Below are 144,179 nucleotides of genomic sequence, written 5' to 3'. Positions count from 1 at the left end.
CCTGTCACCTCCTGGGCCCTTCCTCAATGTCCTTTCTGTTCCAGCCACACTGAGCTCCTTGTGGTTCCCTTAGCAAGCCATGCACTTTAAAACTTTTCCAAGTGGTGTATACTTTACTTGGAAAAGAAGGCCCTCTCTTCGCCATGCTGATCTGGCCAGTTTTGATTACCCTCCAACTCATAGCACCTCTGGCCAGAGAAGCCTCTTCAGGCAAGTTAGGGCCTTCTTACTGCCTTAGTCTTTCCTGGCATCATGGTGCAGAGCAACACCTGCTGTGTCACAGTCGCTGAACACAAGTTTTTAGGTAAGCAAGTGCAGTTTCAAGGCCATTATAGGCCTTCCTACTCTCATTTTTCTCTGCTTAGAGGCCAGTTACACAATTCCAGTTTTCCAGAAGAGTTCTATAACAATTTGGCATAGCAAAGCTGCATGAACTTCATGCAATGAACAGCAGTGTGAGAAGTCAACCTAGATTAGATTCCTGAAAGGGATGAGATTTCCTCGTGTTTCCACTATTGACTCTGGCCCCTCAATGAAGAGAATGATGAGCCAATTACCAGTCATTCCAAATCTGAGCCATCTGTAATATAATGGAAGCTAAAGTCTGTAAGAACAAGTTTAGCCTGGAATTTTCCTCAAGACAATGTATACATGACATCATATACACGGTGGTGTTAATGGGTGTTTCTGGATGGATTCTCAGGCAAATACCAGATTTGTTTGAACCTTGTCTTGGGCTGTAGCCTCTTTACTTTTGCTCTTCACCTTAATATTGGGTATCTTGCAACATCTCAGATTCAGGTATTTTTTCTCCCCAAGTTCCTTTATTTTTCCTCCAATATTTCTAGGAGAAAGCACACAGTCTTCAGTTTTATCGCCTGTACCTATGAGAGGTTAATAAAGGCTTCGTGTGTGTGTATATATTAAGATGTGGAAGTAGTCACATAGGGAGAAAGAAAATTACTGCTTTTTCTAAAACTTCAAGGAAAAATTAAGGCTTAAAAACTTGGGATGCTTTTAGCTTTGTGCTGTATCTAGCATCTAGCAAAAGCTTGATACATTTTGGCCATAATTGTTATTATAAGTATTAATATTATTAATAGCAATGATAGGATTTGGTACATGAAAATAGGTTGTATTTATACCAATGCCAAAAAGCAAGTGTGGGGAGTATGCTCTGCTGGCCCTAAGTTCCCCATAGGAAGTAGAGATTGCATATATTAGCTGGAACTCGCCCAAGCTACTTTTGGGACAAACAGGATAATGTGTTCAGAACAGAGGTCAACAGCTGTTACTCCTCTGTGACATTCCGGAGATGTGGACAGATGTATTCAGATTGACCTTCCTTATTTAGTGAGTGTGGGAACGGGTGGGAAGGGGTAGGGGGAAGGGAGATACAGCGAGGGGGAGGATGAGAATGTTCCCATGGCGCCTGGTAACATGAGAGACCACTGAGAGCAATGTTGAAGTTAACAGTTCTGTTTCCTGGAGGTGCTGTACTAAACAACGTGTTAGGGGAGGAAGGCCCTTAAAATTGTTCCAAAAGGAGGAAAACCAAGCATGACAGTTTTCCCAAGGCTAGGACAAGATTGCAGTTCCTGAAGGGGTCAGAGGTTGCTTCCTTACCATTCCACTGATTGCACAGTAGGGAATCAGGGAGGGTCAAATCAGGTTCAATACAAGATGTGGAGTGAAATACATTCCTTACCTTGCCCTCTCAACCCTAGTCATATTTAATTAACATTCCTGTTTCCAGAAAATATCCAAGTGTCCTAGTAGCTTCAAAAAAATAAAAAAAATCAGCCAAACACAGAGCTGTTGATACCTTTGTGGAATGTCAGCAACAAGGCAGGTAGCTGGTCTTCAGTGAACCCAAAAAGAGCATGGCTCAGTGAGACCATTAGATCTTCAGAATAACAGGATTTTTGAGAAGTGTAGATTTCCCTAATAACAATCTCTTTGGTCCTGAGACTTATAAGTTTACCCTGTCATGATAATTTAGATGGAATATGATTGGTGATAGTTTCCCCCCGCCTTTAATGATAGCAATTGACTTTTTTTTTTTTTTTTTTTGGAGGGGGGGTTTCCTCTTTTGCCCAGGGTGGGGGGGAGGGGGGGATCTTGGCTCACTGCAAGCTCTGCCTCCCAGGTTCACACCATTCTCCTGCCTCAGCCTCCCAAGTAGCTGGGACTACAGGTGCCCACCACCATGCCTGGCTAATTTTTTGTATTTTTTAGTAGAGATGGGGTTTCACCATGTTAGCCAGGATGGTCTCAATCTGACCTTGTGATCCTCCCGCCTCGGCCTCCCAAAGTGCTGGGATGACAGGAGTGAGCCACTGCGCTGGCCGCAATTGACTTTTTTTTATATTTGTCATTCCCTCTCTGCTTTTTTTCAGATGATCAAGTGAATGGACCTTTTGTCATGGAGCTGTCCTGAAGCTCAGATCAGCACCGCCTGGGTTCACAATGTATCTCTCTTGCTGACAGTACACAAATTCATGGTCTGGTCAGGATTAATTTCTCCAGGATGATGTCACAACTACACAAGTTTTGCATCTTCTATTGTCTGGATCTACGTGAATATAAAGTCAGCAGGGAAGTAATAAGAACCGCATCATATCCTGGAGTAAAGGAAGACTTTGCAAGTCACACATAGACTTCTAGCTGAATCTTTATAAAGTTGGTGACTGAAGGTCAGATTTGTTTATACAGAAGGTACGTTTCTCTAAAAACCTTGCTCTTAACCTCTGTACTACCTATCACATGATCAAGCTGCTAGTTCGTCAGGACCGTCTCTATCTTTCACATGATGCTCAAATCTAGAGTTCCATTTTTTGAGTCAAAGTTGAGTTCAAATCTCTTCTTTTCTGCTTGCTGTATCATTGTGGACAAATTACTTAAGTTTTATAGGATTAGATTTGCTTATCTATAAAATGGAGATAATAGTAGTACCAACTCCCTAGGTTGTTATCAGGATGAAATGAGATAATGCATGCATAATGCTTAGCACAGTACCTGGGGGCAGGATGCCTCTAATAAATGATAGCTGTTGCTTTTATAACTTGTAGTAATAGGCCTGTCTCTCTAAGTGATCAAAAGGTTTTTAGGTAATTGTTTTAAGCTACTTTTAACCACACTTTTCATGTAACACCTTATTTTTCATGTAATCCTTGATAAAGCCTCATGTATTTTTCCTGCAAATATGTCTTTTTGTAACATTTGTTTATTCAGTGGGATTAGTCAATGAATATGGCCATTATTTCTGATTTTTCTTTCTCTTAGGCTTAGCATAGTGTTTTTTTTTTTTCAGGCTTTGGTCCTGCTGGTTTGTGATAATATGCATGACTTTCTTAACTTCATCTTTGTCTATTTTTTTTGACAAAGTTTTTCATAGCAACAGCTGGAATAATACCACACAGCTCAAACAGAAAGTCTCAGGCTTCATTATTTCCCCACAATCACCATGTGACAATTCGAATCTCTGTAAGGCAGAGCTTTGGTGAAGATTAGATACTGAAATGAAAGGCAAGTTTCTAGCTGGAATTTAGATCAAAGAAGATATTATCCTGGTAGGCTTGCTGTGTACAAGAGAGAGCCATGGGGCTTCTCATTGACCAGCTTGACCACAATAATTCTTAAAGACTCTTCAATGATACTTTGCAGTTTATACTGGTATATGTTATTAAAGGATTGTACATGAAGGAGGAATACTATGCTTATTTAAAAATCGGGTTCTGGTGGCATTCATGCTGTAGAGTAAAATCAATCCACATAAATATATCGATCCTATATTCAAGGATCCATTCTAGTTGTTCCAACAAAGATTTATTGAGCCCCTATGATAAGTGTGAAATGGAGATTCACCAAACTTTCTTTGTGTCTTAAAAGCAAGGGGAGATTTACACTTTGTGTGAGATATGGACAATATATTGAGTGAGGTATTGTCATCCCTATTTTACACATGAGGAATTGAGGCTGTGACTTTATGAGATTATTATATAACTAGAAAGTGGTCCAACTACATTTGATCCCTAAATCTGTGGGACTTCAAGTCTGTGTGTTAGCTACTGGAATTCCCAACTCAGTTACCTTTCCTGTTCTGCATTCTAAATGGCAAACTGAGTATGGGTATGCATTCTGTGCAGGAAGCTCCTCATCTCCGAAGGTCCAGATGGGAACCACAGGGGTTCCAGGAGAAAGAGGAGGGGGATGCTGAGTGGCTAGGCATGACTCTGGCCTTGGCTGTAGGAGAAATGAGTTGTGAAGGTGTTAGGTCTTTGAGTCTTCTATATCACTGAGCACAGCTCAGACAGGAATATAGGGTAGAGAACAGACAGGAATATATAGGTCCTAGCTAGTGGCAAAATGCTGTTTTCAGCAAGAATATATCTAGTATCATATCCTTGGGAAACCAGGGATGGGAAGATTACCATGGCCAGAGTACCAGAGAGAAAAAGATTCACAATTGCAGGCATATTGATTGGGGGTCAGAGAGCAATGGTGGAGTGTTTCATTCCTTCAGTAAATGCCTTATTGAGCCCTTACTTTGAGCTAGACACAGAGGATACAGCTGGAAATGAGAGAGACATGGATTCACCCTCATCATGTTTATAGTCTACTGGAGGACATAGACATTAAACATTTAATGGCACGAACACATCTGTAGTTACTTTTTCTTCTTGGCATTCCCAGTACGCTGTATAAAGAGTGCAATGGAGATTATAGCAGGGAGACCTGGTTTAGATGGGTCAGAAGTGGGGAGTGTGTGTGTGTGTAGCCAATGGTGGCTGGAGACAGTATCTTTGAAGAGGTTCTGTTTGCTCTGAACCTGGAAGAATGAGGGCAATTTACTCAGATTGGAGAGAAAAATCCTTACCAGAGAGCAATAAGTGGTGAAGGCCCTGAGATTCATTCCTCACTTAACTCCCTCACAGGATCTTATTTTCAGCCTTAGTTCCTGTTATGTTTCAAACAGCCTATAGAATTTGGTCACCTGTATTATATTTTTCTCTAACAAGCAATGTGGTTGGGACTTCAGTCTGCTCACTGATTGATTAAAGTTGTTTGTTTCATCATGATGCATATGTCCTTGAATATCAAGGGCTTGTGTGGATTTAACAAATCTGGAATTTCTCCAGAAAAATACAGGTGCACTTTTATGAAGCACAGTTAATTATGACTTCCTAGAGCCATTTGGGCCACTCCACTGTTTCCTAAGTGACTCCATTTAAGCTCTAAAGAGATACACCACGTTAGATGTCTTGCAACTGAAAGGTACTGAATACTCTTATGTTTTTGCCTGATAGCTCTTAAAATTTAAAAAAAACATATACTTAGGAGGAACGAATACAGGTTTCTTTTTTTTTTTTTTTTGAGATGGAGTTTCGCTCTTGTTGCCCAGGCTGGAATGCAATGGCGCAATCTCAGCTCACCGCAACCTCCGCCTCCCAGGTTCAAGTGATTCTCCTGCCTCAGCCTCCCTAGTAGCTGGGATTACAGGCATGTGCCACCATGCCCAGTTAATTTTGTATTTTTAGTAGAGATGGTGTTTCTCCATGTTGGTCAGGTTGGTCTCAAACTCCCGACCTCAGGTGATCCACCTGCCTTGGCCTCCCAAAGTGCTGGGATTACAGGCATGAGCCACTGTGCCCGGCCAAATACAGGTTTCTTACATGCATATATTGCATAGTGGTGAAGTCTGGGCTTTTAGTGTACCCACCACCCAAATAGTGAGCATTGTATCCCATAGGTAACTTTTCAACCCTCACCCACCTCCCACCCTCCCACCTTTTGGCATCTCTAATGTCTGTTATTTCACTCTGTATGTCCACGTGTACATTGTTTAGCTTCCTCTTTTAAGTGAGAACATGTGTGTTTGACTTTCTGTTTATGAGTTATTTCACTGAGGATAATGACCTCCAGTTCCATCCATGTTGCTGCAAATGATTTCATTATTTTTTGGCTCTGTATTATTCCATGGTATGTGTGTATGCATATGTGTATATGTGTGTGTGTGTGTGTGTGTGTAATGTATACACACACACCACCTTTTGTACATATATGTGTGTGTGTGTATATATATATATACCTCCAATGTATAGCTATATCCCATATTCTTTATTCAATCCTCTGTTGATGGACTCTTGTGTTGATTCCATGTCTTTGCCACTGTGAATAGTGCTGTGCTAAACATACAAGGGCAGGTATCTTTTTGACATAATGATTTCTTTCCCTTTGGGTATATACCCAGTTGTGGGAGTGCTGGATTGAATGCTAGTTCTATTTCTAGTTCTTTGAGAAATCTCCATACTGTTTTCCATAAAGGCTGTACTAATTTACATTCCCACCAATGGTATACAGGCATTCTCTTTTCTCCTCACCATTATTGGCTGTTTTTAGACTGTTTATTAATAGCCATTCTGACTGTAAGATGGTATCTCACTGTGGTTTTAATTTGCATTTCTCTGATGATCAGCGATGTTGAGCATTTTTTCATGTTTGTTAGCCACTTGTATGTCTTGTTTTGAAAAATGTCTGTTTAACAAGCAAATGCTGAGGGATTTTGTCACTACCAGGCCTGCCTTACAAGAGCTCCTGAGGGAAGCACTAAATATGGAAAGGAAAAACTGGTACCAGCCACTGCAAAAACACACCAAAATATAAAGTCACCATGAAGAAACTGCATTAACTAATATGCAAAATAACCAGCTAGCATCATGATGACAGGATCAAATTCACATATAACAATGTTAACTTTAAATGTAAATGGGCTAATGCCCCACTTAAAAGACACAGACTGGAAAACTGGATAAAGAGTCAAGACCCATCGGTGTGCTGTATTCAGGAGACCCATCTCACATGCAAAGACACACATAGGCTCAAAATAAAGGGATGGAGGAGTATTTGCCAAGCAAATGGAAAGCAAAAAAAAGCAGGAATTGCAATCCTAGTCTCTGATAAAACAGACTTTAAACCAACAAAGATCAAAAAAGACAAATAAGGGCATTACCTAATGGTAAAGGGATCAATGCAACAAGAAGAGCTAACTATCCTAAATATATATGCCCCAAAAACAGGAGCACCCAGAATCATAAAACAAGTTCTTAGAGACCTACAAAGAGACTTATATTCCCACACAATAATAGTGGGAGACTTTAACATCCCACTGTCAATATTAGACAGATCAACAAGACAGAAAATTAACAAGGATATTCAGGACTTGAACTCAGCTCTGAGCCAAGTGGACCTAATAGACATCTACAGAACTCTCCATCCCAAATCAATAGAATATACATTCTTTTTAGCACCGCATAGCACTTATTCTAAAATCGACCACATAACTGGAAGTAAAACACTCCTTGGCAAACGCAAAAGAATGGAAATCATAACAAACAGTCTCTCAGACCACAGTGCAATCAAATTAGAACTCAGGATTAAGAAACACTCAAGACTGTGCAACTGCATGGAAACTGAACAACCTGCTCCTGAATGACTACTGGGTGATAATGAAATTAAGGCAAAAATAAAGAAGTTCTTTGAAATCAATGAGAACAAAGACACAACGTACCAGAATCTCTGGGACACAGTTAAGCAGTGTTAAGAGGGAAATTTACAGCACTAAATACCCATGTCAGAAAGCAGGAAAGATCTGAAATCAACACCCTAACATCAAAAGTAAAGTAAGTAGAGAAGCAAGAGCAAACAAATTCAAAAGCTAGCAGAAGACAAGAAATAACTAAGATCAGAGCAGAACTGAAGGAGATAGAGACATGAAAAGCCCTTCAGAAATTCAGTGAATCCAGGAGCTGGTGTTTTGAAAAGATTAACAAAATAGACCACTAGCCAGACTAATAAAGAAGAAAAGAGAGAAGAATCAAATAGACACAATAAAAAATGATGAAGTGGATATCACCACTGATCCCACAGAAATACAAACTACCATCAGAGAATACTATAAACACCTCTATGCGGCCAGGCACAGTGGCTCATGCCTGTAATCTCAGCACTTTGGGAGGCCGAGGTGGGCGGATCACGAGGTCAGGAGATTGAGACCATCCTGGCTAACATGGTGAAACCCCGTCTCTACTAAAAACACAAAAAATTAGCCAGGCATGGTGGCAGGCACCTGTAGTCCCAGCTACTCGGGAGGCTGAGGCAGGAGAATGGTGTGAACCTGGGAGGCGGAGTTTGCAGTGAGCCGAGATTGCGCCACTGCACTCCAGCCTGGGCGATAGAGCGAGACTCTGTCTAAAAAGGAAAAAAAAAAGCACCTCTATGCAAATAAACTAGAAAATCTAGAAGAAATGGATAAATTCCTTGACACATACACCCTCCCAGGACTAAATCAGGAAGAAGTCGAATCCCTGAATAGACCAATAACAAGCTCTGAAATGGAGGCAGTAATTAATGGCCTATCAACCAAAAAAAAGCCCAGGACCAGACAGAGTCACAGCTGAATTCTATTAGAGGTACAAAGAGGAGCTGGTACCATTTCTTCTGAAACTATTCCAAAAATTAGAAAAAGAGGGATTCCTCCCTAACACATTTTATGAGGCCAGCATCATCCTGATACCAAAACCTGGCAGAGACACAACAAAAAAAGAAAATTTCAGGCAAATATCCTTGATGAACATTGATGCCAAAATCCTCAATAAAATACTGGCAAACCGAATCCAGCAGCACATCAAAAAGCTTATCCACCATGATCAAGTTGACTTCATCCTTGGGATGCAAGGCTGGTTCAACATACACAACTCAATAAATGTAATCCATCACATAAACAGAACCAATGACAAAAACCACATGATTATCTCAAAAGATGCAGAAAAAGCCTTTGATAAAATTCAACACCCCTTCATGCTAAAAACTCTCAGTAAACTAGGTGTTGATGAAACATATCTCAAAATAATAAGAGCTATTTATGACAAACCCATAGCCAATATCATACTGAATGGGAAAAACCTGGAAGCATTCCTTTTGAAAACCAGCACAAGACAAAGATGCCCTCTTTCACCACTCCTATTCAACATAGTACTGGAACTTCTGGCCAGGGCAATCAGGCAAGAGAAAGAAATAAAGGGTATTCAAATAGGAAGAGAGGAAGTCAAATTGTCTCTGTTTGCAGCTGACATGACTGTATGTTTAGAAAACCTATCTGTATATTTAGAAAACTATATATTTAGACTGTATATTTAGAAAACCATCTCACGCCAGTTAGAATGGCGATTATTAAAAAGTCAGGAAACAACAGATGCTGGTGAGGCTGTGGAGAAATAGCAACTCTTTTACACCGTTGGTGGGAATGTAAGTTAGGTCAACCATTGTAGAAGACAGTGTGTCAATTCCTCAAGGATCTAGAACCAGAAATACCGTTTGACCCAGCAATCCCATTACTGGGTATATACCCAAAGGATTATAAATCACTCTACTATAAAGACATGCACACGTATATTTATTGCAGCACTATTTACAACAGCAAAGACTTGGAACCAACCCAAATACCCATCAATGATAGACTGGATAAAGAAAATATGGCACGTATATGGGCTGGATGTAGTGGCTCACGCCTGTAATCCCAGCACTTTGGGAGGCCGAGGCAGGTGGATCACCTGACGTCGGGAGTTCGAGACCAGCCAGACCAACATGGAGAAACCCCATCTCTACTAAAAATACAAAAATTACCTGGGTGTGGTGGTGCATGCCTGTAGTCCCAGCTACCTAGGAGGCTGAGGCAGGAGAATTGCTTGAATCCGGGAGGCAGAAGTTGCAGTGAGCCGAGATCATGCTACTGCACTCTAGCCTGGGCAACAAGAGCGAAACTTTGTCTCAAAAAATAAAAAAATAAAATAAAATAAAATAAAAATATGGCACATATATTCTATGGAATATTATGCAGCCATAAAAAAGAATGAGTTCATGTCCATTGTCTCAGCCCAAAAACTCCTTCTGATAAGCAACTTCAGCAAAGTCTCAGGATACAAAATCAGTAGGCAAAAATCACAAGCATTCCTATACACCAATAATAGACAAGTAGAGAGCCAAATCATGAGTGAATTCCCATTCACAATTGCTACAAAGAGAATAAGATACTTAGGAATACAGCTGACAAGGGATGTGAAGGACTTCTTCAAGGAGAACTACAAACCACTGGGGAATAAGACAGGACACCAACAAATGGGAAAACATTCCATTCTCATGAATAGGAAGAATCAGTACCATGAGAGTGGCCATATGGCCCAAAGTAATTTATAGATTCAATACTATTACCATCAAGCTACCATTGACTTTCTTTGCAGAATTAGAAAAAACTACTTTAAATTTCATATGGGACCAAAAAAGAGCCTGTATAGCCAAGAGAATCCTAAGCAAAAACAACAAAGCTGGAGGCATCCTGCTACCTGACTTCAAACTGTACTATAAGGCTATAGTAACCAAAACAGCATGATACTGGTACCAAAACAGATATGTAGACCAATGGAACAAAACAGAGACCTCAGAAATAACACCACACATCTACAACTGTCTGATCTTTGACAAACCTGACAAAAACAAGCAATGGGGAAAGGATTCCCTATTTAATAAATGGTGCTGGGAAAACTGGCTAGCCATATGCAGAAAACTTAAACTGGTCCCCTTCCTTATAGCTTATACAAAAATTAACTTAAGGTGGATTACAGATTTAAATATAAAACCTAAAACCATAAAAACCCTAGAAGAAAACCAAGGCAATACCATTCAGGACATAGGCATGGGCAAAGACTTCATGACTAAAACATCAAAAGCAATCACAACAAAAGCCAAAATTGACAAATGGGATCTAATTAAAACTAAAGAGCTTCTGCACAGCAAAAGAAACTACCATGAGTGAACAAGCAAACTATAGAACGGGAGAAATTTTTGCAATCTGTCCATCTGACAATGGTCTAATATCCAGAATCTACAAGGAACTTAAATAAATTTACAAGAAAAAAACAAACAATCCCATAAAATTGGGCAAAAGATATTAACAGACACTTCTCAAAAGAAGACATTTATGCAGCCAACAAACATATGAAAAAAAGCTCATCATCACTGATCATTAGAGAAATGCAAATCAAAACCACAATGAGATACCATCTCATGCCAGTTAGGATGGCAATTATTAGAAAGTCAGGAAACAACAGATGCTGGCTAGGCTGTGGAGAAATAGGAACTCTTTTACGCTGTTGGTGGGAGTGTAAATTAGTTCAACCATTGTGGAAGACAGTGTGTCGATTCCTCAAGGATCTAGAACCAGAAATCCCATTTGACCCAGCAATCCCATTACTGGGTATGTACCCAAAGGATTGTAAATCATTCTACTATAAAGACATGCACACGTATGTTTATTGCAGCACTATTTGCAACAGCAAAGACTTGGAACCAACCCAAATGCCCATCAATGATAGACTAGATAAAGAAAATATGGCATGTATATACTACGGAATACTATGGAGCCATAAAAAAGTATGAATTCATGTCCTTTGCAGGGACATGGATGAAGCTGGAAGCCATGACTCTCAGCAAACTAACACAGGAGCAGAAAACCAAACACCACATGTTCTCACTCATAAGTGGGAGTTGAACAATGAGAACATATGGACACAGGGAGGGGAACATCACACACTGGGACGTGTCAGGGGGTGGGGAGCAAGGGGAGGGAGAGTGTTAGGACAAATACCTAATACATATGGGGCTTAAAACCTAGATGATGGGTTGATAGACGCAGCAAACCACCATGGCACATGTATACCTATGTAACAAACCTGCATGTTCTGCACATGTATCCCAGAACTTAAATTTAAAAAAACAAAAAAAGAAAAATGTCTGTTTATGTCCTCTGCTTACTTTTTAATGGGGTTGTTTTTTTTCTTGTTGAGTTGTTTCAGTTCCTTGTAGATTCTGGTTATTAGCCTTTTGTCAGATGTATACTTTGCAAATATTTTTCCCATTCTATAGATTGTCTCCTTACTCTGTTGATTATTTCATTTGCGCAGAAGATTTTTAGTTTATTTAAGTCTCATGTGTCTATTTTGTTGCCTTTGCTTCTGAGGACTTGTTCATAAATTCTTTGCCTTGGCAGATGTAAAGAAGAGTTTTTTCTGGTTTTCTTCTGGGATTTTTATAGTTTCAGGTCTTACATTTAGGACTTTAATGCATATTGAGTTAATTTTTGTATATGGTGAGAGGTATGGGCCCCATTTCATTCTTCTGCATATAGCTAGCCAATTTTCCCAGCACCATTTATTGAATAGGGAGTCTTCTCCCCAGCGTATGTTTTTGTTAACTTTGTTGAAGATCAGTTGGTTGTAGATACGTGGCTTTATCTCTGGGTTCTCTATTCTGTTCCATTGTTCTATGTATCTATTTTTATACTAGTACCATACTGTTTTGGTTACTATAGTCTTATTATGTAATTTGAAGTTAGGTAATGTGACACTTCAAAGCTTTGCTTAGGATTGCTTTGGCTATTCAGCTCTTTTTGGATTCCACATGAGTTTTAGGATTGCTTTTTCAAATTCTGTGAAAAATGACATTCTTTTGTTCTGATAATCCTTTCTCCCTGTCCCCAGGGGTGTATGGAACTCTCGGTCATGCAAGTCGCCTCCAGGTTCAGCCTTCTCCTGCCTCCCCTTTTTGTATTTTCAGTAGAGATGGGGTTTCACCATGGTCTCGATCTCCTGACCTCGTGATCCGCCCGCCTCGGCCTCCCAAAATGCTGGGATTACAAGCGTGAGCCACCGCGCCTGGCCTGTTCTGATAATTCTTAACCCCCCTCAGATCAGTTTTCTCATCTGTAAAATGGAGATAATAATCTTCCTCACAGGTTGTGTATTAAATGAGATCTGGTATGTAAAGTTCTTGGTATGGAGATGCTATTATTTTTACTGAAAATGTTGTAGGGTCTCAGTATCCTGTGTATTGCTGGATTTAAGGTCCTTATTTTATTTCTGTCATTTCTACCTCTTGGTATATGTGAATGCTATTGGATTTCAAAAGCAAATGTGAAAGGATTCTAATGAAATGGTTTGCTTCTTTAGTGTCATACATGTTAAAACAAAGGAAGGCAAATGTCGTAGTTTGTGTTTCTTTTTATTCTATGGAAGGAAAATTAAATATGGCTGGTCAAATAATAAGGCAAATAATATTTAATTATTGTTTTGTGAATTCGTATAAGTCAGCTGACCTCTCTGGGCTGCAGCTTCCTTCTCTGCAAGATAAGGGAGTTAGACCAGATGAGTGAACTGTTTCTTTTTCAGCTAAGTTTGACCTGATTACTACTATTTACATAGTATTAACTAGATGCTATGTAGTCATCTTTAATATGCTTGAAGACAGTTATTAACTCACTCCTTAGACTTTTGTTGTTGATCATGGAAAACTACTGGGTATCTTTGTTTCTACTGTGTATATTCTCAGTATGTATAATGAATCTCAGAGCTTCTTGTTCTAAGATCTGGGTAGTCTGGTGGCTCTAGAATATGGATGACCTTTAGGAAAGGTCACCTTGCCATCTGTAAATTTTCCCCAGATAGACTTCAGGCCCTGGGGAAGGCATGGGTTCCCCTAACTGGATAGAGGATCAGAGCCAGGAAGGCTGAGTCAAATTCTAGAAGTAAATCTTCTCCAGGACTCACTTACCTACAGTTCAGAAGTGTGAGTGAATCATTTCCAAGGACAAATTTCTCCAAAGGACCAAAAGATGTGTTAGTAAGAGGGGTTCACAAAGACTGTGTTTGTGGGAAAATTGAAGTGTGAACAAAGAAGGTCTACCAGGAGAGGAAATACTTTTGATCTGTCATTTATCAGATCAGGAGGGAGGGACATGAAGCCTGCCTCCTCTTACAGCTAGGTCATCAAAGAGTTTGACTATAGCATTTTAAAATAGCAAAGAAAAAAAGTAATAACACTAGGGGCTTGTTAAACAATTTATGATATAATTATAGAATGGAATATTACTCATCAATTAAAAATAATGTTTATAAAGATACTTAAATGACATGGGAAGATGTTCAAGATATAACAAATAATAGTACATATCTGATGAAAACTATAAGTAAGTCATGATATTAAACATGTAAAAATCTTAACAGACAAACAGATGCAAGGCAGTGGACCAGAATATTAGCAGTGTTTATATTAGGGTGGTAAGATTATGGATGAATCTTGTTTTAACGCTTATAATTTTTCTAAACATTCTCTATGAAATATGCCTTACTTTTATAGTCAGAATAAAAAGCAATACAAGTTATCTTTTAAAACAACCCACATACACAAAACCCCCAACTAGAATAATTACACAGAGCTTAGATTATCAAAAAGAAGAAAAAAATTACTGGAAAAGTTTTGACGAAGTCATTGAGTACAAGTTACTGACGTAGGTGCCGGAAGAAGAGAGCAGTTGGCCGTGCTGGTGGAATAATCCTCTCTGCAAAGGGCCTGGGAGTTGAAGAAGGGTGCAGTCGGGTGGTTATGAGTCTCAGAAATCCTGCCACGGAGCCTCCTTTTGTGCCCTATTACTTAACCTTGAGGGACATAGAGAGCATGAGACACCAAGGGGCTTTTGGTTGCCTTACTGTCCCACTAAGAACACAGAATATTGTTTTGACTTTCCCTTTGCTTAGGGAACCTCCCCCAGATACTCAGCTGGCTGGCTGCTTGCAAGTAGAATGGGTTTTGCAAAGTTCCTAGAAGTGAGTTGGAGGAGGCTTGACATAAATCAAGCACTGTGTGCTAAATGCTCCAGAGGGCTACCTTATGTCCCACACAAATGTTGTATTTCTAATATTTGTAACTCCTTTAAACATTTATGCAGATATTTCCCAATTCCTCAATAGAATTCTTACCATTATCTTTTTGACACGACCTGTCCTCATCCTGTGAAAATCTCTCCTCTGCAAGACTTTATTCTTTCTCTTTCTCTCTCTCCCCTTCCTTCCTTCCTTCTTTCCTTCCTTCCTTCTTTCCTTCCTTCCTTCTTTCCTTCCTTCCTTCCTTCCCTCTTTCTCTTTTCTTTCTTTCTTTCTTTCTTCCTTTCTTTCTTTCCTTTTCTTTCCTTCCTTCCTTCTTTTTCTTTTCTTTCCTTCCTTCCTTCTTTTCTTCTTTCTTCCTTTCTTTCTTTCTTTCTTTTTTTCTTTCTTTCTTCTTTCTTTCTTTCCTTCTCTCTCCCCTCCCTCCCTCCCTTCCTTCCTTCCTTCCTTCCTTCCTCTTTTCTTTTCTTTTCTTCTCTTTTCTTTCTTTCTGTCTTTCTTTCTGTCTTTCTTTTCTCATCCTGTTGCCCTGGCTGGAGTGCAATGGCACGATCTCGGCTCATAGCAGCCTCCACCTCCTGGGTTCAAGCGATTCTCCTGCCTTAGCCTCCCTAGTAGCTGGGATTACAGGTACCCACCACCATGCCTGGCTAATTTTTTGTATTTTCGGTGGAGACGGTGTTTCACCATGTTGGCCAGGCTTGTCTTGACCTCCTGGCCTCAAGTGATCCACCCGCTTTGGCCTCCCAAATTGCTGGGATTACAGGCATGAGCCACCGCACCCGGCCTGTTCTTTCTTAAGAACACTTTGTCTCCCCTTTAATCTCTGCTGGATTTCAAGCACCCCTTTTACACAACTCTTGATATCCATCAATAAAGAATAATTCCCATAAGCCCATCATGTAGTGACCGACTATTTTTCAGTGACAAAAAAAAGTCTTTAAAAATAGAAGTAAAAGTCTAAAGTCATCAAAACAACGTTATATCCTGTGTGAAATGCTGCAGTCAGGATGCCTTGTGGTTTGAGTGCCTTGATCATGTGCCCTAAGGGGATGGTGGCGGTGGTGGTGGCCGTGGATGACGGAGACTCTCAGGCCTTGGCAGGTGCGTCTTTCAGTTCCCCTCACACTTCGGGTTCCTCGGGGAGGAGGGGCTGGAACCCTAGCCCATCGTCAGGACAAAGATGCTCAGGCTGCTCTTGGCTCTCAACTTATTCCCTTCAATTCAAGTAACAGGTAAACAATGTTAATTTCTTTCTTTCTGTAAATATTTTTTGAGGTCTTCCAATGGGCGTAGCTTATTTTAAATTTCTAACAATGTGTGAAATTTGAACATTTGAAGTGTAGTTTTGCTGTAATAGGGCAATGTGTTATTTTGAAAATCATTGATTCTCAGACTACAATATAGTATCTTAACAAAAGTCCCTTGGAAATAAATGATGTTTCTCTAGCTATTAGTTGATAGTGTCCCAAGAATTTATTATTATTATTATTTTTTAAATTGAGACGGGATTTCACTATGTTGCCCAGGCTGGTCTCAAACTTCTGAGCTCAAGCAATCCACCTGCCTCTGTCTCCCAAAGTGCTAGGGTTACAGGCATGAGCCACCATGCCCGGCCAAGAATTTTTAACTTATGTATCGTTTCTTTCTTTCTTTTTTTTTTTTTTTTATTTAAGAAAGCTGCTGTAAGTAGATTGGTTCTGGAAGCTCTGAATTTAGGCTGCCTATGTTCCTATCACAGGTCCAATTCTCACTAGCTAAGCTTAGGCTTAGCTATTATTTAAACTCTCTAAACCTCAGTTTCCTTATCTGTAAAGTGGGAATAATAATAAACCTCACCTCAAGGTCATTGTGAGGTAAAATGAAATAATCCATGTGAAGGGCTTAGCTCAGTCAATGCTTGGCTTGCAAGATAAATGTGAATTGTAATTACTCTATCTACCTGAATTGAATGAGTTCCAACATGAACCCTGGAGTCACCGCAGAAGCTGCTACAATACCAATATTAATAAATAAGTTTTCTTTTACAATCGGCCAAAATGTATTTTCTTAGATTAAAATTCTTTAAGTTCCCAATGACAATGATGAGGAGGATAATACATCTAGCACTTTGAGCAGCACGCAGTTCTCGTAACTAGAAGGTAGTTATTACAGTTAACTTCATTTCAGATGAAGAGACTGAGGGGTAGGCACATTAAGGGATTTGCCCAAGGATGTACAGGTGGCAGCTATAGGAGGCAGGGTCTGAACCACCTTAGTCTGACTCCAGAGCTAGTGTTGTTGATTATTATGCTATTCCATCTAACATGGTGTGATTTGTAATTTCATGGACTCAGGTAAATCCAGGGTTAAATTAACTTTGGAAAATCACAAGCACAATTCCTAACAGAAAGAATTTGTTACTTGGGTGGGCTGGAGTAAGATGCTCATTCAACTTGTTCTCAGAGTTAGAAAAAGGCCCCCGCTTGGTTCAAAAAATGGACTGATAGGGGTCAACAGTCATGCTTAAATAAGGACAGTTATTTTTCCCTGAAAGATACATTGAAAAGCCAGTATCTTTAATTTTCTTTCTTATTTTGGCAGTACAGAGACTGTATTATTTGTTGTTATTCCTAAACATTAAGTGTATGTAGCCCAAAGAGTATAATTTCCCAATCTGCAGAGGTACAGTAGTTGCATATATACACGTTTATTTTATGGTCTGATGTACCAGTGAGCACAAATTGTGTATATTTATAAAACGTGTTGATATAATGAAAGACATGAGTTGGCAATGAGATCTGGTACCAAGCATTTACAGCTACCAAATATATTCTACAAGAATCTTTAACATTTATTTTAAAAAGGTCTAAACCTTATTTTTAAGAGATCTCTCAAACTTAAAGAATATTTACAATTTCTGAATTTGTTATAGACAGTCAAGGGAAGCCTACCCTGACTGAAAACCATTTAAAATTGGTAATTGTACACTAAATACTTTTCTGATGTGCCTTGTGGACACCTATCTGTCATCAATTTATTCACTCTCTTTTGAAGAGTTTTTGGTAAGACTCAAAACTTTGTATGTTTTCTTTAGAATGTTTATTAAAAGGGGGCTAGCTAGATAAGTGGTTGGAGAGTTCACACACATAGGGCCTTTGTTTTCTACTTTGAGATATATTTACTTTTCAAATGCCAATTCACTTTCTAATAACTTTTAGCATTTGATACTGAGTGGCTATCTAATGAAGAAGGAAAGGGATGGGAGCGAAGGGGACACTTTTACAGTCTTATCCGGTAAGAAAACTTACGAGCAAGAAAAGAATGACAACATAAAAAATGTATGATTTGGCCTGGTGTGGTGGCTCATGCCTGTAATCCCAGCACTTTGGGAGGCCGAGGCGGGTGGATCACTTGAGGTCAGGAGTTGGAGACCAGCCGGGCTAACATGGTGAAATCCCATCTCTACTAAAAATACAAAAAAATTAGCAGGGTGTGGTGGCATGCGCCTGTAGTCCCAGCTACTTGTGAGGCTTAGGCAGGAGAATTGCTTAAACCTGGGACGCAGAGGTTGCTGTGAGCTCAGATCGCATCCCTGCACTCAAGCCTGGGCAACAGTCTCAAAAAAATAAAATAAAATAAAATTTGATGCATTCTAATCAAATAGTGCAAAGCTTCTTGTGTGCTTTCCCTTTCTCTGTATACACCTTCCATTAAGAAATTATAGATAAGGAAATTCTCTGGTCAAAGTGTAATTGTCCTTCCTAGGTCTGAGAAACCACTGTTATGCCTGTGTTGAGATGTGTATCTGTGTGCGTGCATGTGTGTGTATGTATGTATATGAAGAATAGTTTTTTCCATTAATTTAATAATATGTGTGTACGTATGTATATAAAGAATAGTTCTTTTTTCCATTAATTTAATAATGTAACTTATTTGTTCATAGCATAGCTTGAAATATTTATTCTATCAAGGTTAAGTCTAACCTGATTCCTTGAGTTGGATGACAGTGTAGAGAGATATGGCTAAGTTAAAGAAATGTGATTTAGGAAGAGTGAGGAAACCTTAACTTAGACAAGCCCTTTGCATGTTTTCTACTAGACTTGGATAATTGTGCAACTGAGATCCACAGAGAGGATTTTGCTGAACTTTGGGATAGGAGTCCAGCCCAGAACTACAGAGCCTTAAAAGGGAAATGCTCTGGGATTGATGATAGAAGGATGGTATGCACAAAATACTTGACATTGGTCACATGTTTCAGGCCATATTGGCCATTTTTTAGCAAGCCTAATCATCCAGTATGAAGAGAAAAATCAGCATATTACCACTTATTTTTCCATGAAATCATTCCTTTTCACTTCTCCAAAACTTGGGCAAAAAACTGTCAAAATGGCCAGTTTGGACAAAGCTAATTTCTCCAGCGCCTTCCCCTCAGCACTTATTTTTCTGAGAGAGGCACAGAAGGCAGGAAAATAACTGACATTTAATAAAAAGTGATCAGCAAAGCAATTAAAAATTTTATTTTTACTCTAGTCTTCAGCCAAGGACTCCCCTGAGCTAGTTGTATACGAAAAGAAGTAATTTGTTTCTCACAGTTAAGTGTTGCTCTGAGACTGGGCTTGGGAAAGTAAGGTGAAAAGATGAATGTCGAAAAATCAACAGATTGCCGTATTTACATGACTTCCAATATGCTGTGGCCAGTTTTTCTGTTAAAAGAAATTGACTGGATGTTTTTGTCATTTCAAGTAAATTTGATGGATATTTCAAAAGTATAGGCATTGCTTAAGGATTTGTTTTACTCTACTACCGTGCCCTAGTTAACACATTGTGTTTTTTAAGGCAACCATCCAGCAAGGACGTTTACAGCAAGGACTGCAAAATTAATATCAATATATCAATACCAGGAAATGGAATGAGTCATTGCCACAGATAGATTAGAAATAGAAATGAATCTGTGATTGTAACTCCAAAGCTCTCACATTCAAACTTTTACTACGGGTGGGGAGAGGATCTCGCTGCCTCCCCTTCTTTAAGACATAGACCCTCCTCCTTTTTAACGTCTTACTCCTTTTTTCAAGGGTGGAGAAATGCCATATGATTACCATTTGGCTTTTATCTTGTGTGGATATCTTCCTCCAAGTATTTCCTGCGTGCAGTGTGCTGACATTTACAAAATGAAAATTTTTATGCCACCAACATCCCAGAAGAAAATTTTGTTGTGGTTTATCATCTCTAACACAAAAGCCCTTTATTAGCTAGTGTAGGCATTGATGAGGATACACAATTCATGTCAGACTTGGTTGTCTAAAAATCAGAGGACGGACACTCCTTCAAAGCACAACTGTTTCCCAGCAGGTCATGGCAAGGGATAGAATCTTCTTCTCTTTTTCATGTTGGTTAAATTTTTGTTTGCCTTTTTCTTCAAGAAATTTATTATTTATGGAACTTCACAGAGGCTGGGACTTTTCTTCTCAATACATAGTTGAGCTGAGCATCTGGAAAAATTACATCTGGGTGGTTTTGTGACTGACTGAATGGATCTCTGATTAAGCTGTGTTAAGATATCTGTGTCTCTTCTACGGTGATTTCTTTGGTCGTTTTTGGCCAATGACAGGGTGTTAGCACCAAAAATCCAAAACCAAAAAAACCAAGACAATTCACTCAGAGCTTTGAGCCTGATAATTATAGCATGAGAATTGGTGGCTGAAGCTGGGAGGAAGGTAACCCAGGCCCCACAGAGAGGTGGTTGCATGCAAGTGTCTAACTTTTTCCTCGTTAATCTCATTTTGAGGACTCCAAACACTAGAAGAGAAGTGCACTGGATAGGATCGAGAACTACTCAGTCATTTGGTAGAGGCTTGGAAAAAAGAGTTTGGACTTCTCACTATTTCAATGTTAATTTCAAAGGCATGTTTATTTAGTCTGGTGTCACCATGCAGGTTATATGTGCTTCTGTTTTCATTGCTGGAAGACAACCTGCAAGGTGGTGGAGAATTTCTTACTTAACTTTGAGCTGCTCCCTTATCTCTGCATCACCATTACTGTCATCTTTTTCTTTGTCATCATCTTCATTATCTTGGGTACTGTGGCTGACAATATAACCAGGTTAATGGTTCCTGATGGTGTCATTCAGAATTACTCACTCATAGTTCACTTTGGCCTCTGATCTAATTGTGAGTCCCTTTCTGCAATATCTGAATCACCTCATTGGCTCACAATCCACCATGTAATCTACTTGTCTTTCATGTTAGACTTTTGGTGAAAGATCCACCTCCTTGAAGAAGCTTCTGGATACTTCAGCCTTTATTGTGGTCTTGGAAGAGGAGTTCTGATGGAAGTGTAGCTCAACTTAACAAATATTTATTAAACCTCTCATATTTTAATCTCCATCAGAGTCTCAGAGAATATAAAAAGAAATATAGGCCGGATGTGGTACCTCACACCCGTAATCCCAGCACTTTGGGAGGCCAAGGTGGGCAGATCACCTGAGGTCAGAAGTTCGAGACCAGCCTGGCCAACATGGTGAAACCCCATCTCTACTAAAAATACAAAAATTAGCCAGGCGTGATGGTACACACCTGTAGTCCCAGCTACTGGGGAGGCTGAGGTAGAATTGCTTGAAACTAGAAGGCAGAGATTGCAGTGAGCAGAGATCGTGTCAATGCACTCCAGCCTGGGTGACAGAGCAAGATTCCGTCAAAAAAAAAAAAAAAAAAAAAAAAAAAAGAAATATAAAATCGGTACACAAGCATTGTGTAGTACAAGTAATTAGGTAGTTAACTGAGTTCTCTCTGCTTTTACAGCCCCTATGATTTAGTTGAGTAGATTATATATAACAGGAGGATGTAACATCTGGAAACAGATAAATAACACTTGGCAGTCACTACCTCACGATGCTATTTGATGACTTAAGGACTTTGGTTTGCATACATTATTTTTATAATCTGAAATGTCCTCTACACCTCTCACCTGAAGAAGCCTTCTCTGAGACCCCAAATGAAAAAGAGAGGGAATTCTTTCCCTCTCAATTTCTCCAAATTATTATTGTGTATTGACACATTTATTTTCTTTTCCACTAGACTATGAACTCCTTGAGGGCAGAATCATGTCTTATTCATCCTTCTAACCTCTGTATTAGGCACAATGCTGTAAGCATGTAGTTACTCAATAAATATGTGTTGAAGAAGGAAATGAATGAATTAGTAACAAAATGAGGAAGCATAAAATAAATACTCTGGTAAGACTAATGTAGAAAGGTAAGCCTTTATGGAGAGTTGGAAATTAGACTGGACAGTAGACAAGATTTGAATGTACATTGTTATTAATAATAATTGCTAGCTAACATTTATTTTGCACTTATAATGTGCCAGGTAGTATTCTGCCTGGCTTTCTCTGTATTAAGTCATCTAATCTTCCCTCAAGTCCTATGAGGTAGATACTATGATTGCTATGATTATACTATTTCATAGATGGTGTAACTGAAGCACAGAGTGGGTAGAGCATCTTGCTTATGGTCACAAAGCTGCTAAGTATGTAAATCCAGATGGTCTTGTTCTGGGGTTCATGTTCTTACCAATGCTGTGTTGTCTCAGGAAGGAAAAGGTGGATTAATAAAGAAATTAAACCAGGAATACTGTTTCATGTTCTCAGAACAGATGGCAACTCTGAATGTGTGAGATCATGGAGAAGCAGGGGAGAATCCAGTTAAGCAAAGGATAGAATACTGATAACAGAAATTCAAACTTTATTTTCAAGTCATTTTGAAGTAATGGCCTGGGTAAGAAGAAAATATTTCAGAATCCTTACCTTTGGAATGAAGCTGAAGTTATGGGAATGGATGGCTAGTCGAAAGGAGAGGGCATAACTGTAGAAAAACAGAGAGTGGAGCTGAATCTGGAAACTGGCTCTGATGGGAGTCAGCTGAAAAGGATGGTTAGCTAGTGAAGGAGACAGAGAAAGTGGTGAGAGAGGCAGGGGGATACAGTGAGGCTAGTGGAATGCCACTAAAGCCAACAAGAGAAAGTTTCAAAAAGATAGTGGTTAATAGCATTAAACATAGGGAAAGGAGTGAATAATGGCTTGGGATTTGGCTGAAACGCCAGCTGGGACTTTTGAGTTTAGGCAGAGACATGGAGAGGGAAGATAAGACTTCACAGGATTAAGAAAAAGTGGAGGGGGACAAAACAGAGACAGTGAAAAGGAGAGGAAATAGATAAGGTAAAGGCAATTAGGAACTTACATCACCTAAAATGTCTACCATGGTATTTTGTGCATGTAATAATAAATGTTTGCAAATGGCTGAGTGACTTAATTATGTTTGACATGTGGAAGGAGCCAAGTGCTGGACCTGAGAGAGAGAGAGAGAGAGAGTGTGTGTGTGTGTGTGTGTGTGTGTGTGTGTGTGTGTGTAGCATTGCAGGGCTTGAGGGTAGAGAAGGCTGTTATTTGGAAAGAAAGGAGGAGGAGGGAGAGGAAAAAAAGAGGGTGGGGGCAGTTTTCTCAAGGAGATGGGGAGGGAGATTTGTTGCATAGGAGATGGGTGTATTAGAGAGAGGAGGACAAATCTCTAAGAAGATGGGGAGGAAGAGAAGAGACTTACAGGGGTAGAGATAAGTTAGAATGAAGCTATGGTAGATGAGTGATTCTATACTGGTGAACCTGAGGTTAAAAACAAACAAATCTCTCAGAGTAGGTCGTAATGTTAAACCTGTATCAACAAGGGCTACTGGGTAATACATGCCTTCTCTCTGAAGACTTTGCCCATGTGTACTTTAAATTCTTGCTTGAGTCCTCAACAATGCACACTATGGCTAGGCTTGACTTCAGCTCATGGCTGAGATCACAGGGTCACAGGGTTCAAACCAACCCTGCCCAACATTATGGGCGGGGCTCCAGTTTCCAGTCAGGGATGTTAATCTTAGCATTTCCCTGTGTGTTTTGGAACAAGGATATGGTTGCTTGACCTTGGCTTGGGGAGGCCAGTCCGCTATTCTTTTGCCCTCTCTTTTTTCAAACTCAAAAGCTAATCCCAATGATTTCTCAAGGTGGGGGATGTAATTAGGAGTATTAGTCTGTCATGCTGTGACAGAACTTTTCTAGGCCTTGGTTTCTTCATGAGTTTGGCCTGGAGGATATCTCAGGTCTACTTTCTGGCTTAAAAGTTCTTCTGAAGTGGAATGTTTTAAAAAGCTAACTTTTGTTGAGTCTAACAAGGCAGCTCAACTACCCCATCCCCTTGTGGATGCCCTTATGACCTGATAGAGCAAATACAAGAAATTACAAACCAGTCATCTCTGAAATCTCTTGCAGGGATTGCTAACCAGGATCCTAGATGCTGGTAATGTGCTTAGAAATGACTGCTGGACTTTGAGGGGGCAATGCTGCCTTTGCTGTCTCCTATTTTGCTATGCAATGTTAAGGTCCAACACAGTAATTATTTAAACTTCTGGGCCATGACATTTACCTGGAGGTTCTGTATATGACAAGGTGATCCTGAGCAGATTCTTCAGAGGTATGTGATTTAGGCAGAATGGAATAGACAGGAAAAATGTACTGTTGTCTTCATTACAGAGTTGTTTTGAATGAGGGATCAGGATAATCGTGGCTCGGGAGGAAAATATGGCTCTCAAATTTGGTTACTAGATTAAAACATATATTTAGAAAATAATAAATTAATAGAGGAGGTCTCTTTATACCTGTGGGTTTTCTTTTGATCTGTTAACTGAATTACTATAATAATATATATGTACAGAAAGCTGTAATTCCCTGGTTACCTCCTATTTGGACTATAGGCTACCTTTTAGAATAGTAAGATTTGATTTTGGGGAGTTGTTTGGTGGCTCTTGGTATGGGTTCCACTTTCATGTAAGTTAAGGTGCTCTTGCTATGTTGTCCCCTTAGATTGTCTTTCTAACATTAGGAGATCAGAGGAAAATTGCAGACCTGACCTGTGAATGGCAGGGACTGGGTCACACTGCACCTGAGTTTATGTTGCTTTGGGTTTAGGAAGTTTTGGTTCCAGAGCACTCACATCCTGCATTGCTGGGTGGCGTCTCTGAGTGGTAGGGATGGATTACAGCACAGGTGATGGCTTTTAGCAATTTTAATATTAACTGTCATCCTAATACATATGAACTTCCTAATGTACATTTCTATCCCCAACTGGCTTCCTCGAACTCTAGTCCTATACTTCCAACTCCTTCTGGATCTTTCCCCTAGGATGAACAAATTTCCTCTTATCTAATTTTGTCAATGGTGCCTCCATTCATACCCTTACCCAGTGCGTGAACTCCAGGTCAGTTTCCATTCCTGTTCAACATCAGTCTGTAAAACTGAGCACCAATGCCTTATTTGACCCTTTCATACCAGCTGCCACCTCCGCAGCTCAGGCCTTATGAACTCACATCAGTGCTATTGCATCGGCCTTCTGATTGGTCTCTGCCTCAGCTCTTCCCTTGCTCCAAGCCAAGGGCAGCCAAGATTGCTTGCTGCACTCCTCAAGGCTGTGCTAACCTTCCCAAGGCAGCACGTACCACAACATTCTCAACTCAGACATCTTCAGCATCTCCCATGGCCTTTCTGGTAAAATCTATGTGCCTTTTCTTGGCATTTAAGGCTCCCCATGACTGGTATCGGCCATCTTTATCTGTTTCCATCCTACATAAATGGAATACTCTGCCAGTTCCCAATAAACTCTCACACTAAGGTCATTTCCATGATCTTAGCCTGTCTAAATTTGCCCCAGACCTTATGGCCCAGCTAAATGTGAAGTCTCTACAAAAGCCTCCAGAATCATCCTGTCTGGAAACAAGGCCTCTTTCACGTGCCTGTCAATGACCCTTTATAGGGTTCATGTACCATGGATGGCTTCGGAGAGTAGCTGATTGTGTACCTGCCTTCGGATTTCTCCTAGGATGAAACAGCTCTGTCTTTTACATCTTCCTGTCTCCTAAGAATCAAGTACATTAGGTCCCTTATTTATTTGATGAATAAATGAATGAATGATGCTGTCACAGCAGAAGTCAGAATACCAAAGGATGATTCTCTGACACATCAAAATTTCTTCTCAGAAAGCACTCATTGATTGTTTTTGATAACTTTTTCCTCTCAAAAATGAATGCCTTAGGTCTTGGTGCTCAGATGGGACTTTTTGCTACTGAACTATCTGACCTTTGACTTACTTTTTGACAGTTACATGTAGCACAATAATTTTTTTAAGAGGACAAGAACAAGTGTCCTCTACATTATAGAGTCTGCCTGTGTAGGAACACAAATAAAGGTTAAATGTGGGGTTTAGATTAGTGCTGACCAAAAGTAACTTCTTTAGTAAATTATTTACTTATTTGAGATGGGGTCTCACGTTGTTGCTCAGGCTGGAGTGCGGTGGTGCAATCACCACTCACTGCAGCCTTGACCTCCTGGGCTCAAGTGATCCTCCCACCTCAGCCTCCCAAGGAGCTGGGACTACAGGCACATGCCACCACAGCCAGGTACCCCCACACCCAGCTAATTTTTGTATTTTTTTGTAGAAATGGGGTCTTGCCATGTTGCCCAGGCTGGTTTCCATCTCCTGGGTTCAAGTGATCCACCTGTGTCAGCCTCCCAAAGTGCTAGGATTACAGGTGTAATCCACTGTGCCAGGCCTTTAGTAAACTTATTAATCAGGATTCTATTTCTATTTCTATTGTTACCTATAATCATTTGTCCTTGTTCGAACTAAAACCTCTTTAGATTTTGTTTTAAAACCATACTTTCTGTCAAGAACAGTTAATGTGCTTGATATAACTGATAGCTGTGACATACACAATCTTGGCTAAAGCTGGTTGCTTGGTCTGCTTCTCTTGATGGAAGTCATTGCTTCTGTCATGGTGGCCTCCTCTACACAACTCTCTTTCCTTCTGGTTCTGGTAGCTTCGCTGTCCCCTGGTCTCTTTAGACCTAAGGGTGGTCATAATTCTGCTGCTGCAAGTCACAGGCTCTGGCACTACCCCTCATGGTTCTGCTGTTGCCACACCTTTGCCAGCAGTCCTTTCATAAATAACCCTCCTACTCTTGCCCAATTGTGTGTGTGCCATCTGTTTTCATTTGGGATCTGGAATGAGACAACATATAGTTGGCCCTCTGTATCCATGGGTTATGCATCTGTGGATTCAATCAACCATGGATCAAAAACAGTATTCGTGGGATGCAGAATCTATGGATACAGAGGACAAACAATTGCATGACTTGAGCTTCCATGGATTTTGGTACCTGCAGGGGTCCTGCAACCAATCCCCCATGGATCCAGAGGACCACTGTATGTGCATGTTTATCAAGATTATTCAAAGCCCCCTTTTTTGTGTGAAGAGATTTTCCTTAAATCTTCATTTCTTGTGAAAATGGGAAGACTTTCAAGGTAACAGTCAACAGAAAACTAGATAAAATGACCACAGAATTATTTTTAAACCATAACCTGCATTATTATCATTATTATTACCATTTTTTCATTTTAACATGAATTTCTGGGAGAGAAAGGCTGGGTCCATTCAAAACATGGTAAGTCATGAATAGCTTTGTTTTTATCTTCATTGCAGCTCAGAGAGGATGATGAAAGGTGCTACAGTCTGGTGAATGTTTTGTACTTCTCTTTCTCTTATCAGAAGGAAGCCAGGCCACCAGCTAAGGTTATCAGAGCCATAGACTGTTGAGCCCCCCTTTCTTCTCAGGGAGCACAGTTTGTCTCACAGGTTCCTGAGCAACCACCGGGTTGTCTTGTTGGGGAATCTACCCCTTACAGAGCCTGAAAAGGAGCCAGTGGTCAGATGGTCACGTGTTGAAGGGCATCCTGGGCCTGAACAGGAAATATACTCAGAGGAAAGTTACAGTAACTTAACCAGCTCTGTGGTCAGAAGGGAGGTGCTCTTCTATGCCAGGGAAATCAGCATCACCTTCACAGTATGCTCACAAATATTATAGGGCAAGATGGCTGAAAGTAGAATCTTTCATTGTTTTTGGTTCCTACCTAACACGTGAAATTCTGTTCAGTCCAAATTTTTAAAAGGAAACAAGATAATTAGAATCTTACAACCTGATTTTTCAACTGCAAAAGAAAGTCAGACTACGATGTGCATAAATGGAACCTGATAAAGTTCTTAGAGATTCTGGAGGAAAATCACATTTTGCTAATTAATCATGTATTCCAGCTCTCTAACTGCTTCTTTAGCTTCCCAGTACATATTCCACTCTTGAGTGCTGCTGACTTTACTCTCTGGTTCACCAGTGTCTATGTGCCATTTTATTTCTCTATGGTGCTACAATAAAGAAAAGGAAAAACATGACGAACAAATGTAATTCACAAAAGCCCTGAAGTTAAGGATTTTCCTAGTGAAGTTCAGACTGAAGTGTGACTTTATGTGTTGACTCATGTCTACGTTCAATCCCTTTTGTACACTTGGGTAAGCTAGAATGGAAGATCTCAATGGTATAATTATTACTTGTGCATCAGAAATAATTTATAAGATCATTTGATGTGATCATATTGTCTGTAAGCCTTATCTGGGATCCATCTATGACCTTCAGGAAATCTTCAAAATTGTAAGCAGAATGTTTTGTATATGTACATTAGAGGCAAAAAATTTGGAAACGTATTTTTTTCTAGATATGAGCATGAAATAAATTCAGTCTTGCTGAATGAACAAAGTTGTTTTTCTGTGCATTTATGATTTAAAACATTACTCCTAGATGTCTAAATAAATAAATTACATCTTAGCCCTCCCATTATTTGTGTGACCTTGTTTGAAAAGTCATTTACTTCTTCTTCTCTTTTTTCCTCCCCAGTGGCCTCTTCTTTAAAATAAGGGATTGGCATAGATCATCTCCAAGTTTCCTTCCAATTGAGTGGGGTTTTTTTTTGCAGGATAATACTCTAATAAAATAGTGGGGAAAATGAAATTTATTTTGTTCTGGTCCTCTTCCCATTCCATTCACTCCCCTACTTAATGGTAATCTCCTCCCTAACCCTCACTCCAGACATCTAGTACCATCCTCCCTATCAAGTCCAACTTTGAGAGGATCTAGAACCAATCACTGCAATTGTGTTGAAATTTTGATGCAACATGGTGAAGGAAATGAACAATAGATTAGAAGTCATGAGGTATGAGCTTAAATTTCAAGGATCACTTATGTTTCCTGTAACTTTGGACAACTCATCTACCTCTTTGACCTCAGTTTCCCCATCTGTAAAATGGGCATAAAGATGACTGTCCTGCCTACTTACTTCACAGTTGAATATAGAGTTCAGATAAGATAAGAGAGAGCATTTTATAGCCCTGTGAATGTAAGCCATAGATACTAAATTAAGCCAATGTGTTTCCCATATTGCATTTTAGGCTTCATTTTCTTTGGAAATCTAAGCATTAACTGAGCTGGTGGGAGGGTCTTTTTAAGGTCAGGGTTCTTTGATGCTGGGAGCCACACCTTAGAGGTGGTTACCACCCCACCTGTGCAGAGGGTTGACCTCATTACTAAATATGGTAATTGACCCGTTTATAATAGGTGTAAATGGCAAGAGTTTTTTTTTTTTTTTTTTGTAACCAAGCTTCCCCACCACCCACTGCCATTCTCATGGAAGTTCAAGCAACTTTCAATTTTCCTGAAGTCAGCTGTATCACAAGATTCACAGATTATCTGTGGGAAATCTTTTAGCTCTCAGTATCTTGCTCACAAGCAGCAGATAAGTACCTTCTCACCTCCGATCTCACTCTTCATGTTGCCTGTTGTTAAGCAGGAGCCGTGAGGGAAGGAGATTTGAGGTTAGTACTTCCTGTCTCCACACCTTTAGCTGGTTTAGCTGCTAGGAAAGGCTTTGAAAAGCAAAGCACTAAATTCATCTTCAAAACAACTTGTCAATTCAGTTAGAGAAATGTCAGTCAGGCCAATCTTTTGATAACGTAAGCAAAGAAAATGGATGGGTTGACAATGTTTCTTTTAACCTAGTAGGTTTGACCTAGGTAGACCTTACCTGAACACTCACAAGAAGTAAAATCAAATATGCACAGGGAAAGGACTAGGTCTCCTAATACCCATGTAGCCTAAGAAGAATGCCTTCCACTCCTAGCATGAACTGGAAAGCAAAAAGAAATCAAACACAAGTTAGGACGAGGGAGCTACATATTTGGGTTTCTTCTGAGTCTAGATATGTCCTTACATTTGTAATATGTCCTTATATTATTTGAAGTACTGTGGATTTTCAGAAACTGAGAGACCCAAAATACATATCAAAGCCAAATGTCATCTGATGTTCTGATTATCAGCTACTTTGATTTCTCCATGTTTTTACTTCAGTGTCATAGAGCAGGGGGTGTGCATTTTTACACATGCCCCATTTTAAAAGAAAATAAGAAAAATCAGAATTATTGTGTTTACTCAAAGTCACAGTGATCACACATATTTAGTATCACTTAGAGTCACTGGTTATCTTTTTCTAGCACCAAAAGAAAATTCTCTCATTTAGTGTCTTGCAAAGCAGATAGAGATTTTGAGGTCCTGTGAGATAATTTCCCATTTAGGCTTCTCTGAATTATTGACATGAACCAAGGTGGGACCAAATGCCATGAGGATATAAATATTGAGAAACGAGATTTTATCAGCCAATCTTGAACTCAGCTTGAACTCTAAACTAGGAGGCTGTTAGCTACATGTTAACACATAGTAAGCAAACTATTTCAAGCATAGTATCTGTGTTTGAGAGCCATCTAATTTAAAAATGATCTATGTTGACAAAGAAGAGGGAGGAAAGTAAACATGAACAATAAATTGGATGGGTTTTCCTCAAATGGCCTTATCGAAAACAAATAGTTTTCAAGCTCTTTTCCAGCAAAATCTTAGCACTTTTCTGCATAAAAGCCTTCCGTAGATCTTCGTCACCTTCAGAAGAGAGCCCAAGCTCTCTAATGGAGTGAACTATGCTTGCTTTGACAATCTTGTCTTTCATAACTCACGGCCCAGCAAAAAGAAGGTAGCTGTAATTCCCCAAGTCTGCCACACTCTTTCTTACCCTCCTCATCTCCCTTGCCCAGACTACTCTTTTTCTCTCGTCTTATCCTCCCCACAGTCCCCTAACTCACCCCAGCCCAAACACACAGTCTCTCACCTCACCCCAGTCCCCAACACAAAGACACATCTTAGCCAGGCTAACTTTTAGTTAGTAAAAGTTGGTCAAATCCATGCAAGCATAATCCTTCAGGACTCAGGTCAGCAGTCATCTCCGGAGATCCTTAGCCGGTTTCCCAGTTGCCCCCAGAAGCTTTGTGCAGATCACTGTGTCACTATGTTTAAAGTAGGGTCATTTATATCTTTCTTCCCCATCAGATCGTGAGCTGCCCTAGGACAGGAATTGAGTGCCGTTCATTTTTGGGAAATCAATTCTTCTCTCCCATGTGCATCTTAGGAACATGTCACACCCTGAGTTAGACAGGACATATTCAGCAAACCACTGGACTCCAGATGCCATAGCTTTTCTTCCTTCCTCTCTCTCCCTTCCCTCTCTCCACCTCACTGTGGGTGCTGGGAGAGGGAGTCAAACTGGGGAGCCATCTGGGGTTTCTCTCCAGCCCACCCACACTCCCTTTTTTATCTCCACAAAGAAGTCCTATTCTCATTCTCATCTTTTTCTTTAAATCAGCTCACAAAGGCAGATCAGGAAGAATTTGAACGTGCATTAAAACAGAATCCAAATAATTAGCAATAGAAACACAATTCCCAGGGGGGTGAGCAAGCAGAATACAAATGCCTAACCTGCACTCACTCTCTGAAAAGGAGGAGAGATGCAGGCATTGCTTGCTGGAGTTGGTTGCTCTTCCAGTTAGAACTGACCTAATGACTCCTTCTAAGTAAAAAAAAGGAAACAAACAAAATAAATCAAAAACAAAAAAACAAATTGGATGTTTGTATTAAGACAGGTCGAACTTTTTGATTCTTTGCATGTTTACTTTTCAGTGCTTTTGCAAAATATTTGTGGAACAAATAATAAGTGAAGTTAAAGTTGTTGACACAGGTTTTGAAAAAGGATTTAATGAGATGGTAGTTACACCTAGCTGCTGCTAACAACAATACAGCCGAATCACCATCTTTCACTCAACAATTATTTAATGAGAGTCTATTAGTCATACTGTGTTATGTAAAGAAGCATAACATGTGGTCCTTTCTGTCAAGAGACTTGGAAACTAGGGGCCTAGGGGAAATGCACATGAATCCAAAGCTAAGCAAATTGAAGAATGTGAAACAAGAATTGTTTAAAAGGTAGAACTCGACCAAATGTCAAGTTAGTGATACAGATAGTAATCATTTTGAGACCTGAGAAGGGAGTGGTGCTCTGTGCCAAGGAGTTAGTAGACAAAGCACGGAGGTAGGAATGCTCACAGTGTGTTCCTGGGATGTTGGCTTAAATGGTCTGTCTAATTAGGAGGGTTTTGGTTTGAGGAAATGAGGTTGGAAAAGCCTGTGGAGGCCGATTTGAGGATAAGAAGTTAGTTTTCCTCTGTTAGGCCACTGGTTCTCAAATTTGACTGCCATCTAGAATTACTAGAGAAACTTAAAAAATATGAATGGATGCCTGGGTCCTATACCTAGAGATTCTGATTTAATTCGCCTTGGAAAACCAAAGGGTTTTAGATTTTTCCAGGTGAGTCTAAATATGTTGTCAGGTGAATTCCACTAGGCCATAGTGGCTTTCAACCCAATTGAATATTAGAATCAAGTGGGGGAACTTTTAAGACAATATGAAAGACAATCCACAGAATGAGAGAAAACATTTGCAAATCACATATCTGATAAGAAACTTGTATCAAGGCTGAGGCAGGCAGATCACTTGAGGTCAGGAGTTTGAGACCAGCCTGGCCCACATGGAGAAACCCCATCTCTACTAAAAATACAAAAATTAGCTGGGGGTGGTGGTGGTCACCTCCAATTCCAGCTACTCGGGAGGCTGAGGCAGGAGGATTGCTTGATCCCGGGTGGCAGAGGTTGCAGTGAGCCAAGCTCGTGCCACTGCACTCCAGCCTGGGTGACAGAGTGAGACTCTGTCAAAATAAAAAAAAAAGTATAAAAAATGTATGAAGAACTCTAATAATTCAATAATAAAAAGATAAATAGCCTAACCAGTTAATAAATAGGCAAATGATCTGAATAGAGAGTTCTCTAAAAAGAATAGACTAATGGCTAATAAGCACATGAAAAAATGCTTAACATCATTAGTTATTAGAGAAACAGCAAATCAAACCATGATAAGATATCACTTCATGCCCACCAGGATGGCTATATTAGAAAAGATGGACAGTAACAAGTGTCAGCAAGGGTGAGGATAAATTGGAGCCCTCATTCACTGCTGGTGAGAATGTACAATGGTGCAGTTGATTTGGCAACAGTTTGACAATTCCTCAAGAAGTTAAACATAGAGTTACCATATGATCCAGCAATTTTACTGCTGGCAAATACCTAAGAGAGTTGAAAACATATGTCCACACAAAAATCTGTATGCAAATGCTCATAGCAGCATTATTCATAATAGCCAAAAAGTGATGAATAGAAAAACAAAATGTAGCATATCCATACAATGGAATATTATTTGGCCATAAAGAGTGAAGTTCTGATGCATGCTACAACATGGATGAACCTTGAAAACATTACGATAAGTGAAAGAAGCAAGACACAAAAAGCCACATATGGTACGATTCTACTTATAAAAAAAGTCCAGAATAGGCAAATTCATAGGGCCAAAGTAGATTAGTGGTTTCCAGGGATTTAAGGGAGGGAGGAAGCAGGATGATGGTAAATGGGTATGGTTTTTCTTTATGGAGTAATGAAAATGTTCTGGAATCAGATAGTGGTGATTCATTCATAACTTTGTGAATATACTAAAAAACCTCTGAATTTTACACTTTAAAACAGCAAACTTTATAGTACCTGAATTATATCTCAATAAAGTTATTATCTAAAATAAAGAAAAAAAGCTTAGTATCAATCCTTCCCCCCAGCCTAGACCAATTAAATCAGAATTTCCGGAAGGGGGAGGACTTGGGCACAGATGTTTTTTCATTTTAAAGTTCTTGATATAAAGCCAGCAATGATTTTTTAAAAAGAATTTTGTAGACATGCGTTCTTTCTATGTTGCCCAGGCTGGTCTTGAACTCCTGGGTTCAACCATTCTTCCCGCCTTGGCCTCCCAAGGTGCTAGGATCACAAAGGTGTGAGCCGTCATTCCCAGCCAGCATTGTTGATTATACAGGAGACAAAAAGCTACTATTAATTTAGTTCTATGACATTCCCTTCTTACCAAAACCAAAACAAAACACCTGTGTATATGAATTCAAATTCAGTTAAATTGTAAATTTCATTTAAAAATGAATCTCATTTATTTGGCTCTTCAGTGTGGGTAGATGGGATGTTGCTTCAAATAAACTTAAAAGAAATGCAAGTAGGTAAATAAGTATTAACATACCCCAACACAAGAGCAAAAAAATGCTTTTGTTTGCATTGAAATTTGAATCAAAGACACAAAGTGGTTTGTTGTTTTAGAAAAATTATTGAGGGCCGGGCGCAGTGGCTCACACCTGTAATCCCAGCACTTTAGGAGGCCAAAGCAGGTGGATCACCTGAGGTCGGGAGTTCAAGACCAGCCTGACCAACATGGAGAAACCCCGTCTCTACTAAAAATAGAAAAGTAGCCGGGCATGGTGATGCATGCCTGTAATCCCAGCTACTCCGGAGGCTGAGGCAGGAGAATCACCTGAACCCAGAAGGTGGAGGTTGCAGTCAGCCGAGATCACATCATTGCACTCCAGCCTGGGCAATGATTCTCAGTTTTTCAGTGCTTCAGTGGTCTCTTAGGTGGTCACAGACAACTTGGGTTTTAGTTCTGTCTTTGCTCACCATTTGTTTGGTGACTTCAGACAAACCAGCTAATGTTTCTAGGCCTTATACAGTCATTAGAAAAGAAAAAAAAAGAAATAATATTGTCATGTGCCAACAATGAGGATACCATGGGAAATGAGATCAATGTGTTCTCTTCTCTTATGGAGTTGATAAACTAGTTTCAGGTTCTTTGCTTTTAAAGATTGAACTAAATGATCTCCAGATTCTTTGATCTTTTATTGGGATAGCAGTAAAGGTAGATGATGGACCAGAGAGATAATTCCCCTCTGGAGTCTTTCACCTTTCATGATTTAAGGGAATAAATCTATCAATTTCTTGGGGAGGCTATTCTCTGAATTTGGTGTGGAAAACAAATTAAAGCAAACTCTTGGGTTATATTTTTTCTTATCTCTTCATCCCACTCTTGGAATGGGCAATAAACAAAGTAAAAATGTTTCAAAATATTTTAATTCCTTTACAAAAATCTGTATTACCACTTAAAAACAAATCTATTTGTAGGTTGGGCGTGGTGGCTCATGCTTGTAATCCCAGCACTTTGGGAGGCCAAGGCGGTCAGATCACTAGAGGCCAGGAGTTCAAGACCAGCCTAGCCAACATGGTGAAACCCCGTCTATACTAAGAAAATAGAAAAATTAGCTGGGCGTGGTGGTGCATACCTGTAATCCCAGCTACTTAAGAGACTGAGGCAGGAGAATTGTTTGAACTCAGTGGGTGGAGGTTGCAGTGAGTTGACATTGTACCACTGCACTTCAGCCTGGGCGACAGAGCAAGACTGTCTCAAAAACAAACAAACAAACAAAGAAACAGATCTATTTGTGTGTCTGTGTCAGGCAGTAAAGCCACTTCCAAATATATCACTCAGTCAGGAAATTGGCCCAATGCATGATTAATATTAATGTCTTAGAAATATAGATTTAAAAATTGTGAGTGCCTAGCTGTGGTGCTCAATGCCAACAGAAAGCCATGTACTGCCTTCCAGGTGAAAACATGCTCCATTGTTCCATTCAAAAGGGGATGAAAATAATATCAAAACGTTAACTTTTGAACTCTCAGTATAATTATCCCCCAAAGAGATCGTACATCTTCTGCCAAGAGAAAACCTTTGCTGGAGATCTGTTCATTTAGTTAATTAATACATTTTGCTTTCAGGAAGATAAATTATCCTTATATTCTTGTTCTAAGCAAATGATTTTTTTCTCCCAGGAAACAAGATTTTGGTGAAGCAGTCGCCCATGCTTGTAGCGTACGACAATGCGGTCAACCTTAGCTGCAAGTATTCCTACAATCTCTTCTCAAGGGAGTTCCGGGCATCCCTTCATAAAGGACTGGATAGTGCTGTGGAAGTCTGTGTTGTGTATGGGAATTACTCCCAGCAGCTTCAGGTTTACTCAAAAACGGGGTTCAACTGTGATGGGAAATTGGGCAATGAATCAGTGACATTCTACCTCCAGAATTTGTATGTTAACCAAACAGATATTTACTTCTGCAAAATTGAAGTCATGTATCCTCCTCCTTACCTAGACAATGAGAAGAGCAATGGAACCATTATCCATGTGAAAGGTAACATACAACTTTACCAGTGTACCACCCTAAAGTAATGGTTTTCAAATGCAGTCCTGAAAACTGGGTCGTGGTCAGTGGTGGGGTTGAATAAGGCCTAAGTGATTTGATACTAACAAAGACAATGTTTTCAGAAAATTTTTTCCCTTTACTGTAGAGGAGATTCAAGGTTATATTTTGAATATCTTTATTTTCCTTTGCTGACATTGAGCAGGAGAGTAAGTGATGAAGTTACTGCATGTGGGAATGGATCATTTTTCTCCATTCGAGTGGATCATGGCAGAAAAGAGGTTACCATTAAAATGTAAGCCCAGGTGTCCTCAAGTAACAGCTGGGTCTAATGGGTTAAGACTCAGGAAGACTCAGTTCTATTTGTAATTAATTCTTTTTTTGTGCTCCATAATCTTCCTCTGAAGTACCTTCCCATTTTCTTTTTTCTTCTTTCTTTTTCTGTTTCTTTTTTTTTTTTTTTGAGACAGACTCTCGCTCTGTCGCCCAGGCTGGAGTGCAATGGCGGGATCTCGGTTCACTGCAAGCTCTGCCTCCCAGGTTCACATCATTCTCCTGCCTCAGCCTCCCGAGTAGCTGGGACTACAGGCGCCCGCCACCACGCCTGGCTAATTTTTTGTACATTTATTTATTTATTTATTTTAATTAATTTTTTTTTTGAGACGGAGTCTTGATCTGTCACCCAGGCTGGAGTGCGGTGGCGAGATCTCGGCTCACTGCAAGCTCCGCCTCCCGGGTTCACGCCATTCTCCTGCCTCAGCCTCCTGAGTAGCTGGGACTACAGTCGCCCACCACCATGCCTGGCTAATTTTTCGTATTTTTAGTAGAGACGGTTTCACCGTGTTAGCCAGGATGGTCTCGATTTCCTGACTTCGTGACCCGCCCGTCTTGGCCTCCAAAAGTACTGGGATTACAGGCGTGAGCCACCGCACCCAGCCATTTTTTGTAGTTTTAGTAGAAACGGGGTTTCACCATGTTAGCAAGGATGGTCTCGATCTCCTGACCTCGTGATCTGTCCGCCTCGGCCTCCCAAAGTGCTGCAATTACAAGAGTAAGCCACTGCGCCTGGCCCGTACCTTTCCGTTTTCTAAAATATACAAAGAATGCTGGACTAGAAACCAGGGGACATAAAATTTTCTATTAATCAACCCAGCGATCTTGGATAAGTCACCTAACTTTTTCATAGTCAAAAACTCGGTACAACTATTAAGCAGTATTTGTGAATTAGTGAAAATAAGTCTACTGAGCTTTTGTTGACGTTACGTTCTGCCTAAATGTTAGGGAGAAAAATCATGATTCCCCAACTCAGAAGAATACGGTATTGGTAGCAACAAGTAAAATTTGATTTTTTGGTATACTTTGTGGATATATCATAGCTTTTCCTTTTTGTGGAATGATAATAAGAAACATATATGTTCAGTTTTGTACTGAATCCTAGCATAATGCCAATAAATGGTTTTTCTTCTATGCTGGAACAGAGCCATGCTGACGAAAAATAGGGTACTAAATAAGGAAAGAACTGTTAACTTAATGTGGCAGATAAGCTTTTGTGTTCTGGCAAAATAGAGACAATTAATGTGTGACTATTTTGTTTGCTGAGTCCCATTTAGATTTCTAATATCTATAACGTCCAAGCAGAATATTTTAATTGTATCAAGTCAAAGGTTAAAAAATTATGCTGTTTTGCTTGTAGCTAAGAGTGAAATATTTTTTCCTATATGAATGATATGCTACTTTAGGATAGTATTTTATATATATGTATACACACATATACACATATCATTTATATTAGAACTGAGAATGACACCAATATCCTGTACTTAGTAATTTTCAATCCTATCTGTATATTATAAATATGAGTAGGTTTTAAAAGAAATACCAATGCCTAGTTCCAGCCCTGAGATTCTGATGTAATTGATATGGGTTGAGGAAGGGCTGCTGGACATCATTATATTTTCAAACTTCTTCAGATAATTTAATGTGCAGCTAGGATTGAAAATCAATGGACTAGAGGATTTTTGGTATGCTTTCTAGTTCTAATTTTCTCTAATTTTGAATAGAATTCTATAGGTTCCTTCTCATCCCCTTTTGATTCCTAAAGATATAAAGTGATTTTTTTGTCATTATATAATCTATTAGACAGGGTTGGAGCTAGAAATTTATCCTCTGATTAGCAGTCCAGTGTTCTGACTGCCATATTAGGCTGATGATTTTCTTAAGGCTTGAAAACATGTATATTATTTAACTTATTCCAAGGATGCAGTTTAGGGTCTAGATTAACTATCTTCTGATGGGAGAAAGAGGTAAAGTTAGGTTAAGGCCATTGGAAGTCACCATTTTGAATCACACAGTAGAATCCACAAAGTCAAGTGAATACAAGTCTACCAGTGTACCATCCTAACGTAATGGCTTTCAACTGTGGTCATGAAAGCTGACCAGATCATGGTCAGTGGTGGGGTTGGGTAAGTCTCAAAGAGGAAATCTATTCACTCTAAGCTGGTGATATGTTTAATATTTTTATTTCTTCCACATTTTTCTCTGATGTTCACAAGGAAGGAAATGCACTCAATTGCTATTCCTGTATCATTTAATCCACTCTATTTTGTTTTTCAGGGAAACACCTTTGTCCAAGTCCCCTATTTCCCGGACCTTCTAAGCCCTTTTGGGCGCTGGTGGTGGTTGGTGGAGTCCTGGCTTGCTATAGCTTGCTAGTAACAGTGGCCTTTAGTATTTTCTGGGTAAGAGAAGCAGCACTGCTTTTTTGAAACTTTTCCACTGCACATGCAATCTGAACACATTCAAGAATTTTGCCTATGTGGTTTATTTTCTGTTTAATATAGGATGATGATTTTCTTTTCCCCATGCTTGAGTAGGTTCTCTTTTAGCTTGTTCAACTCTCTCTGAGATAAAAATCTGGTATGAGTTAGATTTCCCAGACGGCATTGAGTAGGTGGTGAGGCAAAATAAGAAGCTAAATGGGCAAATTAGGGTGGCGGGATTAGGAGCAGTTGCCTTTCTTCTCCCCATTTTGCAATATAATTATGACACATAAAACAGTTTTAATGTGTATATATGTATAAACACCTAGGCAACTTGGGAAGCTAGGCAACTGAAGCCAATGGACAATGTTGGCTTGATCAAAAATCATGAGAAACTTGGCTACTGAAATTGTGTATTCAAACCTAGCAGAGAAACTAGATCTGTTTATCTGAGTCATATTTTTTTTCTCCTCTGAAGCAGTTGAATTGTGTGAGGCCAAGTATGGTGCTGTCATTATGAAACTATAATGGGAGTTAGAATTTTCTGAGCTCTCACCACTGAATTGAAGTACTAACTTTTGCAAATGTTTACGTAATAAATGTGGTGTATTTTTCTTTACCTTCCTCAACATTGAATTTTTGGCCTGGGTTTGAACACATTTTGGTGAACGCATCTACAGTTAAGAACGTACCCCTGAATGACTCTTGTTCTTACTCAGAAACTTGTTAGGTACACAGTATGGTACAGAATGTATTGACTCCATGTTGTCTTTGAATTTTTTGTGGAAGTTACATGCATGGATGAGTCGTTTCTTCAATGAGAAATGTATTCTCAAGGATAAAAGACTATTTCTCTTGATAGTCTCCAAAAGACTATTTCTCTTGATATTTTCCATTTGATATTAAGTACATTTGGTGCTTAATGAATGCTTATCGGATTGATGAATAGATAACCTCCAGAGAGGTCAAATTAAATCCTTAAGTCTATTATTATCCTTAAGTCAAATTAAATCCTAGAGTCTGCCTGAAGTATGATACTCATCTGTAAGGCATAATCCATATGTACCTAATTCATAGATGGGTCAGTGATTTCTGAAAGTCATATCATGTGAAGTCATTCTGTTTACTATCAGCTTGATGACTGCGGGTACAGACCTGGATCCACAGTCATGCCTTCCTATTATCCAGTCTTAGATTCTTTTAGACTCTTCTTGGCCTATTGCCAAAGCTTATCTTTCAATTGTTCCCCACATGCTCCTTGTAGTTCAGAAGACCCTAGGGCTCAGATGGACATTTGTCAGGCTGCCTGTTGCTTACTCTGTACTTGCTGCAGGGTAAGAAACAAAGTGGTTGCTTGTTCCTGGAAATTCTTTATACTAGGTATCATCTTAAGAATTTGCCTGGCTTGCCTTCTGCAAGTTGCCCAATCCTGAAGGTGGGGCTTTGGTATTGTAAAATATTGCCTGAATTCTGCCTCTGATGTTAGTTGACTACTTTCATCTTTCCAGATCTTGGTATCTTCATCCAACTTACTTTCTAGCTTTGATCCTCTGTGGTGTTTGCTGATAAATTTAGAGTATTTAGAATTCTTAGTTCTTGTTTCTTCTTAATCTCTGGCCATTGGCTTTTATGCCTACCATATGGCTTTTCAATCTTCTCATTGGGAATCTCAACTTTCTAACTTAAAGGCCAGGTGCAGTGGCCCTTTGGGTACCCCTCCAGGAAAGGCATTCCCCTGTGATATGCTGACCTAGGTCAAAGTAATTTACTAGCTCTGCAGAAAGTAGTTTTGGGAACTACTTTAACCTTCAGTGGCCAGAGGACACGGCTCATTATTGAAAACTGATTATAAATATTCATTAGAATGTCAGTTACTATAATGAGACATCAATTTGCTGAGTGACTTGAGTCACCCAAAGGGACAAAAGCAGCTTCTCACTTTCAATGGATTTAAACCGTTCACTTTCGACTCAGACACATCGTGGACACGCTGGGTTTTTCCTTGGCAGCACTACTAATTCCTAGTGAGATTCATCTTGCTTTGTTTTAAAAAATTTTATTTTTGTTTTACTTTGTCTTACAGACTCCTTGTGAATTGGGCAGTCCTGTCATTTGTGGCCTCTTGTAGTCAATTCGGTTACCCAATAAAAACTACCACTTATCTGCATCTCAAACCTGGGTCTTTGTACTCTCTTACCAAAAGAGTATACATACAAGTTTGTCTATATTTCGTAGAATAACATAGTATTTTTTACTCTGGACTCATCTTTTCCTGCTGTTGCTGTTTAAGCAACAAGTACCTTGCTGAGTTGGGCATCTAGGCCATTATGGATCCCTGGAGTTTAGCTATTTCCTGGGTAATTTTCTGAGATCCTATTTTTGGCTGGTCTGCAGCATGCCTTGATGTAAGTTGTTGTTTTCCGGAACTTCCTGAGGGCCCATGATATGCTACTGTAGGCAGTTCTGGGTTGAGTGGGTTTCTAGGCTGAGCAGGTTTCTGGGAGCAGCTGCAGATTCTATCTCAGTTCTTGACCTGATGTTGACATTTGAGTAAATAAAGAGCTCCCTTTGGTCAAGCTGTCATAGGCCAGCACCTGTCACTGTCTTTCAATTCTCCATTCATGCAGCTGTGCTGGTAAAGCCGCCCGTTTTCCTAAAGAAATCTTTTTAAAAAACATTATGTTCCCCACTGCAGATCACAATGTGAGGAATGTAGATAGTGTGTGTACAGGTAGTGTCTGCTTTTTATAATAATACAGTAGATTCTTGAAGACCACGTACTTAAGTAGATCACCTTGCATATGCCCTGTGTATTGCTGCTGTTCCCAGGAAACAAGTGGGTAAGGCTGGCATGGGGAGAAGGGCAAAGGAGGAATGGTCCAGAAATCACATATCATTAGCTGACATTCACTGTTGAAGGGGTGGAGATGACACAGACACATACGGTAGGTACTTCCTGCACACATATGCACACATACTCAATGCACATGGGTGCTGTAGGTTCTGCATGGTGTTTGTTCCCAGCCATGCATTTGTCATTTTCATCACACTGCTGTGTTTAGAGTTAGGGTGATAATAAGTAAGTCTGCCAGCTGACAATCGCTTGAGGATAAGCATGGGAGCTGACTGCAACAGACCTTTCATTATTTTATGTGCAATGTAAAGAACCTGAGAATCAAGACTCCTTTATTACTGTGGCCTCTCTACCAGCTATGATTTGGTTTGGGTGTCTGGAGGCAGAGGCTGACACTTGGAGATTTGGCAAAGTGAGTCCTCAGGGTTGGAGTAAGTATTAAAAATGCTTCCCAGGTTATCAGCTGTTTTCTACACTCATCTGGGGACAGACATTTCCTTGGCCTCACCCCTGCCCTGCTGTGATCCTGTGCTCAAGACAGCTCTAGTCTTTCATTTACAGAAAGGATGTAGAACCAAAATAATTCTTGCATTGGAGGATGTTTAGCAGCATCTCTGGCCTCTACTCAGTAGATGCCAGTAGCATCCCTCCCCGTTGTGATGATCCAAAATGTTTTTAGACTTCACTAAATGTCTCCTGGGACAGGGATTAAGGGAGCTTGAGGTGTCAAGGATGAGGTTAGGAGGTCTGTCTTGGGCAACTGTATATATGGTAGTGTCATTCACTCAGATGAGAAACACTGGTAAAAAAAACAGCATTTGGGGGAAATCTTGAGTTTTATTTTAGACATGTTGAGTTTAGAGTGGCTTTGAGGTTTAGTCCAGAGATATAAATTTGGGTGAGTGGGTGGTAATTGAAGCTGTGAATGTGGATAAGATTGCCTAGGGAAAGAGGATAGAGTAGAGAAGAAGGCCTAGGACCAAGCAGTGAGAAATTCTAACGGCTGGTTAGAGAAGGATGAGCTTGCAAAGGAGGCAGGGAAGGAGTGACAAGACAGGTAGGATAAAAACTAGGATGTCATAGATAGCAAAGAGAAATAGTATCACAAAAAGAAGAGAGTTATCAATAGTATAGAATAATGCTGAGAGTTGAAGAAGATGAGGACTTAAAACATGTTAGCTGTGTTTAGTAACATGGAGGTCAGTGTTTTTCAAACCTTTCTTTAGCACTTACTCATGCCCCTTTGACAAGGAAGGTGTGAAGTGCTCAGGCAGGAGTGTATGGAAACAAAACCAGGGCTGAAATCATTCACTTATTTATTCATTCAGGTATCATGTCATTCATGTACAGCATATCTACTTAGGTATCGGCGTGTGTGCCAGGAACTAGGCACTTTTTTCATAATAGAGAATTCTGAATCCAGAAATCTGATGGCTTTCGGTTTTTAGATGTTTTCTGGGTCATTTTGTAAGGAATGTAAACTTTTACTATCACATTGATCCAGAAATGATGTTCCTAACCCTTAGTCAAAAATTTTGCTAAGATTCATGGTGGGTGAAACTATTGCCCTTACTTCCCTCACTTCTGGTGGAAATTCATCCTGATGGAGCCGAGCCTGTGAAAGAGAGATGAGTGTAGAAATACCCTTAAAGACATAGGAATGTACTAGTTGTCTAGAACTGTAAATTGCCCTTAGTTTGGACTCCATCTTTACAAATTTGTGGTTATTCCAGACTCTGGAGGAGCTGAAAGTCCTCTTTGGTTAATTATGGAAAAACAGCTTGTTAAGCAAAAGCTAATGTAAGAAGATCGCATTGTGGGTGGGCATAACCTAGTCAAAGGAGGAAGGGCCTTCAAGTGTATGTACATATCAACAGTGGATATGTTAATTAGTATGCATTTTTAATTCAGGTCAAATGACAGCATTGAGAGTAACAGGGATGCATTTCTCTAAAATACTTTCTTTGAGATTTTTCAAGTTCAATGTGAAGAGTCAGTAGTTGGGTGTGATTAGTCATTACCCAAGTCCAAGGTGCTCAAAAAAGGTTAGTGTTTTAGTGTCTCTGTCATTGGACAATTAATATTGTGAATAGTTGTGTCCACAGTCTTAGAACTCCTTCCATGACATTGTCCCTCCATACTGACACTTCCCTTTTCTGCAGATGAGGAGTAAGAGGAGCAGGCTCCTACACAGTGACTACATGAACATGACTCCCCGCCGCCCTGGGCCCACCCGCAAGCATTACCAACCCTATGCCCCACCGCGTGACTTCGCAGCCTATCGCTCCTGACACGGACGCCTATCCAGAAGCCAGCCGGCTGGCAGGCCCCATCTGCTCAATATCACTGCTCTGGATAGGAAATGACCGCCTCATCTCCAGCCGGCCACCTCAGGCCCCTGTTGGGCCACCAATGCCGATTTTTCTCGAGTGACTAGACCAAATATCAAGATCATTTTGAGACTCTGAAATGAAGTAAAAGACATTTCCTGTGACAGGCCAAGTCTTACAGTGCCATGGCCCACATTCCAACTTACTATGTACTTATTGACTTGACTGAGAAGTTAGGGTAGAAAACAAAAAGGGAATGGATTCTGGGAGCCTCTTTCCTTTCTCACTCACCTGCACATCTCAGTCAAGCAAAGTGTGGTATCCACAGACATTTTAGTTGCAGAAGAAAGGCTAGGAAATCATTCCTTTTGGTTAAATGGCTGTTTAATCTTTTGGTTAGTGGGTTAAACGGGATAAGTTAGAGTAGGGGGAGGGATAGGAAGACATATTTAAAAACCATTAAAACACTGTCTCCCACTCATGAAATGAGCCACTTAGTTCCTATTTAATGCTGTTTTCCTTTTAGTTTAGAAATATGTGGACATTGTCTTTTATGAATTCTGATCATATTTAGTCATTTTGACCAAATGAGGGATTTGGTCAAATGAGGGATTCCCTCAAAGCAGTATCAGGTAAACCAAGTTGCTTTCCTCACTCCCTGTCATGAGACTTCAGTGTTAATGTTCACAATATACTTTTGAAAGAATAAAATAGTTCTCCTACACGAAGAAAGAATATGTCAGGAAATAAGGTCACTTTATGTCAAAATTATTTGAGTACTATGGGACCTGGCGCAGTGGCTCACACTTGTAATCCCAGCACTTTGGGAGGCCGAGGTGGACAGATCACTTGAGATCAGGACCAGCCTGGTCAAGATGGTGAAACTCCGTCGGTACTAAAAATACAAAATTTAGCTGGGCCTGGTGGCAGGCACCTGTAATCCCAGCTGCCCAGGAGGCTGAGGCATGAGAATCGCTTGAACCTGGCAGGCGGAGGTTGCTGTGAGCAGAGATCGTGACACAGCTCTCCAGCGTGGGCGACAGAGTGAGGCTCCGTCTCAAACAACAACAACAACAACAAAACCACAAAATTATTTGAGTACTATGATGGATTATTTGTCTAACAGTTCATTCCAATCAGATCAGGTAGGAGCTTTCCTGTTTCATATGTTTCAGGGTTGCACAGTTGGTCTCTTTATTGTTGGTGTGGAGATCCAAAGTGGGTTGTGGAAAAAGCGTCCATAGGAGAAGTGAGAATACTGTGAAAAAGGGATGTTAGCGTTCATTAGAGTATGAGGATGAGTCCCAAGAAGGTTCTTTGGAAAAAGGACGAATAGAATGGAATGATGAAATTCTTGCCATGTGCTGAGGAGACAGCCAGCATTAGGTGACAATCTTCCAGAAGGTGTCAGGCAGAAGGAGCCCTGGTGAGAGCTCCTTTACAGGGACTTTATGTGGTTTAGGGCTCTGAGCTCCAAAACACTGGGCTCAGCTGCTCTGTACCTTGGAGGTCCATTCACATGGGAAAGTATTTTGGAATGTGTCTTTTGAGAGAGCATCAGAGTTCTTAAGGGACTGGGTAAGGCCTGACCCTGAAATGACCATGGATATTTTTCTACCTATAGTTTGAGTCAACTAGAATATGCCTGGGGACCTTGAAGAATGGCCCTTCAGCGGCCCTCACCATTTGTTCATGCTTCAGTTAATTCAGGTGTTGAAGGAGCCTAGGTTTTAGAGGCACATAGACTTGGTTCAAGTCTCGTTAGTAGTTGAATAGCCTCAGGCAAGTCACTGCCCACCTAAGATGATGGTTCTTCAACTATAAAATGAAGACAATGGTCACAAATGTCTCTTCCTGTAGTATAATCTCCATGAGGGCATGGCCCAAGTCTGTCTTTGTCTCTGTCTATCCCTGACATTTAGTAGCATGCCTGACATACAATGTTAGCTATTGGTATTATTGCCATATAGATAAATTATGTATAAAAATTAAACTGGGCAATAGCCTAAGAAGGGAGGAATACTGTAACACAAATTTAAACCCACTACACAGGGATGAGGTGCTATAATATGAGGACCTTTTAACTTCCATCATTTTCCTGTTTTTTGAAATAGTTTATCTTGTAATGAAATATAGGGCATCTCCCACTTTTATGTATAGAAAGAGGTCTTTTAATTTTTTTTTTTTTAATGTGAGAAGGAAGGAAGGAGTAGGAATCTTGAGATTCCAGATAGAAAATACTGTACTTTGGTTGATTTTTAAATGGGCTTCCATTCCATGAATTTAATCAGTCCCAAGAAGATCAAACTCAGCAGTACTTGGGTGCTGAAGAACTGTTGGATTTACGCTGGCATGTGTGCCACTTGCCAGCTTCTTGGGCACACAGAGTTCTTCAAGCCAAGTTATCAGATTGTATTTGAAAATGACAGAGCTGGAGAGCTTTTCGAAATGGCAGGGGCAAATAAATAAATAAATACTTTTTTTTTAATGGAAAGACTTGATCTATGGTAATAAATGATTTTGTTTTCTGACTGGAAAAGTAGGCCTACTAAAGATGAATCACACTTGAGATGTTTCTTACTCACTGCACAGAAACAAAGAAGAAATGTTATATAGGGAAGTCCGTTTTCACTATTAGTATGAACCAAGAAATGGTTCAAAAACAGTGGTAGGAGCAATGCTTTTATAGTTTCAGATAAGGTAGTTATGAAGAAAACAATGTCATTTGCTGCTATTATTGTAAGAGTCTTATAATTAATGGTACTCCTGTAATTTTTGATTGTGAGCTCACCTATTTGGGTTAAGCATGCCAATTTAAAGAGACCAAGTGTACATTATGTTCTATATATTCAGTGATAAAATTACTAAACTACTATATGTCTGCTTTAAATTTGTACTTTAATATTGTCTTTTGGTATTAAGAAAGATATGCTTTCAGAACAGATATGCTTTGCTTTGGCGATGAATTTGGGTAGAACTTGCTATTTAAAAGAGGTGTGGGGTAAATCCTTGTATAAATCTCCAGTTTAGCCTTTTTTGAAAAAGCCAGACTTTCAAATACTAATTTCACTTCAAGCAGGGTACATTTCTGGTTTGTTTGCTTGACTTCAGTCACAATTTCTTATCAGACCAGTGGCTGACCTCTTTGAGATGTCAGGCTAGGCTTACCTATGTGTTCTGTGTCATGTGAGTGCTCAGAAGTTTGAGAGAGATCCAACTTCAGCCTTGACCCCATCAGTCCCTCAGGCTAACTAACTGAGCCACCAGTCCTCATGGCTATTTTAATGAGGATATTGATGGTTAAATGGATGTCTCATCCCTTATGCCAGCCATTTGCACTGCCAGATGGGAACTCTACCACACCTGGATACTGATCCCAAAGTGTTAAATTCAACTACATGCTGGAGATTAGAGATGGTGCCAATAATGGACCCAGAACCAGGATCTTGATTGCTATAGACTTATTAATAATCCAGGTCAAAGACAGTGACATAGACTCTCTCAAGACCTGGGGTGAGGGAGTCTGTGTTATCTGCAAGGCCATTTGAGGCTCAGGAAGTCTCTCTTTCCTATAGATATATGCATACTTTCTGACATATAGGAATGTGTCAGGAATACTCAACCATCACAGGCATGTTCCTACCTCAGGGCCTTTACAGGTCCTATTTACTCTGTCTAGAATGTCCTTCTGTAGATGACCTGGCTTGCCTCATCACCCTTCAGGTCCTTGCTCAAGTGTCATCTTCTCCCCTAGTTAAATTCCCCCACACCCTGTCTGCTTTCCTTGCTTATTTTTCTCCACAGCATTTTACCATCTCTTACATTAGACATTTTTCTTATTTATTTGTGGTTTATAAGCTTCATGAGGCAAGTAACTTTGCTTTGTTTCTTGCTGTATCTCCAGTGCCCAGAGCAGTGCCTGGTATATAATAAATATTTATTGACTGAGTGAATGAGTTTTACATGGCCTTATGAATTAACGGAACGGTCAGTCTAAATGTTTTTTTTTTTTTTTTTGAGATGGAGTCTCGCTGTAGCGCGGGCTGGAGTGCAGTGGTGCGATCTTGGCTCACTGCAAGCTCTGCCTCCCGGGTTCACGACATTCTCCTGCCTCAGCCCCCTGAGTAGTTGGGACTACAGGTGCCTGCCACCGCACCCAGCTAATTTTTTGTATTTTTAGTAGAGACGGGGTTTCACCGTGGTCTTGATCTCCTGACCTCGTGATCCACCTGCCCCGGCCTCCCAAAGTGCTGGGATTACAGGCGTGAGCCACCGCGCCCGGCCTAAATGTTATGATCATACTTTGAGAGGGAGAAAGCCAGTTCTATTTTCTACTTTCCTGTTAAGAAATTCAAAAATGCATTTTATTAAAAAAACAGGAGGTAAAATACATACACAGCCAAATCTAGTAAAAGAAAATCTGATGAATATAAGTTCATTTACATTTTAGAAATTTTTGTGCAGTGAGGAAAACCAATACTGTTAGAAAAGTCATGCCAACTCAGCCACTGTCAGGAGTAGGTTGATTTTCCATTGAAGTCCCCAAATTCCCTCTTAATGGAGTATTGGCTATGTCTTAAACATATGTTTAGTTTAAGACTTCTGAAAATGTTGTCTTTGTAGTTAAAATCCCATCCTACTACTGACCTCCTGCTCTTTTTTCTGGGGTGATTTTACCCCCCAAAAATTCTATAAATGCCTTCTCTGGCTCTGATTCAAAAAGTGCTCACAAATGGAAATGCTGGGGACAGAAAATTTCAACTTCTTCACCTGTCATACTCATATCATAGCTGAACACTCTAATAGCACACACACACACACACACACACACACACACACACACACACACATCATCTTGTGGGCAGGGGAAGGGGAAGGGAAAGGTGCTTGAACAATAGACACAAGAGCTGGTCTAATAATTCATGTAGCACCTTCTGTTTCCTTCGTTGAAATTTTACTCTGAAGGTGACTCAGAGTCAATTAAATCGGTGTGCAATGAGTTCATCTCTAAACTGATTCTTTTCTTTGGTGAAATGAAGCTTATTAAACTTAATAAAGGTAATTAAACTTGAAAAAGATGAGCTTATATGTCTCTTACTACTCCAAGAAAGACTGAACTCAGCTGGTTACTCATGGATAGTTCAATAAGACAAATTAAATCAACTGGAAAGGAACAAGATGGGTAAAAAAAAAAAAAAAAAAAAAAAAAAAATTGAATCTGCCTAATAAGCACTCCTTTACCGTGCTAATAAAAATAGTGTAACTCAGTTCTGTAAAAAGGTTCTAGTACCTTGAAACTCAAGTTCAAAACAAAATAAAATGCAAACTTCGCTTCACCTAACACCTCCCACAACATTCTAGCTACCCAACTGGGTGAATATTGTAATTGCCCACAACCCCGAATTCACTTTTTCCCTCCAGTATGATAAAACAGATTGATTCCTTTTTAAAGCAATACACTTTCTCCTCTCCCATCTTGTCGGGATCAGAAATAATGGATAGGTGAGAAAAAATTAAAGAAGCTTCCGGATCCATTGTAATGGGGACCTAACCATCACCCTATGCAGCAGCAAATGGGATGGTCTGGAAAGTGGACCAGAACCTTGTCTGGTAACTTTGCTTCTTATGTCTGTGTTTCCTAAACTGAGGCCTAACTCTTGACTTTTTGACAGTGGTGCTCATAAGAAAGTTTGGGGCTGGGCACGGTCACTCATGCCTGTAATATCAGCACTTTGGGAGGCTAATGCAGGAAGATCACTTGAGTCTAGGAGTTCAAGACCAGCTTGAGCAACATAGGGAGACCCTGTCTCTATTAAAAAAAAAATTAGCCAGACGTGATGGTGCAGGCCTGTAGTCCCAGCTACTTAGGAGGCTGAGGCTGCAGTGAACTGGGATCACACCCCTTCAAGAACACATGTGAATGGTGGGGCCTCTCAGCTTTCCCTGATTTGGTATCCCAGAAGAAATATGTGCTTTCTCTTTGAAGATTCACAGGATCCTAGCACTTAGAAACCCAGGCCACTGTCCAGAGCAGAAGGTCACACACTTTCTCAGAGTGACTTTTGTTCATTTCAGGGTGTTGACACTGGGCCCAACACTTGAAAATTGCTTGAGATGATAAATTGCTTGAAGTGATCAAAGAATGTATCAGCTCTTCTAAGCTGACCTCATTCTTGGTGCAACTCTCAGGGCCAGAATGTGTGTTTCCCGAAGCTCATTTTCCTATCTGATTTGCCTGTTGAAACTCTGTGAAAGACCCTTGAATGCTAGGAATTTGAAGGGACAGAAAGTTGAAGAAAGGTGAATGGATTTCAGGGAGTGGACTGGATTTTACACTCACTTCATCAGGCAGAGCTATCTCAATGATAGATTGAAACTCTCCTCTGGCTCCAAAGAACAAATCATGAGCTGGGTGGAAATGTCAGTTGAGAAGAAGAGCAGCAAACAGCTTTGTTTTCCTATAGTTGTGGTTTTACATGGTGATGATGACACACGAAGATGAAAATGTGCAGCATGAACTCCAGTTGTTATCTGAGTGAGCATCTCTGCCAACACTGAAGGATATGTGTGGGTGTCACCTGAAAACAAAGAGAAAGACAGAGAGAGAAAAAGAAGAAAAGGAGGCCCTGTTTCGGAAAGAAGAGCCTGTTAATCAAAGATCAACAGTGACAAGTGGTGCTGTTTATTTCATGAGCTTTATATGTGATTTCCTTCCCCTTGCTAATCTCCACGTCTGAATTTATTCTCTGGACTAAATATACTTGCATCTGGTGACTGAGGAAGGGGTGGAAAAAGTGACCTTGAATGGGCATCAGGGTAGTTACCATAGTTATTTAGTCATTTCTTCAGTCTCTTGGGCACACATTTAGCTTCCCAAATGGGGGTTTCTGCTAACTTTTGAGAACCTGTGACATATTACACAGCGCAGACAAACTTTAGGTGGTTGTTGGGGACCCTCTTTTATCCCCAAACCTATGCAATGCTTGTTTCATTTGCTTTATGTTTCTCCTTCCTCTCTTCTACTTCATTCATTCTAGAACTAGTTAATGGGCACCTGCCCAGCACTAAGATGTGGGCTAGGTACAGGGATGTGGCAGTGAGCAGCACAGATATTACCTCCACACTTCTGAAGTGTAGAGTGTCTGCTTTGTATATTACTTCAGTTTTTTTTTTCTTTTCCTGCCCCCTATATCCTGCTTCTAGGGGTAACCACTTAGTCTTGATTTTGGGACTTAGATCTTAATGTGGCTACTTGATAGCCTTTGTTAGTTTGCCTGAAATTGATTTCTTTGACATGTTCCTATTTAAGATCTCTAACTCTTTCAATGTCGTAGACCAGGAATCAGCAAATTTTTTTTCTGTTAAGGGCCAGATAGTAAATATTTTAGGCTTTGTGACTATACTGTCTCTTATAGATAATCAGTTTTGCCATTGTAGTGTGAAAGCAGTCATAAACAATATATAAACAAATAAGCATGGCTGCATTCCAATAAACCTTTATTTATGGTTATTGATATGTGAAGTTCATGTGATTTTCATGTCATGCAATATTACTTTTCCTTTGTTTTTTTCCCCCAACCATTTATAGATGGAAAATCCATTTTTAGCTCATGGGCTGTACAAAGGCAGGTAGTGGGCTGGACATGGCTTATGGGCTACGGTTTGCTGATCCTTGACTTAGGTCTAAGCCGCAACCTTAGCTATAAGCTTATTTTTGAGTTCCAGCCACCTTCTACATTTTTAGGGCCAGAAGGAATCAGTTTGAATGTGTGTAAAGGCTTCTTGGGAGTGATGAGAGTCAAGCATCTCTTTTGAAAGAAGGACATGGATCAATAAAGAAGAAGGAAGAGCTTTCATCTAAGGAAAGCCATTTGAGGTAGAAGAAATGGGAAGTTATAAGCAAAGGGAATGAGAGGCTGTTTCAGGATGACAGGGTCTTCTGTATATTATTATTATTAATTTTGACAGAGTCTTGCTCTGTCACCCAGGCTGGAGTACAGTAGCATGATTTCAGCTCACTGCATCCTCTGCCTCTCGGGTTCAAGCGATTCTCATGCCTCAGACTCCTCAGTAGCTGGGATGACAGGTACATGCCACCAGTCCTGGCTAGTTTTTTATTTTTTATTTTTATTTTTATTTTTAGTAGAGATGGGGTTTCACCATGTTGGCCAGGCTGGTCTCGAACTCCTGGCCTCAAGTGATCCACCCACCATGGCCTCCCAAAGTGTTGGGATTACAGGCGCGAACCACCGTGCCTGGCCTATATTATTGATGAAAGCCTAAATGTCTTGGGAACTGTTGTTACTCTTTTCTCAAGTCCTTTCTACTCTTTTCCCTCTTTTCTAGGCATCACATCCTTGTAATCTCCAAGGAAACAAATTTTTTCTTTTTTCTTTTTTTTTTGAGATGGAGTCTCGATCTATCGTCCAGACTGGAGTGCAGTGGCACGACCTCTACTCACTGCAAGCTCTCCCTCCTGGGTTCATGCCATTCTCCTGCCTCAGCCTCCTGAGTAGCTGGGACTACAGGCGTCTGCCACCCGCCACCACGCCTGGCTAATTTTTTGTATTTTTAGTAGAGACAGGGTTTCACTGTGTTAGCCAGGATGGTCTCGATCTCCTGACCTCGTGATCCACCCACCTTGGCCTCCCAAAGTGCTGGGATTATAGGCATGAGCCACCACGCCCAGCCAGGAAACAAATGCACAGAAGGAAGGGGGCAGAAAATGGTCTGTGTCCGATGTGATGAACAGGCTTGACTTTCCTGCTAATTCTTCCCTACGTAGTACACCCAAATCCAACTCGGAGTGGGTAGAGATCAGAAGCAGCTGTCTCAGAATTGGCCTCCTACTTTCTACCTATCTCATTTTTCCAATCTGCATTTGGCTGCCATTTATGGGTGGCCAAGAGTAACCCCTCATGAATCTACATTAAGGCTCAGCATTTCACAAGTAGCTGATGAAATCAGTATTACTCAGATCAGAAAGGCACCGACCTAACCCTTACCATCCCTTGCCCCCATTCCTCACTCCAGTCTTGTTATACCCAAGGTACAAATCGTTCCTGGAAGCAGCCCAGCATATGGGGGCACCCTAAGCCACACACCCATTCACACCATCTGGGCAATTTAAAAATAGGGCCAAATGGAGCATTTAGACTGGCCTGTCCAGCCAAGATCAGGAAATTGCCTCTAAAAGGTCAGATGATTAAGATTATTGTGCCAACAGTCTAGGATGTCAGTAATGAAAAAAGCTTCTGGCAGAATGAATTCTCCTGACTTTACACATGGTGTTCCAGTTCTGAGTTGGGGTGAACAGCTTTGGGAAATCCCAAGATTTTTCTACTCCAGAACATAGTGCTACTATGTACATTTATGCATTGTGTGCCTTGCACAAAGGCCCCTAGTGAAGGGAATGAAGAGGGCTGAAATCTAGTCAAGCTCCCCTTATCAAGCTCTGCACCTGCTTAATGAAGGAGAGGGTGCCTTCGCTAATGCCCTCATGTATGGGCTATTGAGGCCCTGATAGAATGCTAGCCTTTCTGCCACTTGGTTACTGAGCTTTATAGAAGTTATATCCCCATTCTCACAGTAGGAATTTTCTAGGATGAGTAATAGTTAAAACAAAATAAAACTACTCCCTCCCCCACAAAATAGAATGGTTCTAAATATCACAAAAATTTATCTCCTCGGTCTCTTCTTTAGTCCTTCCTTCACCTTAGCTCTGCATGTTTTAATTTAGTTGGTTGGTTTTTCTTGACTTACACTGGGTGGGTTTGTCTTTGGGGAGTAATGAGAGAAGAAACTTCCTAGTTCGTGTCCTAGTTTGGCTCTTAGAAGAAAAACAAAAAATGTTTTTGTGACCTGAGGAATACTAGGTGATATAGCTTGGATATTTGTCCCCTCCAAATCTCATTTTGAAATTTGATCCCCAGTGTTGGAGATGGGGTCTAGTGGGAGGTGTTTGGGTCATGGGGGCGGATCCCTCATGAATGGCTTGGTGCCATTCGTATGGGATTGAGTGAGTTCTTGCTCTTAGTTTCCGGGAGATCTGGTTGTCAAAGAGAGTCTGGCATCCTATTCAGTGCCTCCCTTCTCCCCTGCCTATTTCTCTGTCTTTCTCACTCTCTCTTTCTTTCTTTCTCTGTATCTCTCACTTCCCGCCATGTGATCTTTACACACCAGCTCCCCTTCCCCCTTCTGCCATGACTGGAAGCTTCCTGAAGTCCCTGCTAGAAGCAGAATAGAGTGCTATACTTCTTGTACAGTCTGCAGAACTATGTTCCAAATAAACCTTTTTTTGTTATAAATTACCCAGCCTCAGGTATTCCTTTATATCAATGCAAATGGACTAAGACACTGGGTTTGGGGTTAGTTTTGGGGATGTACCTAGAATCCTTCAGTTAATGTAGTCAACTCTTATTTCCTAGTTATCAGTACATGAGGGGACCAGACTAAATAAACTCAGAGCTCGTTCCTATAATTGTTTTCATACTCCATATTATAACTCTCCTGGAATTATCTTCCCATCGTGAATACCATTGTTTTGGGTTTCTCCACTATCACATTTCTAAGTCTTACAGATATAAATATGTTTGAGATTTGTCAATCAGAATTATTTGAATAAATCTATAATTCTCTATAAGCGTTAAGTTTACTAATTTACCAAAATTGTTTCCATCACTTTTTCTTGAGAAAATAATGAATTCTAAAGTTTAGTTTAAAGTTAAAATAATGAATTTTAAAGTTTAATGAAGTTTAAAGTTTAAAAAATGATATAATAGTTTACATCATTTTTTAAAGCTTGTCATTTTCCAAATAAACTTCTTATACATTATTGAAGTCTTCATAGTAAACTACATCTTGCATGTGATGGGTGCTCAGAATACCTTAATGAGTGAATCAATGGATGGATGGATAAATGAATGACTATCTTTCATTTGATAAATATCTGCAAGCTATTTTGGTTTTTGACAAATTAGATGAAACAGGTATTATGAAAAGACTTGCGAAAATTGAGGACAAATTAGTTAACTAGATACTATGAAAAGACTTGGGAAATTCATATTTTTTTAAATTATTGAAATGTATTAATTAATACGCATTTTAAGACATTGTTTAGACATTCAGAAGCAAAAACTGTTTATCCTTCCTCGGCAACAAACAGAACTCTAATTGTGTCCAGTTATCTACACTTCATGTGCTACTGGGGAGTTCCAGGGAGTGGATAAGGATTAGTTTAAGCCAGAATGGTAGTCCTAGCCTTCTCAGTGATTGGTTTAGGCATGGACATATGATAAAATTCTGACCAACAGCCTGATGGGCTTCTGATAAAGTTTCTTTTTGCTCTTTTTTTTTTTTGAGACAGTCTCACTCTGTTGCCCAGGCTGGAGTGCAGTGGTGCCATCTTGGCTAACTGCAACCTCACTGCAACCTCCAGCTTCCTGGGTTCAAGCAATTCTTGTGCCTCAGCCTCCTGAGTAGCTGGGACTACAGGCATGTACCACCATGCCTGGCTAATTTTTGTATTTTTAGTAGAGACAGGATTTCACCATGTTGGCCAGGTTGGTCCCGAACTCCTGACCTCAAGTGATCCACCTGCCTCAGCCTCCCAAAGTGCTGGGATTAGAGGTGTGAGCCACCGTGCTCAGCCTCTCCTTGCTCTTTAAAAAGAGATGTTTGGAAATAAACAGTTTCTTTTCTGCTATAGAATGTTGTGTCTGCAAGCAGTATCTGATATAGCCTCTTTGGGACCAGGGGAGGAATTGGCCTGAGAACATGCTGAGGCAGGAAGAGCAGAAAGAGGGGAGGAACCTGGATCTTGGTGACATTATTGAGCTGCAGATTGAGCTGACTTGAATTCTCCTTGCTTCCTTCCTTCCTTCCTTCCTTCCTTCCTTCCTTCCTTCCTTCCAGTTCTTGTCATGTGAGACAATAAATAACTTTATTGTTTAAGCTCTTTTGGGTTGGATTTTCTATTGCATGAAGTTTAAAGCATTCTGATAACTTCATATTTATTGATGTGTATAAATACTAATAGATTCTATTATTTGGGGGATACAAAGGATTTGACTCAATAGTATCTTATTCTATTGACATGTTCAATTATTAATCGCTGATAACCCTGAATAACTAAATGTTATTACCACATTTAGGACAATATCCACGTCCACTGACATATGAAATTTGGACAATTTGCTTCTTTGGGAAGCATTATAAGTCACAGAACAGCAGAGGATACAAAGACCCCCACAAGAGATCATCAAGATTTTCTTCTTCCCTTCTTTTTGTCATACGCATTGCTGAGAAGGAGCACCTCCAGGAAGGAACCAAATTATTCGTATTTTTTTTGTTTGTTTATTTTTAGTTTTGAGACCCGGTCTCACTCCATCACCCAGGCTGGAGTGCAGTGGTACAGTGGCTCACTGCAACATCTGCCTCCCAGGTTCAAGCAATTCTCCTGCATTAGCCTCCCGAGTAGCTGGGATTACAGGTGCCCGCCACCACTCCCAGCTAATTGTTGTATGTTTTCAGTAGAGACGGGGTTTCATCATGTGGCTGGGCTGGTCTCAAACTCCTGACCTCAAGTGATCTGCCCACCTCAGCCTTCCAAAATGCTGAGTTTACAGGCATGAGCCACCAAGTCCAGCCAATATTTGTATTTTGAATTAAAGTATGTATGTGAAAAATGAGAAAACTGGCTCACTTCCTGGTAATATAAAATACAACATATCAGTAAAATCTTCCATGATTCCCCTAGTTCAGTGATCTCTTTCTACCCCTGTGTTACCTAATGCTGGCCTAAACTCCAGGGGCCTGTAGAGGAGATTAGTTTTTGTAGTTGTAAAATAATATTTTAGGCTGGGTGTGGTGGCTCATGCTTGTAATCCCAGCACTTTGGGAGGCCGAGGTGGGCAGATCACGAGGTCAGGGGATGGAGGCCAACATGGTGTAACCCTGTCTCTACTAAAAATACAAAAATTAGCTGGGCGTGGTGGTGCGTGCCTGTAATCCCAGCTACTTGGGAGGCTGAGGCAGGAGAATTGCTTGAACCTGGGAGGTGGAGATTGCAGTGAGCCAAGATCTCGCCACTGCACTCCAACCTGGAGACAAAGCGAGGCTCTGTCTCAAAAAAAAAAAAAAATTTTTTTTTTTTTAATATGTCATGTTTAGACCAGGCATGGTGGCTCACACCTGTAATCCCAGCACTTTGGGAGGCCGAGGCAGGCAGATCACGAGGTCAGGAGATTGAGACCATCTGGCTAACACGGTGAAACCCCGTCTCTATTAAAAATACAAAAAAAATTAGCCGGACCTGGTGGCGGGCGCTTATAGTCCCAGCTACTTGGGAGGCTGAGGCAGGAGAATGGCATGAACCCAGGAGGCAGAGCTTGCAGTGAGCCGAGATGGCGCCACTGCACTCCAGCCTGGGCAATAGAGCGAGACTCCATCTCAAAAAAAAAAGTCATGTTTAAAAATTCAAAGTATACTTATATTTAAAATTTTCTTCTAATGAAATGTTATCATAAGACCAAAGTAGATACTGGGCCTAGATCTTCATCCTTTCAGTCTCTCTTTGATTCTGGCAGTGGCACCTCTGGTAACATTGATCTTCTCTGGGGGTCCTGGGATAACACATTAGCTTCTAGAATGCCTTGGGGATTTCCTGCTTGTGTCCTGTGAAAAGGACACAAACTGGCCACACATGTGTTCAGTTTAGTGATGGGCACTGAGAAGGACAGAAAGAGATTTGACATAATTTTGACCTTAGCAATTTACTACTAGGTTGGGGAAATAACTGGTCATAAAAGTAGGATACGCTAAGCTCTAATTAAGTGATATGCAATTCAAGTTCAGAGGTGAAAGACTATTGTGGAGTGGAATTCCAATCTGGCCCCGAAAAGCAATACACAGCTTTTCAAACTTGTGGGAAATAGAATAGCTTTGAGAAGGAGTACTTACATTTTTAATTTTTAGAAATATTGCCAATTTGCTTTGCACAGAGGTTATATTGATATACACTCCCATCAGTCACATATGAGAGAGCCTTTTACCCTATTTATTCTCATTAGCACAGTGTTAACATGTTTGATCTTTGCCAATTTGATAGTTTGAAATGATATTTTATCTTTTTTTTTTTTTTTGAGACGGAGTCTTGCTCCGTCCCCCAGGCTGGAGTGCAGTGGCACGATCTCGGCTCACTGCAAGCTCCGCCTCCCAGGTTCACGCCATTCTCCTGCCTCAGCCTCCCGAGTAGCTGGGACTACAGGCGCCCGCCAACACGCCTGGCTAATTTTTTTTTGTATTTTTAGTAGAGACAGGGTTTCACCGTGTTAGCCAGGATGGTCTTGATCTCCTGACCTTGTGATCCGCCCGCCTCGGCCTCCCAAAGTGCTGGGATCACAGGCTTGAGCCACTGCGCCCGGCCTAATATTTTATCATCGAGTTGATTTGTGTTTCATTTTTATGAATCAGATTCATCATCTTTTCATTTCTCATAAGAGTCATTTTTATTTTTTTTTCTGTGAACTGTCTACTCATCCTCTGCCCATTTTTTTTTTCAGTTGTATTGTCAGCTTTTTAATGTAGAATCACTTCAAAGAAACTGTTCCTTTGCTTGTAACTCCTTCATTTTAGAGATGAATAGATGTAAGATGTAAGCTTATTGTTTCTTTGTTTATTCATCAGCATTTATTAAGTATCCATTCCATGCCAGGCACTGCACTTGTCACAGGAGTTAGATATAGATCCTGTCCTCAAGAAGCTCCCAGGCCATGGGATATACAAAGCTTTTCACATGGTTTTCAGGTCTATGATAGATCTATACATAGGGAGTTATTGTGGCTCAAAGGTGGGGCATCACCTAACCATGCAAGGAGTTGGGGAGGCTCAGGAAAGTATTTGTAGATGATAGCAGCTGAATCTTAAAGAACAAGGGAGGCTTAGGCAAGTGACGAAGCGGGGAATTACATTTCAGGTAGAGAGACTAACTTGTGCAAAAGCACAAGTATGATGCCTTTGAGGAGTTCAATGTGTGAATTCCGGGTGGCTGGAGAGTAGGTTAAGTCCAAGAGAGTATAAGAGATGAGACCACCTGTATTAAGACAAACTCTTTATTCCTAGGAATTTAGGGCTTATCCCAAGGGCAAGGGAAAGCTAATAAAATATATAATTTTAAAAATTTGTTTAAAAATTATTTATAATATATAACCAGTAATCTTACATTGCAGAAAGCTATAAAATGAAAACTAAATGTCTTCCTCCTCCTTGTCCCCTGTCCCACGGTTCTATTTTTCAGAGGTTACCATTTTTTTTTAACAGTTTCCATTTACCTCCATAACTCTCAATATGTTTATATCCCTGTTTCTTGGTTTGTCAAACCGAACAGTATTTACAGACTCTCCACTATGAAGATGAAGAATTCAGCTCACTTCTACTAACTCCCACCCTTCCAATTTTTTGGAAGGTTTTAAGCACAAGAAGGACCTGATTAAATTTGCATTTTGGAAAGATTATTTTGCTAGCAATGTGAGGAGTGGTTCAACAGCTGTTGCAGTAAATCAAAGAACATGAGTTGGAGGGATGCATTAGCGGAAGGTACCTAGAAGACAGAAGGGTGAGGACCATTGGAAGACTAGAAGATAGAGGGAAGGAAAAGGTCACTCCTTGGTTTTATTTATTTATTTTTGGAGATGGAGTCTTGCTCTGTCGCCCACGCTGGAGTGCAGTGGCACGATCTCAGCTCACTGCGACCTCCGCCTCCTGGGTTAAAGCAATTCTCCTGCCTCAGCCTCCTATGTAGCTGGGATTACAGGAGGGTGCCACCATGCCCAGCTAATTTTTGTATTTTTAGTAAAGATGGGGTTTTACTATGTTGGCCAGACTAGTCTTGAACTCCTGACCTCAGGTGATCCACCTGCCTCAGCCTTCCAAAGTGCTGGGATAACAGGCGTGAGCCACCGTACCTGGCCACTCCCTGGTTTTAGACTGGTGCAGGTGGTACTTACACTCTCTGAGCTAGAGATGCAGGAGGAGAAATTAATTTTAGCAGGGGGCATGATGTTGAATTTCACTTTGGACATGTTGAATTTGACATGTTTGTGAGAATCCAGGTGGAGATGCCTTATGATGCAGCTGGACAACTAATAGAGTTGTGGCAGTCAGGAGTGAGCAGAGGCTAGGGAGATAGATCTATGAGCCAACCCTCAATGTGTAGTTTATTCATTTTCTCATTCATTTAATAAATATTTATTGAGTACCATCTATGAGCTACATGCTGGGTATAAAATGATGAGAGAAGAGACAAACTTCCTCACCTCATGGAGCTTTTAAGCTGGTGGAGGAGACAAACATTAACACAGAAACTCACAAATACATATGCAGTTATGGACTGTGGTAGGTGCTACAAAAAAGAATACAGGCTTATGTGATAGAATAACAGCATGCACCAAATTTAGACTGGGGCCTGGGAGGGAAACAGATGGGCAGGCAAAGCTTCTTTATACCTCCTAGATCTGCCAGGTGCAGAAGAGTTAAAGAAGCCATGTGCAGAGGACATTTTGAAGTGGAAGTCATGGTCAGGACCAGCCATAATCTTTGTGGAGCTTAGGATAAAGTCCAATAACGGAGACCCACTAAATATCTAGACATCATCAATCAAGACAGCTAAGTGTTATTACATATGTTCTATCCCCCTATCTTGACAAATATATCTTTATGATGACAAATAGAAAAATACATGTAAAGTAAAACTGAAAGTTGGCAAAATATCAGTGACAACTGAATTTAGTTATTATCACACACGTCCGGGTCTTCTGTTATGGGCTGAGATGATTGTATGAGCAATAAAATTAAGACAGATACAATATTCAGTTTCTTGAAATGGGTGCTGATTACTATTCACTCTGCAAATTTTCTGAGCTATATATGTATGACTTGTGTACTTTTCTGTATTTACTATTCCATAGCAGAAAATTTAAAGGATTTATCAAATACTTACGTCATAACATTTATTTATTTATTTATTTATTTATTTATTTATTTATTTATTGAGACAGAGTCTCACTCTGTCGCCCAGGCTGGAGTGCAGTGGCACAATCTCGGCTCACTGCAAGCCCCGCCTCCCGGGTTCACGCCATTCTCCTGCCTCAGCCTCCCGAGTAGCTGGGACTACAGACGCACGCCACCATGCCCGGCTAATTTTTTGTATTTTTAATAAAGACGGGGTTTCACCGTATTAACCAGGATGGTCTGGATCCCCTGACCTCGTGATCTGCCCGCTTTGGCCTCCCAAAGTGCTGGGATTACAGGCATGAGCCACCACGCCCGGCCTATTTTTTTATTTTTTTGAGACAGAGTTTCATTCTTGTCGACCAGGCTGGAGTGCAGTGGCATGATCTTGGGTCACTGCAACCTCTGCCTCTCAGGTTCTAGCAATTATCCTGCCTCAGCCTCCCAAGTAGCTAGGATTATAGGCACCTGCCACCATGCCCGTCTAGTTTTGCACTTTTTAGTAAAGACAGGGTTTTGCTGTGTTGGCCAGACTGGTCTTGAACTCCTGACCTCAGGGGATCCACTCACCCGCCTCACCTTAGTCAGTTTGGACTGCCATAACAAATTACCCAAAGTGCTGGGATTACAGGCATGAGCCACTGTGCCTGGCCCATAAAATTTATTTTTCTTGCCTTTATTTCAGTATAAATAATGTGGTCTAATGAAGATTTTTCAAATAATTTGTGTATTATTGACTTAATACTATTATAAATTAAACACGTTTTCTTTGTTCATTGTAGTTGTTAGTCTCAATTGAGATTGTGCCTTTATCTCAGACAACCAGAAAATAGTCTCTAGAGAAATTCGTTTCAGGATTATTTATAGGTGAATCTTTTCCTTCATATCCATGCCAATGGTTTTGTGTTTTATTCTAATTTCTTTGTTTTGTTGAAATGCTACTTTAGTTGCATTTTTAACATGTATTTTTTATTCAGAAAACTCATTCACTCTAAAATAACAATTAAATTTCTTTTTAAAATAAAATATCGACATTTAGATTTGTTTCTTTTTGTAATAGTAAATAGTAAGCAACAATTCATATCAAATAACTAGAGCTAGAACTAACACAGAAGTAATTTCATTTTCTGACAAAGACTGCAATTTGTTGAGGATCTTCTTCTGTTGTTTTACTTATCTTTGCTAATGTATTCTATAGCTTATCTAAGTTAAATCTAATTGCTTTAATAGTGTTTATTGGCATTCCCGTCTGTCTGAGTCAGTTTGGACTGCCATAACAAATTACCATATGCTAGTTGCTTAAACAACAGAGATTTATTTCTCACAGTTCTGGAGGCTGGGAAGTCCAAGATCCAGTGTCTAGTGAAGGCCTGCTTCCTGGTTTGCAGATGGTCATCTTCTTGTGGTACCTTTATAGGGTATGAAATAGAGAGAGGAAGCAAGCTCTTTTGAGTCTCTTCTTAGAAGAGCACTTATTTCATCAGGAGAGCCTCACCCAAATGACCTACCTACTTCCTAAAGTCCTCACCTCCTAATAGCACTCCATTGGGGGTTAAGGTTTCAACATAGGAATTCTGTGGGACACAAACATGTGGTCTGTAACAGTCATGTTTTCAAAGGCAGTTGTAAGGACAAATTTGATATGTTTCATCAAGATTTCTATCTGTTGGCAGATTCATAAAATACTGTGTGTAATCTTTGAATTTTTCTAAAGAACATTGTCATTATCCGCACATTTGAAGTCATGTCTCCTAGTGCCAAATACAAATGATGAGTCATATGTGGCTTTTGTATTTTTGGCCAAAATTCTGACTTATGTACATTGTTATGTACATTCTTTCCAACCACGGTAGTGCCATTCTCATAGGCTTTCCTTTGATAATTAAAAAAAAAAAAAAAAAAAAAACCATTAAAAGGCCAGGTGTGGTGGCTCATGCCTGTAATTTCAGCACTTTGGGAGGCTGAGGCGGGTGGATCAACTGAGGTTAGGAGTTCAAGACTAGCTTGGCCAACATGGTGAAACCCCATCTCTACTAAAAATACAAAAACTAGCCGGGCTTGTTGGCGGGTGCCTGTATTCCCAGCTACTTGGGAGAGTGATTGAATAGAAAAAAGAGTATCATTTCTCTCAGCTTCAGCCTGAAAAGTCTCAGGGAACTGTTCTGACTTGTTCACCTTAGATCAAATGCCAATGGGGAGGAGTCTTTTATGGAAGAAAGGGAGAAGCGTACCGACATGATTTCTGGAAAAATAACTGTCTGCTGAGCTGCTGCCCCATTTTCATCTAAGACAGGTCTAAGACATGTCTAGTTCCTCATAAGAAAATAAGAAAATGGAGGTTTTGGAGTGTCACACTGTTTCATTCACTGGCAAGGTTTCACGAATCCAGCTCCATGTTTTTTTCCTTACGGGTATATTCTGGGCTTGTTCCTATTATATCTGAGTCACCACTAAATTCAATTGTTCATAACCTGTTGATGGAACATGGACCCTTTTGGGAATATTTTAAAAGTTATGGAACTTCTTCCAGGGAAAAAAGCATATAAACATAATTTTTTTCTATTGTTTCATGGTATTTATTTATTTATTTATTTATTTTTATTTTTTTTGAGATGGAGTTTTGGTCTTGTTGCCCAGGCTGAAGTGCAACGGTGTGACCTCAGCTCACTGAAACCTCTGCCTCCCTGGTTCAAGCAATTCTCCTGCCTCGGCCTCCTGAGTAGCTGGCATTACGGGCACCCACCACCATGCCTGGCTAATTTTTGTATTTTCAGTAGAGAAATACGAAATTCCTGACCTCAGGTGATCCACCGACCTTGGCTTCCCAAAGTGCTGGAATTATAGGCGTGAGCCACTGCACCTGGCCTGTTTAATGGTATTTATTAAAATTCTTAAACTTGTGAAGTATTCCCAGGCTGGAGTGCAGTGGTGCGATCTCAGCTCACTGCAACCTCCAACTGTGGGTTCAAGCTATTCTCCTGCCTCAGCCTCCTGAGTGGCTGGGATTACAGGCGTGAGCCACCATGCCCAGGGAAGGTCATATTTTAAGAAAGATATTGTGTGTCATTATGATGTTGTGAATTTGGACATCTTAACAGATATCAAGAGATCTACCTTTGGTTGCTCTAGGAATGTGTATTTTTAAAAATAATTTTATTTATCTATTTTTATGGGTACATAGGTGTATGCACTTATGGAGTACATGAGATATTTTAATATAGGTGTGCAATGTGTAATAATCACATCAGGGTAAATTGGGTATCTATCACCTTAAGCATTTATCCTTTCTCTGTGTTATAAACATTTCAATTATACTCTTCGGTTATTATAAAATGTACAATAAGTTATTGTTGACTGTAGTCATCTTGTGCTATTGAATACTTGCTCTTATTCATTCTATCTAACTATATTTTTATTCCATTAACCATCTCCAATTCATCCTCCCACCCCATACCCTTCCCAGCATCATTCTATTCTCTACCTCCATGAGTTCAACTGTTTTAATTTTTAGCTTCTACAAATGAGTGAGAAGGTGTGAGGTTTGTCTTTCTGTGCCTGGCTTATTTCACTTAACATGATGTCATCCAGTTCCATCCATGTTGTCGCAAACGACTGGATCTTATTCTTTTGTATGGTTGAATAGTACTCCATTGTGTATATGTATCACATTTTCTTTATGTATTCATCTGTTGATGGACACTTAGGTTGCTTCCAAATCTTGGCTATTGTGAATAGTGCTACAATAAACATGGGAGTGCAGAGATCTCTTTGATATATTGATTTCTTTTCTTTTAGGTATATATCTAACAGTGGGATTGCTGAATCATACGGTAATTCAATTTTTAGATTTTGAGGAACCTCCAAACTGTTCTACACAGTGGTTGTATTAATTTATATTCCCACCAACAGCATATGAGAATTCCCTTTTCTCCATATTTTCACCAGCATTTGTTATTGCCTGTCTTTTGGATAAAAGCATTTTAACTAGGGTGAGATGATATCTTATTGTATTTTGATTTGTTTTTCTCTGATGATAAGTTATGTTGACCACCCTTTCCTATACCTGTTTGCCATTTGTAGGTCTTCTTTTTTTTTGAGATGGAGTCTTGCTCCGTCACCCAAGCTGAAGTGCAGTAGTATGATCTCAGCTCACTGCAACCTCCGCCTCCCGGGTTCAAGTGATTCTCCTGCCTCAGCCTCCTGAGTAGCTGGGATTACAGGTGCGTGCCACCATGCCAGGCTAATTTTTGTATTTTTAGTAGAGACAGGGTTTCACTGTGTTGGTCAGGCTGGTCTTGAACTCTTGATCTCGTGATCTGCCCACCTTGGCCTCCCAAAGTGTAGGTTTTCTTTTGAGAAATGTCTATTCAGATCTTTGTCCATGTTTAAATTGGATTATTGTATTTTTTCCTATTGAGTTTTTTGAGCTCCTTATATAGTCTTGTTATTAATCTCTTGTCTGATGGATAGTACGCACATATTTTCTCCCATTCTGTGGGGTGTCTCTTTGCTTTGTTGATTGTTCTCTTTGCTGTGCAGAGCTTTTTAACTTGATGTGATCCCATTTGTTCATTTTTGCTTTGGTTGCCTGTACTTTTGGGGTATCACTCAATAAATCTTTGCCCAGACCAACGTCCTGGAGATTTTCCCCAATGTTTTCTTTTAGTAGTTTCATAGTTTGAGTCTTAGATTTAAGTCTTTAATCCATTTTGATTTGATTTTTGTATATGGTGAGAGACAGGAGTCTAGTTTCATTCTGCATATGGTATCCTGTTTTCCCAGCACCATTTATTTAAAAGACTGTCTTTTCCCCCATGTATATTCTTGGCATCTTTGTTGAAAATGAGTTCACTGTAGATATATGGATCTATTTCTGGGTTCCCTATTCTGTTCCATTGGTCTATGTGTCTGTTTTTATGCTAATACCATGCTATTTGGATACTATGACTCTGTAGTATAATTTGAAGTAAAGTAATGTGATTCCTCCAGGTTTGTTCTTTTTGCTCAGGATGGCTTTGGCTATTCTGGGTCTTCTGTGGTCCCAAATAGATTTTAGAATTTTTTTTCTATTTCTGTGAAGAACGCAATTGGTATTTCAATACGGATTGCATTTAGTATGTAGATTGCTTGGGTAGTATGGACATTTTAACAAGATTGGTTCTTCCAATTCATGAACATGGAATATCTGTTCATTTTTTCCTGTCCTCTTCAATTTCTTGCATCAATGTTTTACAGTTTTAATTGTAGAGATTTTTCACTGTAAGTTAAGTTTATTCCTAGGTATCTTATTTTATGAATATTTGTAGCTATTATAAATGGAATTTTTAAAAATTTCTTTTACAGATTGCTTGCTCTTGGTATATAGAAATGCTGAGTTTTTTATGTTGATTTTGTATCCTGCAACTTTACTGAATTTTGTTTATCAATTCAAATAGTTGTTTTGGTAGAGTCTAGGTTTTTCTAAATATAAAATCATATCATCTGCAAACAAGAATAATTGGGCTTTTTCCTCTTTAATTTGGATCCCCTTTCTTTCTTTTTTTTTTTGTCTGTTTGCTCTAGCTAGAAGTTCCAGTATTGCACTGAATAACAGTGGCGAAAGTGGGCGTCCTTGTCATGCTCCAGGTCTTAGAGGAAAAGCTTTCAGTTTTTCCCCATTCAGTATACTAGTTGCATGCCACGTATGGCTTTTATTGTGTTGAGATACATTCCTACCATCCTTAGTTTTTTTATTTTTTTTTATCATAAAGGGATGTTGATTTTATCAAATGCTTTTTTCAGCATCAAGTGAAATTATCATCTGGTTGTTGTTCTTCATTCTATTGATACAATGTATCACACTGATTGATTTGCATATGCTGAACCATTCTTGCATTTCAGGGAGAAATCCCACTTGGTCATGATGATTTCTGTAATGTGTTATTGAATTTGGTTTGCTAGTATTTTGTTGAGGATTTTTACATTAACGTTTATCAGGGATATTGGCCTGTAGTTTTCTTTTTTTGATGTATCTTTGTCTGGTTTTGGTATCATGGTAATACTGGCCTGGTAGAATGAGTATGGAAGTGTTTCCTCTTCCTCTATTTTTTGGAATAGTTTAAGTAGGATTGGTATTAGTTCTTGTTTAAATGTTTGATAAAATTCAGCAATGAAGCCATTGGGTCCTGGGCTTTTCTTTGCTGGGAGATTTTTTATTATGACTTCAATCTCATTACTTCTTACTGGTCTATTCAGGCTTTGGATTTCTTCATGGTTCAATCTTGGTAGATTGTATGTGTCTAGGAATTTATTCATTTATTCTGGCTTTCCTAATTTATTGGCCTATAGTTGCTCATAGTAGTCTCTAATGATCCTTTGAATTTCTGCAGTATCAGTTGTAATGTCTCCTTTTTCATCTCTGATTATATTTATTTGGGTCTTCTCTCTTTTCTTCTTAGTATCACTAAAGATTTGTCAATTTTGTTTATCTTTTCAAAAACTAACTATTCATTTCAGTTATCTTTTGTATTTTCTTTCTGTTTTAATTACATTTGTGTCTGCTCTGATCTTTATTATTTCTTTTTTTCAGCTAATTTTGGGTTTGGTGTGCTCTTACTTTTCTAGTTCTTTAACATGTATTATTAGGTTGTTTATTTGAAGTTTTTCTTTTTCTTTTTCTTTTTTTTTTTTTGTTTTTTAGACAGAGTCTCGCTCTGTCACCCAGGCTGGAGTGCAGTGGCCAATCTCGGCTCACTGCAAGCTCTGCCTCCTGGGTTCATGCCATTCTCCTTCCTCAGCCTCCTGAGTAGCTGGGACTACAGGCACCCGCCACCACGCCCAGCTAATTTTTTTTTTTTTTGCATTTTTAGTAGAGACCGGGTTTCACTGTGTTAGCCAGGATGGTCTCGATCTCCTGACCTCGTGATCTGCCCACCTCGGCCTCCCAGAGTGCTGGGATTACAGGCGTGAGCCACCGTGCCTGGCCACAATGTTGTAATATTCTGTGTACTTACTATTACCAGTGAGTTTTTTTTTTTTTTTTTGAAGGATTTTGCCTTCCGTTGGAGTGCAGTGGGCTCTGCCTCCTGGGTTCATGCCATTCTTCTGCCTCAGCCTCTCCGAGTAGCTGGGACTACAGGCGCCCGCCACCACGCCCGGCTAAGTTTTTGTATTTTTTTAGTAGAGACGGGGTTTCACCATGGTCTCGATCTCCTGACCTCGTGATCCGCCCGCCTTGGCCTCCCAAAGTGCTGGGATTACAAGCGTGAGCCACCGCGCCCGGCCCCTTCAGATGATTTTTTATTGCACATTAATGTTCTTTTCTTTCAGATTAAAAACTCCCTTTAGCATTTCTTGTAGAACAGTTCTGGTGTTGATGAAGTCCCTCAGCTTTTGTTTGTCTGGGAAAGTCTTTATTTCTCCACCATGTTTGAAGGATATTTCCACCAGATATACTATTCTAGGATAAAAGTTTTTTTCCTTCAGCATTTTAAATATGTCATGCCACTCTATCCTGGCCTGTATGTTTTACACTGAACAGTCTGCTGCCAGACATATTGAAGCTCCATTATATACAATTTATTTCTTGCTGCTTTTAGGATTCTTTCTTTATCCTTGACCTTTGGGAGTTTGATTATTAAATGCCTTGAAATAATTTTATTTGTTTTTTGGCTGCATAAAGCTCATCATCACTGGCCATCAGAGAAATGCAAATCAAAATTACAGTGAGATACCATCTCATACCAGTTAGAATGGCCATCATTAAAAAGTCAGGAAACAACAGGTGCTGGAGAGGATGTGGAGAAATAGGAACACTTTTACACTGTTGGTGGGACTGTAAACTAGTTCAACCATTGTGGAAGTCAGTGTGGCGATTCCTCAGGGATCTAGAACTAGAAGTACCATTTGAACCAGTCATCCCATTACTGAGTATATACCCAAAGGACTATAAATCACGCTGCTATAAAGACACATGCACACGTATGTTTATTGCGGCACTATTCACAATAGCAAAGAGTTGGAACCAACCCAAATGTCCAACAACGATAGACTGGATTAAGAAAATGTGGCACATATACACCATGGAATACTATGCAGCCATAAAAAAATGATGAGTTCATGTCCTTTGTAGGGACATGGATGAAACTGGAAAACATCATTCTCAGTAAACTATTGTAAGGACAAAAAACCAAACACTGCATGTTCTCACTCTTGGGTGGGAACTGAACAATGAGAACTCGTGGACACAGGAAGGGGAACATCACACTCCGGGGACTGTTGTGGGGTGGGGGGAGGGGGGAGGGACAGCATTAGGAAATACACCTAATGCTAAATGACGAGTTAATGGGTGCAGCAAAACAACACGGCACATGGATACATATGTACCAAATCGGCACATTGTGCACATGTCCCCTAAAACCTAAACTATAATAATAAAAAAAAATTAAAAAAAAATAGTTTTATTTGGGTTAAATCTGCTTGGTGTTCTATAATCCTCTTGTACTTGAAAATTGATATATTTCTCTAGGTTTAGAAAGTTCTCTTTTTTTTTATCCCTTTGAATAAACTTTCTACTCCAATCTCTATCTCTAGCTCTTCTTTAAGGCCAGTAACTCTTAGATTTGCCCTTCCAAAGCTATTTTCTAGATCTTGTAGGTGTGCTTCATTCTGTTTTCTCCTCTCACTCTGTATTTTCAAGTAGCCTATCTTCAAGCTCATGAATTATTTCTTCTGCTTGATCAATTCTGCTGTTGAAAGACTGATGCATTCCTTAATATGTCAACTGTATTTTTCAGCTCCAGAATTTCTGCTGGATTTTTTTTTTTTTTGGAGACGGAGTCTTGCTCTGTGGCCCCAGGCTGGAGTGCAGTGGCGCAATCTCGGCTCACTGCAAGCTCCGCCTCCCGGGTTCACGCCATTCTCCTGTCTCAGCCTCCTCAGTAGCTGGGATTACAGGCACCTGCCACCAGGCCAGGCTAATTTTTTTGTATTTTTTAGTAGAGGCGGGGTTTCACCGTGGTCTCGATCTCCTGACCTCGTGATCCACCCGCCTTGACCTCCCAAAGTGCTGGGATTACAGGCATGAGCCACCGCTCCCGGCCTGGATTTTTAAAAATTATTTCAATCTCCTTGTTAAATTTATCTGATAGGATTTTGAATTCCTTCTTTATGTTATCATGAATTTCACTGAGCTTTCCCAAAACACATATTTTGAATTATCTATCTGAAAGGTCACATATTTCTGTCACTCCGGGATTGGTCACTGGTGCCTGATTTAGTTGATTTGAAGTGGACATGTTTTCTTGGACGGTCTTGATGCATGTGGAAATTTATCATTGTTTGGGCATTGAGGAGTTCGGTATTTATTGTAGTTTTCACAGTCTGGGCTTGTTTGTGCCTGTCCTTTTTGGGAAGGCTTTCCAAGTATTCAAAGAAAATTGAGTGTTGTGATTTAAATCTTTGATCACTATAACCATACCTGCATTAGCAGGCACCCTAAGCCCAGTAATGCTGTGACTCTTGCAGATTCATAGAGGTACCATCTTGGTGGTCTTAGATAAGATCCAGGAGAATCCCTGGATTACCAGGCAGAGACTCTTGTTCTCTTCCCTTACTTTCATCTAAACAAATGAAGTCCCATTCTCCATGCTGAGCTTCCTGGAATTGGGGGAGGGGTGGCACAAGCACCGTTGTGGCCATCAGCACTGGGCTACACTGAGTCAGACTCAAAGCTAGCACAGCACACTGAGTCTTACACAAGGCCTGTAGTGACTACTGCCTGGCTACTGCAAATGTTCACTCAAGGCCAAGGGCTCTTCAGTCAGCAGGTGGTAAATCCATCCAGGCTTGTGTCTTTTTCTTCAGGGAGGTGAGCTCCCCCTGGCCCAGGGCAGGTCCAGAAATGCCAGCCGGCAGCCAGGGCTTGGAGTCAGGAACCTGAGGAATCTACTTGGTGCTCTATCCTACTGCAGCTGAGCTGACACCCAAGCCACAAGATAAAGTCTTTCCCACTCTTCCTTTTCCTTTCTTTATGCAGAAGGAGTTTCTCTCCCTGTCCACCACTGCCCCAGGCCCATGACAAATACTGTCAGGCTATGGCTGAAGTTCACTCAAAGCCCAAGGACTTTTCAGTCAGCTTGTGGTGAGTGCTGCCATGCTTGGGTCTCTCCTTTCAGGGCAGTGGGCTTCCCTCTAGCCTGGAGCAGGTCTAGAAATGCCTTCCAGGAACCAAGGCCTGGAATCTGGGACCCCAAGAGCCTGCTCAGTGCTCTACCCTACTGTAGCTGAGCTGGTCCCCAAGCTGCAAGACAAAGTCCCCTTTAATTTTCCCTCTCCTTTCCTCAAGCAGAAGGAGTCTCTCCCTGAGGCCACCACAGCTTGGAATGCACTGAATCACAGCAGAAGCCAGCATGGTTCTGAGTCTCACCCAAGGCCTGTGGCAAGTACTGCCTGGCTACCGCTGATGTTTATTCAAGGCCAAAGGGCTCTTTAGTCAGCAGGTGATTAATCCTGCCAGGACTGGGTCCTTTCCTTCAAGGCATCAGGTTCCCTTCTGGACCTAAATGTGTCTAGAAATGTTTTTCAGGAGCTAGAGCCTGGAATGGGGGCCTCAGGACTCTGCCTGGTGCCCTAGCCTACTGTGGGTGAGTTGGTATCCAAGTTGCAAGAAAAGGCCCTCTTTACTCTCCCCACTCCTCTCCTCAAACAGAAGGAAGGAACCTCTCCTGGAGCTGCGAGCTGTACTGCCTTGGGCTGGGAAGGGGTGATGCAAAGACTCTCTTGGCTGCTCTGGCTGGTGTCTCACTAGGTCGCATGCCCCCCAAGTCCACTGGCTTCAAGTCACATGGCATCAGTACTTTCTTAGGAATGGCAGTCCTTGTGGCCTAGACTACCTTTCAAGTTTATTTAGGACCCCAGAGTACTTTAGCCTGAAGTGGTGGGGCTTGCTGGAACTCAGGTTCTGACCACTGGGATGGGCAATTCTCCTCTGGCTAGGGTTGGTCTAAATGCTCCCTCTGTGGGTTCTGGCTGAATTCTGCCCTGTGTTGCTTTCTGCTGTGGCAGGACAGTACTGAGTTCCAACATAAAGTCCTGCAATCACTGCACTCTTTCTCCTCCAAGCACCCACATTTTCTCTCTGCTGCTGCTAGGCTATGGGGGAGGGGTGATGTCAATGATTCAAGACAGTCTTTATTACCTTCTTCAGTGTCCCTTTCCTTGATATGATGTTAAAACCAGGCACTGTGAAGGAATGTGTATTTTTGAATCCATTCTCATGTTGAATCAATCCACAGAGAGATACACAAATCTAACGTCATTTCTGTTCAAACAAACAAAAAAATTCAGTTAGTTGTTGTGCATTTGTGATGTCAAACATCAACGAGACACTTGGATATAATGTTTGTGAATTTGTTTTCACTCTTGAAAGCCTTCTGGGTAGAAGAGAGATAAATGAGTTTCATTTTATGAGGCCCAGAGGTATAGAATAAAGACCAATGACTTGAATTCTCAGGAGAACCGATTTAAGACAGTTGAAGCCCCTCTCTGTTTCATTCCAAAATGGCAAGAGATGTATGTTGAAAGCAAGAATAAAGGATTTTGGTTGGGCTCAAGAGGCGTCATCTGTTTAAATTATGGCAATAGGGCGTATTGTCCTCAAATTCCTCACCCCAGGTCAAAGTGTTAGGGAGAGAGGCCTGGTCTACTAATGCGTACATGTTCCCAAAGGTATTCCCCTAACTAACATCAGGGCCTTGGTTAACAACTCATTTCTTATAAAAGGGGCAGAAACTTCTTCTTAACTCCACTTCCAAACTTCCTAAGAGAGCAGTGTGGGGAAATGATGATTCCTTGTTTTAATTTATACTGCCTATTTCCCTTCCACCTACACAGGAAAGGCAGGAGAGTGAACTTCCAGTAGAACTGGCACTTCCTTCTTACATAGTAGGATGAAGTAATTATCTTTGTCATATTATAAGACTCTAACTGATATCAGAGTTGACTATATGCCTTGGATATCTCTTATGCATCACTGCAAATCTCAACCTTGCCTGTCTCTTTTTCCTCCTTTTGTTGAGGCAAGCAGCTTCATGCAGTTTCAACCCGACAGTACCTCATCTCAGACGCCCTCTGAATGCTGCTCACCTGCTCTGGGGCTTCTGAGCAGATAACTTTGTGTAGATTCCTTAGAAACACAGTTGGTGCCCACATATGCTTGGCAGATTAGATTATGACTTTCAATCTTCATTCCTTCCCTGTAATAGAATTATACATTGAAATTCATTGTCAAGTGTTTTTATTTTTAGTACCTCCCAGTGGAAGAGATGGAGATTTTATCTCTGCCTCCTTGACTTTGGGTTTGGCTATATGACATTGGCCAATGGAATATGAGTGCATGGGATGCAGGCAGAAGCTATAAATGTCTGTGTTGTTTGACTTGGTCTCATGTTTCTGCCATTCGCCATGAGAAAGCATGGACCAGGAAGTTTCTGGTCCAAAGAGAAGATACATGTGGAGTAGAATTGAACCCAACCCACTCACAGACTGGAGTGGAGCATGGCAAGCTGACCTACAGACCCAGGAGTGAAAAATTGACATTTGTTTTGTAAGCTTATAAAATTTGGGGTTATTTGTTATGTAGTATTGTTGCAGTAATAGGTGGTGATATGGTTTGGATCTGTGTCCCTGTCCAAATCTCATGTCAAATTGTAATCCCCAGTGTTGGAGGAGAGGCTTGGTGAAAGGTGATTGGATCACGGGGGCAGATTTCCCCCTTGCTGTTCTTGTGATAGTGAGTGAGTTCTCACAAGATCTGGCTGTGTAAAAGTGTGTAGCACCTCCCCCTTCATTCTCTTCCTTCTACTCTGGCCACCTAAGATGTGCCTGCTTCATCTTCACCTTTTACCATTATTGAAAGTTTCCTGAGGCCTCCCCAGCCATGTTACCTGTATATCTTGCAGAATCATGAGTCAATGAACCCTCTTTTCTTTATAAATTACCCAGTCTCAGGTATTTCTGTATAGCAGTGTGAGAATAGACTAATACAGTTGGGTAACATATATGTGCAACCTAGAAATGTGGGGTGTCAATGTCCTGTGGGGTAAACTCTGAATCAATGAGAATTGGGACACAATGGTTAAATGCTTCTCCCTCTCTACTCTCAGATTTCATAGCGTCCCATATAGTCCTGTAGGGTTGAACAACCAGTCACATATAGTGGTGACTAATTGAATAACTCACGCTTGACTTGGCTTTCCCTTCATCCAGGTTTTGTGTCACCTTGCGACGACTACTGCCTCCTGGATTCACTCCCCAATAAAGTATTCATATAGACATCTTTGTTTCCCACTTTTCTTTCTGAGGAACCCAAGCTAAGACACTCTATGTTTGCTTCTAATTTTCATTAATTACAAGTTTATATACATTGTTTGGATACTGGAGGTTCCAAAGTGTTCACCACCCCAACCTCCCACACTTTTGCCAGCAATTAGACAGTCACATTCTTTAGATCTTCTTTGAACAAGCCTAGGGGGCTTCAGGGAATGTGTAGGAGGGCTAATGAGAAGATGTTGACCTGACTTGAGACTAAATTTTATTTTACCTTCCTATCTGAATCCAAAGCCTCCTCTGTCAGTCATCAACAGAGCCCTTGCTATCGCCTACCCTGAACCTCTTTCTTCTTAGACAGATAGCAATCCCAGCAATAAGGATGTACTCTGTAACTTTTGGATAATTTTCCAAAGATGGAATGGACTAACTAGGGAAGCAAGGAGTTCCTCATCACTAAAGAGGAGTTAAGGAAGCTAGGTGATCATTTGTGAACTATGTAGGAATTAAGTAAGTAAATAAAAATCATAGCTATCATTTATTTAGTGCTAGGCACAATGTTAAATATCTTAAATATACTAACTCAAGTCCTCACAATAACCCTCCACACTATTTTCTTCATTTTTTCAGCTGAGGGAATTGAGACTCTGGGAGGTTAAGTAACTTGTTTAAGGTCTGTGACTAGGAAATGACAAGGCCAACCCAGTTTGTCCTGCTTCTAAGCCTATTCTCTTCTTGCAAGTACACATGACATTTTAACTATGGGCTAGGGGATTAAATCAACTTGACCTTAAGATCTCTTCTATTTCAGAGACTCTACAAGTCTACTAACTTCTGCATCAAAGCACAGTAGCAAAAGGAGATGATATAACACTGTATGAGGTTTCCTTCCCACCTGTTTTTCTTCATTTAAAATTGAAAAGATTAACACATATAACTTTTTAAACAAATAAGTGAGTATAGTGGTTTTCACACTCAAATCAAACCCAAGGTTGTTTTCTGATTCCAGACAGGTTTTTGCAGAATGTAGTCATTTATAAATTAGGTGAGGTTTGTGCTTGACTGTTCTGGCTGGAGTGGAGAAAATGAGCCATGAAGGTCTGTGGGAGTGTGGTGGTCATGCTGGGGGAGGTATAGGTGATGTTTACAAGGAAAACTACCACAGTCAGAGATATCCTACACCTGGGTGACCCCTGGGTGTTTGGGAAGGATTATAAGTACTAAATATAATATAAAAGGAAAAATAGGGGCAAGGGAGTTGGGTTTGGCCTAAGAGCTTATGATCTGACTCAGAGAGACCTGAAAACATTCGAGAGAAGGGGAGGAAGGTGTGTGCTTTGGGAGGATATGAGTGCACGCACGTAGGACAGTACATCTGTCACTTTGAGAGTGTACTGGAACATTTTCATACCCTAAATAAGGACGTGAGTGTTACTTGGGCTTTTCTAAGGCCTAAAATATGCTAAGTGAAAACACCGACTATGTGCTTTTTCTTCTTTTTATTTTGACCTCTGAAATTTTTATTGGCCTCCTGTTCCCCAAAGGGCACCCTGCTTCTGTTGGCTTAATGTCTCAGAACTTTGGTGTCATTGGTCTCAGCCACCACTTTGCCATCCACTATCGGGCAGGTGGGAGTCCTTTGGATGGTTTGCATGGAGTTGCTGCTGTCCAGGGCATCACCAAAATTGAAGTCCTCGCCATCTTCCAGCAGGCAGGGGTAGGTGGCGATCTCAGCCTCCAGCTTGACCTTGATGTTCGGCAGGGCCTGGTACTCCTGGGCCTGGCTCTGTCCCTCTGCCCAGGTCTGTGCCAGCTCTGACTCCAGGTGCAGCAGGATCCCATTGAGTTGTTCCATCTGCAGGGTGTAGCAGGCCTCCACTCCCCCTTTAGGCTGTTCTCCAAGCTGGCCTCCAGATTTTTCATCCAGTCCAGGTCGATCTCCAAGGACTGGACTGTACATCTTAGCTCTGTGAGCATCATCGCAGCAGCTCCAACCTCAGCGGACTGCATGGTGACCACTGTGGTGCTCTCCTCAATCTGCTGAGACCAGTACTTATCTAGCCCCTCTCAGTTCTTCCGAGTCAGCTCGTTGTATTGGGCCTGGATGTCTGCCATGATCTTGGCAAGGTCCTGAGATTTTGGGGGCATCTACCTCCACGGTCAACAGAGCTGGCAATCTGGGCTTGTAGGCCTTTTACTTCCTCTTCGTGGTTCTTCTTCAGGAAGAGCAGCTCCTCCTTGAGAGCCTTGATCTCTGTCTCCAGCTGCAGCTGAGTGACACTGGTGTCATCAATGACCTTGTGGAGCCCATGGATGTCGTTCTCCACAGACTGGCATGTGGCCGGCTCTGTCTCATACTTGACTCTAAAGTCATCAGCAGCATGATGGGCACTGTCGATCTGCAGAATGATGCAGGCATTGTCCACGGTACTTGTAAAGATCTGAGTCAGGTCCTCAATGGTCTTGAAGTAGTGGCCCCAGTCTCTGACCTGGGGTCCCTTCTCCAGGTGCTCCCAGATTTTGCTATCCAGCTTCCAGTTTTCCATCTCCAGGCTCCTCACTCTGTCCAGATAGGAGGCCAGGTGGTCATTCAGGCTTTGCATGGTCTCCTGCTCATTCTGGATGCCTCCCATTCCTGCCAGATCCCCAGCCATCCCTGTGGCCACGCCCCTGGACCCCAAGCCACTCCGGAAGCTGGTGGAGCAGGACATAGAGATCCGGGAACCAGAGCCCCCAGCGCCTGCATAGACCCTGGCCACACTTCTGACCAGTGGGCGCGGTAGCTGGGCGCCTGGACAGAACCAAGTTGGTGGGGAAACAAGTGGTGAAGCACATACTGTCCCGGCACGGGGTAGAGTGAGAGGACAGATCAGGCTTGGCTGAAGGCTCTGTTGCTGGTTGTTTTGAGGTGGGGTTTTGCTCTTATGGTTCAGTTCCCTTATCTGTGAAATTAGAACAATATTTTCTACCTCAGAGTGCTGTCATAAAGACCAACAGAGAAAGCAGAGTTCACTTAATGGTTCTGGCATGTGAAATTAAAAATTCCACAATAATGTTCTCAAGGACAAAAGGTTTAATCTCGTGTGTGTGTGTGTGTGTGTGTGTGTGTGTGTGTAGCCACATCAAGCATGATATCGTTAGACTACTAGACTTTGATGAGTCAAGAAACATAATTTTTAGGTCAAGCTATTGAATTCAAGGAGATATTTTCATAGTGTGAGTCTTAAACAAAAACAACTATAAAAAGGAAAAGGCTTATGAATAATAGAGAGGAGAAATTCAGGTCACACTATGCCCAGAAGCCATACTTTTTTTCTATCTCAAGTAAGGAGATCTCTAAACATATATTCTTCATAGATACAGAAAACATTTCTTTCTTTCTTTTTCTTTTTTTTTTTCTTTCAAGACAGAGTCTCACTCTGTTGCCCAGGCTGGAGTGCAGTGGCACAATCCTGGCTCACTGCAACCTCTGCCTCCCAGGTTCAAGCAATTCTTGTGCCTCAACCTCTCCAGTAGCTGGGATCACAGGCATACACCACCACGCTCAGCTAATTTTTGTATTTTTAGTGAAGACAGGGTTTCACCATGTTTGCCAGGCTGGTGTTAAACTTCTGGCCTCTTGTGATCTGCCCGCCTCACCCTCCCTAAGTACTGGGATTACAGGTGCAAACCACTGTGCCCAGACACAAAACATTTCTTGTAGTGGTCTTTTATAGGAGACATTTGCAGATAGTATTCCAGAACATATTTCTCCATAGGAGCTTTGCATTTCTTGATATTTCAGAATTTGCATGGATCTATGTAGTAATGAGTTAGGAGCACAGTGAGCTACACCAATAGATGTGTAGTTAACGAAGCATGTGGTTGAAATAGAAAGTGTAATTTAAAATGGAATTACTAGCACCGGAGGAATTTGAATGCTTTGTTGTTGGTCTGTTGCTGTTAGGCCTGATTCAAGAATCAAGATATCACCAGGTGTGGTGGCTCAAGGCTGTACTCCCAGCACTTTGAAAGGCCAAGGCGGGTGGATCCCTTGAGTCCAGGAGTTTGAGACCAGCATGGGCAACATGGTGAAATCCTGTCTCTCCAAAAAATACAAAAATTGTGTGGTGCATGTCTGTAGTTCCAGATACTTGGAAGGCTGAGGCAGCGGTATCATGTGAGCCCGGGAGGCGGAGATTGGAGTGAGCTAGTGAGCTGAGATTGCACCCTTGTACCCTAGCCTGGGCAACAGTGTGAGACTCTCTCTCAAAAAGAAAAAAAAACCCAAAACCAAAAACCTGTCATTGACAAGAATGTGATCTGAAGATCATGAGAGAAGACTATAGCTGGGACTAGAATTCTAAGAATTTCATTAACACTTTATTCTTAAAGATTTCATTCAGATGAATATAAAATACAGCTCTACTTTAGTAACAAATTCCTCACATAGAAATTGACCCAATAGTCTGATAGACAGGTTTTTTTTTTTTTTGGTGGTTGTTGTTGTTGATAAACATAGCAATTAACCCTTCTGGTCTTAAAGCTTGAAATTTACATTTGTTTTATCTGAGTTCCTAACTTAGGAAACAACCCTCAGGACTCTGAAAAAGTATCAAATAACTGAAACTTACCAGATTATCCATCCAGACAATGAGGTGTCAGACCCCTCACTTGTCATAATTGCTTCTTTACCTCTCAGTAGTTCCTGTTTTCCCACACAAAGTTACATTTCTTCCCTGCTGGGTAAACCCCTAATTTCAGTTGGTCAAGGAAATGGATTTGAGACTGCTCTTCCACCTTCTCAGCTGCAGCACCTGATTAAAGCCTTCTTCCCGGGCAGCAATTGGCTTTCTGTGCAGCAAGCAGTAGGACGCAGACCAAACCCTTGGAGTTTTGGTAATAGCATCACAAGAAGTTTGGTAGGTTGTCCATGACTGGTACAGGAGCTGAATCACATGATCAAAGCCCAGGCTTTTTCTGTCTTCAGATGCCACCATTTTAGGGTTTGGCTATTGTCCTCAAACTTGCAAGGCATCTGCTTCATTTCAAGAATCATATCTATGTGACATTTGGGAAGAACGGTAAAGGGTCAAAAGCCCTCATGAGTTTTTCTTTTTTTCTTCTCAAAAGTGTTATTATTATTATTTTTTGGCAAAATATACCACCCATAAAAAGAGTTCAAACAATGTATGTGTGCACACATATATATGTGGTTCAAAGCATGATAATGTAATGAAAACCTGTATACACCTGTCCTAGAATAAGAAATAGAAAATATTTATTTTCTATTGCATGGAAGATTGCCTACATGGGAAGTTCCTTGCATCCCTCCTCTATTCCATCTCCCTCTCCTTATCAGAGATAAACATTGATTTGTATTTTTATCATTTTCTTGCTTTTCTTTAATTTTAACATAGATGTATGCATTTTTAAGCAATCTGTTTTTTAGTTTTGCATGTTTTGACCTTTATGTAGAATCATATTCTATGTTTTCTTCAGCAGCTTGCTTTTTTGCTCAGTATTATATTTGAGATAGTTATCCATAGTGATGCTATTCATTTCCACTCTTACAGTTTTTCCGTTGTTTCAATATATCCTTCCAATTTTAGTTGTTTTCTGTTTTTTTTTTTGTTGTTGTTGTTTGTTTTTTTTTTCTATTTTAAGGAATCAGGCTATTATATGTCTCCTTGTGCATGAGTGGGAGATTTTCTTTAAAGGATATATATCTACGAGTGGAATTGCTGCATTCTAGGTAGTGTTAAATTTCAACTTTTCTAGATAATGGTAAATCGTTTTCCAGTTATTGTGTCAATCCTCTTTACCATTAGCAATGTTTAGGATCATCTGAAACTGTAAAACTCCTAGAAGAACACATAAAAGAACAGCCTGTTGACATCGGTCTTGGTGTTGATTTCTTGGACATGACTCCAAAAGCATAGGCAACAAAAGCAAAAATAGACAAGTGGGTCTACATCAGGCTAACAATCTTCACAGTAAAGGAAACAACAGAATGAAAAGGTAACAAAAAGAATGAGAGAAAATATTTTTAAACCATATATATCTGCCAAGGAGTTAATTTCCAAGATATATAAGAAACTCCTTTTTTTTTTTTTTTTTTTTGAGATGGAGTCTCGCTCTTTCACCCAGGCTGGACTGCAGTGGCACAATCTCCGCTCACTGCAAGCTCCGCCTCCCAGGTTCACGCCATTCTCCTGCCTCAGCCTCCCAAGTAGCTGGGACTACAGGCACCTGCCACCACGCCTGGCTAATTTTTTTGTATTTTTAGTAGAGACGGGGTTTTGCTGTGTTAGCCAAGATGGTCTTGATCTCCTGACCTCGTGATCCACCTGCCTCAGCCTCCCAAAGTGCTGAGATTACAGGCTTGAGCTGCCGTGCCCGGCCAGAAACTGTTACAACTCAATAACAACAACAAGAAATAGGCAAAAGATTTGAGCAGACATTTCTTTAAAGAAGACATGCAAATTGCCAACAAATATATGAAAAGATGCTTAACATAATTAATGAATTATGAGGGAAATACAAATCAAAACTACAATGAGATATCACTTCATACCTGTAAGAATGGTTATTATAAAAAAATTATTGATGGGAATATCAAATGGTGTAGCCTATAGAAAACAGTATGGAGAATCCTTCAAACATTAAAAATAGAACCATATGATCCAGCAATCCTACTTCTGGGTTTACATCCAAAATAATTGAAATCAAGATCTTGAAGCAATCATAGCACTCCCACTTTCATTGCAGTTTTTTTTCCCACCATAACCAAGATACGGAAACAGCACAAATATCCATGAACAGATGAATGGATGAAGGAAATGTGGTATGTACATACAATAGAATACAATTCAGCCTTAAAAAAAAAGAAGGAAATCCTGTCATTTGTGACATGGTTCAACCTGGAGGACAGTACGCTAAGTGAAATAAACCAGTCACAGAAGGACAAATCCTGCATGATTCTAGCTGTATAAGGTATTTGTAATAGCCAAACTCATAGAAGCAAAGAATACAGTAGTGGTTTAGGGACTAGGGCATGGGAGAAGTGGGGAGCTGTTGTCAAAGTGTATAAAGTTTTAGTTATGCTAGACAGGTAAGTTCTAGAGATCTGCACAATATTGTGCCTATAGTTAACAATACAGTCTTGTGCACTTAAAAATTGGTTAAGAGGGCTGGGCGTGGTGGCTCACGCCTGTAATCCCAGCACTTTGGGAGGCCGAGGTGGGCAGATCATGAGGTCAGGAAATCGAGACCATCCTGGCTAATATGGTGAAAACCCGTCTCTACTAAAAATACAAAAAATTAGCTGGGCGTCGTTGCGGGTGCCTGTAGTCCCAGCTAATTGGGAGGCTGAGGCAGGAGAATGGCATGAACCCGGGAGGCAGAGCTTGCAGTGAGCCGAGGTTGCGCCACTGTACTCCAGCCTGGGCGACAGAGAGACTCCATCTCAAAAAACAAACAAACAAAAAACAATTGGTTAAGAGGATAGATCTCAAGTGTTTGTACTGCTAAAACCAAACCAAAACAAAACAAAATGAATAAACAAAACAAGAAAACAAAGAGGCACAAGAAAACTTTGGGCAGTGTTGGATATGTCTATTATCTTAATTGTGATGATATCACAGGTGTTTGTATTTGTTCAAACCCATCAACTTGCCTACATTAAATATGTCTAGTTCTTTGTATATCAATTATACCTGAATATAGTTGTTAAAAGTTTCCTTTTCCTCACATCATTGCCAACATGACTCATTTAATTTTTATTAGTCTGATGGGTATAAAAGAGTGTCTCTCCCAGCGCCTTGGGAGGCCAAGACTGGCGGATCACCTGAGGTCAGGAGTTTGAGACCAGCCTGGCCAACATGGCAAAACCCCGTCTCTACTAAAAGTACAAAAATTAGCTGGGCGTGGTGGCAGTTGCCTGTAATCCCAGCTACTCAGGAGGCTGAGGCAGGAGAATTGCTTAAACCCGAGAGGCGAAGGTTGTGGTGAGCCGAGATCGTGCCACTGCACTCCAGCCTGGGCGACAAGAGTGAGACTCCATCTCAAAAAAAAAAAAAAGGTATCTCCATGTGTTTTACTTCATATTTTTCAGGTTACAAATGAGGTTGAGTACATTTTATGTTTTTTGGCTATTTATGTTTTCTCTTATGTAAAATTGCAGTATAAGCCTTCTATCCATTTTTTTCTGTTTTTTTTCCTCCCTATTTCTCCTTTACTTTAAGGAGTTCTTCTTATTTTCTGAATTCTGGTTCTTTGTTATTTATGTTACAAGCGCATATTTCCATTTTGTGACTTATCTTTACATGACCTTTATGATGTCTTCTTGGCTGAGATAAAATTGATAATTTCTGCTCAAAGTGTTTTCCTTTTAAGTTTGTGTGTTTGGGTTCCATTTTTAAAAATCTCTTACCTGAGATCATGAACATATTTTCTCTAAAGGTTTTTAAGTTTGCCTTTCACATATAAGTCCACAAGGTATTTGAAATTGATTTTTTTGAAGATAGTATGAAGTTGGGATACTCTTCTATTTTTTCAATGTAGATCTTCATTTGTTCCATCATTTTACTGATGTGTAATGCCACCCACATGTGGATGTGGGTCTATTTATGGACTCTATTTTGTTTCAGTTAACTCTATTTTGTTGACCTAAAATTGACTTCCCCTAATAACTATGGCTCTATAATAAATCTTGCTTTCTGATGGTCCTCTTCAGGAGTACCTTGGCTATTTGTTTTATGTAAATTTTAGAGTTAACTTACCAAGTTCTATGAAAAATCTTGTTGGTATTAGGATTGGAATTTCATTAACTTTAAAGGTCAGTTTGGGGAGAAAGTATTTATATACTTACATATATTTATACATTAAATTTTCACATCTAAATACATAGCATACCTCTGCATATATTTAGTGTTCTAAAACTATACCACTTTAAAAAGAATTAAAATAAGGTATCTAGGAATAAATTCAGAAAATATATGCAATAACTTCAAGAAGAAAGTTTAAAAAACCTTATTGAAGATACATTTCTTAATATTTTGTTTACGTTGTACAGTAACACAACTGACATTTATATATTGATTTTATATCCAACATTCTTGTCAAACCCTCTTTTTAATTATGATAGTTTTTCTGCATATTCTTTTGGATTTTTTTTTTTGTAGATGTGCTTTTCCAGTGAAGTATGTTCACTTCGGGTCCTATTTGCTAAGTATTTTTTTTTAAATACTGAGTTTTATTTCACGTGTATATTTTTGTCTCCCTACCATTTCCATGTCTGACCACCACTACTACTATGTCCTATCATAACATTCCATACATACTTAAAACCAAGCAAAGGGTGGAGTTCCATCTTTAAAAACTAAACAGGCATTTTGGACAACACATTCTTGGCAGTGGAACTTGGACAACATTTATTAAACATGGTAGGGAAAGTTCTTACTGTGCATTATAAAAAGGACAGCCAGATATCATCTGTTACAGAAATAAGATGGAAAATTTTTAACAAATTGTTTAAACTATTTTCTTAAAAAGACTTCCTCCATTGCTAGAGATCTTGAATAGCCTCCTGCTCAGTCATCTGGAAGCAATTCTTCACATAATTGATGAACTTGGCTTCCACTTTGGGAAGAGAACCACTTTTTTCTATACTTGCTTGCATTTTTGCTTTAATGTCTTCTACAGAACTAGGTCCTTTTGGTGTTTTAGGAGTTTTTTCTTGTTTTTTGAAGGATTCTTATCCTTTTGATCTTGGTGTTGATGATGGTTTTGAGTCTTTTCCATTCTGATTTGACTTTTGTGCATCTTTGGCTAGAGTATCTCATACAGATTTCTTTACTGGTGCTTCAGCTTCCTCATCATCAAACTCATCATTATCACCATTTTCATCATCATCATCGTCATCTTCATCAGCAGGAAGTTTTACTTTTTTCTGTGGAACCTTGCTACCACCTCCAGAGGCAGACCGCTTTCCAGATATCCTTAAGAGTTTCACATCCTCCTGCTTTTCATCTTCTGACTCTGCATCTTCTTCCACAGCTACTAAGCACTATCTACTAATATGCACTGGCCCTGAACCACACTTCAACTGTAAGACCACTGGTGGTGTGATTTCAAAGCCCCCAAGGGAGGCCGTTGGCTGTACAGACATTTTCAAAGTTGCCAGTGTTACTTTAATTAGACTGCTTTTGTAATTCATTGCCTCTGCTTCAACAATGTGCAATTCATCCTTTGCACCAGCCCCTAAACTGACTGTTCTTAAAGATAACTGTAAAAAAAAAAAAAAAAAAAAAAAAAAAAAGATAACTGGCTCTCATTTTCATCATTATCCACCTTAAAGTGATCATATTTGTCGGCCTTTAGTTCACAACCGAAAAGATAGTTCTGGGGCCTCAGGAGGCTCATGTCCATGTCCATCAACTCTTCCATTGGGTGGCAGCATGCACTTAGGTGGGAAAAAAGGCAGAAGGAGATAACCGCTGCTCAGGAGAACAGCCATGCAGGACGGAATCACACCAGTTTGCTAAGCATTTTTTAAAAATAACAAATGAATATTGGACTAAAACAAGTATTTTTTCATCTTTTTATTTTAAAAGCTAATCTTACGGCTTTTCTAATTTTAATCTATTAACATGGTTGTGATGGCCATGCAAATACGTTAATCAGACATTCTGATGCAGGGAACACAATTGCCTGATGACCCCAGCTGCTATCTTGCTGGATAGCACTGTGTTCATACTGAGGCCAAACTTCCTGTGGGCTGCTTCCAGCCACTGGCTAACCTGGGTGAAAGTACTAATGCAGCACTACTTCCACAAGACACAGGACTCCCTCGTGGGCAACTTTGGCTTGCGAACTCCACGTTGGCATGTTTAATGTGCTATTATTTATTGTCAGGTATATATTTAAGTTTGTTTATTCTTATGCACCGAATAGCACCACTGGACTTTTGTTGGAAGTCTCAATCTCCTAAAATAAACAATTTATGTGTTTTCTCTTTTAAAAAGCAGATAAATTGATGATTCAATCCTCCAGGATACAGAGGATAAAATGAGAAGAACCATATTTCTGAAATAATTGATCAGCAATGAATATATAGTTGCTGTGAAAGTTAAGCCAACATTGGGGGAAAAAGTGATTATACCCATTTTACAGGCCATTGAATAGTCAATGAGGCCAATATTGGGTTTGTCCTATATATGAAAACTCATTTCACAATGTTTTTTGGGGTTTTCTCATGACCAGAGAGTCCAAAAGGATAGGTGATACAAAGTGAATGGGCATTTCTTAAAATGAAATCTTGAGAATGTGTTGAAAATGATTACAGTGAGGAAGAAGTGGAAACAACTAACAGAGACAGTGAAGTGGTAGAGGAGCTTGCTGGCGAGCTCAGAGTTTAAAAGGACACACCCAAGCAATGGAAGATGAGAAAGCAGCCAAATGTCACTGGGTCATCAGTTCTTATATTTTTTTCTCATGGTGTTTTCTCTTTTTCCATTACCCCTGTTTGAGAAAGAAAGCGACCCTAAGCTTCCTTGTCTCGGAAGAGATTTGTAGTGTTGTAAAATATCTAAGACTTTCTAGCTTTTGTTTCCAAGAATTTGAGGCTTTAGGAGTCCTTAAGCAAAAAGAAAGACAGCTTTCTTGGGTAGGGGCAGAGTGTCTAGGGAGCACAGGGCTTTTCCAGGTTAGAAAGAGATTGTTCTTAGGATGGTCGGAGGAAGAGTGGTCTGTAGGGTCCTTGAGTCGAGGTCACCTGTGCACTGCACTCTGGCTGTGCTTGTTCAAAGCCATATCCCATGATTTTCTAGCACAGAGTTTACCACTAGGCAAAAGCTTATAAATATTTTTTAAATGTGTGAGCGTCTGAAACCTGGAATGCAATGACTCGTGAGGAATTCTAAGGATAACACAAAGAACTTTTGAAGAGCTTCCTAACAGGAGAAACAGGAAGGAGAGCCTACTATTTGGCCAGGTTGGTATATTCAATGACACTAAAAAGAGACAGTCACTCAATTCTGATTTTATTTCCCTGTTTTTTAGAACTGGGGCATGTGAAATAAACTAACCTCTCAACTGAGGCATGTGAAGTAAACATGGCTAAGAGGATTCCTTAAGCGTGCTGGTTCTTCTTCATCTCTACCCTTCTCTGTGTCACATAGGCTCTCTTGCTAATTGCCTTCTTGTTGGGTTTGGCTAGTGGGAAGCACTGGTGGACAGTTTAGAGCTGGGTGAGAGAGAGGCTGGGGTGTTTCTTCCCAGCACCTTCCCCAGCTTTGGTGTCTCATTCCTTCACACCAATGGACCCTCCTCTATTCCAGTTTCAGTTTGCAGACAGTTCTAGCAACAACACTTCCTTCTCTTGCTCTTTGGGCTTAAGGAGTTGTGCTGGGTGTTCTTTGCTCTCCTGAATCCACTCACCCCGATCCTCCACCTTGCTCTGTCCCCAGGTGGCTCTCCTGTATGGACTTCACTAAAAGCCTCCCTTTTCTCTGGCATTGGCCAAGGCCAATAAGAGGCATCAGCAGGATTTCAGAGTGAGGAGGGTGAGATTGGGGCATTCATTCCCCTGTCCTCATATACCTCTGACACCCCCTCCCCAACAATGCTGGGTTGGCTGTGGGCAATGGGCCTCTACGAAAGGCCACACAGTGCTGCTGTCAGGGCTGTCTTATACTACAATCTCTGTGGATTCTAACAATGGTTTCCTCCACTTATTCATTCAGACCCAGGGCTATTCACTTCCCCTGTCCTTACTAGCCCCAATATATTGAACCATCCCTTCTTGTATATCTTAAACACTGCCCACAGCTTTGTAAGTGGTCCCTTCCCTCAATTACCTAGTTTAAGTGGGTCATCTAGTTCTTTCTGCCACCCTGACTCATTCAGAGTCTTAACCAGCTTCCCATTATCTCTGGGTGCTGCACCATCCCTGTCTGTTTCCTTAACTCTGCCCACATCCCTCTAAGTTGTCCTTCTATTAAAGTCTCTTCATGTTATCCCTCTAGGGGGTGAGGAGGGGATTCTATGTCCTGCGGGGACCCTGACCGATACACTAAATGAGGACATGATTAGATATTTACTTGCTGCATTGAGGGAATTTACATTCTCAACAACAGACAGATTATAACTCATAGAACTGACGTCACTTGTATTATTAGCACTCTCAAATCATTATTAATAATTTCTTAAAAGCTGTAGAGGCCAGGAAACATGATAGGAAACTAGAGATGAGCAGCTTGGTACATGAAGTCCCCCCAAAGGAGAGAAAAGTGGCTTCCAGCAAATTCATATCCATGAAAACATAGGTTCCTAGTAAAATGCCAGAACAAATTCTTAGCAGATATTTTATGATTACTTAGAAAGAGAAGTAGTCATCACCAAGAGGTCAGCATAGTTATTCATTAAGAGAGAAGTAAATAAACATTTTACATCTTTCATAAGATCTTCAGTCTAAAGAGATAAGAGAATTGTCAGCCCATAATATACATTGATTTCAAGTAACATTTGATGAAATATCTCATGATATTTTAGAGAAGAAATGGATACTGACTGAGACACATTTAGATGGATCAAGTCATAGTTTGAATACTTGCATCCAAAGAGAACTAACTGATTAGTTTCAACCTGGAAATAAATCTCCTGGGGTCTTCTCCATGGCTTTGTTTTCAGCCTTATTTAAAAATTTTTGGCTGGGCGCAGTGGCGGGCGCCTATAATCCCAGCACTTTGGGAGGCCGAGGCGGGTGGATCACGAGGTAAGGAGATTGAGACCATCCTGGCTAACACGGTGAAACCCTGTCTCTACTAAAAATACAAAAAATTAGCCGGGCACAGTGGCTGGCGCCTGTATTCCCAGCTACTTGGGAGGCTGAGGCAGGAGAATGGCATGAACCCAGGAGGCGGAGCCTGTAGTGAGCCGAGATCGCACCATTGCACTCCAGCCTGAGTGACAGAGCGAGATTCGTCTCAAAAACAAAAACAAAAACATTTTATTGGACACTGATATGAATGAGCACACAGAATGCACCTTTGTTATTCACAAATTTGACAAACTGTGGGGAAGCAGATAATATTCTAGGTTATAAAATCATGATTTGAAATTACCTCAACCAGTTGGAATTTTAGACTTAAAAATGAAAGATAAAATACACTAGAGAGAAGAATAAGGATTGGAAGGGAGGAAACAAAGTGTCATCATTCACAGATAACATGACTGCATATGTAAAAAGTCTAAAAGAATCTACAGACAAATTATATTGCTATATGAATTTGGCAAAGTCTCTGGATACAAGACATATATACAAAAATCATTGTATTTTTATATACCAGCAACAAACAAATAGAAAATAAAATGTCATTTGCAACAGCAAAAAAACTATTAACTACCTAGATATACATGTAACAAAAGACACATGCAAGACTCTTACCCTAAACATTACGAAACATTATTGGGAGAAATTAAAAGAACGCCTAAACAAGCAGAGGAAGAGATCAGACTAATGGATTGGAAGACTCAGTATTATAAAAAAGTGAGTTCTGGCCAGGTGCTGTGTTTCAAGCCTATAATCCCAGCACTTTGGGAGGCCAAGGCGGATGGATCGCCTGAGGTCAGGAGTTCAAGACCAGCCTGGCCAACATGGCGAAACCCCGTCTCTCCTAAAAAATACACAAATTAGCCGGGCGTGATGGCGGGTGCCTGTAATCCCAGCTACTCAGGAGGCTGAGGCAGGGAGAACTGCTTGAACCTAGGAGGCGGAAGTTGCAGCAAGCCGAGATCATGCCACTGCACTCCAGCCTGGGCGACACAGTGAGCAAGACTTCATCTCGGGGGGCAGGGGGCAGGGGGCAGGGGGCAGGGCCGGGAGGGGAAGAAGTAAGTTCTACATAAATAAATATATAGATTCAACAAAATTCCGATCAAAACACCACAGATTATTTTGCAGAGATTGCCCAGGTAGTTCAAAATAAGTGTGTAAATACAAAGAAACTAGAATAGTAAAAGCATTTTAGAAGCAGAACAAAATTAAAGGATATACGTCATCAGATATATCAAGGCTGATTAAAACATGTAGGATTGGCAAAGGAAAGGCAAAATGACCAAAAGAAACAGAATAGAAAGTCTAGAAACAGAATCCGCACATGCATGTTGCCTGACTTATGATAAAAAAAGAAAAACAAAAAGTCCTTCAATGCATCCTTTAACAGAAATGATGGTCTTGACAGTAAAAGGTGTTGGGTCAGCTGGATATCTAAACGAAAAAAGTTTATTTTGATTTCTGCCTCATACCATGCCCCAAAATTTTACTCCAGGTGAGTTGTCAATCTAAATTTTAAAAGTAAAACAATAAAGTTTTTAAAAGGAAATGTAGTAGAACGATTCCATGATTCTGGAGTAGGCAAGGATAGCTTAAACAGGACATAAAATGTGCTAACTATAAAGAAAAAAATTGGTTAATTAGACTATATAAAAATTAAGAAATTTTGTTTTATCAAATATACCATTAAGAGAATGAAGAGGCAGTATAATTACATAATGGAGTATTTCTAACAACAAAAATAAACCAACAATAGCCATACAAGACATTGTGGATGAAACTTACAAATGTAATACTGGGCAAGAGAGTACACACAGTATGATTCCGTGTATATAAAACACAAAAACACAGAAATAATCTGTGCTGCCAGAAGGCAGGGGAATGGTTACTGTTGGGCAGACAGTAGCTGTCAGAGGGTGTGAAGGGGCTTCTAAGGTTTGGTAATTTTTCTTTAGTTACACATATGCATTCAGTGGGTGTGTGAAAATTTATTGAATTAATTCACTTATGATATGGCACTTTTCTGTAGGTATGTAATTCATGAGTAAAAAATTTAAAAGTTAATAAAAATAAATACAAAGTTTTGAATTAAAGTGCAAAAGTACAAAAATTAAAGTGCACAAGTAGCAGCCTGGTGTGTCTGGAGTTGGTTCCTTCTGGTGGGTTCATGGTCCCACTGACTTCAAGAATGAAGCCACAGACCTTCGCGGTGTTACAGCTCTTAAAGGTGGCAGGGACACAAAGAGTGAGCAGCAGCAAGATTTATGGTGAAGAGTAAAAAACAAAGGATCCACAGCGTGGAAGAGGACCCGAGCGGGCTGCCACTGCTGGCTGGAGTGGCCAGCTTTTATTCCCTTATTTGTCCCCACCCATGTCCTGCTGATTGGTCCATTTTACAGAGTGCTGATTGGTGCATTTTACGAACCTCTAGCTAGCTACAGAGCACTGATTGGTGCATTTTTACAGAGCACTGATTGGTGCATTTTACTAAGACAGAAAAGTTCTCCAAGTCCCCACTCAACCCAGGAAGTCCAGCTGGCTTCACCTCTCACTGAGGAGTCAGGTTAACTAATGTTAGATACCACAACAAACAGACTGAAATTTCAGTATTTTAAAGAGTAAACATTTATTTCTCATTGATGCAAAGTCTGATGGGAAGCCTGCCTTCACGTGGAATGTGTCCTTCAAGGTATCTGCAGCAGGGGAAGAGAGGAATGGACGACACATACTGCCTTGGCCCAGGAGTAACACTTTATTTCTGCTCCTGAAACTATAAACATGGCCCCAACCAAACTGTGAGGGAGGCTGGGAAGTGCAGGAAAGCAAATGGGATATTTGGTGAACACTGACTGTGCCACACGTAGCTTGATGGCAGTTGGCTTGAAAAATACTGCAGTGTTTTTAGTTAACTACAAATGTAGCTTGTGCCACCTGTGTATGTGTAATGTGGTTGCTAAGCATAAGCCAACTTTGGAAAGCACTGAAAAAAAATAAATATGGTGCTCAGGAAAAAAACAACAACAAAAGAAGGAAGTAGTTTTCCAGTTTTATTCCATCAGGATCAGGTCACATTTGAAAAATTGTGTTCATTTCTGGATATCATCTTTTAAAAGTGACATTGACAGGCTAGTGCATGTCCAGAGAATGGTAACTACGAAGATATATCAGCCATGGCAGGCTAGGATATATTGCAGTGACAAATAAACACTCAAGCCTTTTTTTTTTTTCTTTTTTAAGACAAGGTCTTGCTCTTTCACCAGGCTGGAGTGCAGTGGCATGATCATGGCTCACTGCAGCCTTGACCTCCTGGGCCCAACCTATCCTCCCACCTCAGCCTCCCAAGTAGCTGGGACTACAACAGAGCCACCACACCCAGCTAATTTTTAAATTTTCTGTAGAGATGGGGGTCTTGTTATGTTGCCCAGGCTGGTCTCAAATGCCTGGACTCAAGGAGTCCTCCCACCTTAGCCTCTCAAAAGTGCTGGGATTACAGGTGTGGGCCACTGCACCTGGCCCAACCCTCAAGTCTTAATGGCTTAATACAACCCTCATGCCACAGTCTGACAGATGCGTGAGAAGTAGCCTTCTATGTGCTGACGCAGGGATTCAAGCTTCTTCCATCTCACAGATTCCATGCCTCTTATGTGTCCTGAGAATTTTCCACTGGATCCTCTGCACTAAGCAAGTCAGTAAGTGAAAGAGATCAAGGAAGATCTCATAAGACACATGGCCTGGCATAGAAGTAGCACACATACGTTTAATCTTGCTTTATTGGCCGAAACCCAGTCACATGCCCCAACCTAATGGCTAGGGTATTCTTGTATGCCCAAGAAGACGAAATGGATTGGGGAGCATCTAGCTAGCTCTGTCACAGATGGTGAGAGATCCAAAGTCATGTGGGACACAGCTGAAGGAACTAAATAAAGTCAAACTGGAAAAAAATGATACCTGTTCTCAAATATATGAAAGGAGGCACACAATAGCTCCCTCAAATATTTAAAGTGCTATTGTGTGGAATAAGGAATATACTTATTCTGGATAGCTTCTGAAGGCAGAACTAGGAAGAAAGAGTGAGACAAATGAGACAAAGTTTTATCCGTTTAGTATAAGAAAGAACTTGCTATCAATAGAGCTGTTCATCTCAGAGGAGATTACTCTGTGAGTACTAATAAATACTATTTTATTAAGTGCTTACTATGTGCTAAATTGTTAAATCATTTAGTTATAATAACTACTCTTGAAATAGTACTACTAATATCCATACTTTGCAGATGAAGAATCTGTTCTTAGAGAGATTGTGTAACTTGCCCAATGGCACACATAGTAAGAGGCAGGACCAGGATTTGAATCCTGGTCTTTTTGAACCCAAAGTGTGTGCACTTAAACCCTAGGCCATACTGCCCTTAAGGAATTTTGTTATTAGGTAGTTCAGCAGCGGTATTTCAAAGAGGATTTCTTCATTGTGTTTGAGTTGGACTGAAATGGAAGCTGTCTCATGATAGGTATGTATAAAGAAACTTCTGGGTACTCACTTCAGCAGCACATACATTAACATTGGAATGATACAGAGAAGATTAGCATGGTCTCTGTGCAAGGATGACACTCAAATTCCTGAAGCATTCCATATTTTTACCACCTGAATTTTGTAAAAATAAAATAAATAAAATAATTTAAAAAGAAACTTCTGGGGACATTGAAAGGCTCAGTTAAGTAACTAGTGCTTTGGTATTGGATGCTGAGGGAAGCACAGGACTCACACAGGGAAGCAAAGTTAAGCAAAATTCATTGCTGTTCCAACTAAAACTTCACCATGAGTATGTGGTTGCCAAAAGTGATTAATAAACAGTAGGAGGTTTGGGGGTGAAAATGACTCATGGGGCTACGTCCTATGCATGAGGGTTTGGCTACCACCAAAGCAAATCTTGATACAGCCACTGCCAGGAATAGTGCTGGGCTTCAGTTGGATGCTCAACATCTCCCCCTACAGGAGTCAGAGATGCAAATCCTCTACTTGTGTTGGCTGTAGTCATTTTAGTTCACACTCAGTCACACAGAAGCAGGCGCTGGCAGCCTTAGTGATTTTGTCAGGTAGCCATGGAGACACTATGGTGCTTCAGAAATTCATGGTCTACAAAGGGCGAGTGGATTCTGAAAGCATTGGAAGCGCATCATAATTCCCTGTCTCTGGCTTGCATTTGTAAAAGCAGATGAGCAAAACAAACATAATCGGACCCAAGTATCCAAACTGATGAAGAGACTCACTGGACAGAAGACAGTACTACTAGTTCTGCATCCTACAACAAGCAAGTTCTTATCTGGACTCAAGTGGCTATTCAGGAATTGCTGCATGCCAAGAATACAACACTGCAAGAAAATGCTCTCTAGTTTGTAAAAATTTATACCCTGTCTAAAGTGGTTCAGAAGTCACTGCCTATGCCATTTAAATGTGAAACAAAACAGAGTTCACCCCAAAGGAGAAGAAAGAGTAAATATATTTGGAGCACAGAATTGAACAGATTGCCACACTTAGGCAAGAAAATTGCTACAAGATTTCCAGTAGCTAAAGCTGTAAGAGAAACACATTTATATATTTTTCATTTTCTGACAACAGGAAGCAAATAAATCCATCAGCAGATAGATTTTTTTTTCTCCTTGCAAATAAATGAAATCACCAATGAATGGTATGGGTTCTTGTATAAAATACAGAGATTTATGGAGTGAACAGAATCTTAACTTCAGTATAAAAGATACTGAAATGAGCCCTCAGATGGCTCTTGAATTAGACATCCATAAAGAAAGAGAGCATAACTTTAAGTAACAATGAAGTCATTTTTGTAACAGGCTCTGTTGACATTGTGCAGAAATTCTTTTTCCAGGGTTTAAGTTAATAGAGGGATAGAACTGTGAAGCTGTGTATCAGGGATTCTCAAGCTTTAGTGAATGACTTTGGGAGCTTGATAAAAAGGTGGATCCTTAGGCCCCTTTCCCAGAGCTTTGGAATCTGTAGGCCTGGAGAAGGGCCTAGAAATATGCATTTTTAACTCTCACCCCACCAAGTGTTTGAGATGGAGTTGGGCTGTAGATCCGATTTTGAGAAACACAGATGGGATGACATAAGTGGACTTTGAGCAGGTGTTAGGCCAAGATCTGTTTGCAATGGGAGGGAAACTAGCTAGAGGCATTTCACAGCCTCTGTCGAGCTGAGGCTTATTTGGAAGAAGGGCTCAAGGTCTAATGTGGGCCAGGAACTACACTAGATGCTTGCATACACTGACTCATGTAAAGAATCAAGGAGCCACAGGCAGCATTTCTCTTCACAACACATTAGATTTGATGTCTATTTAAATTATCTGCCATGAATTGCTTAGAGCAAAAACCTTACTATAACATTCTAGTTACAGAATTATGTGAGCATTGTGTTATGTCCAGAGTCCCAGGAATGTTAAGTGTATCCCTAGATGGCCCCATTTTTTCTATTGCTCACAGTTATGAAACATAGTTTAACACTTGTGTCCCCATGAAAGGAATTTGTGCTTTGAAGTTCTTCCTACATCTGAGGAATCTAAACATGCCAGTGGTCATCATAAAGTAACTCTGTGGGCCTGAGGGGTATGTGGGTGTGCATGAGTGATGGGCAGGGAAGCTGCGCACAGGATTAGAGAGCTCCTTCCATTTTTCCCATTGCTGGTCACCACAGGTCGTGCCTGGTTTGAAAACAGAAACAAAACAAACAAGCAAAAACCCACCTGGCTTTTTGGGTTAAAGAACGGTAAACTTTGGGGCCCGGTGCGGTGGCTCATGCCTGTAATCCCAGCACTTTGGGAGGCTGAAGTGGGCGGATCACGAAGTCAGGAGATCGAGACCATCCTGGCTAACACGGTGAAACCCCGTCTGTACTAAAAATACAAAAAATTAGCCGGGCGTGGTGGCGGGCACCTGAAGTCCCAGCTACTCCAGAGGCTGAGGCAGGAGAAGCGCTTGAACACGGGAGGAGGAGCTTGCAGTGAGCCGAGATTGCGCCATTGCACTCCGGCCTGGGCGACAGAGCGAGACTCCGTCTCAAAAAAAAAAAAAAAAAAAAGGCCGGGCGCGGTGGCTCACGCCTGTAATCCCAGCACTTTGGGAGGCCGAGGCGGGCGGATCACGAGGTCAGGAGATCGAGACCATCCTGGATGACACAGTGAAACCCCGTCTCTACTAAAAATACAAAAAAAAATTAGCCGGGCGAGGTGGCGGGCGCCTATAGTCCCAGCTACGCGGGAGGCTGAGGCAGGAGAATGGCGTGAACCCTGGGGGGCGGAGCTTGCAGTGAGCCGAGATCGCGCCACTGCACTCCAGCCTGGGCGACAGCGAGACTCCGTTTCAAAAAAAAAGAAAGGTTAACTTTTTGGGTTTGGTGTTGGTGCACATCTCTAGTCATGATAGGATGCAGGTCAGAGGGCAGGGGTAAGCGGGAAAAAACACATGATTGCTTCTAAGAGTCTAAACCAAGGACACATTCCACCAATGGTGGTGCACCATGAAGCCTTTGAAGGTCCATATAAGACATTTCGAAGCCATGAATCTTGTTTGTTTATTAAAAAAATTTTTTGTTATACCGGAGCATAGAGATCTATCTTGGGGCAAAGTTTCAGAAAATAAGTAAAAGTCCAGTTTTCTAGATTCAGAACAATCAAAGGCTAGACAATGGCAATCAATAATAATGCTCCCCTCCATACCAATTTGAAAAGTTAAAAATTTTATCAGACATTCAAATGTCTTCACATTATGAAACAATTGGAACATTTTTTCTCCTTCATTAAATGGCCGATTTGACAGCTGTTTCAACTCAACACTCTTATTTTGATTATTTGTTATTCAACATTTGGCCCTGATAGTGTTATCAATTCTAAAGTGCTAAGACTATATTTAAATCAACTGAAATATTTTGGTTATGTTTTATTTACGGGACTTTGCTTGTCTTTTAACCTCCTTTAATAGCAGGCAGCCAAATTATTAGCTCATCTATTTTGGCAGAATAAAACAATTCATGGTTTAAAGAGTTTGGAAAAAGTAAAACTTCAGAGAAATATAACAACGTCCAGCTTACAATGCTGTTTGTGTACTTTCTATAGGATGTGTAGCTTCATCCTGTAGGAGGATTTCCTCCATTTGAATCCCCAAGGCCTCTGACTGATTTCCCTCTTCCTTTGGTGCTGTTTGTGTTTAAAAAATAATGCCTAAGGGAAAGATAACCATCGTTCTGTTGCTTTGTGGACACATGCATTCTCATACAATTTCTGTTCCCTCTTCCTTCAGTGATGAGATGAAGAATTGAGCGTAAGCACATCAAAATTGCACAGTAAGTGGTCAGGAGTCTTTCAAATAGCACTAAAAGAGGCTGAATTGCCAGTGAGGAAGGCGCAGCTGGAAGCTAGATATTGCATCATCTGGCCTTCCTCTGCTGAACAAAGAAAATTATTTTGTGAAGTATGTACAGATGCTCTTATTTCAAGTGACATAATGCATTTGTTTCAATGGAGGTTTTCAATCTGCAACTTTGAAATTTTTCTGCATATGGAAAACCCCATGACAATTCGTTGTACCCTTGGGTACATCTGAAAGAAAACTGTTGGATCTTAAAGCCAAACCAGCAATTTGGACAAACTTGGAGGATTATTTTTCTGGGATGTTTCCATTTAATATTACAACACAGAGGTTCTGCATTTATGTCAAAAGGGAAGAACTAGAAAAAGGCTTTCTGTAGGCCATGAAACTAGTTATGCTTTGCGATTGTAAATCTGTATTGACCACTATAATTCAAGTGTTTAAACTGCATATTCTTAGAAACTGTGAATTTTTCAGAAAAGCAAGCATCAATATAAGCTTCTAAAATCAAAGCTAATTTAGTCATTTATTTATGACTACCAGGTTGAAGCTTCCTTTGAAAATCCTATTTCATACAGAGCAACAAAAACAGATGACAAAATCTAAATATTTTCACGTTTATTCTAAAGATTGGTGAAAAGTATATTGCTGGATATTTTATTACCATGAATTAATTGCTTGAGAAATAACCTCCAGATTTAATAAAAGAAAAGAGGAGGTTCTTCACGAGCCAGTTAAAACCATGGATATGCTGCATAACTCACTTCTGTCAGGTAGCAAGGTTGCTTATGGAAAGAAGAGCCACAGAAATTGTTTAAGCAGGCCAAGGAATTGAAAAAGTGGAAAAGGAGAAGGTTGTCTCAACTGAAGTCACTAGTACCTTTCTAACTCAGAATCTTGGAGGAATTTCTCTGCATATCTCTTGTCCTTTACTTGACAGACCAAAATAAACTGAGATACCAGAAGAGTTTGTTCAGATTTTTTAGTTTAGTTTCAGTTCCCCAGTTTTCAGAACTGAAGGCCAACAATATTCCCTCCACACGATGATTCGCCTCTCTACCCCTTCATGTCTCTTTAACTTCATTGCCTACTATAGTAAGTACACGTTGCCCTGGAGTCAGGTGGACTTAAGTAATCAACCAGAATATATTTATGACTTACTCTTCAAATGTCCTGTGGTAGGTACTGTGGGGGTCATATGGAAGTACCTGGATTTTTACATTCCTCAATAGGATCCTTTTGCTTTAGCACAGCCAGTTCACTTGCTGTCCGTGCCCAAGACTTAAATCCCTCCCTCTGGAAACTGCTTACGCTTTCTACCTGCAATACCTTCCCCACACCTCTCTGGCAGTTCCTAGCCTTCAAGTATAGCTCAAAATTAACTTCTTTCACTCACCCCACTTTGATTTTTCTGTGTCACCTCTGAAATTACGTATGAAAACTCCTACTTTTTGTAAGAGTCCCTGTGAACTCATTGAACGTGAAGATCACAATTTATTCATGCTTGTGTGCCTTGTGCCAAGAATAGCCCAGAAAGAAAGTCCATAAAATCATAGATACATATCTTCATTTATTTCCAGTGAAAGGATTGGTCTGAAAAACTGGCCTGCCATTATTGGAAAGAGAAAAGCATTAATCTCTTTGAAGAACATCATGTTGCACGTTGACCAAAGTGTTGGAAAAAAAAAAAAAAAAAAGAACACCATGTGGCCTGATTTCCTTATCACTTTTCCACATAATAGTGTTTTGCTTGAGGAGAAGCCTCTAAGATTGGTTATTTTTTACAAGTTTGTTTTTTGTTGATCCCAACATGCAAATATATCTGTATCTATGGATTTGTTCACTCTTTGACGTAATCCTCTAAACTCTTTGGGAGTTTTCTGCCCTCTGATTAGGAAGCCTTTATTTAAAATATCAGTTTTTTTGAATGTACTTAGTGGAATTATGTAGTACAATTTTAGACTAACTTGTAACAACACAAAATGCCAAACCTTAAAATATAATCTTTTAATCTTAAATTTAGGGTCTAGACTTTCTTTGTTTCCTTCCTCATTTTCCCTTCCCATGGCTGTACATTATATATATATATATATATATATATATATATATATATATATATAATAATATATAAATATATTTATAAATGTATTTTTTGAGTGAGTCTCATTGAGTGCGTGGACCATCTCAGTCATATCCCTTCGGTTCACACCTTCTCTGCTTCAGCCTCCGTATTGGGATGCAGGTCCGCCACCAGACAGTAATTTTCAGGGTTTCACCGTGTTAGCCAGGATGGTCTCGATCTCCTGACCTCATGATCCGTCCGCCTTGGCCTCCCAAAGTGCTGGGATTACAGGCGTGAGCCACCGTGCCCGGCCTATTTACATAATATATTAAGGCCAGTTCATTTTGACTGATACTAAAGGTAGACTTGAACCTTGTAATTGAAAATCACTTACACAGTGTTTACCATGTGCTAGGCAAAGGCTTTGCATGTATTACCTCATTTAGTCCTCATAGCTCTAGGAAGTAGGTTCTATTATTATTTATTATTGTTATCCTCTTTCTCCTTTTGTATGTCAGTCTGAATGCAGATTCTCCTATCTTCATGATTGACCTTCAGACTGCAGGTTTAGCAGTTGCTAAAAAACAAAAATCAATCCAGCTCCTATTTCTGCCCCAAGCTGCCAACAACAAGGGTTGGGGAAAACTTTTCCAGGCTGACAATTATTGTTAAAAGCAGCTTTTCCTGTAGGCTGTCTGGCAGTAGCAGGAAGGCAGGCTGAGTATCCCATGATTGCCAAAGCAAGGAGGGCTTCTGGTGGAAATGGACTTCTTTGATATATTTTTCTCCTGGGCTGATCTGCTTTTCTATTTCTCCTCTTTCACTGCTGTGTGTGTGTGTGTGTGTGTGTGTGTGTGTGTGTGTGTGTATGTTTATTTCAGGTCATGATCTGCTGCTTCTGTCCTGAAAACGCACTTGGAGCTCTATCCACAGAGGTAATTTCAAAGTTTAGAAGTTGTGTTCTGAGTTTTATCTCACAAGCAAATGCTATGATTTCCAAACATCTGTTCTCTAGGCAGTGTTAAAATTCATTATCCTGACAATCGCCCTTTGGCCTATGTGCCAGGGCAGCTGAAGCCAACCCACCCTGGATTCCACCTGCTACTCTTTACGATGAGACAATAGTAATTTTTTTATGAATCACAGGGGAAGTCAGTGAATAATGTCCTTGACATCATCTTTACTGCAAGTACAATAACAAGTTTTACAGGGCCATTCTTTACAATACACTTTAATATCTATGACGCAATGCCAAAACTCACATCAATGAAATTAATTCTACAAGGCACAAAACACAAGTATGCAAATTTCTAATGGTTTGATTTGAGAATAAACTTTTAGCGTGCCCAATGCAATGAAGAAGTCCTTCACAAATATTACTTCTAGTGACTCTAGGTTACACTCCTGGACAAGCCTTTAAGGCTGTGAGGAACCTGAGAAATCCACTGAAAATTTACATCTAAATACAGTCATCCCCCTTCTCTAATCATGTGCTGTGGGAGAATCCCAGTAAGCAGACAGCACTTCTAGATGTTCTTATAAAACAACTAGAGTTGACCCTAGCACAGAAGAATGGATGACTGTAGACCTAAGAAAACATAAGCCCCAAATTCATTAATTCAGCCATGATTAAAATTAAGCTGAAGTCATAAATTAAAATCTTTAGTAATAGGAATCTTGAGCTAATAAAAAACTGTTGATACGTGTGTTTGGGAATACAAAACTCTGAGTTGGCTTCTTGACATCTTGTTGTGAGAGATAAGAAAGCAGGTTAGAAAATGTTTGCCTACCAGGGACCATAAAATTTGGGTTAGTTTTTATTCCCTTTCTTATTATTATATTGAGTTTCTGTCTACTGCTCTTTGATAAAAACGGCAAAGACTTTTTCTGAAATAATGGAATTTTAATAGCTTTAATAGTTTCCAAACCTGCTGACTTATAATCTTGGGACTTTGAATGTTTGTTATAAAAGATTACATTTGTAGAATGTTCAATGAGGAAAGCTATTAAAGTAGAAAATTATTTTTCATAGAAAGTTGATTTTATTCATCAACTGTGAAGAAACTTCCGTTGTACCAGTATTTATTCACTCCTTCCATAGTGACAAAATTTGTAGCTGGGTACAAAGGTACCTAGGATATAGGCAGTGAGGTATGGCCATGTGACTAAATAATGGCCAATCGTATGTGAGCAGAGGTTAATTTGTAACTTTGTGAAAATGTTCTCAAAGGGAAAGGAGTGTCCTGCTGGGGTCCTCTTTCCTGGCGCCTGGAGTATAGGTGCAATGGCAAGTCACCTTGGAAAATATAGACAAGGACAGAATTGCAGTGCTGCAGAGCAAAGACAGAAGGACCTGGGTTTCTGATCCCACAGAGGGGCTCATACCTGCCTAAGTAAGACCTCTTACCTCTGGACTTTATTCATATGAGGAAGAGATAAACAGCTGTTTTATTTAAGTCACTGTTATTTTGGGATTATTTGCTAAACCAAATCCTAACAAATAAACCAACTTTGTGCTAACTGATCTGCTGACTGTGACCTCATTGATCAAATTCAAATGAACCTAATCAAATAGAAGACTCTCCAGATCATCTGGAGACACATACAATTTCTCAGCCATCCTTAGATCTTTGTGTCACCAACACAAGAGTCAAAGTGTCTGATGAAAGCATCTGATTGGCGAAACCAGTGTCCTTTATGTGTTAAGGATGAGGCAAATTATTGGGTCCTTCTGGCTTCCACTTCAAGATACACACAGTGGGGAATTAACCCCTAGAGAAAAGGTGTTCAAATAAAAGAATATAAATGCCCCCAGTGCTTTCTGAACCAGGTCCCTTAGAGTTGGATTTACTGGTGCATCAACTAAGCAGGAAGCTCTTCAAGGAGATGGAGTTGGGTCAGGTGGTGTTGGGTAAGGTGAGGGAGCTGCTTGAAGGAGGAGCACATCCTACATCAGTGAAGGACAACACTAAATTGTTGTGGATATTTACATAATCAAGGTATATATTAAACATGGAACAGGGCATGCTGGAAAGATGATGGCTCAGCAAGTCTCACCTTCCCTTCTCTTTAATTACTAAACACTCCAACCTCCAACCTCTTCCTGGCTAACTAGGTGGAGCCTGGAGGGCATGAGCCAGAGACCTGTAGCTGAACTTCCAATCCTGCTACTACCCTAAAGCCAGATAAAACCCAGGCAAAGCCTTGGGGAAGATTTGAAAGCTGCAGTTCCTGAGGAAGGCTTGGACCATGGGGCACTCAGGCAGAAGGTTAACATTGGTTAGCATGAGTGTACCTGTCTTTTTGCTTCCCAGGAGGCTGAAGGGGAAGGCTGGGTTCTCTCCACTTCTGAGGTTGAGTGAGCATGAGAGGCCCACGGAGAAGAGGAGTATCCTCCCAATTCCTCAGCAGAGGCTTAGAAACCTTTTCACTGATGCAATGGGTCAGAAGATCAGAGCTTGCTGCACTTCCACCGCTCTCAAGACTGCTACTACTAAAGTATCTTCAAGACGAGACCAAAGAAAATAACACTTCACCACTGGGGCCAGCAGCCATAGAGGGGAAGAGTAAATAAAATAATCAAAGAGGACCTTAACAAAATCTGAGTAGTTTACTTGCGGAAAGATTTTAAGCAAACAACAGATAAATCCAAAGACCTCAGGATAGGAGAAGATACTTTGGGGAGAAATTAATGGTATGAAATGAATCTTGCAATATATATAGTTAAACGGAAATGGATAACTATATCCATTTAACTATGTATAGTTACATCAAAGTGGATAATGCACTATACTATTTGAGTGCATATAACCTAATTGGACAGGCACTGTGGCTCACACCTGTAATTCCAGCACTTTGTGATAAGAAAGACCATAAAAGATTAGGAAAAAATCTAGGAGACTTACCTATATAACTTGGAAGATGAGGGAAGAACTTCTTAACTAGACAGGCAACACAGGAGCTATAAAAGACAGAAATATTTTACTATATGATATATAAAGACAAATATTTGCAGCATAACAAAACAAAATACAACTGGATGAGGTGGCTCACACCTGTATTCATAGCATTTTGGGAGGCAGAGGTGAGAAAATCACTTGAGGCCAGGAGTTTAAGACTAGCCTGGGCAACATAATGACATTCTGTCTCTAGGAAATTTTTTTTTTTTTTGAGACGGAGTCTCGCTCTGTCTCCCAGGCTGGAGTGCAGTGGCACGATCTCAGCTCACTGCAAGCTCCGCCTCTCAGGTTCATGCCATTCTCCTGCCTCAGCCTCCTGAATAGCTGGGACTACAGGCGCCCACCACCACGCCTGGCTAATTTTTTTGTATTTTTAGTAGAGATGAGGTTTCACTATATTAGCCAGGATGGTCTCCATCTCCTGACCTTGTGATCTGCCAGCCTCAGCCTCCCAAAGTGCTGGGATTACAGGCATGAGCCACAACGTCTGGACCAAAAAAGTTTTTTTTAAATGAGCTGGGTGTGGTGGCAGGTGCCTGTGGTTCCAACTACTTGGGAGGCTGAAGTGGGAGGATTGCCCGGGCCCAGGAATGCAAGGTTAGAGTGAGCTAGTTTCATACCACTGGCTTAAAAACAAACAACCTAACAAACAAACAAACCAAGAAACCAAAAAACCTCTTTACCAGGCAAAAGATACTATAAACAAACTCAAAAGGCAAATGAGAGAGTTGGAGAAAATTTGTAATTCAGATGGCTATTTAAAACTCATAGGAAAAAAATGAGCAAATAATGTGAGTAAATAGTTCTTAAAGGAGCAAATCTAAATAGTCAATACGATATAAGAAGAGTTGAGAACATGCTTAAACTAGCTAGCAGAAAATGCAAATTAAAGTAGAAATAAGGGATCTCTCTTCTGAACTGTTGTTAGTGTGAGGGGTACGAAACACCCACTGTTGATGGAGACAGGGAAATGCAAATTCTTATATATTTATGTTGTTAAGTTCTTACAGGCTGTGAAGAAAGCAATTTGGTTACATCTTTTAAAACTAAAAGTTCATATATCCTTTAACACAGCAATCCCAATTGTGGAGAACCTATGTCATAGAAATATAAGCAGCAGGCCGGGCACGGTGGCTCACGCCTGTAATCCTAGCACTTTTGGAAGCTGAGGCAGGCGGATCACAAGGTCAGGAGATTGAGACTATTCTGGCTAACATGGTGAAACTCCGTCTCTACTAAAAATACAAAAAAATTAGCTGGGCATGGTGATGCACGCCTGTAGTTCCAGCTACTTGGGAGGCTGAGGTAGGAGAATCACTTGAACTCAGGAGGCAGAGGTTGCAGTGAGCAAAGATCGTGCCACTGCACTCCAGCCTGGGCAACAGAGTGAGACTCCATCTCAAAAAAAAAAAAGAAAGAAATATAAGCAGCAGTAGGTAAGAACATGAATACGAGAGGTTTATTTGGCATTGCTCTAGTGATAAAAGACTGGAAATAGCGTAAATGAGTAAAGATAAGGAAATAGACAAATAAGAGTACATTTACATCATAGAATAACAGGTAATCATTAAAAAGAATGAAAACAATTGACTTACAGGGATTGCCACAAAGTATTGTTGAAGAAGAAAAATCAGATACAGAGAGATAAGCATAGTAGGACCCCATGCTTGTAAAGTAACCAGTGTCAAAATCCTACCATTTATCTGATGATTTATGAGTATCTGTGTATATATGTATATGCATAAATATGCTTGTATGTGGCTATGTATATATAAAAAGTACAGAAGGGCACACACTAGTTGTTAACATGAGGTATGAGGGTGGAGAGTAGGGCAGGATGACTGGATGGACATGAATGTAAGAGATAGAAGAACGTTAGAAAAACAGAGGCTGTTTTAAAAGGGCCCACCATGTGAAATATAATCCTATTTACGTAAAAGGATGTATGTGTGTGTATATTTGCATATAAATAAATTTTCAAGCAAATTAAGCAAATAAACAATTTTAAGCAAATCGCAAATACTGTATAGTTTCATCTGGAAATATCTTACGTGTCTATGCATGCTTGTAGTGGTGTTATGAACCAGGAAGAAGGAAAAAGGTGGAAGGATGTCCACTGGATTGTTAGTATGGGTCTCCTCAGGGGGTGGAAGTGAAGTGGGGGGTAGGAGGGATATAATTAGCCTTGCCTTTCTATGTTTTTCAACTGTATTGTTTCACTTGCGGCAATAAACAGGGAAAACTGGCAATTTGGTCCTTTGGCAGGCCTGAGAATTGGAAGAGCCTTTAGGAATATCTGCCATCTTTTCTCTCGTATTCAAGGCAGCACGTTTAAGCAATTGTGGACATCAAATAGATAAATTGCAAACTATTAGTGAGGAAACTAAGGGATGGCTTTTACCAAAGCTGTTAAAGTTAATATTTAATAGTCAGAGATACCACAAAGCAAGATGGGGCAGAGCTCATAAATTTTGGGGTGAAGAATTGTATATATCTCCACCTTCTAAGGAAATAAATGTAAATTTAGAAAATACTTTGTACTAGATGCATTCAAGTAGATATACTTAACTATTCTGCAATTGTTGGACATAGATATTGTCGCCCAGATAATAATGCAATAAGTATCTTTCTTGGCTGTCTAGAAATGATGTTTAAGAAGACTATAGGATGACCAACCCCTTTTCAAGACTAAAGGTTAAGAGAAACAAGGAATGATAGGTATAAAAATATCTCCTGCCCTTGCAGTAAAAAAGTCTTATGCACAGAAAGAAGACCAAAAGGAAATAGAGTGCACCAGAATACTAACAATGGTTGTTTTTCAAAAGTGATATTATGTGTATTTATAAATAGTTATTTCTATTATTTGCTGTTCTGTCGAACTTCCTGTAACGAGTTTATAATATTTTATAATAAAAGAGAAACCAATAAACCTAAAAAACCCCGAGAAACTTAAAAAAATATAAGTGCAAAAGTTTCCTTTGACAAAAAACATTTATAAGCATGTTGTCAATGTATTTTAGAGTTCTTTCACTATTTATGGCATTTCATCCATATATGGACTATTAAGGGCAGAGATACAATATCTTTATTTGGGTCAAAAATCTCTGTATTCAAAAAACAGAATTACAAGGCATTGCAGATTGGAAAATACGAATATGCTCTGAAATTAGTATTTTGGATCCACTATGAGGAAATGCCAGCCTGACATGAAATACCGAAGAGAGGGCAGAAAAAAAAGCTACACTATTTCTTTAATAATATGACAAAAGCAGAAGCATTACTAGACCAGGTCTAGAACAGCCCAGCTTCCCCTTTCACTTAATTACTTAATTTCATTAATTCATCCTCACTTATTTGCTCATACAAATATTCATTTAAATATCATATAGTAAGGCAAATTAACCTCTCTGATTGGCAATTTCCTCAGAGGTTAAATGGGGACAATCCAGGGGTACTACTTAATTTGTTTACAGGGTACTTCTTAAAGTAAGGGATAATGAATGTGAAGTTCCTGGCACCTAACAGATACTAAAAAAAAAAAAAATTAGAACATTGTCGTTGTTATTATTCTTCCTATTAGGTGTCCAGCTTAGTACTAACCACCCTTGGGGAAGGGTTTCACAGTAATTCTGGTGAGGAGGAATTGGTGCCACAGTGTGTTAGATGCTTACAATTAACAGCATAGAAAACAGTGTGTGTTTTATCCCTAAAAGTAGATTGAGTATGTCTCTACAATTTTTAAACCAATTTTTATTGTCTGTGCTAAATCCTTAGTTGAAAGCTGTCTTTTGGTCCCTGAATCAGCGTGGCCTGACCTATATTTTCACTAGCTCTGCCACTGAGACAGGCCATACCCCTTGCCTAGTGATAGCTGAAAAGCTTCTTGCTGGTAGGTAAGTCACCCCTTACCTGTATGTGAGGTGATGACATGGACCCCTTAAATCTTTCCAGAGTCCGTTGCTAGCCTTCTTGGTGGAAACTGCTAGGTGCAAGTTTTTCTGTGAGTACCTGGTAACAGTAACCATGTGTCTCAGTGGCTAATGCATCTTGTGGCCACTTGGAATAGCAACAAGAATCTCCAGATGGAAGGATGCTGCCAATGAGACTTTATATAGTTAAAAGAACATTTGGAAGTCTGGGGATACGCATGCACTTTATGTAAATCCAAATTTAATTTAGACTAACACCATGGCCTTCTGGCACCCGATAAGGCAAGGCAACCCAGATGCATGTTCCCATCAGGTGGTAACTCATTAGCTGGAATAGTCTAAGCTTTCAGTGGTTATGATGAGGGCCCTGTGAGAAAACGCATGCACAGTGCCTAGCATGGTCAGTAGTCAGTAATAGTGACGATTATTTTTGTTGTCAGCATCCAAATCACCATTCTCATGGCTCTGTGGTAATTATCTGATGGCTCAACCAAGAAGGAGCTTGCCTCATTCTAGCTGGTTGCAGGATGAACTTAGTGTCTGGGAAACTGCTTTTCTGGTTATAAAATCAGGTTTAGGGAAAACAGAAGTTGTGGCATATGGAGATATCCTGTTTTTTCCTCCTAACTTGATGTGTGGGCTGTTCTTTTTCTGTCCTAGAAATCATAGTGTTTTAGAATACCTCTTCTTAATGCCCATTCCCCCCTTTTTTGCTGGGATACACATCAGTGCTACATACTTCCACTGAATGTATCCAGATTTGATCAAAAACAGCAAATTGTGGTAAAGCAAAGCACCACGGTTATTCATGAGTCACAGAACTATATGCAGTTCACCAGAGCTGGTAGCTGTCTCAGTTTGGGCCCTCTCTGAAGCAGAGCCTGAAGCAAGGACTTGGATGCAGGCAGTTTATTATTATTATTATTTTATCATTTTTTTTTGAGACAGGGTCTCACTCTGTCACCCAGACTGGAGTGCAGTGGCATGATCTCGGCTCACCATAACCTCCGTCTCCCAGCCTTAAGTGATTTTCCCACCTCAGCCTCCTGAGGAGCTGGGATTACAGGTGTGTGCCACCATGCCCGGCTAATTTTTGTATTTTTAGTAGAGATGGGGTTTCACCATGTTAGCCAGGCTAGTCTTGAACTCCTGATCTCAAATGATCCACCTGCCTCAACCTCCAAAGTGCTGGGATTACAGGCGTGAACCACTGCTCCCGGCCCAGGCAGTTTATTTGAGAGGTGATTCTATGATGCAGGAGTTAAGGATTGATGAGATAAGGCGGGAAAGGAGGAAAAGCTAAGATAAGGGCACATGCTGGAGTTTGTCACATTAAGCAAGGGGGCCTTGATTCTCCCTGGACTGCGGAGAAGCATGCCGAATGCCTCTCAGAAGCATCCACCTGAAGGGTTCTCCAGTCATACGATCTTGAGGATTGCCCTGAGCTTTACTGCTTTGAAATTCTGGGTTTATGCTTGCACATAGTGAGGTGGAATTCAGAGACAGCCATGAGGTAAAACAAAAACAAAACCAACAAATCAGGGTGGGGGGATCTTCTAAAACGGTGGAGTAAAGACCTTCAAAAATCTGCTCTTTCATACAAGCAGTGAGAACTGTCAAAATCAACTTTTTCAGAACTCTGGAAATTACTTAAAGGCTTACAGCAGTCTGGGTGCTTACTCAAGAAAAACAGCTGAATCTCAGTAAGAAGAGCAAGACCTGTGGCATTCCAAATTGCCCTAATTCCATCCCACTCCCACAGCTCGGTCAGGCCATGGAAATTAACAACCTTAAAACTGGCAGTTGTGAAAACACAGCCTAGCAGCTACTGCAGGGTGCAGAACAGGCTCGGAGTTCCCCAAAAGCCCATCCCTAGAGAAGTTGTCACTATTTGACCTGACAGCTCAGGGCTCGTCTTTGTTTCATTTGACTCAGAGGTTGCTCCATGCAACCAACTCTACCCATAGGGTATTTATCAACTATAAACAAAAGGCAGTTGTTTAACATTGCATTACCTGAGGTGCCATTACAAATTCAGGCTAACAAGAGGCTAAGCACAAAATGTAAGAGGAACACTGGTGAATTAGTTATCTATAGGGGATTTTGAAAAGCTTTGCCATATTCCTACAAATCTAGAAGGCCACATGCATGCATAGCACAGTGTACATGCTCAGGAAAGTCCTGGAAGACCTTAGGCTCTCACCTGTCGCTGACTTTAAAACTCTGTACATGCAGGAAGTGAAGGCAAAGGCAGAACTGGAAACGGCTGCTAAAATGTTGGCCAAGGCGCGGTGGCTCATGCCTATAATCCCAGCATTTTGGTAGGCCAGGGCCAGGGGATCACCTGAGGTCGGGCGTTCGAGACCAGCCTGACCAACATGGAGAAACCCCCGTCTCGACTAAAAATACAAAATTAGCTGGGTGTGGTGGTGGGTGCCTGCAATCCCAGCTACTCGGGAGGCTGAGGCAGGAGAATCACTTGAACCGGGGAGGCAGAGGTTGCGATGGGCCAAGATCACGGCACTGCACTCCAGCCTGGGCAACAAGAATGAAACTCCATCTCAAAAAATAAATAAATAAAATAAATAAAATGTTGAAGCCATGACCCAAATACACACAGATGCCACAGGCAAAGGCTGGGAGAATCACTGGTTCAAAGAGTTTAAGGAAATCTCGGTCCAATTATTAGCTGACCGCTAAGCTAACCAAGCCGAAACTCCAGTGGTTGCATAGGGCAAAGAATATGGACTAAACAGAATTAGTCGAGGAAAGTCACTAAACAAACAACAGCAATAAAAAAAACAACAAAGAGCAATAACAGCAAACCCTGGGAAGGGAGGGGAATCTGATTTCCGGAGGTGACACATAATTTACAATATCTAGTTTTCAACAAAAAATGATAAACCTGACAGGTCAAATAGTGACAGCTCTCCAGGGATGGGCTTTTAGGGAACTCCGAGCCTGTTCTGCACCCTGCAGTAGCTGCTATTTTCAGCTGTGTTTTCAGAATTCTCGGTTTCAAGGTTGTTGATTTACAAGGCCTCACATAAGTATGGCCCACACACAAGGGGAAAAAAGCAGTCTATAGAAACTGCCTCTGAGGAAACCCAGATGTTATACTTACTATACAAAGACTCCAAATTAGTTATCATAAATATGTTCAAGAATCTCAAAGAAACCATGTCTAAAGAATTAAAAGAAAGTATAAGAATATTGGCCCATTAAATATAGAATATCAACAAAGAGTTATAAATTACAAGAAAAAAGAGAACTAAATAGAAATTCAGGGCTTGGAAAGTTGCTATAGACTGAATGTTTATGTCCCCCAAATTCATATGTTGAAACTGAATCTCCAGTGAGATGGTATTTGGAGGTGGGGCCTTGGGAAGGTGATTAGGTCATGAGGGCAGAGCCCACACCAGAACTTGACCATGCTAGCAATCTTATCTTGGACTTCCAGCTTCCAGAACTGTGAGAAATACATTTCTGTTCTTTCTTTATTTACTTTTTTGAGACGGAGTCTTGCTCTGTCACCCAGGCTGGAGTGCAGTGGCATGATCTCGGCTCACTGCAACCTCTGCCTCCCAGATTCATGCAATTCTCCTGCCTCAGCCTCCCTAGTAGCTGGGACTACAGGCGCCTGCCACCACGCCCCGCTAATTTTTTATATTTTTAGTAGAGACGGGGATTCACTGTGTTAGCCAGGATGGTCTTGATCTCCTGACCTTGTGATCTGCCCGCCTTGGCCTCCCAGAGTGCTGGGATTAGAGGTGTGAGCCACTGTGCCTGGCCTGTTCTTTATAAGCCACACAGTTTATAGTATTTTGTTACAGCAATCCAAAGAGAATAAGAAAAAGGTACAACAGCTGAAATGAAAAATTCACTAGAGGGTATCAACAGCAGCTTTGCACTAGAAGAAGAAAGAATCTGTGAACTTGAAAGCAGGTCAACTGAGAGTGCCTAGCTTGTGGAACAGAAAGAAAAATAATAAATAAAAATGAATGGAGCCTCAGAGACCTGTGTGACACCATCAAGCATACCACATACAAATAATCGGAGTCCAAGGAGAGGAGAAAGAGAAAGGGATAGAAGGGGATAAAATATTTGAAGAAATCGTGGCTTAAAAGCTTCCAAACTTTGATGAAAAACATTAATCTGCACATCCAAAAAGGTCAACAAACTCCAGGCAGGAGAACTCAAAAAGGTTGACACTTAGATACATACATTATAGTCAAACTTTGGAAAGACAAAGAGACTATTGAAAAAAGCAAGAAAAACATCACATACTATGGATGCTCATAACAACGTCATTCATAACTGTCAAAAAGTGGAAACAAATGTCCATTAGGGGATGAATGGATAAACAAAATGTGGTACATTCATATAAGAGAATATTATTTGGTCACAAAAAGGAATGAAGTTCTGATACATGTTACAACATGGATTAACCTTGGAAACTATGCTAAGTGAAAGAATTCAGTCACAAAACACCATGTACTGTATGGTTCCAGTCATATGAAATGTCCAGAAAAGACAAATACATAGAGACAGAAAGTAGATTAGTGGTTGCCAGGAGTGGAGGAGAAAGAAATGGAAATTGACCATTAATGGGTATTTTCTGGGATGATGAAAATACTCTAGTATTAGATAGCACTGATTAATGCACAATATTAAGAATATACTAAAACCACTGAATTGAACACTTTAAGAGTGAACTTTGTAGACTGTGAATTTTATCTTGATAGGCTGTTATTTAAAAAATCAAACAAACTACTTGGTGAGTGCTTGAGGTGGGACACTGCCAGCTGAAGACAAATTTGAGCTCCCATGAACTTCCCCACCACTGCCATGGCTGAAATCAGAGGTGAATTCAGGGCAGGTGATGTCTGGCACCAAAGAGATATGCTCCAATAGCCTGGGAATAGGTAAAATAAGCTGCAGGGTATATGCTATTTCTGGAGTTTTAGGGGTAAATTTGTGCCTTGCTTTCCTGCTCAAGCAAATGAAAGGGAAAATGAATGAATGGAAGTGGTGCAATTTATAGTGATACATTGAATCCCCTGTAATTAAATTTAAATACAATTCTAAATTTTATATTCTAAATACAATTCTAAATTATACTACTTTAGAAAAATCATTCATATTTTTTTTTATTTGTGATACATCTCACAACAGATAGAAAGTTGGCACTGTGTGGCAAGAGCCTGGTAGCCTGGCTTAAGAGATCATCTATTTCAGTGGGTCCCAGATTTTGGTAACCACAAGAGTTACTTTAGAAGCTATTAGAAATGTTGATTCTGGATCTCTCCTATTCTCTAAACTCCCTTCTCATTCCTTGGCTAAAGAATGTGATTCACTAGGTCAGGAGAGGGGCCGAGGCGTCGACACTGCCAAAAAGCAGCCCTGGTGATTCCGATGCAGGCAGTCTGTGGTTCCGGTTGAAAAATATTGATATTGCCCAACTCATTGGTCTTAGATGAGATAATTGAGACACACAGAGGGGAAATGACTTGCTTGAGGCCACATGATAGAAGCAGAGGTATAGAGTGTGAATTTGCATTCAGGTCTCATCACCTGCAGTCTCATGCTCTGTCCATTATACCACAGCCCTTCTCACATAGTTGGGTTAGAACAGCCCTGTGGTCACCGCTCAGGAGTGCTCAGGAGAGCGGTGGACTTGTGTCAGGGAGCATTCAAGCCACTATACACTTGCCAATGGCTCAGGCAACCCGAATTTCTGCTGCTTTTGCATATAAAAAGCATCTTGTGCAGAGCATCAGAATATGAGTGATGCCACGTGGGAGCCAAGGAAGGCCAGCGAATGTGAGAATGTGCGTGTTTGAAAGTACTTGGAGATTTCAGAGCGTGGCAACCCAAGGACCCACAAATGACTCATTTCTTTTTAGACCAGAGCTACATAGTGTTAAGCATTCAAACATTTTCAGACATGTGGATCACTGACTTCAGTGTTCAGTTTCCTGCTGGCACCTAATATCATGAAATTACATTGCAGAGAATTCTAATTCATAGTCAGAACCGTTATAAATATATTTGGCTACAAAAAACAGAGACAATGAAAGGAATGAGAGAGAGTGCTACGTACACTCTTCAAGGATAAAAGATTAGTCTTGAAATTATATCATAATTTTATAAAATGGGGAGTCTAGGCTGAGAAAGCCTTATATGGTGGCATAAGAAAACATTGGTGCATTACGGGGACTGGGAGATATGGAGTTTGGTGTGGCTGGGTAAGGAGTGTGCTTGGTGTGGCTGTGTGTATGTGTGTGTCTGTGTGTGTGTGTGTGTGTGTGTGGGAGGCAGCGGAAAGGGAGATTAGGGATAGGGAGGAGCATGAACCCTGAGGGACACGGTCAGTGTGGGAGGAAGATCCAGATCACTAAAGGCCTCAAATGCCATTTTATGGAGCTTGGACCTCATCTAATTGACATTGGGGAACCACTAGAAGATTTCAAGCCGTGCAGATGGAATTGCAGTTTAGAAGGATCACTCAGGTTGGAGTATGGAGAAAAGCTGGAAAAGGGATGCAGGAACAGAGACCACTAAAAAATGATAAGGGCCTGAACCAAGGTCTTGGTTAGAAGTTCTTCCCAAGCTTGAGGACAACCAGTTTTAGTTGCTGCCACGGGGCAGGTCCTCAGAGACACAATACTTGGGACCATTGTCCCCACTGCCTCTTTACTTCTTAGGAGACATCTGTGATCAGATTTGAAAATCAAATTTCAGAGAGGCAAGCTTGGACGATGGGTGTAAGTGTTACAAGAAAAACTGGTAAGCAGACGAGGAGAAAAGATGAGAAAAAGGAGCAGGAAGAGGAAGAGAGAAAAGAGAAAAGATATATGAATATCTAGAACTTAGAAGAATCATTAAGAGGTCATTCTTAGTTTGCAAAATATTTCATAACGATTGCTTTAAGAAAAACACCCAGAATTTTTAAGCTCGATATCTTCTCTAGTGATTAATTTCTAAATTCATTTTGAAGAGGTCATTATTAAATTAATTATCTCATAGCGATCTCATGTATTAATATCATGCCAAAGAGGTAAAAATTTATCGAGCCTCACACAGGAAGCTGATCAACATTCTGTGGTTTGACAATCTGCATTCTCAGCAGGAGCCAGGGCTTAACTTCACCACATCTCAGAGGAATTCAGATTTTCTGAGAAAGGGCTGAAAAATGTGCACTCCCTGGGATGGCAGAGGAGGCTAGGGCTAGAAGACAGGTTACCAAATCCCTGTGTGGAACACGTGGGCAGATGTGAAAAGTGGGAGGAATGTTCAGACCACATCGTCTCCTAGTGAAAATACCAATGCAAGCTTGCAACCATAGCAACACAATAGCCCTATTAAAACACACACACAAAATCTGTGTCAATGAATTAAAAAACTCCACTTTTTGCTAGTAAGTAAAGCTTGGCATTTATTTTTGTTTGCTCTTTATCCATTTGACTAGAAACCCCCTGTTAAAAGATTTCAATTCCTTGATAACCCTTTCTAGTACAGAGGCAAACATTTTAGGAATATAATTTGTACTTGAAGAAGATAATTCTCTTGTGACTCTAAAAGGGAGAAACATGAAGAAAATATGAACTAATAAGAAAGACCAGGTGTGGCAACTCATCCCTGTAATCTCAGCACATTGGGAAGCTGAGGCAGGAGGATCACTTGAACCCAGGAGTTTGAAACCAGACTGGGCAACATAGTGATACCCAACCTCAAAAAAGAAAAAAAAGAAAGAAAGAAGGAGATGGCCTTAAGGTTTCTTGTCTTGGCACCAAAATGAAATCTGTGATGAGTGGGTGGAGGGCTGGAGTTACTATGGGCAGTGCGTGGGGGAGATAAGAAGAAATTGCCCTAAAGATATGTCAGGTCTCTTTCTAAAGAGTAGGGCTGGGACCAAGGAGAAGGAAGTGAGTCATGCAAGCACAGGGTCAGATCCTGTCTTCATTAAAAATGTGATATTTTGATAATAATTGATTTTCTTACATTCATTTTAATTCTTTAAAATATTACATGAAAATGTTATTTGATTTTTTAGTGCTCCCTAAAATTTGTACCTGATATGTCAACTCATGCTAGTTCCTGCCGTGCTAAAGGGAAACATTAATAAATGAGAAAAAATATTTATAGTTCATATTAGATATTGTTTGCATTTGAACTCTACTTGGGAAGCAAAGCCATGTTCTCTAGGTCCACAGGTCCCAAGTTCCACCTCCTGTGGTTTCCCAAGGCCAGGGTGTGTGGAATCGAACATTTCACAATCTGGGGAAGACAACACAACTTTATGGTTTTTTCCTCTGGTTGCTTTGAAGATTTTCTCTTTATTTTAAGCAATTTGATAACATTATGCCTTCATGAAATTTTCTTCTTGTTTCCTAAGCTTGGTGTTGATTGAGCTTCAAATCTGTGAGTTTATAGCTTTAGACAAATTTACATCTAAAAAAATTTATTTAAAAATTTTTTCTGTCTTCACATTTTCCAACAGGAAAATAATATATAATTGGACTCCAGTACTCCAATTATATGTGTATTGGACTGCTCAAAGATGTCTGACTTTCTCTTCATTTTTCAGTGTTTGTTTTTTCTCCAGGAGTTTTATTATGCATGCTTCCTATGGCTATGCCTTCAAGTTCACTAATACTATTTTATTTGGTGTTGAATCCACTGTTTATCCTACCCAATGTATTTTTAATTTCATGTGTTGTAGTTTTCATTTCTAGAAGTTCTATTTGGGTCATTTTAATAGATCTCATGTCTCTTTTTAATGTGCTTAATCTTTCCTCCACCTTCTTGAACATATGGAATATAGTTACAATAACTACAATGACATGATCTCAGCTCACTGCACCCTTGACTTCCTGGGCTCAAGAGATCCTCCCACCTCAGCATCCTGAGTGGCTGGGACTACAGGAACGTGCCACCACACCTGGCTAATTTTTGTATTTCTTGCAGAGCTGGGGTTTCACCATGTTGCCCAGGCTGGTCTGGAATGCCTGAGCTTAAGCGATCTGCCCACCTTGGTCTCCCAAAGTGCTAGGATTATAGGCATGAGCCACTGAGCCTGACCATAACTACATGTCTTAATGTCTTTCTCTACTAATTCTAACATCTTTATCATTTCTGGGTCTGTTTCTACTGATCAATTTTTCTTTTCATTATGAGTTATATTTTCCTGCTTCTTTGCATACCCAGTAATTTGTATTGGATACCAGATATTGTAAATTTTACCTTGTTGGGTATTGGTTTTTTTTATATTCCCATAAATATTTTTAATGTTTGTTCTGAGATACATGTAAATTACTTGAAAACAATTTGAAGTTTGCTTTTAAGCTTTGTGAGGTGGGATGAGAGCCACCTTTGGTCTAAGGCTGATTTTTCTCCCTACTGATTCCAGACTCCCAGCTCCATCTTCTCAACTGAGTGAAACTTCCTCTATGCATGGTGTCTTGGAAATTTTCCAGGCTGTGAGCTGGAACAATCACAGAACTCACCTTATTTGCTTTCCCTCTCTCAGGGATCACTGTCCTGTGCTGTCTGATGTTCAATGTCTAAAAACTATACTTTCTGATATTTTGCCCATTTACTTTTTAGCATTTTTCAAGACAGGATCAATTAGGTCTTTGGTACTCCACTTTGCCTGAAGTGAAAGTCTTGAACATTATGGCTTCTGAATGTGGTTGATGAGTAATATTTTTAGAGAACAAAATAAAGTATACCTTGAATGACCAATTAAAGCTTTCTGAATGGTTTAAGACACTTCAATAAAATTTACATCACCTATAAGTGTCAAAACAATTATAAATTTATACTTATAGTTTTCATATAACCCCTTAGTAAGTAGGTGTCAAAGTTTCATTTCTCATTAATGAGGTAACCAGAAGAATGATAAAGCCAGTTAGGAAGGTGACACAAAGAGAAGGCAAATGGCCAGGCGCAATGGCTCATGCCTATAATCCCATCACTTTGGGAGGCTGAAGCAGGTGGATCACTTGAGGCCAGGAGTTTGAGGCCAGCCTGGGCAACAGGTTGAAACCCCCATCTCTACTACAAGTACAAAAATTAGCCAGGCGTGGTGGCACACACCTGTAATCTCAGCTACTCAGGAGGCTGAGGCATGAGAATCGCTTGAACCTGGGAGGTGGAGGTTGCAGTGAGCCGAGATGGCACCATTGCACTCCAGCCTGGGTGACAGAGCAAGGGTCTGTCTCAAAAAAAAAAAAGGAAGGGAGGGACAGGCAAATGACGTATTACAGGGAGGAAGGGAGGCAGAGAGAGAGAGAAAGGGAGAGACAGAATGGAAAAATATGCTGTAATAAAATTGCTAAATTACATACAAACTGGTTAATGTCCCACAGGGCAAAAATCATAACCTTTGGGGTTACCATCTCAGGTGAACAGAAATAATTTTTATCTCTATGATAAAAAACTCATTTGCATCATATTTGTTTTCCACAAGTTACATCAAATCCTTTACAGGCTTAAAAATACCTAGATCTTTAATAGTAGTAATGGTAAAAGTTACTTTCCACTAGAGGGTCAGATGATCCTTGGATGGGCTAAAAGCAATGTTTTAATAAGGGACTGAATGGACAGAAGTCATCTTTTTGCCTTATTTCCAAGTTTTGGGAAAAAAGGTTTTGGACGAATTTTTTTTTTTTTTTTTTTTTTATCACAAGAATTACCTGTAAGTCGATGTTATCTGCCATTATGTAGCTGGCCACTCTGGGCCTACATTTGCTCATTTAACGAAAAGACAAAACTAGACTAGTGGTTTTTAATTGTGATTATATATTAGAATCACTCAGGGGAGCTTTTCAAAAATACAGAAGAAAGAGTCTTTTACCAGACCAACTAAATCAGACACTTTGAGGGGGAAGTCTGGGCATCACTAAGATTTTCAAAAGCCCCCTAGTTACCCTAATGTGCGGCTAGGGTTGAAAACCACTGGTCTAGACTGAGTTGCTCAGACTCCTTTCAATAACAATGCGCTGTGATTCTATAGCTTGAAGCACAGGCAAATCACTTTTGCACTGAAGAAAGTTGACATAAATACAAGCTCTGCTGACCTCAGTGCATTCCCAGTGACTTGGAAATGATTCAGGGCTGCCAGCATTCATTCCATGGTGTGGAAGCAGCGGGAAAAGCCAGGGGTGGGAGCACTGAATGACTGGCCTTTGTGTTCCAATTAGATACAGTCAGCTCGAGTTGTTAGAAAGAGATAGGAATGTCTGCAGCCAATTCTTTAAAAAAAAAAAAAAAAAAAAAAAAATTTATATATATATATATATATATCTCAAAATTCATTTTGTGCCCCTGGCTCTCTATTGCTAACCTCATTCCCACTTCCAGAGCAGGTGCTCTTTCACACAGTTATTAGAGATGGCATTTCTGATTTAAGACTGTGCATTAGTAAATTAAGGCCATGACCGGTAACATGCACAAAAATAGCGCAACAAGTATAAGCCTTTAAAATAACGTTAAATAATGAAATTCTATTCCTTCATGCTTGTTATCACTGAAATCCATTTTTTGTAGCTTTTAAAAAAATTACAAAGCATTAAAAGCAAGGCTTTTGAAACGCTTCACCCTACAACTATGATTATAAGAAACACATAAGATATGTTACTAACTGAGCAAGCTGGAAATTAAAATAAAAATTGTTTAACTTGATAACAGTTTTTTAAAAAATCATAAATAATGTTGAATTTTTTCAAATGGCTTTTGGGCATCTTTCTTGATTATTGTTCGACTTCTTTCCTTTGATCTGTTAACATAGTGAATGTTAATAGATATCTAAAGATTAAGCTATCTTTTGACTTCTGGGATCAATACTGTTTGTTCATGATAGGGTATTCTTTCAATATGCTATTTGATTTCATTTATTTCCCTTCTGATACTTTTGAGGATAATCTTCTTTCGTGTATAGCAAGTTGGGTAGGGACGGTGTTAGTTTCATAATCATTTGATAGATTAGAAAACTGAAACACAGAGATAGTAAATGACTTATTATCCAAGAACAAATGGCAAACAAGTATTTGATTTCTGGCCCAGGGATTTTTGGTCTGTTCTCCACCGGGAAATTAGTGTTTCATCAAGCAAATATGCCATCCACCAAGTATTTCAGATAACCTCATAATAGTTCACATAACCTAAGAGTAGTGTCTTCTAGTTTAGCTACATCATTAATGCCATTTAAAATCCTAATTCCTAATGCTCTCCTTTTTTTATTCTCCATAGTGACAGTTGTCATAACTATATCTAACGATTGTGGGACTTGGAGAAAAATGCAGAGTGGAAGCAGGAGGAGGTGAGAATAAGGAGGCCAGAAGGATTGCTGAGTCATTAGCTGAGCTCTCCAAACTCCTCCTGTACTATTCTCCCCTTTACTCACTAAATCTAGCCACACTGGCCTTCTTTCTGTTCTCTAAACTTTCCAAGTCCATTCCTAGCTTAGGGCCTTTGCCTTTGTTGTGCCTTCTGTTTAAAATGGTCTGCCCTAGACTTATGCATGGCTGGCTCTTTCCTTTAGTCAGGCCTCAGCTTACATACTACCTCCTCAGAGAGGCCTTCCCTGTCCTTCCATCTAATTAGCAGATACCCACTATATAGGTTGCATATCCATAATTCGAAAGTCCCAAATCCAAAAAGTTCCAAAATCTGGAACTTTTTGAGTGCTGACATGATGCTCAAAGGAAATACTCATTAGAGCATTCTGGATGTCTGATTTTTGGATTAGGGATGCTCTGCATGGGTAAGTATAATGCAAATATCCCCAAATCTGAAAAAAAGAATTGAATTCTAAAGTAATTCTGGTCTCAGGCATTTTGGATACAGGATACCTAACCTGTATTAGCTTGCTAGGGCTTCCTAACAAAGTACCACAGACTGAGTGACTTAAGCAACAGAAATTGATTGTTTCACAGTTCTGGAGGCTGGAAGTCTGAGATCAAGGTGTCAGCAGGTTTGGTTCCTTCCAATGGCTATGAGGGAGACTCTGTCCCAGCATCTCTCCCTATAGCTTGTTACATCGTCTTTTCTTTATGAGTGTCTCTGGGTCCAAATAAGAAGTTTGCTGGGAGGTGATCCTGGTAGAGGAGGGGAGGGGTGAGGCAGAGGAGGGAAAGAAGCCAACAAAGGGTGTGCACTGTGGACAACTGGAGCTTAATCCTGCTGAGGCCCTCTGGGAGCCAGTGTGGAATACACCCCAGAGTCATCTCCCCTGATGGGCACCCGTGTTCACCAGTGTACCCAATTCCCATCAGCCATAGTTGGTCTGCTCTGGGGTGCTTATGGGTGGGGAGCTGCTCATGACTCTGGTGGCTAGAGAAAGGCCACAGACAAAGAGTTGGCAGCTGCTGGAAATCCAGTCCACCAGTGACCACTGAAAGATAAAGCCTGAAGGAGTAAAGACAGGGCAGCGACTGTGTCAGCTGCTGATTGACCATGGGTGTGTGGTTGGGGCAGAGAGGCAGTGAAGCTATGAGGAAAAATTTCCCCTACTTTCTCCCCTAGGAAGTAGACGAAAAGTTCTTTGTGTGTTTTTAGTAGAGACAGGGTTTCACCATATTGGCCAGACTGGTCTGGAACTTCTGACCTAGTGATCTGCCTGCCTCGGCCTCCCAAAGTGCTGGGATTACAGGCATGAGCCACTGCACCCAGCCAAAGAAAAGTTCTTGATGAACATCCTCTTGAAAATTATTTTGAATAGGTAATACTCCACATTGTATAAAATTCAAGTATAAAAGTACACAGTGAAAAGTGTAAGTCTCCTTTTCTCACCACCCACCTCTGTCTTCTGCTGCACTTTCTCATATATCCTTTCAGAGATAGTACAATGGTGTTGAGTGTGCATGTGTGTGTGTACATATTATACACGTAGGTATTATATATGTATACATATTACACGTACAGTTTATATATGTGTATATATGTGTGTACATATACATATGTTACTTATGTTTTTACGTAAATTGCCCTACACAAGCAGTAGCATGTAATATATTGTGCTCCTTTTACAAATGTATCTTGGGGAACTTTTCATATTACTGCATGTAGCTTTGCCTCAGTTTTTAAAATGGCTGCATAGCACCCAATTTAATGGATGCACCACAATTTATTTAACAAATCTTTTAAGTTGTTTAAAAATTTATTTCTTCTGAACTAAGTATTTTTGTACATGTGTTACTGAGAACATTACAGGAATCTGTAGTGTAAGTGCATAGGAATAGAATTGCTGGGTCGAATGACACATGCATCTGAAATACTGATAGATAGTGCATAATTTCCTGGACCCAACGTACACTCCCATGGGATTGACTATTAGGCCAAAGAACGGAAGTGGAGGGGTGGGGAGTAGAAGAGGAGGGTGGGGCAGTGAGGCCTGGAATAGCAGACATCAAGATTCTGGTGGCACAGTTCCTGCTGAGGACAAGGTCCAGGGTGTGCCCGCACCAGGAAGTGGGTGGCATGGGGCACAGTGCAGGCGAAGGTCAGTGAAGCAGAGGAAGTTAAAGAGCTATGAGTTAGTGGGTGACTCACCCCGGTGATGTCAGCTAGTCTATGCTGGTGAGCTCTTCATCAGAACCGGAGAAATGCGGTTAGAGAAACCTTCAGCTTCTCTTTAAATCTAGCAGGGAGGAGCCAAATGCCTCCCAGTCCAGTCCATTGTCTACCCTGAGGTGCAGAGAAAAAACTCTTCACACTTGCACTGTCTGAGGAGAAAGCGCGTCAATCAAAATGGCTGCCTCAGGGGACCCACCATGATGTCTCCATTTTTTATGATGGCATCTGTGGCACCGGGACAGGCAGGGCTGTTTCTGCAGATCCTCCAGCTTCAAATGAATTATGCCTGTGGACAACTCATTTCACATCTCGGGTCCTCTAAGTGTTTCTGACATTGTCAAAACAACCCTGGCCTGGGGCACCTCTTTCTTGATAATAAAACCAATAGCAACAATGACAACAGTAGCGGTTAACATGCTGAATCACTTAGGGGTTGTGTTCAGCCGCAGCTAGCAGAAACCTGAAAAACACTGGTTTAAACCAGACACAAGTTCTCATTTCCCTCAGGTACCATGAAGTTCAGGGATAACCATCCCATTGAGAGGTGACAGCATGCTGGCAGTCCTCACAGCCTTCGCTTGCTCTGGGCTCCTCCTCTGCCTGGGCTCCCACATTGGCGGCACTTGAGGAGCCCTTCAGCCCACCGCTGCACTGTGGGAGCCGTTGTTTGGGCTGGCCAAGGCCGGAGCCCACTCCCTCAGCTCGCAGGGTGGTGTGGAGGGAGAGGCGCGAGCGGGAACCGGGGCTGCGTGCGGCGCTTGCGCGTCAGCTGGAGTTCCGGGTGGGCGTGGGCTAGGCGGGCCCCGCCCTCGGAGCAGCCGGCGGGCCCTGCCGGCCCCGGGCAATGAGGGACTTATCACCCGGGCCAGCGGCTGCGGAGGGTGTACTGGGTCCCCCAGCAGTGCCAGCCCACGGGCGCTGCGCTCGATTTCTCACCAGGCCTTAGCTGCCTTCCCGCGGGGCAGGGCTCGCGACCTGCAGCCCGCCATGCCCTAGCCTCCCACCCCTTCCATGGGCTCCTGTGCGGCCCGAGCCTCCCCGACGAGCGCCACCCCCTGCTCCATAGCGCCCAGTCCCGTCGACCACCCAAGGGCTGAGGAGTGTGAGTGCACGGCGCGGGACTGGCAGGCAGCTCCACCTACAGCCCCGGTGCAGGATCCACTGGGTGAAGCCAGCTGGGCTCCTGAGTCTGGTGGGGACGTGGAGAACCTTTATGTCTATCTCAGGGATTGTAAATACACCAATTGGCACTCTGTATCTAGCTCGAGGTTTGTAAACACACCAATCAGCACCCTGTGTCTAGCTCAGAGTTTGTGAGTGCACCAAGGGACACTCTGTATCTAGCTACTCTGGTGGGGCCTTGGAGAACCTTTGTGTCCATACCCTGTATCTAACTAATCTGATGGGGACATGGAGAACCTGTGTGTCTAGCTCAGGGATTGTAAACGCACCAATCAGTGCCCTGTCAAAACAGACCACTGGGCTCTACCAATCAGCAGGACGTAGGTGGGGCCAGATAAAAGAATAAAAGCAAGCTGCCCCAGCCAGCAGTGGCAACCTGCTCAGGTCCTTTTCCACACTGGAACTTTGTTCTTTCGCTCCTTGCAATAAATCTTGCTACTGCTCATTGTGGGTCCACACTGCTTTTATGAGCTGTAACACTCACCGCAAAGGTCTGCAGCTTCACTCCTGAGCCAGCGAGACCATGAACCCACCAGAAGGGAGAAACTCCGAACACATCCGAACATCAGAAGGAACAAACTCCAGACGCACCACCTTAAGAGCTTTAACACTCACCGCGAGGGTCCGCGGCTTCATACTTGAAGTCAGTGAGACCAAGAACCCACCAATTCCGGACACACCATGAAAGGTATAGCAGCTCCACACTGCATTTTGTGTCAGGAGCCTCTGTTTCTGCTCTGCCTTTCTAGTGTTGACTTTCATCCTCCTAGATGGTGGCTGGAGTCCTAGCCATTGTGCCTGTCTCATGCTGGAAGAAGGCGGTAGGGGTCAAAGGCGAAAGGGAGCATGACGCATGAATTGACATCTCCCGCTCCTACCATTTAATGAACTGTCCCAGAAGCCCCACTCAAGCACTGGAAGCTTACATCTCACTGGACAGCTTATAGTCATGTGGCCACCCCTATCTGCAGGGAGCCTGGGAAACAGATTTTTAGCCACGCTTATTGCTGTCGCCACCAAATTAAGGTTCTGTTAACAAAGTAAAAGAGGAGAACGGATATTGGCTAGGTAACTGGCAGGGTCTCCCAGATGTCCCAGGCACTTCACATTTTTTAAAAGTTGTATTTTATTTTTTACTGTGGTAAAATATACATAACATAAAATTTACCATTGTAACCATTTTTAAGTGTACAGTTCATTGGCATTACATATGTTCACAATGTTGTGCAACCATCACCATTAGCCACATCTCAAATAGTACACTGTACCTGTTAAACAGTAACTTCTTCGTCACTGTCCTGCCTCTCATACACTGGGAATTTCTCTACTTTCTGTCTCTATGAAGTTAGTACCTCATGTAAGTAAACTCATACAGTATTTGTCCTTTTGCATCTGGCTTATCTTGCTTAGCATAGTATTTCCAAGGTTCGTCCAGGTTGAAGCATGTATCAGAGCTTCATTCCTTTTCATGGCTGAATTACATTCTGTTTTATAGATATATCACATTTTGTCTGTTTATTCACCTGTTGGTAGACATTTGGGTTATTTCCAGCTTTTGGCTCTTGTGGATACGCTGCCAGGAACGTTGGTGTACCAGTATCTGTTTGAGCCCATGCCTTCAAGTCTTTTGTGTATATACCTAGAAGTGGAATTACTAGATCATGTGGTAATTCTGTGTTTAACCTTTTGAGGAGCTGCCAGATGCCTTTTACATTTTGTATTTTATGTTGTTTTTACAGACTTGTAGTTGTTGAAGCCAATGTTGGAACTGATCTAGAGGTACTGCCTCCTCTGGATCCAGGTGACTCTCCAGCTGGTTGATGCTGCCCACTGTATCTATTCAGGGATTTCTGCTCAATATATGCTGAAGTGAGCTGGATGGAATTATCCCCATTTTAGAAATCAGAAACAAATATAGGAGGCTAAGCCAGCGATATACCCCACTCTGCCCTTGGTAACCAGAGCTCCACTAATCAAACTTCTGGCTCTGCCCTTAGGAAGGCTCACCAAGTGCTTGTGGGCAGCCTTATTGGGCCTATAGTCGATTTCTTTGATCAGTCTGGACTTGTAAAGACCACACCATGAGGTTCCAGACAGTAGCTATTTCCACTCCCATGCTCACCCTCAAATCAACCTGTCACAAATTCAACAGGGAGAGAGAAGATGAACTTTGTTCATTTTGGGCCCCCGTGATAGTTCAAAGTGAGACTTACCATAGTGGTTAAGAACATGGCAGACAGAGCCAGGTGGCTTGAGCTCAAATCCCAACTCTACTGTTTTCTGTGTGACCTTCATTGAAATTATTAAACTTCTCTGTGCTCAGCTTCCTCATCTGTAAATTGGGGATTAATAATGCTTTTGCTTACTTCATATGGTTGTTGTGAGGATTACCTGAATTAACATGTAGAAGCAAGTACTTTAGGAAGGTACCTGCACCCTGGAAGTGCTCTATAATGGGGGGGGGGGTCAAGGTAGTAGTGTTGACATTATGATTATACCTAAGAAATGGAAATTCTCTCTCTTTCTCTCTCTCTCTCTTTTTTTTTTCTTTGAGACAGAGTCTCACTCTGTCACCCAGACTAGAGTGCAGTGGCACAATCTCAGCTCACTGCAACTTCCGCCTCTTGGGTCCCATCGATTCTCCTGCCTCAGCCTCTCCAGTAGCTGGGACTACAGGCATGTGCCACTACACCTGAATAAAATTATCTTAACAATAATAGTTAATAGCAAACTGACCATGGATCACCACGGAAACTTTGGAAATTAAAAAAAAAAAGGAACCAATTTAGGAGGACACACATGAATACATGGAGAAGCACAGCTGGATGGGTCGAAAATTCATTGGACCATTTTGGCCCAATGTCACAGGCTAGAAAATGCTAGCCACTTGGCATCTAAATTTGTTTGTCACTTCTGAATTGAGTGCATGACACCGTTGTGAGGATTTATTAAAGCAAAGATCAGGCTCGATAAACTCTTATCACTAAACAAATATATCAAGACTTAGAGCTATAAACTGAAGTAAGCCCTGCAAGCTCTGATAGTCACTGTCCAGACTGATTTGGTGTTTGTGGCCAGGTCTTGGCACTAAACTGAGGGAGATTGTGGAAAACATGGAGGGACTTCAGAGGCCAAGGACAGACATGAGGAAGAGTTGGAATTCTTATTTATTTATTTAGACATAGGGTCTTGCTCTGTGGCCCAGCCTGGAGTGCAATAGTGTGATCATAGCTCACTGCAGCTTCAACCTCTTGGGCTCAAACAAGCCTCCTGCCTTAGCCTCCTGAGTAGCTGGGACCACAGGTGTGTGCCACCATGCCCAGCTAATTTTTTTATTTTTATTTTTTGTAGAAATGGGGTCTTGCTATGTTGACCAGGCTGGACTTGAACCCTTGCTCTCAAGTGAATCTCTTGCCTCAGACTCCCAAAGTACTGGGATGACAGGCATGAGCCACTGTGCCTAGCTAGTTGGGATTCTAATGTAGTGCATATGTACCAGATGTTGCTCACTGAAGATGACTGGGATGATTGCACCAGGATGTGACGAATTGAGCTAATTTTCACATAGCATGGAATTTAAAATGCCAGAAAGTGTTTTTGAAAATGGTGAAATCTCAGTCCTCCTTTATGATTATCCAACTGTAATAGGGAAGTGGAAGTTACACTACTAGTACGATGGTTGTTACAAAGATGGATGGACCCGAAGCTCCCGCCTTGAGCTGTTTAGACCTGATTCTGTGAGGTCTGGAACTAGGTATTTACTTAGCAGTCACCTTCTGCCATCTATGGGTTCATATGTTTCATTGCAGTTACAGGGGAGTAGGCTGTGATACCATCAGACACAAAGCTGATGTTTTTGTTAAACTAGTCACACCTTCTCCTTTTTGTCCACAAAAGCCATTTTTCATTTTTTCAGTATGTTTGTTTTAGTTTTTGGTAGATAAAACACTTTTTGTGATGATAAATAATTATTTCTTTGGAACAAAGGGGGAAATTTGTATTGAGACATGCATGAGGCAGGACCTGGATGCCTGGATTCCATTTGTTAAAGTGTTTTTAATAGCCAGGAAATTCTTCCCTCTGCATTGAAAGACGAAGCCATCATTTTGAAAAGTCCCGTGAGGCTTGCATTTTCCCTCAGGTTACAGGAAAAGGGGACCAGGAGTTGCAGCGATTTCTGCTTTCTATTGTTCTAATGCTTTATTTTTAGCATCAACTAGGGTAGGGAAAGCCACTGATTGTGACAAAGGAAACCGGGAAGTGCCGTGAAGGGCAGGACAGATAGGTGGGCAGTAGACATAGGAAATCAGGGAGGACTTTTTAGAGGGGATGAGGTGGGCTTGGGTTTGAAAAGAAATGAAAGTCGCAGGAAGAGGGGATACGCTGGTGGAAAGGACCACGTGCTCCTTATGTTCTGTGTCTGCAGTTCAAGAGAGGTTCATGCAGAAAGAGGACACAGTTTCCCACAAGGCTGCCTCATACCTAGCTTCTTTCCTTTGAATCTCCACGTCTATTTCACCTGCCTGTTTCCATGCTAAGCTCCCTCTCCTTCTCTCTGGTTCAACCACACGAGTCTCTTTCAGTTTCTGGAAAGCACTATGGTCTCCATCACTAGGGCATTTGCATCTATTGCCTGCTCTGCTAGAAACTCTCTGTGCCCTGGGAACTCCTCTCCATCCCTTATATCTCAGCTTAAAACTCACTTCCTCAAGGAGGCCTTGCCCATTCCCTTGGATTGGCTCTACGTGCCATGCATCATATTCATACTTTTCAGGAGCTCAGATTCTGTGTCCAACATCAGCCTTCTTTCTACTGCAAGTATGGCACTGTGCCTGCATCCCCCTTATCCAGGAAGAGGCACATGGAGGAGTCAAGAGGGGAAAACAGTAACAAAACTGTACCTATTCCATTATTAAGTTTTCTTTGGAGGTTTATTTTAGAAGCTAGGCTAAAGGTGACCAAATGTGCCAACTCACCAACTCATGGTAGAGTTGAGGGATAGAATACTGTGGGTGTCATTTTCCCAGTACAGCAATGGAGTTGGCCCCTGTTTTCTGATTCCTCCCTGGTCCTGTGGGGACAGGAGGGGCAGCACTCTGGGATGCAAGCTCTGTCTTTCCTCCTACCCCCAAGGGTGGAGTAGGATGGTGATTGTGCAGAGAAGCATCTGGCTGGAGCATGACGAGACCACTAAACTCAGGAAAAAGGGAAAGAGACTTTTCTCCTTCCATTATTTGAGATAAGCTATTTCCTACAGTGCAAGGACAAATTGGAAAGATTAATTATGGTCGCAGTACAACCCTTCAACTTCTTTTTTTTTTTTAATTTTGAAGATGAGAAATAGAAAAGGTAATCCAAGAGGCTAATTGGGGTGCAGTGTTTGGGGAGAATTAGAGAAGATGAGTCCTGGAGAGATGGGTAAGGATCAGGGCTAATATAGAATGCACAAAGTGGGGTCTGGAAGGAGTCCTGGGTTTCAGCTTCTGCGGTGTGCTAAAGTAGGGTAGCACAGCTGTCAGCGGACACCTGGCTCAGCTGTTGGTGTCAAGATGGTCCTGGAAAACCACTCAAGAGTTTTCCAGAGAACTGTTGCCTCACATGGCCCCATGTGAGTGTCTTGTCAGCACGATTTGAGGTTCATGAGAGAATTGCTTTTGGTTGCCAGCAAGAAGCACCTGGTTTTGCAAAGCTAGGACAAAAATAGGAACTGGCATAGAGGCAAGCCTGGTCATTTGACTCCTGATTGACCGAAGAGATTTGAGAATGACCCAGGGGAGGGGAGGGAGCTAGGTCTTTATGGCTGTACCACGGTAATACGTTTCCTGGGGGATTAGGTCAAGGAATAAGAGGGGTCACTGACACCCCTGTAAGTTTGAGAAAACCCTCATAAGCTCAGGGGGAGTTGCTCATGCTATACATATAGAGTTGGCTAAAATCTTTGAATCCAGTTTGGCTAGCACCATGATCATCAGTTTGACAGGAGAAAATCCCAAGCATTTGTATTTAGGAATATATATTGAGTTTTTACTGATCATATATTCCAGGGCTCCCTTGAGGAAAACCTTTCATGATAAGGTAGCAGGTGATATTCTAAAGCCCTCCGTTACTAGTAACTCAAGATTTGAACCCTTGATGTCTTCTCTTAGGAGCTCCCTTTGGGAGCCTGCGCAAGTCAGTGGAGAAGAGCGCTGACTGTCCGGCAGGAGGGAGTGGGGGTTCCATTCTCAAACTTACCACTCAGTAGCTATATCCATGAGCAAGCCACTTCACCCATCTGGAATCCAAGTTCCTCACTATTAGATTAAGCAGCTAATGTGCCTCCCACCTCTAAAGTTCTATAATTCTCTGATCCAGTAACTGGAAGCAGTGGCGCAGCTTGGTGCTGGAGAACAAATAGAGGCATTCCTCCTGTTATGAAGTGAGTTATGTCCTCCCCATCCCTCAAATCAGTATGTTGAAACCCTAAGCCCCAACGTGTCTCTATTTGGAGACAGGGCCTTCAGAGAGGTAATTAAGGTTAAATGAGGTTCTAAGTGTGGAACCCTAATCCAATAGGACTCATGTCCTTGTAAGAAGAGAAAGACTTTGGGAGGCCGAGATGGGTGGATCACCTGAGGTCAGGAGTTTGAGACCAGCCTTCAACATGGTGAAACCGTCTCTACTAAAAATACAAAAATTAGCCGGGCGTGGTGGTGGATGCCTGTAATCCCAGCTACTCAGGAGGCTGAGGCAAGAGAATTGCTTGAACCCGGGAGGTGAGGTTGCAGTGAGCCGAGATCGCACCATTGCACTACAGCCTGGGTGACAAGAATGAAACTTCGTCTCAAAAAAAAAAAAAAAAAAAAGACAGGTACACAGAGGAAAGAGCATGGGAAGACACAATAAGAAGGTGGCCATCTGCAACCCAAGGAGAAACCCCTCACTAGACAGCAACCCAGTGGCAAGTTCACCTTGGATTTCTAGTCTCCATAACTGTGAGAAGATATATTTCTGTTGTTTAAGCCAGTCAGCCTGTGACATTCTGTTAGGCAGCCTGAGGAAACTAACATACCTCTTCATCCCTCAAGCACTGTGACTTACTGGTCTGTGGCCTTTGGGGGTGTTTGCATTTAACTTTCTCCTTTGGCAAAGGCATAGCAAAGTAAATTGGCTCCTGGAAAAGCAGGCATTCTACTGCTTTGGAATTTATGGAGTGGAGTCATGGATGTTTCTGAGGTGTTTTCTCTAACTCTAACCAATTTTCTAACATGAGCTTGGTGTCCAACAGTTCAATTCAGTTCCGAGACTGTCTACCTGATGTTACTATCAGCTCCCAAAGTTAAAGGGCTCAGTCTCACAAGACTGCCCCCATCTCAGATACCAGTTGCAAATCCCAGCTCATGCGTACTTCTGACTGACTGGCTATAAATTGGGGGCTCCCATGACCTTCCTCCTCAAGTTTGGTAATTTGCTGGAATGGCTTACAAGACTCAGGAAAACATTTTATTTATGTTTAGTTGATTGTTGTAAAAGACACAATTCAGGAACAGCCAAATGGAAGAGATGCATAGGGCAAGGGGTAGGGTATATGTGGAGTGGAGCATTCATGCCCTTCCACGGTGCTCCATCCTCACAGCACCTCAGTGTGTTCACCCGCCCAGAAGGCTCTCCAAACCTTGTGGTTCAATAGTTTTTATAACCCAGTTTCTAGCCCCCCAATCCCTTCTCCAGATCGTGTCCAATCTTGAGGTGGTCCTCTTATACCAGTGTGGAGGAGCAAAAACTGGGCTTGGAAACCTTAAAAATAGATAATTACTGACTAAAGAAGTTTTTGGAGAGTTCTGCCAGAATATCTTGGTTGTGGGGCCCTGTGTAGACGTGGGCAGCTGTGGGGCAAGTGGATGGAGGCCACTGCTTTCCAGAAGGGAAGGTCTACACTGTCACCCCAAAGCCCCAGATCACAGGATTTTGTAGAGCGTTGAGCTTCTATGTCTCTTCCTTGGGAGTTGCGTATCTGGGACTTGGCGGTGCTTGGACAGGAAGTGGTCTTATGCTAATAACTGGTCCAAGGACCCATGGAGGAGGAGCAAGCAAGCTGCAGAAGAGCTGGACACCAAACATATGGGGTGCCTGCGGGGACCTGCAGGCCCAGAGTAACAGCAAACATGAGGATCAAAGGACTTGAACTGGACTCTGAGCTTCCTGTGAGGCCGCAGCAGCGCTGGCCCAGGATTTCTTGGTAGAACAAGATATTAACATTACACAATGGGGTGGAGAAGGCGGGGTCAAAGACTGATGTCAGTGCCTGCAAACACACTGTGCCTGGCCCTGCTGAGAGGGTCACGTGTGTGTGCCAGGCTGGTTCTAGGCCCTGCCATCCACACTCCCATGGTCTGTGGTGAAATCGAATTTATTCTCATTCTCATCATTAGAAGTATATCTAATTTAGAAAGAAACCACATTGAACTCTGACTTCTGTTGTCTCCTCAAAGCTGTGTGTTAAGCAATCGGCATAAAGGATTTCCTTCTGTTTTACCTGGCATTGGGACACCTACATCAGAGTTCGTGATGTCACTCCAAAGGCACTTGCTGAGAAATCTTGAAGGAGAAGAATTTTTCTGAATTTTCCAAGAAACAGATTTTTTAAAGAATAGGCACATCTTATCTTCTGTTTTTGAAAGTTTGTAATCTATAGGCCAGATACAGATTTTCTGTATCTAGAATACTTGATTTTTTTAGATTGGGAATTTACAAGAATGCGTGGGTATATTTTATCTATGTAAATAAACTCTAGGCTGGGCACAGTGGCTCACGCCTGTAATCTCAGCACTTTAAGAGGCAGAGGGGTGTGGATCACCTGAGGTTAGGAGTTCAAGACCTGCCTGGCCAACATGATAAAATCCTGTCTCCACTAAAATACAAAAATTGGTTGGGCATGATGATGCATGCCTATAATCCCAGCTACTCGAGAGGCTGAGGCAGGAGAATTGCTTGAACCTGGGAGATGGAGGCTGCAGAGAGCCAAGATGGTGTCACTGCACTCCAGCCTGGGTGACAGAGTGAGCCTCTGTCTCAAAAAAAAAAAAAAAAAAAAAATTCAAAAGAGAAAATAAACCCTTTTCATATACTTTGGAAGCATTTTTTAAGAACAAAATTACATTGCTAATAAAAATATTTATTGTGAGAAGTTTCAAAAGAATGTAACACTTGGAATTAATTGAAGTACTGTTTGAGCATGTAATATGACATTTTTGTAAATGTATAGATACTGAGGCCTGCATCTAATTCGTATCTGAATCCTTAAAAAAAATCCTGCTTGCTACTCTATAGGTGATACTTTGTTGTTAAAATTCTGTTGAATTAATTTCTTGGAAATAAATAGTCAGAGCCACTTATTTGAATACCTCTAGAGTTGTGTTAGCAGAAATAGGAACTGTATTCAAAACAGACTGAGAGACAGACCCAAGGGATTACAGATTTTCAATTTGTGGTTTCAGATATTCACTGTTCATGGGCACCTATTGCCTGCTGTCTCGACACTCCCGTGTTCAGTATAGTGCAGTTAGTTGCTTCGATCTCTTTTCTTTTCTTTTTTTTTTTTTGAGACGGAGTCTCGCTCTGTCACCCAGGCTGGAGTGCAGTGGTGCGATCTCGGCTCACTGCAAGCTCCATCTCCTGGGTTCACGCCATTCTCCTGCCTCAGCCTCCTGAGTAGCTGGGACTACAGGCACCCGCCACCATGCCTGGCTAATTTTTTGTATTTTTAGTAGAGACAGGGTTTCACCATGTTAGCCAGGATGGTCTCGATCTCCTGACCTCGTGATCCACCCGCCTTGGCCTCTCAAAGTGCTGAGATTACAGGCGTGAGCCACTGCGCCAGGCCCGATCTCTTTTTTTTACGCTACACTCAGCATGTATCTGTGTGCACCCATTGGCACTGGCTAATTGCCCACTGTGCTCCAGCTGGCTTGTCTGGGGGCTGGGATGTTAAAAGCTCCTTATATGTGGCCATCTCTCTTGTGGTGGGTCTGATCAGAAGAATGTATCACCACTAACTCTATACTTCCCAGAGACTGGAACTCCCAGCTCCAGCTTTCTGAATGTACTCCACCCACCCACCACACCCTTAGGTTCTCGGAATCTGTCAGAATTCTTTTTTTTTTTTTTTTTTTTTTGAGATAGGGTCTTGCTCTGCCACTAGTCTGAAGTGCAGTGGTACAATCATGGCTCACTGCAGCCTCAAACTCACAGGTTCAAGCAATCTTCCTGCCTTAGCCTCCTGAGCAGCTGGGACTATAGGCACACACCACCATGACCAGCTAATTTTTAAATTATTTGTAAAGACTAGGTCTCGCTATGTTGCCCAGGCTGGTCTTGAACTCCCAGCCTCAAGCAATCCTCCCACCTTGGCCTCCTACAGTGCTGGGATTATAGGTGTTGTCAGAATTCTTAGTTGTTGGCAACAAGACTCCAGCTGATTTAAACTCATTTACTGGGTTCTAGGAGAGTTGGAAAACCAGGCTTGGAGCTACAGTAGCAGGACAGCATACCTAAAATCATGCCACGGGGTGCCTGGTGATAATGTCATTCTCACTGGCCTGTCCAGATGCTGTATTCTGTTGCTATCACAGTAGAATGTCTGCTCCAGGTGCAGGCTGGGGACAGCACTGCAGCCACTGCTGCCGTGGAAATGCAATCTTGCTGCCACTGCCGCCACCTCTAGAAAGGGTCTGAGTCGCTGTTTCTTTGTGTCACTAGCATCTGATTCAGACTCCAGAGTGGGTGCTTATGATTGGTGGATCCTGGATCCTGTGCCCATAGCCACCTGCAAAGGATGCTGAAAAAGGTAGTACCGCATCTCAGTTTTTATACTGGAAAGGGGGCTCTGCCTCACATGAAGACTCATAAGAAAGGCAGTGCTCCAAACAGAGGCAGGAGACTCAAATGGTAGGCAGCTGAAAGGAAGAGCAACTGTCCATGATATGGACTAAACTATACCAACTCCCCTGCTCCCAGAAAGAGGACAAAAGCCTCGCCATACACAGATTATTAAACTCCCAGCCAAACCAAAAGAAAAACCGACAATGGTAACCATGATAGCAAAGAGACACTTTATTCCTTTATTGCCTGTTTTTGAAAATCCTCAATACTGTGAGAATTGCTTCATATGTAATTGTTTAAGTTTTGCTAGACTAGGAGTTTCAGCTTCATCCAAATCCCTTTAAGGGATATTAGCTCTGCACTCACCCTCCCTGTCCCCACCCCAAGCCTATGTTACTGGTATGCTATGGTATTGGATTGGAATGGATTACTTTCCATGCATATTTTTCATTGTTTCTCATTAATGTATTAATTAAATTTATTAAGTAAAATATTATTTTCCATGAGAAACAATGGAAAAATGGAAAACATTCATGGAAAATAACCCATTCCAATCGAATACCATAGCGACTATGTGTCTGGAAACATCCAAACTGGAGCGCTTTAGTTTTTAAAACTTCCATGGAGATAATTAGGTTTTCCTCAACCCAATTTAGCCAACATCTCCTTGGATTTTATTTAAAAACCTGAAGTAGAGCCAAATGAGCCACTTCTGCTTAGATGAAAAAAGGTGTCATCTCTCACTAGATTTGTACTGTGTCACTTTGTCACCCAAGGTTTCCAATGCACTCTTACATAGAGGTGCAGTCCCAGAGTAGAGGGCATGTGGCATATTGGTGAGAAAAAGAGAGAGGATGTGGCAGGGAGAGTGAGAAGCCAGGGAATGACGCTTCCCGAATGGTGTTGTATAAGCCATTTTACCCTCCAGAGAGCACCCCCCAGCCTAAGCCCTGGTGATGTGGGTCTAGTTATTCCAGGTGGTAGTTCAGCATAGTCCAACATCGTTGCACCAAATGAATTTGAGATCATTCTAATAAGATTTACACTTTCCCATTGACAACAGCACATCTTGGTTAAGGAGGCACAGGGAGTAGATATGTGAAATAGAAAATATTGCTCATCTTGTATACTTAACTCACAGCATTAATGAATTAGTTCATTTGGTAACCATTTACCAAGATCCTATTATGTACTAAGCCATGCACTAAGTGCTTTGCATGTGTTACCCCATTTAATAATCCCTCTAACAATCTTATCCTGTGAAGCAGATCTATTTCCCTCTTGCCCCCAGTGTTTGCGAGATAAAAAGATGAAAGCTCAGAGAGCTTAAGAGGCAGAATTAGGACTGAATCCACTGTGATTCTGGCCACTGTTTCTCGTGATTTTTAGTGGCTTGGCTGTTGAGATGGCTGGTGGACAGTTTCTATCCTCAGTGATGGTTGGACATCAGAAAAGAAAAGAGATGTTAGCATATAGTGTGATCCATCCTATAGTAGTAATATATACAGGAGTCTGGCCTGAGGTCTGGATGAGAGCGTGGTTCAGGAAGCTTCTCGTAGGAGGGAAAACTTGAGTTAAGTGAAGAGAGTGACCAAGATGTTTCCACAGGAAGAGCATGTGTACACTTGTGGAGGTGTGAGAATTTGGTGGCATGGCTGGTGTGTAGGATGAGTGTGTGTAGAGGAGAGAGAGTGAGGGGGGCGGGGAGACTAAAACAAGCCTGGAAAGATACACAGGGGCACAGTGGATGAAGAAAACGGTGCAGATTTGAGAGCTACTTGGGGAGTAGATTCACCATAATTTGGTGATTAGATGTAGGGAATGAGGGATGCATTTATTCTTTATTTTATTCATGATAGTGAATGAATGTCTGCTTTAAACCAGGCACTATAGTAAGTGCTGGAAATAAAGGGGACAAAAGAGCTGGCATCCCTGCTCATGGGTTGTACAGTGTACAAAGAGGAAAGAATCAAAGATAACTCCAGATTTCTAATTTAGATGATAGAGACACAAAAACTTAGAAAAGCACTAGGTTGATTTGGGAAGAGGCTCAGGCATTTCTGTGGGACATCATACAAGATGGCCAAAAGGTAGTGGGATATACAGACGTGGAGCTAGGAAAGAAATGTAAGCTGGTGATATAGATTCAGGTGCCATCCGCATGGATGTGGAAGTAAAAACCATGCATGTGGGTGTGGGGTGTGATCGCTCAGGAAATGTGTAGCAGGGTGAAGACAATGGAACTGGGGAACTCCAGCCTTTAGAGGCAGAGAAACTGTGAAGGAGTGGTTACAGGGCTAGGAGAGAACCATGAGAGAGCCATGTCATGAAAGCAAAGTGTTATGGCCTGCCTCCCCCACCTCCCAAATTCATGTGTTGAAGCCTTAATTTCCAATCTGACTGTATATGGAGTTAAGGAACTTTAAGAAGGTAATTAAGGTTAAATGAAGTTATAAGGGTAGGTCCCTAATCTGATAGGACTGGTGTCCTTATAAGAAAAGGAAGAGATACCAGATCTCTCTCTCTCTCTGAGAGAAAAGTCCAAGTGAGGACATAGCAAAGAGGTACCATCTGCAAGCCAGGAATAGAGGCCTCACCAGAAATCATCCTTGCCAACATCTTGATCTTGAACTTCCAGCCTCCAGAGCTGTGAGAAAATAAATTTCTGTTTTTAAGCCACCCAGTCTGTGATGTCTTGTTATGGCAGCCTGAGCAGACAAATACACCAAGATGAGAGGGTTTCAAGGACTGTTTAAACAAAGGCAAATACTCAGCAAAGACAAGGGTAGGCATTTGTCCTCTGAATTTGACAATCCTGTAACCTTAGCAAGAGCAAGGAAGTGGGAAGGCTAGAAGCCAAACTTCAGCGAGTTTCAGGGTTGGATGAGCAGGAGGGATTGCAGGTTTCACATGCAAACATGGCCTCTAGGTTGGAGTTTGGCATCTCCTACCATCTATGTCTGTCATTCCAGTAAACCCTTTTGTGCAGACTCCCCCAGGGTCTAACAATGCATGTGGCATATAGCAGGTTCTCAGTAATGCCTGCAGAATGGCCTCGCTCTGCTAAGTACAGGCTTTGGTGTTGAGTTAGATCAACATTACTTGCCTAGTGAAGCAGCCTTATATAGTCATATGAGCAACTTTCATTTAGTGCTTTTTAGGTGCCCAGCACTGGGCTAAACTCTTTACATATCATGTAATTTTCATTATGAATTAGGTACTATTATTGTTATGCTCATTTTTCTTATGGAAAAACTGAGATAGAGGTTCAAATACAGACAATCTGACTCCAGAGCTCAGTCTCCTAACTGGCATGCTCTATGGCTTCTGTACCCCCATCATCCCTATCCAGGTGCAGATACCTGGATCTGCCCTGTGAGACTTTTGGGGAACTGACTTGAGTTTCTGGGCCTCAGTATCCCAACTTGCAAAATGTGGTATTTGGAGTAGATGAGTTTCTCAACTGCTTTCTGGCTCTACCATTCTATGATCTGATGGTTTGGACTCAATTATACTCCGTTTATGTGACCTGGCACTAACTCATACAGAAAAGTCAACCGGAAGTTGCCACTCTTGATGTATGCAGGCAGGGAACTTGGGGAACCCTAACCAGCAGTTGGAGGAGAATGGAATCCCTGACAATGTACGAAGGGACACTGGAAAGCTTGAGTTCCACATCTGTATCTCCAACTACCCCCATCTAGGTAAGATGGAGGTGGGGTTGGGGGAAGCCCCTACTTCTGCCTTCTATATGGCTTCTGCTAATTGGCTAGGATGTGAGGAGAGTTCTGGTTGAAGGTTGGCCAAGTAAGTTTATTGAGGAGAATCAATGAACTATAGTTGGCCACCACCACCACTGTTGAAGGGTTTAACAAAGGCTGCTTCTGAGTATGCAGGGCCCTGGGCAAGATTATTTTGTGGGCCTCTCTATATAAAAACAATTTGATTAAAAATGATGACAAATTGTATCACAAAGATTCATCGACCCATGTAAGGCCCATATGATGTGTCAATGAAAGTTTAGAACAATGTGTAGAAAAGTGGTACTTTTGAATTTACTTTTTGTCTAATCAGTGCACATGAAGATTTCTGTTTGGGTCGGGGAACCATTTCTTTGTAATCTTTATCATCAAATACGCTGTTCCTGGCTAAGTTAGCATCTTCCACCATGAGGAAAAGGTAGCAATGCTGTTCTTACTCACAATCCTAAAGCTCTTCAGAACCTGTTTGTATTAAAGCAATATAGATCTTCCAGCCTCTGTGGTTCCCTAATTTTATTTATTTAATGCTGATACAGCATTCTTCATGATACAGCATCATCCATCAGGCTGCCTGTGAGTATTGGACCATCTCCAAAGTTGTTATTGTGCTTCATTGAGAATGACCCCAAATGCAAGTCTTACTCAGAGTATGTAGAAATGTGTGAATGATAATCTGTTTTCTGGTCATGTTCAGAATTTTATAGCATAATGTGGAATAACTCATCTTCCAACCATTCTTCTTTTGAACTTTTTAGGTAGTAATCACTGTATTCCCAGAATGTGACCTCCTTCAATAATGATTGCATCCCTGCCTTCCATACACTGCCATAAGTGGCAAGGAGAGGTGAGGGTCTCATGGGAAGAATAGAAGAGAGGTCTCATTCACATAAGGAATGTGTGGCCCATGTCAGGTACAACCTAACACTGTCCCTGGAGAGCATGACATGATCACATCAATTGAAAGCAAGCAAGAACATCATTTGGAAGGGCCTGTTGGTGGAGGGGACACTAGCAATGGGGGAGGGGTTCAACAAGGTTGGGTACTTGCTTTCATTCCTGCCTCCCTGAGGGTTGTAACCAGAGGTGGCACTGAGGTCAGAACAGTCAGGTTAGAGCCCATGCATGGGCTTACTCATGTGGCTCAAGCCCTAAGGTCATGGTGGACTCTTAGTGTTCTATTGCTGCCATAACAAATTACCACAAGTTAGTGGCTTAAAACAACATCCATGATATGGTTTGGCTGTGTCCCTACTCAAATCTCATCTTGAATTGTAGCTCCCACAATTCCCACGTGTTGTGGGAGGTAATTGAATCATGGGGGCAGGTCTTTCCTGTGCTATTCTCGTGATAGTGAATAAGTCTCATGAGATCTGATGGTTTTATAAAGGAGAGTTTCCCTGCACAAGTTCTTTTCTCTTGTCTGCCACCACGTGAGACGTGCCTTTCACCTTCTGCCATGATTGTGAGGCCTCCCCAGCCATGTGGAACTGGAACTGTGAGTCCATTAAACTGCTTTCTTTTGTAAATTGACCAGTCTCGGTTATGTCTTTATCAGCAGCACGAAAACGGACTAATACAATCTATTTTATTTTCTTACAGTCATGTAGGTCAGAAGTCCAGACACACATGGCTTGGCTGTTTCTTTTCTCTCATCCATTTTATTTTTTATTTTATTACTATTTTTTGAGACAGGGTCTTGTTCTGTCACCCAGGCTGGAGTGCAGTGGTACAATCTCAGCTCACTGCAGCCTCAACCTCCTGGGCTGAAGTGATCCTCCTGCCTCAGTCTCCCAAGTAATTAGGACTATAGATGTTTGCCACCATGCCCAGCTAATTCAATTATTTTTATTTTTATTTTTTATTTTTTGTAGAGACAAAGTCTCACCATGTTGCCCAGGCTGGCTATCCATTTTATTATCTCACAGTCTTGTAGCTTGCAAGTCCAGGCACACATGACTCGGCTGGTTCTCTGCCTCAGGTTTCATAAGGCAAAATCTAGGTGTGGGCTGGGCTGTGTTCCTTTCTTGAGATTCTGGGGATGAATGTGCTTTGAAGATCATTCCAGTTGTTGGCAGAATTCAGCTCCATGCAGTTGGAGAAATGAAGTTCTCATGTCTTTGATGGCTGTCTGCCTTGGATCCCCCTTTCTCCATTTTCAAAGCCAGCGGCAATGGATCTCATACCTTGAATCTCTCTGACTTTCCCTTCTGCCTCATTTCTCTTCTGTTTCCAGTTGAAGAGTGTTCTCTGCTTTTAACAGCTCATGTGATTAGATTGGCCCCACCTGGATAATCCAGGCTAATCTACTGATTTAGAGTCGTACCGGCCAGGCACTGTGGCTTACGCCTGTAATCCCAGCACTTTGGGAGGCTGAGGCGGGCAGATCGCTTGAAGTCAGGAGTTTGAGACCAGCCTGGCCAACATGGTAAAAACTAGTCTGTACTAAAAATACAAAAATTAGCCGGACGTGATGGTGTGCACCTGTAATCCCAGCTACTCAGGAGGTTGAGGCAGAATTGCTTGAACTCAGGCGGTGGATGTTGCAGTGAGCCAAGATCGCACCACTGCACTCCAGCCTGGGCGACAGAGCAAGACTCAGTCTCAAAAATAAATAAATAAATAAATAAATAAATAAATAAGTCTGTACCTTAATTACATCTGCAAAGTCCCTTTGCCATGAAACATAACATATTCAGAGGTTGCAGGGATTAGAGCATGAATATCTTTGAAAGGTCATTATTCTGCCTACCACAAGGATTGTTGGTTGTTCTAAGCCCTGAACTCATCCTGGGTCTGATATGAGTGAAGTTCACCCTCAGTCAGCATGTTGGCACTATTCTGGCAGCCCAATACTGCATGAATCCATGAAAGAAAAATCCCACTGGTCAGCAAGAGCAATCTACTTGCCAGAACACCCTCTTGGAATGAGATCTGACTAGGATGCCTGGGACCCCCACATGGGCATGAATCCCAGAATCCCTTAGGCAATGTGGTCCACTCTGCAAGTGGTATAGGGTTTGAGAACATCCCTAAAGGAAGCAACAGGAACTGAGGCCAACATAGGTCCCTGTCTAGGCTCCTGCTTGGATGGAATTGCTGATTCTGGGTGTTCCCAGGCATGGGAGAGGGATCCAAAGAAGACATTCCACTTGCAGAGGTCCCCTGAGGGGTCAGAATTGCAGCCCTGCTTGCCTGGGTCTAAGGGCAAGGTGGTACTGCTTCCAGCAACTAAGCTGGTAGGAGCTATTTTAATTTTCATGCAGTCTCTGTAGGGTTCAGTTGGCGTTGTGGGGTAGAATGTGGGGTTTCACTCCAGCCAGCCTTGATACAAGTCCTTGATATTCTCCATAAGCTTTATACAAGTCCTGGATATTCCCCATATTGGCTGGATGATCTTGGACAAGTTACTTAATCTTGTGGAGCCTCAGTCTCTTCATCTGTATGGCAAAATGAAGACAATAACAATGAACCCTGGCCCTGAAAGGGATGAGATATATCATAGACATTTTATACTCACATCTGCCGGTTATTATTTCCACCTTTCAATGTTGTGATGATCAAGTGAGATGGCATATCTCACTTAAAGATGGCATAAAACCACCTGGAATACAATAGGCACACCATACATTTCAACCATAAACAGTGATTGAACCCAATGTCAGGCTGATAAATGTGAAATCACAGGTTCTCCAGGAGAGGAGGGGAGGACAACTTGTAGTGTTTGCTGATTTCCATGGTGTACATACTCCCAGTGGCTCATTTCAAACAACCAAGCTGTTGTCAGTGGATGTGGGGTTGGGAAGAGCTGACAGTCGGCTCTCCTGACAGGCACGGTGTTCAGTGCTGGAGATACAGTGACAAATTTGCATGAAGCTTAAAGTAGTTCTCTTCTCTGTGCTATTTTCCCCCCAACCCAAAGTATGAGCCTCCAGAATATTTTGCAAATAAGGTGTAGTTCTAGGTAGAAAAGCGTGAACTCAGTAACCTCTCAAGGTGTCTCTCCGCGTTTGCCTCAACCAGTAGAGGAAATGTTATTTCTGGCTTCTTGGCAAGCCAGCAGTCTTGTTTCCATAGAGCTGAGTTGGGTATGAATAAGGCCAGAAATGCTGCTCCTCTCATTGGTTTGGGGTTTGGTGTTGGTGGAGACATTTCATTTCCTGGAGGCCCACTCGGCAACACTAGGAGAGGAGGGTGCTGGCTCATCCATTCACGATCATGGGGACTGAATGACCCGGTGAGAACAATAGTCATTTCCCAGTTGTATGAGGTCACATGCCCTGACCATGCCCACGCTTCACTGTCCCAGAGCACTTCGATGGCAGGGATTCCATTATGACTGACATCTGGTATTCTTAATAGGAAAGCAATCTCACTGTTCTCAAAGTAGGAAAACTGTTTTTGGAAGGTTTTAGAATGAAGCAGGTTGAAAACATCTATGCAGAGTACTTGGAAATGTATGAACTGGTAAATCTAAAGAGCACGGAGATGTAGGTTGTCTCTCTCTCACTCTCTTGAGTCACTGAACACCCATACTGTAAGTTGCTTTATATCATTTCTCAGAAGGCAATCTCTTTTCTCAGGGTAAGTTTCCATGTAAGGTGATATTAAGGGTAAAAAAAAGCACAATGCAAGCACTATGGTTACTGGTGTTTAAAAAGGGCCGTTAAAAATAAAATTAATATCTACCCTGCTTAATATTGTATCCAATTGGAATTTAATATAAAAACTGAGACCCCAATGGAAATTTTTTTTTGGTGAATAAACATAAAATTTATTTGGGAAGGTTGAGATTATTTTATTTATTCATTTTTTAAAACCACATTTGGAAAATTAAAATATGTATTTAACATTAAAGTCAAGCTATATGCCCAAGCTTTGGAATAAAGAACAGACTCTCAGAATTTCAAAATGGCTCTACAATAAAAATAGAACAAATTAACACTCAAGGATAACAGAAAGACAACTGCAGTTTATTTTTGGAGCCAGCATGGGTATGGGTAAGAGGGTGTTCGTTTCACTAGTGCATAGGTGACTGGTGGCTTGTTTCTAAGTTTTTCCATTCTGGAAAACTCTAGTTAATTTCTCATGTGTCCAAGATTTAGCATTGTTAGCTGGTTTCTGCAATAACTTTTACATTTATTATAGAATAATATATCATTTTATATTATTGGAGCTTGGAGCTCTTGGGTTCCATATAGCAAATGTGCAATAAGAATCAGATCAATTCTTTTCTCCAATTTTTCTCTTGTCCACTTTCTTTTTTTCATGAAGTCTCCACATTGTTGATAATTATAATGATAAAATTACAGTAAAAGCAAACATTTATTGAGTGCTTTCTGTATAGGCATTATTACTCTCTGTTTCTGATGTGGACCTTTAAGGATGAAAATATATTCTAGAAGTTGGTATATTAAGTTAAAATGCCAAGATGGCATTTTTTTTTTTGTTTATTTGTTTTTTTGAAACAGAGTCTTGCTCTCTCTCCCAGTCTGGAGTTCAGTGGCGCGATCTCGGCTCACTGCAAGCTCCGCCTCCCAGGTTCACGCCATTCTCCTGCCTCAGCCTCCCGAGTAGCTGGGACTACAGTGGCACTCCACCACGCCCGGCTAATTTTTTGTATTTTTAATAGAGACGGGGTTTCACCATGTTAGCCAGGATGATCTCGATCTCCTGGCCTCGTGATCCACCCGCCTTGGCCTCCCAATGTGCTGGGATTACAGGCGTGAGCCACTGCGCCCGGCCCAAGATGGCATTTTAAGAGGCTATTATGATAGCCTCAAATACTAAGGTAAAGTGCTTATATTTTAAAATCTTCAATCATTTCCATTTGCCTGAAAAATTAAAAGCACGGACAGGGTGGTAGGGATAGTGTGGTATGATCATAAGTTTGTATTTTAGATATATGTAGAAACATATGAAAGGTGGATTGAAACAAGGAGAGGATAAAGACATGAGTTAAGAATTAGGATTGCAAGATAAAATATGGGAAGCCAAGTTAAATTGAATTTCAGATAAACAAGAATTTTTTTAGTATAAATATGTTCCATGCAATATTTGGAAAATATTTGGAACATGCTTATATTAGAAAAGTATTTGTAGTTTATCTGAATAAATTCATATTTAATTGAATTTCTTGTATTTTTATTTGCTAAAACTGGCAACTCTATTTAGGAGGTTACTACAGTAGTCCAAGTAAGGGGAAACAAAGAACTAACTAGGGTGGTGGAAGAGGAAATTGATAGGAGAGTATGGATGTGAAAGAGTTGAGAAGGTAAAATTGATAGGACTTGGCAACTGATAAGAGAAAATGATGTGGCTTTAGATACCATAATGTGGAAAGAGGAGCCAGGATCTAATAGGCTAATTTTCTAATAGAAAATTTATATATTTCAAGGGAAAACAATGGGTGAACTGAACATAGAGTAGTAGTTCTGTGAATTGAGAGCCTTGATTAGTGAAACGAACATTGAAAGACATTATTGCAAGTTTAAATTAAACTAAAAATTTAATAAAAGTTACCTTCTTTAAAAATAGTTAACATTTTTGTAGATGTATTGAGCAGTTTAAATATGTTATTAATAGCAATGAGGATATCAGTCTGCCTTTTCATAACCCAGATGAATGAAAGCTCATAACTTTGATTCTTCTAAAACATTTAAAGTTGTGTCCTAAAATCAGATAATAGCTGTGTGTTTCATTTTTGCTTAGAAAATAGTACATTAAAATGAATCTTTTATCAAGCTGGGCAGAATAACTTTTGTGTCATATCAACCAGTAGGGTTAAAGGGTGTTTTATAAAATTCTGCATTAAAATTATTCGATGTTACCCCCATGCTATTTTAGCACAATAAAATAGCATGGGAGTATTTTACTGTATTTTATATGTACAGGGTACATATACTGTATATAGCATTTTATTGTGCTAAAATAGCATGAGAGTATTTTACTGTGCTAAAATACATTTAGCATGGGCCGTTATATCTTATGACTTTGATCTCTAGATATACCTATTTCTAAACATATATGGGTATATATTTCAAGATGGTAGAATAAATTAGAAATTTTAAAGATGTCTGTTGAGACCCTTTAAACTTCTATAAAGCCTATTCTAATTTATTCAATAAATATTTATTAGGTATCTATTATGGACCCAGTTTTTTACCAATAGCTTGAAAGAAAGT

At 40.9% G+C, this 144,179-nt stretch overlaps 1 protein-coding gene, 1 long non-coding RNA gene, 1 other non-coding gene and 2 pseudogenes across 4 annotated transcripts; 2 read left to right on the top strand and 3 right to left on the bottom strand.

Moving 5' to 3' along the window:
• Nucleotides 1-15,781: 15,781 nt before the first annotated feature.
• On the top strand, nt 15,782-48,123 carry CD28 (CD28 molecule). Of its 2 annotated transcripts, none has more exons than XM_058427207.1 (4): nt 15,782-15,875; nt 35,862-36,218; nt 38,841-38,965; nt 44,003-47,107. In XM_058427207.1, the coding sequence occupies exons 1-4, from the start codon at nt 15,782-15,784 to the stop codon at nt 44,129-44,131; spliced, it is 705 nt and encodes a 234-aa protein (XP_058283190.1). In that variant the 3' UTR covers nt 44,132-47,107. The 2 variants fall into 2 exon arrangements, with proteins under 2 accessions (XP_058283190.1, XP_032610712.1); XM_032754821.2 differs by having other exon boundaries at nt 15,860-16,006; nt 44,003-48,123.
• Nucleotides 48,124-62,445: 14,322 nt separating this feature from the next.
• Nucleotides 62,446-121,850, bottom strand: LOC131381094 (uncharacterized). Its single transcript, XR_009209556.1, has 5 exons — nt 121,172-121,850; nt 102,633-102,688; nt 73,301-73,410; nt 72,354-72,476; nt 62,446-62,586 (listed from the first exon to the last, which is right to left on the bottom strand). It is a non-coding gene; the product is annotated as an uncharacterized LOC131381094 (long non-coding RNA).
• On the bottom strand, nt 76,047-77,274 carry LOC116809488 (keratin, type I cytoskeletal 18-like; annotated as a pseudogene).
• LOC116809486 (nucleophosmin-like) lies at nt 84,001-84,910 on the bottom strand (annotated as a pseudogene).
• LOC116809769 (U6 spliceosomal RNA) lies at nt 92,823-92,929 on the top strand. Its single transcript, XR_004369954.1, has one exon. It is a non-coding gene; the product is annotated as a U6 spliceosomal RNA (small nuclear RNA).
• Nucleotides 121,851-144,179: the final 22,329 nt, after the last annotated feature.

The sequence above is a fragment of the Hylobates moloch genome, unplaced genomic scaffold (assembly GCF_009828535.3).
Source record: "Hylobates moloch isolate HMO894 unplaced genomic scaffold, HMol_V3 SCAFFOLD_1, whole genome shotgun sequence".
Classification (NCBI taxonomy): domain Eukaryota; kingdom Metazoa; phylum Chordata; class Mammalia; order Primates; family Hylobatidae; genus Hylobates; species Hylobates moloch.
The sequence above is the reverse complement of the archived record's forward strand: the minus strand, read 5'-3'. Positions and strand labels throughout refer to the sequence as shown.

Coding starts and splice junctions, on each gene's coding strand:
- CD28 (XM_058427207.1), top strand. CDS start 15,782: ATGCCTTGTGGTTTGAGTGCCTTGATCATGTGCCCTAAGGGGATGGTG. Junction 15,876..35,861: donor AGACTCTCAGGCCTTGGCAG/GTGCGTCTTTCA, acceptor TTTTTCTCCCAG/GAAACAAGATTTTGGTGAAG. Junction 38,966..44,002: donor TGGCCTTTAGTATTTTCTGG/GTAAGAGAAGCA, acceptor CCTTTTCTGCAG/ATGAGGAGTAAGAGGAGCAG.